The sequence below is a fragment of the Cupressus sempervirens genome, chromosome 10 (genome assembly GCF_028749045.1).
Source record: "Cupressus sempervirens isolate cs-2001-9-10 chromosome 10, ASM2874904v1, whole genome shotgun sequence".
In the NCBI taxonomy this organism is placed as follows: domain Eukaryota; kingdom Viridiplantae; phylum Streptophyta; class Pinopsida; order Cupressales; family Cupressaceae; genus Cupressus; species Cupressus sempervirens.
The window spans coordinates 702,305,326-702,449,504 of record NC_143127.1 but is presented as its reverse complement, the minus strand read 5'-3'; the positions used below and the strand labels follow the sequence as shown (position 1 = coordinate 702,449,504).

Sequence of the window (144,179 nt, the reverse complement as noted above, 5' to 3'; positions counted from 1 at the left end):
CCTGAATTAGAGAGGTACTATTTCTCTTATAGACTCCAATTCAATTGGACCAATAATGTAGCAGAGTATGAAGCACTAATCCAAGGTCTCCAACTTGCACAAAAGAGAGGAATCAAGGCTCTAAGTGTATTTGGGGATAGTGAACTGGTTTTTAATCAAGTAAGGAGCCATAACATCACTAAGAACAACCTCTTCAAAGAATATAAACACAGGGTGTGGGACCTTCTTGAGGGTTTTCAAGCATTTAACATCCAAAGTGTTCCTAGGAACAAGAACAAACATGTTGATAGGCTTGCGGCAACTATGCTCACTATGATGTACCAGAGCATGTTAAGGATAACAAGAAGCAACACATCAAAGTAGTTATAAGACCTGCAATCCCAGAAAATAATACCAATTAGCAATTCTTTGACTCTAATGTGTAGATTGTCATTTTTTTGTAAAATGAGGCAAAATTCTCAGAGAGGAACCAATCTAGGCTACAAGGCTAGTATGGTGATCAAATCATGAACCTCAGTTCATATAAGTTACCCAAAAGCCTAATCACTTTGGAGAGTATCTTTTTCATGTCCCCTTTTCAAATAATTAAAAATAATAATCTTTGCTAAGGCAGGCAGGCCCAAAAAAGGTGAAGTTTCGGAGAAAGGGGATAATCTTTGGAAGCTAATGGACTAATAAATGAAAATTATTATTAAAATATGTTTCATTAACCCTCTTGGACGTGAGTTAGGATTATTCCCTCTTTTAAGGGGATTGGAGGCATTTTGGGCTCATTCCAGAACTTGATTTTTGCTCATTCTTTATTATTCTTCAGAGGCTGCCAAACCTGTGGAGAAGGAGACCCAAGAACGGGAGTTTGCAGGTTTCCAGGGAGACCCAAGAATGGGATTTTGTAGGTTTCTAGGAAGGCTAAGGATGGGAGTTTGAATCCATTCCATGTGCATGCTCATACAGAGTTTGCCTTTGTGTTGAACAGTGCAGATTTGTGGGTTTTCGGGTGTGTTTTTTGTATGAGTTTGGTGTTTTCAGTTGAGTATTTCATATCAGTTTGGGTTGCTGCTATATTTCAGACTTTAAGATGTTAAAATAGAGTTGAATATATTTATTGGGACATGATTAAACTTTTGAGATAGATTATTAGTGTTTTGTGGTGTTTCCGGGCATTTTTGTGTTTATTTCGGGAGCCCGATGAGCATAGTTTTTGTCCTACATTTGTGAACTGTTGTGTAAAGGCTACACAGATCTAGAAATTTCATTTTTTAGGTTTTTATGCTGCTGAAATTTTTGTTAAAATATCCACTTTCAGATTTATTAATAATAGGTGAAGCTGTGAAGCTTTTGGCACTATTTTGGCATACCCGATTTGGGGTTTCTTGAGAAATTTAGTGAATCTTTGTGATATTAGTTGTTTGATTTTGAGAATCTGATTAGAGGCGTGAAATATCATTTAAAATCAGTAAAGGGACATTTCAATCTTCAACCCTAATGATCAAGCAAGAAGTAGAAGTATGAACTTGGCTAAAAACAAAGATGATCACATACCAGATGCAATTTTTGATGGAAAGAATTTCAGTTTGGGAAAGGTATTCTCTCAAGTTGAATAAGAAAATTATGTTCATTTATGTCAAGAATTCAATGATTTATTTGCATGGACATATGATGATTTAAAGAGTTTTGACCCAAGTTTGTTCCAACATACCATAGATTTAAATAGTAATGCAAAGCATGTTAGACAAAAACAGAGGCCAATTAATTCTAGAATTGAGTCATTAATGAGAAAGGAGTTATCCAAGTTAATAGAGGCCAATATTATATTCCCTATCAAGCATTCCTATTGGGTAGCTAACCTTGTTCCTGTTAGGAAGAAGAGTGGAGATATTAGATTGTGTGTAGATTTTAGGGACCTTAATAGGGCTTCTCTTAAAGATCACCATCCTCTCCCTTCCATTGAATAGATATTATCCAAGGTTAGTGGTTCAAAAAGATTTTCTTTCTTAGATGGTTTTTTTGGTTATAACCAAATGTTAGTCCAAGAGTCTAATAGATACAAGACTGCTTTTACAAGTAAGTGGGGCACTTATACCTATAGCAAGATGCCTTTTGGACTAACTAATGCAAATGCTACTTTTCAAAAGGCAATGGAGATGGATTTCAAGAATATGCTTGAGAGGTTTGTGTTGGTTTACCTTGATAATATCATTGTCTACTCCAAGAATGTGGTAGATCATTTTGGTCATCTAAGGCAAGTATTCATCAAATGGAAAAATTATGGTGTATCCCTAAACCCAAGCAAGTGTGTGTTTGCCACCAATCAAGGGAAATTGGTTGCATATATTGTGTTTAAAGAAGGTTTGACTATTGATCCAAAGAGAAAAAAGGTGATTCTTGCTCTCCCACTTCCCACTCATAAGAAAGGGTTGCAGAGCTTCCTTGGTAGAATCAACTTTGTAAGGATTTTTGTTCCTAATCTTAATACCATGGTTAAGCCTCTTACAACTATGCTCAAAAAATAATATGGTCTTCACCTAGACAAAGGAAGGGAGAGCTAGTTTTGAAGAGATTAAGGCAGCAATAGCATCAACTCCTACCCTTGTCAATCCTAGTCTTGGCAATGACTTCATTATCTATACCACTGGAGGTGAGTAAGTATATTTGTTCTCTTGACACAACAAAATGATACAAATGAAAAACAACCTATAGCCTTTTTTAGTGAAGGCCTAAAGGAGTATGAAGACAAGTACAATTATGTGGAGAAAGAAGTCATCTCTATTGTAAGAGCCTTGAAGAAATTCAAGCATCTTTTGTCTCCAACATGATCCAACTCCTAGTTCCTCATGCAAGTGTGAAGGACTTTCTTTTAAATAAGGATGTCAATGAGAAGAGGGTTGGATGGATCACCAAGGTTATGGAGTATGATGTTGATATCAAGATCACCAAGCTTGTAAGAGGTAAAGGACTATGTGAACAAATGATTTCATCCCAGGAGCCAACTAAGGAAGTTGCTCTAGTTATAGAAAATGCAGAACCAACAGGGGATGGAAATCTGAATGATTGGGTGCAGGACATGACAACCTTCTTGTTAGGGGGAGGATACCCACAAGGACTAAGTAGAGCTAAAAGAAGGCAATATAGATTGCAGTCTATCCATTTTTCCCTAGTGGATGGGATTATTTTTAGGAAGGATCTAAATGGGGCCTTATTAAGATGCATTGGCACTGATCAAACTAATAAGATGATCAAGGAATTTCATGATGGTCCTGATGATGTCCATTTCTCAGCTAGAACAACAACTATGAAGGTCATGAGGGCTAGTTATTATTGGCCAACTATGTTCCATGATTATCATAAACATGTAAGGAAATGTGAAAAGTGTGCCTTCTTCTTAGGCAAATAGAGGTTAGCAGCTCTTCCTCTCCATCCTATTCAGGTTGATCAACTATTTTCCAAATGGGGTTTAGATTTTATTTGTCCAATCAATCTACCTTCCAGCTCTAGTCACAAGTGGATCTTAGCCACTATTGATTATTTTACAAGGTGGACAGAGATAGTAGCCTTGAAGGATGCCACAAAGACTTCAATGGTAGAATTCCTTAATGGAATTGCTACCAGGTGTAGACACCTAAATTTGATTACACTGCTTTGGTAATCCACTTTAGCCATCTCTAAAGGAATCATTAATTAAATTCTTATTTAATTAATCCTTTTCCATCCGTAGTTGATTAAATTAATCATCTATAGTCCTAATTGATAAATCAAATAATCTATTATTTATCAATTAAATCCTATTCTTCTATCTAATTCCAAAAATCCCCATTTATTAAAATAAATCTATTTGATAAATGAAATCCTCAAATTCAAAAACCCTAACCTATCTCTAATCCTCCATTTATCCTAATCCACCCCATCCACCCATACTAACCAAGCTTAGCCACTAACTCACCCACCCTCATTAATGCCATCCACTTGCACATCTCTAACATTCCTAATCTAATCCTAAACCCAAGCCTAATCCACCCCCTAATGTTGTCACATTCCTTAAACAAGTTTAAAACTTTGCTAATCCAAACCAAAGTCTCCCCTCAAAAATCCCAACCACCAAGTCATGAGTGCTCTTACAAAACATAAAAGACTCTTACAAGCCCACTCATGACTCTTACACCCATCTTCCACACTCTTCCCTCTTCCACACTCATTCCTCTTACATCCCTCTTACATACTCAACCCCACTCATCATGCCTTTAACCAACCCTTTACCCTACCCTCTCACACTCATCCTCCTTGTGACAAGTGTCACCTTCCCATTGGTGTTAAACAAGCACAATCCATGTGCTCTCCTTTGAGTGCATCCTAGCCCTCCTTAAGCCTTCATCCATCCTTGCATCTAAGCCCTCCATCCCTCTACCCCTTGGCCTATAAATTGAATCCCATCCCAAGCCATTTCATCAACAATATTTGAGCTAAAGTTACCATGCCCTTTTGAGAGCCAAAACCCATACCCATACCCTTATAATGCCAAATTGAGAGCTCACAAAGCTACCAATTTGCCATTACCCATCTCCACCATTGAAGCAACTTTGAGCATTTGAGCATACATCCATCATCAAAGGACACATCTACAAAATCAAGGAAGCACGGAGTGTTCCTTTTTTTTGGGTTTGCATTTCTAAATTGTTTCCTTTGTCTAAAAGTTAAAAAAAAATTTCCCATAGTTAAGCTCTCATTTTTGAAGATTTTGGCTAACTAACTAAATTGCTTTTTTTTGTTTCATTGCAGGTTGGAGCACATATGGAACCACTAACCATGTTTCTTGCAAGTTTTCATGTTGCTAAAAAATGAACTTGAATGTTTAATCATTTGTCTTTGAATGCATGTTGCTAAAAATGAACTTGAATGGTTAAACACATTTTCCATTGAATGAATGTTGCTCAAAACACACTCTTGAATGCCATGGATTAAAATCAACTTTCCTTGGAATGCATGCTTAAAACAACAAATCCAATCTTGAATGCCAAGGATCAATTAACCATTGCAATATCAAACACTTCATTTGGAGCTTCTAAAATTGAACAAAACAAATCTCTTTTCCACATGCAATCTAGGTAAAGTTTGATTTTTCGACATTTAAGAAACTTTGTTAAGTTAAAATACAAATTTACAAAAATCAATTTGAGTAGTTCCTTGGACTCACCTCTTTTCTAATCACCCATCAAATATTAACCATTGGTTGCAATCTCGGCGCCATTTATGGGGATGGGTCTACTTGAAAAAGGTGTTAAATGTTCCACAATCTAACTCACTCACTTGGTCTTTGAACGTTTGCTTTAACTTTATCAAAATTCTTAAATGGCCAAATTTCTAGATTAAATCGATCACACTTCAAGTTTGGGCACTAAAATTGAACAACAACTGATGTGGAGAGCCTCCGGGCGCACGCTTGAAATCGAATCTCACACACTTTTGTTTTGAGCTTAAAACAAACTCACACTCAATCTTGAATGCCTTAAAGAAAATTAATCGATACTTGACGTGGAGGGCCTCCGGGCGCGCGAGTTTTCTTTTGTTGACCCTAACTCTTCTTGTTGTTTGCATTCTTCGATCAATTTACTTTTGTTGGCGCTTCAAGTTGGAATTGAACATTGTCTCTTAAACATGAGTGCTTGCAAAGTCTAGATTAGCACACATAAGAGTCAATTGGTAAAAGAACAAGCGTCTTTTTTAGCCCAAGGTCATCCAAGTCTTCTCTCCCCTTGTCGTCTTTCGAGGCCATCTTGGGTGCATAAGATTAGGATCCAAAACCTTGTTTCTTTTTAGGAGGCCTGCTTGGGGATTTCATCACCCCTTGGACGACCTCAACTCCAGCGTTCCGACGGAGTATAAGAATCGGGAGGTGAATCGAAAGACACCTCTCTTGGGATCAAGATTTTGTCATTCGGGCTAAGCCTCAAGGAACTTTATACCCTTGAGAAGTGAAAGAGGAGAAGTGGGTTACCGCTCCTCTCAGCTGTGTGACATCCTTTTGGTCTCATCTATGGATTTGGGCCTCACGTACCTTGCGTATATCGAGGACTCCCTAGCTAAACCAACTGTCAGTCTTGCAAAAAACCATCTAGGATGTTAATGTGTTTGGAGTGACTGATTGAAACATTTGTAGAACATACACACTCCTCGGCGCAAGTATCACATTCTGAGAACCACAAACTTCTATCTAGGTGTTCCTATCTATTGCTTGTTTTTATTTTACTTGTTGAATGAATGTTTGCCAAACTTGGTCAATCCTAGCTTAGGGCACACTTAGCCTAGTCACTGCCTATTTTAGAAGATTGAACAAGTTGAAGCAAAACAACTGAGATTTTTCCCAAAGCCAAGCAAATTCAGGAATTTATGTCGGAACAACCCAAACCCAAACAGAAGTTTCATAAGGTCAAACTCAAGCCATCTCTAGCATACCAAGAACTTTCAGCCAAGAGAAAAGAAATAACACCAAGCCCACGAATTGCCAAACTCCACAAAGCAGAGGACAAAGCTATCGACGAAGCACTTCAAGAGGCCTGGTTAGAGTGCACCATCAAATTTAGCCAACATCCAAGAGTTAATCCTGCTTATGTCTTACCAACTAGGCATGATTTCTATGATTAGACACCCTTGTTTCTCCACATCTTCTTGGATAAGCTTCACTTTAGAGTCATCTTTGTATAAAAGCCAGCCATCTTAGGTTATCCCCTTAAGAATTATTAGCTCATCCATCTCATTGAGAATCAAACCATCTAGCCAGCAATCCAAAATCTGCACATCTAAGCTTTCAAAATTGTTGTCACCTTGCTAAAAGTTTGCCATTCCTAAAATCTTCCAAATCCACCAATCTCACCAAGGTTATCCCTTTAACAGAGCTTTGTCTAGGGTAATCTAGCTTTGTCACTTGTTATCCCTCATCACCTTGAGCTAAAGGTTGGGATCCACAAGTGGTCAATCTCGTGTTCTTCCTAAAGGATCATCAGTCTATCCTTAAGTTGACACAATCACCACCAAGCTTGCACATAGGAAAGCAGACCTTTTGTGCTTTGACAACATATCTTTGAAGTTAGAATCCCCAACCCAATCCTCCTTAGGTTTTGTCATATAGCTTTGCCTCAACCTAGGAAATCATTTGCATAGAAAAGCCTTCCCCCTTTTGCATCCATCAGCATTATTGCATCTCATCCCTAGGAGCATTTTTCATGCCACCCGTCACTCGCTTAGCCAAGAAGAAAGAAACAATGGAGCCCTATCATTTGGATCGAACAGCCTCACCCCCCTTGAGCACTCAGCCATCCTTCAGCCCAGAGCAAGCTATGCCATCACCTACTGACATTGAAGCTTTCATGAACCAACCAGGAAATGCAGTATTGGTAAATGCCATTATAGACAAAAACAAAGAGACAATCATGGCTAATTTTCGAAGGGACAATGTAGGAACCTTTGACTTTGGAAGACCCCCTCCATTATCAGATCCATCTCACCCGTTGTTTGGGCAGCTGCCACCACCCATAGGCTCTTATGATCCAAATTATCCTCAATATATTCCAAAAGAAGAGCCTCCAGCCAATCCATATGACCCAATAGACCCAAACATACCATCATCCACCCAAGTTGAAATCTCCATGCCACAAGCCAACCCAGCCACCACCACTCCATCCTTGGTTCATACCTCTCCGCTCCAAACCCCCTTTACCCAAAACACCTCACCGTTCACCCCCTTCACTATTGTTGTTGCTCCCCAACCCAGCCTTCCAAATCCACCCATCTCCCAAATCAGTGCTAGCATCTTTGGCCAACCTCAGCAATATACAACAGGGATGCCACCCATGGGGCCAAGTAATCAACCTTTCATCACCCCCAGCTTGTTCACCACAGCCCAAAGTACAATCCCATCATTTCCATTAAGTCTTGGGAGCTCAATACCACCAGCCACAAATCCACAAGCTACTACCTTCACTCCACAAAGCTATCAAATCCCACAAGCTACTGCCAATCTTCTACCAAGCTCCCAAGTGACCCCAGCTCCCGCCACCACTCTACCAAGCTTCCAAATCCAGCCACCAAGCTATCAAACCCCATCAATTCCATTCCCAAGCTTTTAATTCCCACCACCTCTACCACCAACTAATCCATTACCTCCTATTACCAACTACTTTTCAATGCCACTTCTAGGAGGTAATCCACCACCCCAGCCAACCACCAATTATTTGCAGATACCATCCCAAATGGGGGCACAACCCACATATATTGGTCAAACCCCATAAGCCCCCTGATCCTTTCCCCAAGCCTCACAACCATCTTATACCTTACCCCCACAAAGCAATCCATTTATCCCACAGCCAGCTTATGTTCCTCAATCCCAACCTCAAATCTCATATCAACAGCAAGCCTCACAGCACATGCAGCAATATGCGCCACCTCCCCCTCAACAACCTGTCATCCACCATGCAGCTGCCCAAACAATGTACAATCCCTATCAGCAAATCCCTCACAGCCATCCATATTCAGTGGCCCCATCTAGCACATACCTACCTTAAGGCACTCCTACATTGGGGGCACCCCAACCATCACCTATCAATTCAGAATGGGAGCAAATGAAGACAGCTCTGAAAGTCATCCAAGAAGGGAATGATCCAAAGACATTCAAGTTTGAGAATGTGTGTCCTTACCCATTTGACAAAGCCATTACCATGACACCATTTCCCAAACACTTTGAGGTACCCAAATTTGACAAATTCAGAGGAAAAGGAGACCCTATCACACATATCAAAGAATTTTACATGCATTGCCAGGATGTGGCATACAATGATGTCTTCCTCTTGCGCCTTTTTCCCAAAAGCTTGGCTGGACCAGCTCTTGAATGGTTTTATAGAATCCCCTATGGCACAATTAAAAACTTTGCTGAATTATCTGAGGTATTTGTAGCCCAATATGCCCATCTTGTTGAAACAGAGCTATCAATAGTTGATCTTGTCCACACCAAGCAAAAAGGTGGAGAAAGCCTTGCCGAATACCTGCAAAGATGGCAAACCCTTACCACCCGCATATCCTGCACCTTGCCAAAATGCCATGTGGTGAAAATGTTTATTGATAATGCACATCCCAGCTTGGCTCACCACATGACCATGAACTGTTTGTAGACCTATAAAGATATCAAAGAGAAAGGAATTATCCTTGAGCAAGGACTCATTAAAGATGGTGTGGTAAAGATTTACAAAGAGGCCAACCAAAATCAATCACATTCCAATGACAGGTCTAGGTATTGGAACAAAAACAAGCATGTTGCAACAGATGGGGTTACTGACACCAGACATGTGAATATTGTTGGTCCTTCTCAAAACCAGTCTAACCCACCATATCAAACAAACAACCAACAAGCTATCAATTACCAACAACGAAATAACCAAAGCTATCAAAACCATAATACAAGACCCAACTTTCAAGGGTCTAACAATCAAGCTAATGCCATCAATGTAGCTACAGGGCAAAAGCCCAGATTCCAACCTGCACCTAGAAACTATACACCCCTTGGTGAACCATTGGATGTTATTTTTGAGAAATTGGCTAAGGAAAACCTCATCAAATTTCCTCCTACCCAAAAAATTGATCCAAGCCAATCCAAAGCTGCATGGTACAAGGACAATGAGTATTGCAAGTTCCATAGGGTAAACAGTCACACCACCCTCAGATGCATGAAACTGAAAGACTATGTGCAGGACCTCATTGATCGGAAGGAAATCACTGTTGGTGCCCAAACCTCTCCCAATGCAGGCTTACAGATTTATCAAAATGCTTTTCCTCCACACAACAACCAAAATCCTAGAAAAGCACCTATCCAAAACAACACCAACAACCGCCAGCCAAACCAACAGCATGGGAAGAACAATGACCACACTTCATCCTATATAGACAATGGTAGCCTTATAGGTTGTATATCTGCGAAAGAGCCTTCTGTCAATGTTATCAATATTCGAGGACTAGACAATGAGTGTGCAGTCACCACTCGAAGAGCGCAATTTAACATCGCAGGCCCACCAGTTTCATCAGCACCATCAGCTCCATCAAAAAGCCAGTACAATATCTTGGAACACCTTGGGAACATGCCAGCCCAAATCTCCATTTTAGACCTTCTCCGCACTAGTCCTGTGTACAAAGACATCCTTGACAGTGCTCTCATAGAATCCCGTGTCCCTTCTGATATCAATACTACTAATTTTCGTAATCTTGTTGGACACCTTTCATCCTCATGTGCCCTATCTTTCAAACCCACCGACATACTCGCGGTTGAGCCAGATCACACCCTTCCGCTTCACATAGCCATCATGGTATCCAATTTCGTCGTGAAAAGAGTAATGATAGATAATAGATCAGCCTTGAACATTTGCACCCTAAAATTCATAAAACAAGCTGGGTATACTGAGGCAGATATGATCAGTGAAGTTATCACCATCAAAGCTTATGACAACTTGGAAAGAACCACAGAAGAGACTATTTTGCTACCAATCAAGGTTGGGCCAGTCATCCAAGAGACAGTTTTCCATGTTGTTGATCTAAACCTACCATTTAACATCCTCCTCAGTCACCCATGGATTCATGCTATGAAGGTCGTTCCATCCACCTACCATCAGTGCATCAAATTTTTGCATCAAGGCACTGAGGTAACCATCCATGCCGATCCAGAACCCTTTGCTTATTGCAATGCGGTTGAAGCTTCATATACAAACCATTGCCTTGGAATAGACATCGGCACAGCCATTGCCAGCTCATCCCACACTTATAATGATGCAGAAACCATCCTCGCCTCCACCCTATCTACTGTAAAGATCAACAAAAAAGGTTGTGGAGAATATAGTCTATTAGATGCATTTGTTGTCGGAGCAATCCCACTTGATCCACATATCCATGGACGGCCGACATATCACAAAGCTAGGGAGATTCCACCTCCCCGATACAAACAGTTTGGCCCAACCACCTTTGTGTCCTCAAAAACCCCTCTTCATGAGGAGCTCACTCCAGATATCAACAATTGGTTACATAAGGATGCACCTCCAAGAAATCCAGCACGCCTTGATCACTTCAGCCAGAAGTATCCCCAACAACATAAGCTCATCACTGAAAAATGGAACTATCAAGGAGGTGGACTAGGACCAGAAGAAAGGGGCATGCAATGTCCCATCGAAGCACATAATTGGGAAACGAAGTCAGGACTTGGCTTTGGCATACCCAAAACTGGGGGCACCAACGAGAACGGTCACGCTTTTTCAAACATCCACCGCGACCTTGTCAAAATCGAAGACATTCCTGAGGAAGTTGAAAAGAGAGCCTACGACGATATCCCAGACCAAATCTTCCTAAGAGACTCTGTTCTCCGAGAACTATCCATCCATCTCATTGACCTACCACTCGCTCATCCACAACTCATAGATTGGGACCAACCAAGTGTCATACATATTGATGAGTTCGCATCAGAGGAAGCGCTTCTAAGATTCATGGGAGCCGAAACTCCTCATAAGAAGACAAAGCCAGATTCTGCCTACATCTACAAGCTAGATCCCAAGGGGTATTTTGGAGAAAATCCCCAACCTAGTTTCGATACACCCAAAACTGGAACTAAGGTAAATCTGGGACTAGCTAAGGCAGGGAAGAGAACCCCTCAGCAAGAAAATCCAGAGCCACAAGCAAAACATGAGGATTTAGTATTGCCTCCTCAAGATAATCAACCAGAGGTGTCTTCTATTCTAATAGAGGATACTAGAGAAGTCAACATTGGTTCTTCAAAGATCCCTAGAATTGTTCACATTGCTGCATCCCTATCACAAGACCAAGCTGACCTCCTCTTTGAGGTTTTATGAGAGAACATTGGCCAATTTGCATGGTCATATCAGGACATGCCAGGACTTGATCCAAAGCTTGTCGTTCATCATCTTGCAGTCGATCCAAAGATCAAGCCCGTCAGACAAAAGCTTAGAAAAATGCACCCCAAGGTGGCATTACTAGTCAAAGCTGAACTAGAAAGAATGTTAGCTACTAAGGTTATCCGACCTATCGACTACTCAGAATGGATCTCCAACATGGTCCCTGTCACTAAGCCTTCCGGTGACATCAAAATCTGCACTGATTTTAGAGATCTTAACAAAGCTTGTCCAAAGGATGATTTTCCCTTGCCCAACATAGATATGATTGTAGATCTTACAGTTGGACATGAAATTCTGTCCCTTATGGATGGATTTTTCGGGTATAATCAGATCAAGATTGCAGAAGAGGACCAGCATAAGACAGCATTCACTACCCCTTGGGGAACCTTTTGCTACACCATGATGCCTTTTGGCCTAAAGAATGTTGGGGCTACCTATCAAAGAGCTATGATAGCCATTTTCCATGATCTTATCCATAGCATTTTGGAAGATTATGTGGACGATATCCTAGTCAAATCTCACACCTTCATGGATCATCTTGCTGACCTGGAAAAAGTCTTTGATAGGTTGGCCCAATATCATCTCATGCTAAATCCCAAGAAGTGTGTCTTTGGGGTCACATCTGGCAAGCTTCTAAGCTTCATAGTTTCTAAACGGGGTATAGAGATCGACCCCAAAAAGGTCAAGGCTATCTTAGACATGCCTCCTCCCCAGACACTGCGACAGCTTTGCTCTCTTCAGGGAAAACATCAATCTGTCCGGCGCTTCATCTCCCAACTTGCAGATAAGTGTACACCATTTTCACACTTGCTAAAGAAGAATGAGAACTTCAAGTGGGATCTTTTATGTCAGCGCAACTTCGATCAGCTCAAGCAGTATCTCACCAATCCCCCTATCTTGGTTCCACCAGTTCCTGGTCATCCCTTGATCTTGTATATATCAGCAACACCTACTGCTCTAGGGGCACTTCTAGCACAACATGATGATTATAGCAGAGAGAGAGCCATCTACTATATCAGTAGAACCCTAGTTGGTTATGAACTCAATTATACTCCTATGGAAAAAGCTTGTTTGGCAGTTGTTTTCTCAACTCAAAAGCTTCACCACTACATGCTAAGTCATACCATCCAACTAGTCTCCAAGATTGACCCTCTCAAGTATATGCTATCTAGAACAGCACTTACAGGCCGTTTGGCCAAATGGGTTATGCTACTAAGTGAGTTTGACATCCAGTATGTGGACAGAAAGGCAATCAAAGGGCAAGCTATAGCAGATCACCTAGCTGATGCACCTCTAGTAGATGCATATCCTTTGCTCACAGAATTTCTAGATGAGCATATCTGCCTAATTGAAGAACAGCCCCCATGGAAGCTTTATTTTGATGGCTCATACACCTCTCATGGATCAGGGGCAGGAATATTATTAGTTACACCTCAAGGAGATTACATTCCAAAATCCTTCAAGCTACAATTCCCTAGCACCAAAAATATAGCAGAATATGAAGCTCTTGTAGCAGGATTAAAGATAGTTGCAGAATGGAATATCACTGAGTTACAAGTCTTTGGTGATTCCCAGCTCATCATCAAACAAGTCTTAAATGAATATCAAACCAAAGATGAAAAGCTATTACCCTACAAAGAGCTAATTGATCAGATGACCCAGCATTTTACAAAGCTTCAGTTTACACAAGTGCCATGAATGCAAAATAAAGTAGCAGACGCCATGGCCACTATCGGCTCGCTCTTGGAAATTCCCCAAGAAGCTACGCAGTATGAATTTTTAGTTGAGCAGCTCCTCACACCCGCTTATGTGAATGAGGATTCAAACCGTGTTTGTATCTTGGTTGGTCCCCAATCCCCTTGGTACCATGAAATTCATGCTTACCTTAACGATGGTATCATATCCCCTCACCTCACACGTACCCAACGCCAGAACCTCATCCGAAAATCATCCCGCTATGTTATCATAGCCAATACCCTATATCGTCGGGGTTATCATGATACCCTCTCTCGATGTTTAGATGAAAATGAGGCCGCGATGGCATTAAAAGAAGTACATTTCGGACTTTGCGGTGCCCACATGAGTGGTATTGTCCTAGCACGAAAAATCCTTAGAGCAGGCTACTATTGGCCTACCATTGAAGAAGACTCTTATGACTTTGTCAGAAAGTGTCTCCCATGTCAGCAGCACGCAAATCTTGTGCACGCTCCAGCACAGGATCTACAGCCGATTGCACCACCTTGGCCTTTTGCTTGTTGGGGCCTTGATCTAGTTGGAACTATCACACCTCTCTCATCTGATGGACATAAATGGATAATAACAGTTACATACTATTTCACTAAGTGGGTGGAAGCAGTCCCCCTAGTCTCAGCTACAGGAGTTCAAGTCTCCAAGTTCATCTTGTACCACATTGTTTGCCGCTTCGACATCCCATCCACCATCTTCACTGACCACGGAGGTAACTTTGAAAATCTCAACATGGAAGAATTATGCACTTCCCTTCGCATCCATCACCGCTTTTCTAGCCCATATTTCCCACAAGGTAACGGCCAGGCAGAGGCAACTAATAAAACCCTCCTCAAAATCCTAAAGAAAGTTGTCAATGATTCCGGCCGTGATTGGCACCTTCAAATAAATCCAGCTCTATGGGCCTATCGAACTTCCTTCTGTACATCCATAGGCACAGCTCCATACTCCCTAGTCTATGGTGCCGAAGCGGTATTACCTATAGAAGTTGAACTTCCCTCACTATGCATATCTTTGCGAGGGCAAATCTCATATGAAGAATACAGAGTAGCTCGACTCACCCAGCTAGATCTCTTAGACGAGAAGAGACAACAAGCCTATGACCATCTCACAGTCTATCAAACTCGTCTCAAAAGGAATTTCAACAAGAAGGTGCTCCCACGACACTTTCAGCCAAGTGACATGGTCCTCAAAGAAAATATGAAAGTCCAAGCAAATCGAGAAAAGAAAGGCAAGTTTGAACCTACATGGCTTGGTCCCTATGTGGTTACTACCTCCTTTGGCTCCAGAGCCTATCAATTATCTACACCAGAAGGAGAACTCTTGAATGATCCCACTAACATCATTCATCTCAAGAAGTTCTATGCTTGAAGATCCTTGGTATACCCAGCTTTTGAAAAAATACAAAAAAAAAATAGTAAAGAGAAATAAGCGTCCAATGGTGAAAACTTGGCAATTCAAGTGCCTTGGATAGGTACCTTGGTGAAAACCTGGTAATTCAGGCGCCTTTTGTATTAAAGACTAATCCATTATCTATCACTATCCTATCCCTCATCCATTCACCCACCATCCCATAAAACACCTGCTTGTTCCCTTGGTGTTCCAATCAAATATCCAAAATCTGATGGAGCTTGTAAATACCTCCTATACAGCTTGTAAATCTTGTACCAAAGCTTGTATTATACCTTTTAAATCTTGTACCATACCTTGTATATATCCGAATCTTGTCCAAAGCTTGTACCATACTCCAGCTTGTAGATAATCTTGTATCCTAGCTTGTATCCTATCACATGCACACACAGAATCCCATTTTCCTTAAGCTTTTCACAAACCATCTACCTATCCACCTATCAACTATTATAGACATCCCATCCTTCACAAACATTTCCATCTCACAAAAAACAAAACATGAACAAACTTGTACATTTGTAACATATCTTGGTCCGTCAGCTTGTACATCCTCTTTAGCTTAGTATCATTGTATCTATCCAGCTTTCGTGTTAGTTCATCCTTGGTCAACATCTTGCACACATCGCACACCTTGGTTAGCTATTCCAATACATCCTTTAGCTAGATCTCCTATCACCAAAGTGTTATCCTTCTTAGTTCAGCTTGCCAGATGCATTACTCATCCCGATCCATCAGCTTAGGTGTTCTCCGATAGGTCCTTGCAGGATATAGCTTTCCTCATGCCTGATCTTGGTCCGTTAGTACCTCGTCCTACCCATCTCATTGGCAAACGGTTCTCTTTTGGATTTTCACTTTCTTTTGATTCAGAATCTTCCCTTTTGGGTCTTGAAGTATCTTTTCCAAGCAATCTCCTTGTTCCCTCCTCAAGGTTGCCACGATCTTCCATATCATGGTATGTTGCGAATGGGGCAATCAGAGCGTAAGGTCTTGATTAGGTCTTTTTCTTGTTTTCTTTTTTTGCTTGGGGGTTACCTAGTGTCGTTTCCACGCTGCTTCCTCTGGGATTCATGTGTGATACTGGGGCGATCCTTGTGTGTTTGTTTCGAGTCAGTTCGTCAGTCCTCTGGATGGTTGGTGAAAAGACCTTGATGTTCTTGGTAACCTTGGCAATTAACCAATAGTCCTATAGCAAATCTAGTGCTCAACTACATGGTGGTACTTCTCTTTGAAGTATCCCCCTGCTCAAAAAGCTTCAATGGATTCCCTTCATCTCCATTATCCCCCATCCATATCCAACACCTATCCCAGCTTATGCATCAGTATCTCTTTGAATCACTCCTCACGCTTAGCTTTAGGGATCCACAATCCTAGTCTTAGGGATCCACCAAGCCTCATCTTTCGAGATCCACAATCCTAGTCCTAGGGATCTCCGAAACCCATCTTTTGCCAATCTGACTCTTTGAAATCCTGTTGCATTAGCTTTTTAATCCCCTCATCCATCTCTCCATCCTGGATTCCTTTTATAGCGCTTTGCTCCTTCATCCCCCCCCCCCCCCAATCCTACAAATTCTTAAGCTTGCTTTACTATTGTGCCTCTGATTTCCCTTTATCATTCTCCTGTAGTGAGAGTTTGAGCTAATTCAGCCCCTTCTCTTTGCCAACCTGTGTCTTAGCTCATCTCAATTTCTTGTACTTTTCAAGAAGTCGTCGAGCCTCATTTCTCTCCCTGCCGCCTTCTTGAGGGGGCATCATCTAAGTCTAGTCTCTCCTCTTCTTATCCGAGACTGGGGCAACCTTGTTGCTAAAACATCTTCCTCGCGTCGTCTTCATTCAAACTTCTTTGAAATAGTGTTGTCTCAACACTATGTCAAAGAGGGGCAAAATGTAGACACCTAAATTTGATTACACTGCTTTGGTAATCTAATTTAGCCATCTCTAAAGGCATCATTAATTAAATTCTTATTTAATTAATCCTTTGTCATCCCTAGTTGATTAAATTAATCATCTATAGTCCTAATTGATAAATCAAATAATCTATTATTTATCAATTAAATCCTATTCTTCTATCTAATTCCAAAAATCCCCATTTATTAAAATAAATCTATTTGATAAATGAAATCCTCAAATTCAAAAACCCGTAACCTATCTCTAATCCTCCATTTAGCCTAATCCACCCCATCCACCCATACTAACCAAGCTTAGCCACTAACTCACCCACCCTTATTAATGCCATCCACTTGCACATCTCTAACATTCCTAATCTAATCCTAAACCCAAGCCTAATCCACCCCCTAATGTTGTCACATTCCTTAAACAAGTTTAAAACTTTCCTAATCCAAACCAAAGTCTCCCCTCAAAAATCCCAACCACCAAGTCATGAGTGCTCTTACAAAACATAAAAGACTCTTACAAGCCCACTCATGACTCTTACACCCATCTTCCACACTCTTCCCTCTTCCACACTCATTCCTCTTACATCCCTCTTACATACTCAACCCCACTCATCATGCCTTTAACCAACCCTTTACCCTACCCTCTCACACTCATCCTCCTTGTGACAACTGTCACCTTCCCATTGGTGCTAAACAAGCACAATCCATGTGCTCTCCTTTGAGTGCATCCTAGCCCTCCTTAAGCCTTCATCCATCCTTGCATTTAAGCCCTCCATCCCTCTACCCCTTGGCCTATAAATTGAATCCCATCCCAAGCCATTTCATCAACAATCTTTGAGCTAAAGTTACCATGCCCTTTTGAGAGCCAAAACCCATACCCATACCCTTATAATGCCAAATTGAGAGCTCACAAAGCTACCAATTTTCCATTACCCATCTCCACCATTGAAGCAACTTTGAGCATTTGAGCATACATCCATCATCAAAGGACACATCTACAAAATCAAGGAAGCATGGAGTGTTCCTTTTTTTTGGGTTTGCATTTCTAAATTGTTTCCTTTGTCTAATCTCATATGTGAATATAGTTTTAGTTTGTGAATGTTTGCTTTAATGTTAATGTTCCTCGCACACTAAGACTCTTGTTCTACACCAGGTTTGGTACTCCTACAACAATAATATTAGACAATGCTAAATCTTTTGTTGGGACCCATATTTGTTCTTATGAAGTTGATCATGGAATATATTTGAGTACATCCTCAAATTATTATCCCCAAGGCAATGGCTTGGCTAAGTCCTCCAATAAAAACCTTATCAGAATCATGAAGAGGACTATTGAGGACAACTAGAGGTGTTGGCATTCAAAATTAGAGACTACCCTTTGGGCTGACGGAATTACACCTAAGAGAGCCATTGGGAATTCACCTTTCATGTTGGAATATGGAAGGGAGGCCAGACTTCCTATCTCACTTGAGTTCCCCTCCCTAGAGTTAGCTTATCAGTTGGAGTTGGTTGAACATGATGCCATGACAATTAGAATTGCAGAATTAATGGAACTGGAAGAAAAGAGCCAACAAGCTATGCAAACACTTGAACTTCATCAACAACAGGTCAAAAAGAGCTTTAACAAGAGGGTCAAAGCTAGGGTTTTTAGAGAAGGAGATCTTGTCCTCAAGTGGGATGTAGATAGAGCCAAACCAAGCAGGCACTCCAAATTTGATGCTATCTGGATAGACCTTATGTTATCACCAGTTGTAAGCAGGCCAATGCCTTCCAATTATCTAGGCAAAGCAGTAATGTTCTACCCATTCCAGTTAATGGGGTTTACCTCAAACCCTGCTTCTAGAGAGGGTTAGGATTTTTTGTATATATTTGGTTAGTTTCTAGTTTACCAAGAAGTGTTAAGCACAAGTTATCTCTCTACAAGATTGCGAGGTTTTGAAAGTTTGAGGTTGCAGAGGAAGCAGAGTTTCGGAATTTTTGCAATTGTAGAGAAGGCAAAGATAGAGTTAGGGTTTCACGAAGCACAAGTTTCATTTTACAACTATGTTGGATGCTTAAGGTCACTTGTCATATACTTAGCAGGCTAGTATCCCCTCTGAGTCTTAGAATTGTTAGTCATATTTGCCCTCCTGCCAAAATTTGAGTTTTGGCTATCAAACATGTCCAACAGTCATAGTTTCAAATATTCTAATATTCTAATTTTATCAAAGATATATTTAAAACTTTGGGTTATATTTTATGTCCTAAGTCTACAGGTTGCTTCACATTTTAATATCTCAGTGGACCCACATCTTCTTAGTCATCCAATGTAAGGAAATTGATGATTGTCGCTTTGTCATTATCAAAAGTTGCGTGACAAAAAGTCATGGTAACATAGTGACAGTGTGCCACGTATCCCAGGTGGGCATTTCTTCTTTGCAGCTAGTGGAGTTATGAGATGAGGTAACAACTGGCTAAGTTTTATTCGTGCTTTATAAAAGTGGGCCAATTTCTTAACATACCCTTTTCACTATCGATTTGGAGATGATCAGTGATTATCGCTATGTCGCTATAGGAAAATGTACATTGGATTTTCATAGTGAGATAGCAACAATGTGAAATGTGGACATGTGGGACCTTTTCCAACTATGGGCCACAAATAAAGGGTGTCAAAATGAGTTGGCGTAGGGTAGGGTTTTGATTGGTCAAGGTACTGACAAGGATTGACGCATCTTCAAGACCATCAGATTGAAAGTAGATCAAGCGTCATCATTATGTCACTAACCAAAGATGTGAGGCCATTATCCATAGCAACATGACAATGGGTTGATACGTGTCTCAGTGGGCCTAGGTGGCAAGTAAGCAGTAGCGGTTAAGTTCATTCTCCATGGTCACGAGCATTTTATGTTACATTGATTTCAAGTTGTGAAGAAGCGATAATGGTTAGTATGAGTTTGCAGTTTCGCAAGGTAAACAATTAATTAAGGTAAAAAGGTGGTGAGGTTGTGACTAGGGTAAGGTTAATAGGTGAACATAAAGTTAGAAGAATGGTCGGGTGGCGGAATGATAAAATATGATTGGTCCACGTGGTGAAGCCCAAGGATTGACACCAATTGATCGATGACATCACTAACTTGGTGTGTTGATAGCAAGAAACAAACAACTCTTAATTGGCAAATTTGATCCCCTTGATCATCCACAACCACTCTTTGACATTCCCCATGCCTGAAAAATGTAAGGGGACACTCCATTGCCCAGTCAGAATGATAATGGTCATTATTTCTATCTCCTCAAGCTTCTTTTGATGAATAATATGGTTTTCCCACATCTGGATACGTACCATGATCAGATCTTTCCTAGATTTACAGTGATTGTTCTTTGCAACCTTAAATGTAGTTGTTGTACTTTTCCTTAGGGTAGAAGCTATTTGAGTTATGTTTGCACTATAAAAATAGATTTTGTAACCCTTCTTAGGGATAGTCATTTTTTTTTCTCTGATTCTATAGCAGTAGTATTCTACTCTATTATTGTAATTTCCTTTTGTCTATGAGTGAATATAATCCTCTGCTTTATCTTATTCTCCCATCAATATTAATGCAAAATCTTCTTGCCTCTAGTGGTGTTTTGTTTTCATTCTTCAATTTGCACAACAGTATCTACTCTTGCCCTTGAATGTTATAGAGTGAAGTTCCTTCCTTGTGGCATTTCATTTCATTTTCTAATCTATATGTAATTGTTGGATTAAGACAAATGTTGAATCGGTGTATTTTGAGGTTATATTGATTAATAGTGGATTGTTAAGCAGAGATATGATTGAACAAACTATTTTGGTGTATCACCCCCTTTAAATCAGATTAGGTAGTTTGCTTTCATGCATTCCTTCTCCCTTTTCCTTTCAAAGAGTAGTTAGGTGCACCCTGATAGTAAGGAAGTCAGCCTTCTTCAAAAACTCAATCTCATAGTTCAAGTCCCACGGCTTGGAGATTGTTTCCATGTTTCACAAGGTTGCCTTTAGGTAAAAACTTTAGGCAAGGGTGCAGGCTTTTGTGACAATAGTAACCTAGCCAAATTGCCCACAAATCTGAGATATGTAATTACATTCACACAATCAAGACTAAATCATAATAGACTAAACAATTGGTAAATGGAAGGAAACCTAATGTGATTTTTAAAATGGTGATTATGTCTTGATTTGCTAAGAGCGTATAATTTTTGGTATGTTGTTGAATTAAATAATATTAGCTTGTAAAAATAATAAATTCCTTGAAGTGTGAATTCTCCCTAAATTTTGTAGAAGCTCAAAAGCAAATTCACAACTATGCCATACTTTTAAGTCAATTTTAAACCATTTGAAATATAGTCATATTTAAAAATGCCCTAGGGAGATGGGTAGAGCAATATGGTCAATTTCTCTTAGTCAACTCACCTGAAAGACCGACTTTATGATTGTGAAACGATCGATAAATGAAGTATATGTGGTTTTAATGAAATTGTTAGTTGTGTTTAAAGATCCAAAAAAAAGTACTGGTATTGAATACTCAATGATTGCTTGGGATTATAAATGATGACTAGATGATCAATCAATGCTCAAATGGATGTCCTTTAATACAAGGAAATACAAAAAAATTGTCGCACAAATGTGTACCAAGTAACGTCTCAATGACAAATTAAAAGGACAAATGTCAACAATTAAAATTTAAAAAGGTTAATATATGAGATCGTGTATGCCACAACCATGATAAGGGATGCAAAATCTAGGAATACAAAATACAATTATGATAACTATGGTCAATAAACGGTGTGCAAATAAATGTAAATAGATTAGAGATAAGAACATATGTGTGATAACATGTTGAAAGAGGAGTGAACCAAGGTGATCAAATACTACAAAAAGTTAACATAAAAGTGTGTCAAATGTCTTTATAATATTTAACATATAAAAAAAAGTGTCGAATATCTTTATTTTATTGTATCAACACATTTTCTCAAAATGAACTGCATTGACTCGAATATACAAATATAACAATTACAAAAGATGACACCAAAATTAATATACCAAATGAGGAAAGGAACAATTAAAGAATGAGCCAGTATTCCATAAGCATGCCATCATCATCCTTAAAAATGTCATCATCATCCTTATCTTACAGAGAAAAGCATAAAAAATTTGAGAAAATTGTTTGAAAACCTAGGGAAGGAAAGAGGAGAGGCTATTGAACCTAGTCTCAATCCTCATCTCCCTTTATAAAAGGCTTATAAAAATATATAAATAAACCCAATGTGAATAAAAGATAAGAAAGGCAATAATTGGGTGTAGATGAATGGTGATCCAATTTGGTGGGGATGGTAGCTTCCAAATTCTATGGTATATACCAAAAGAGGCTCCAATAAAACACTTGAGAAGAACATAAATTGGTATGGGAAGATCCCATAGCAGATATACACGTATTATAATGGGATTCCCCACACGTCGGAATATAGGCGTCAAGTTTCCCCTTTCACACTGTATAACACTTTGTCGCAATGCTTGTCTTTTTCCATCTTCTACAATTTATTATCATATTTTGGTGGCTTCGTGACGGCATCAACTCACCCAGTGACACCTACACAATCGTCTTATCCAGTTTTAAATATTAAAAAATGTTCGCGGTTTAAAATATTAGCGGGAGAAAAAACAAAGAAACCTCACTTTCCACACGCTGTTAGGTACAGCTAGGCCGTGTGAAAGGAATGTGACCGGCTACCATAGGTTGAGGCCCACACTTTTCAAACGGATAAAATGGCGCTGGACTAACCTAACTATTTATCTAGAAGGATTAATCAATTGGTTTAATACATTCCTTGAAATTGGAACATGACACCTCCCTATTACCTCTTCAATTTATTATTAATTATTTATTTAGATAGGCATGATATTACTTTATGATGTTGAACAATATATATAATTGATAATCTAACTTATTTGTTAGATACTATTTTTATATTTCTTCAAAGGTGAAAAAAAAAAAAACTTTGTTTTGAGAGCTGATAACTAAAATGGTAAATTTCAACATTAGATAGTTTACATCATGGTTTGGAGTTGTTGATTATACATTGAATTAGGAAAAATAAATTGAATAGATAAGAGTGTTTAATATTATAAGAAAAGTGTAGTATTTGGTGAAGAATTTAAATTGTCATTATTTGTACTTGAAAGTTTGTGGTTGTTTTAAAGTAAGTATCTTAGAACTTGTTATACAGTTATGACCTAATTTAAGATCATATCTATTTTTTTTGAATTTGTACTTGTGCCTAGATTTGATCTTATGAAAGGTATTAATCGTTTGATTAAGCTTCATTATCATTTGGATTTCATCACCATACTTAAATTAAAATATCTTGAAAGTGTTGTTATTGCATCACAAAAATACACTTATTTAGGTCTTCAATAAATATGTGTCATGATCGAAAATAACACACAATGAATGGCACTAGAACATTGTACATAGATTTGTTACTCTAATTAGTGTAATAAATATAATTCTTTCATTATTGAATGTTTAGTTTATGTTCTAGAATGTTAGAGATATTTTTGTTTCTAGATGTCTAAAATGAATGCAAACAAAGTCCTTAAATACTAGCACCGACCATTAAATGTGACAAAAAAGTTATTCATTTGTGAGGTGGTCAATTAGTGGAAAGAAAAATGAGATTTTTAAAAGGCAAAGGTTAAGCTAGTGTTTGTGAGATTGATCTCATTATCATGAAAACAACCTTAGGTGAGCAAATAGTCATATGTAGGTTGTTGTTTTTTTGTATTGTACCATAAAAGATTTGAACTTACAACCATCTAATTACCTAGAACAAGATCTTTGGCATGGCACGGAATGTCCTTTCACATGTCTTGTGTAGGTGTACAATGGACAAAATTAACAAATGTGCAATTAAGTTGAATGTGTTGCAATGTATAAATAAGGATACACAAATTTATAGGAATGTGTGTCTATAGCCTTGAATAAAAATGAGGAAAAGAAACCTAACTTTATAGAGAAGTAAATCATATATACACATATCAATCCATTATCTTAAATGTATACCAAAAAAAAGAAGGTAATGACATGACATGGGTAAATTTTACCTTTGCAATATTATTATTCTTTTGAATGCAACTCATATAGGTTTAGTCACTTGGAAAATAATATTCATGAATAATTATATTGCTAATAATTTATTCATTTATATGACTAAAGACGAGGATAATAGTAATAACAAAGAGACCTAAATAACAAAATTTGGTGAACATGAATTCATTTATATTTTTAAATTAAATTCACAATTTATCTAATAAGATTTCCACAATCTATTATAGACTTTTGGTTTTTTATTATGATGTGTTTTAACATTAATGTTTCATATCACACTCTATAATCCATCATCACGATGAAAGAGCATACAAAAGATGTAAAATGTAAGATGTTGACCAAGCTACTCTCAATAGATATAATAGTCTTTGAGTTTACATCTTACATTTTACATATCCTTCATGCTATTTCATCCTAATGATGGATCATAGAGTGTGATATGAAATGTTAATGCTAAATAAATGTCATTCTAAGAGCAAAAAGAATAGGTACATTTTTCTAATTCGCATAAGAAGTTTTGTAAATGAAAAATTGAAATTATTAGCGTCTTGAAACACATGCCACTAAGCCTTTTTGTCATCTTTGTTTTACTTATGTTTAGACAATATTATCACATTTATTGTATCTATCTTTATAACGACGTTTGATACAAAAGACTTCAAAGAAGCCTAAAATCCCATTTTATCCCATAATAAAAAAAACACATGGAGGCTCTGCCAAACCAAAAAGTCTTCAGATCCAACTCACGACATACTCAAAGACACATCACAACTTTTGAAAAAATCACTTCTTACCTCTTTTTATTACTTATAAGTTTAAAGCGACAAAACATATTTATATCTAGAAAAATACTCTTCTTGGGATGAACATGAGATGATATAATTATATAGATGGCAGCACAAAGAAATGATGGGAACAATTTAAATAATGAGCCCAAGAAATAGTCTTCCCATATAACCTCCTTGGAAAATGAAAAGCCTGAAAAATCTCCCTCTCTTCAGATGGGGTTATTTTTAAAATGAAATTTAATGTATTCTGGGAGGTGGTAGGTAGACTAGCTATTGGAAAGGGATTGTAAGCATGAGAAGAAAATGAAAAAACACTTTGGACTGTTTCCACCCTTCTTTTAGAGGGGGCGGGGGGTGGGTTTGACCTTTGTTAGGGTTTGGTAGGGGGCTCACATTTCAATGGCAGGGTTTATAGAAAATTAGAAATAAGGGCGCTTATTAGTATTAAACGCAAGAGGCTCATGTGACCACGTGACTGACACTTTGCGGCGCCCTCTACTTCCTTGTCGGCTGGCCGGAAGTCGTGGAGTCTACGGGCCGGTAAGTGGAGGCGCCGGCAATTTTGTCCCGACGATGACGTCACCTTGACGTCACCCTCGAGCAGCGCAGTAAAACAGCCCTCTTTTGCCCAGTAGAAATAATGACGAGTCAACATCTGGAGCCTTGTAGGCAGTATCAATTTTTCCCGTTTAAAACAACGAGTCCCGTGAGTTTGAAACCCGGGGTTCGGCGCAACCCCCGCCGCGGGAATAAACGGCGTTATTGCTAACCGCGGTTAACTTGAGGCCCCCACCACGTGGCGGCTTCGCGGACGTTGACTTGGAGGTGACGACGTGGAGGATTGTGAACCGTCGATGCGGGGCCCGTTTCCCAGTTAGGCAATTTCGCGCGCAAATCGGCTGAAAACGAAAGAGTTGGGAAAAGGTGAATGAGATGAGGCCACGCGAATTGGAACGCGAGGTTGGGAAGTTGTTAGCTGACGTGGCGAGGTTGCCTGGTAATTGCTGCGCTGACGTGGCGGTTTGAGGTTGGGTGACCCCTGAAACGGGGTTAGGAAGGTTGGTTCGAGGAGAATCAGAAGTAGTTTTTGGTAGATGGAGAGAGGGGTGATGAGAAAGTTCCTTGCGGAGTACGTAATTCTGAGGCTTCTCTCTTACACCCCCCACCCCGCCCTCGCACTTTCTCTATAAATCGGGGCTTCTTGTCTGAAGAGTTTTTAATAACAGCCCAAAGCCATAGAGCAGTATTATAGGAGATTCAACACCTAGGAGATTACCTATTGCTGCCTGTCTGTCGATCTATCTCTGCCTGACAGGTCTTGTGTGTTAAGCTGAGCTTCCTTCCTCTAAAAGAAATCTGCGTAGAACTTAATATATTCAATACCCTAGTCCACCCATTTGCCATAGCTTTTGTTCTGACAACAGGAACAGAGCATACACAGGGCAGAGAGTGTTTGTTTGTCTCTGAACACCCATTGTGCTCAATTCTGCCATTATTGCTGATAGAGAGAGTTTGCTCGTGTGGGTTCAATGGAGTCCATGAATGGGAAGATGATGAGTAGGATTGATGATGAGAACCTGCCCCCCGGGTTCAGGTTCCATCCCATGGATGAGGAATTGGTGACCTATTATCTTCATCAGAAGGTCCTTGATAGCAGTTTCTCATGCAGAGCCATTGCTGAAGTTGATCTCAACAAGTGTGAGCCTTGGGATCTTCCAGGTATGTGATTGTTTCTAGATCTCGACTTATCATGTTGTTGCCATGTAGCTGAGTTCAAATCTTCTTCAATAGACTTCAAAATTGTTGATGATTTGATTTTAGATCATTCCAAGATCTCAACTTTTTCTTTTTTGGACAAGTATCATGTCCTTGCTGATTCTCTCTGATTCTGTATATTCATTTCAAGATTTCAACTTTTGTTGAGAAAAATCATGTTATAGGCATCTAGACGGTGTTGAGTTCAAATCTTCTTACGACTTTTCTTGTGATAGGAGTTTTATGGGTTATGTATGAGAATTGTGAAATTCTTGCCAAGCTTGTAACATATACAATAATTTGGAACTGGAGTTTGGGGTTTCTTGTGGGTTTATGATGGATCATTTGGTTGGCTAACCATGAATGAATTGGTTTGGATTGCAGCGAGGGCAAAAATAGGAGAAAAAGAGTGGTATTTCTTCTCTCTGAGGGACAGGAAGTATCCCACTGGTCAACGCACAAACAGAGCCACACAGGCAGGATACTGGAAAGCAACAGGGAAAGACAGGGAGGTGTTCAAAGGAAGAACCTCCATTCTTGTGGGTATGAAGAAAACTCTTGTTTTCTACAAAGGGAGGGCACCTAAAGGAGAGAAAAGCAATTGGGTAATGCATGAATACCGCCTGGAGGGCAAGTATTCTTACTCCAATCTCCCCAAGACCGCCAAGGTAACAATCACAATACTAATAATTCAACTGTTTCTATTAGAGCTATCAGATTTTGACAATTCATCAGTATTATTAGTATTTTTTCTGGATGATTGTGTAAACAATTTTGTCATCAAAGTTTTCCATCACACTGCACAATCCATCATAGAAAAGAAGAAGAGGAGAAAAAAGATATATTATGTAAAAGAAGAGGAGGAGAGAAATTGATGATGGATAACGTAGTGTGATCTGAAACATTGATGTCAAAACTTGTTCACATACAACTGCTTCTGTTTTTTTAATTATTTCTACTACCTTTATGAATGCTTGTCTGTCAGCTTGTTATTGTTTGTGGGGTTGTCAATGTGGGGCTAAACTTTAAAGTTTGATTCCAAGGCCCAAATTTTGCTCAACATTGTGATTGACGATGACGTTGTATCTGTGCACAGGATGAATGGGTTGTGACGAGAATATTTCAAAAATCTTGTGGACCAAAGAAGGCCCCGCTTGGGCAGAGTAGGAGCTCAAGTTATCTAAACGATATGGACTCTCCGGCTCTTCCTCCACTATTGGAATCCTCACCTTATGTCCCTTCAAATGGACAAGGAGGTGAATCAGTGGACCAGCATGTGACCTGCTTCTCCACTTCCATTGACAAGCCCTCCATTAACAATTCCAACTTCAGAAACCCTAATTCTAGTGATACACTTGACTACTCTTTTCTCCACAACATCATGCAAAATGACCCACCCTACACCACCAGTTATGCCCCAAGGGACTTTACCCCTCAACTTTCACCATTTTCCATGGACCCAAATCACCAAAGCTTCCCAATGGTGTCCCAACTCTTTTCCCAAGGTGGTCTTCCTTCAACTTCCCTTCTAAGGGCCCTCTATGAAGGTGTTGGCAGCAGTGAAATGATGGCCTTGAAGCAATGCAAGATGGAGCCACCATCATCCTTTGCTCATGATAGAGCATGGGAGATGAACAAGTATGGAAGAGTTAACAATACTCAGCCTCAGGCCATGATAAGCATGTCACAAGAGACAGGACTCACATCAGAAATCAACAACACAGAGATATCATCCGTGGTCTCGAGTCAGCTCAATCAGCACTATCCGGAAGACCAGGCCAACCCTTCGTCCGTCGACCTCTCGGACTGTTTGTGGTCGCCCTTCTGATCTCCATCAAGTACTATGTTTAGTCTCCTGGATGTTAAAATCTTCTTCTACTACTACATGTACATAGCTGTTTGTCTAAACAACTTGTACATCACTGTGCCTTCAAGCGCCCGCCCCAACAGTGCCCATGCAGCTCTTCTCAATCTGAACACTCATGAAACGATGCAATTTTACAAGATTTGATTCCACATTGATATGCATATCTTTGTATATGTAATGTAATATTACCGACAAATAGATAGATAGATAGATAGACAATGAATATATATGTCATACCATATTTGTTTCCCTCTTGTACATTGTATACCATACTTCCACTCTCCATTGTATACCATACTAAGTTCTGGTTATCTGCTTCTTTGGGCCACATTGACCAAACTCTTCATTGATGCCATGCCCAACAATTTTTTTGGCTCTGCTAAGGTGAAGATGACATCTGACTTTAATATAAAATTCCTTGATTAAGAGTGGAATTATTGAACGATGGTGAATGAGTTTTGGCCTTTGTTTTTTCTATGGACAAATGTCTACATGCAATAAGTTCATGGTGGTGGATATGAATCCGTTTGTTTTCACAATTATTGTGGGGGAATGGACCGCACGCCATGCTTTGTCATTATCGCGAGCTTGCACAGGCAGGATTAACTCAATTATTGTTTATTGCCAATGAAGACTAGGCTTGGCTTGTTGCCATGTTTCATAAATTATATTTGCTTTGGTTGTTAATACACACACATCATCGTCATCCAACGCCGTTTATTCAGCAGAATATGCTCTCCCCCATTCCAATTATTTGTACCAAAGCTTCAACGTTACATCTTACTATTTGCTACGTGACATTAAATCTATGGAAAGTCGCTTCATAGATTCCATTTTTCAAATATTTATGCAAAACATGAAACTTTACATGGACTTGGTCCATTGTATTCATAAAATATAATTGTTTCCTCTGAAAAGGTGATAAAGTTGGATACATGTTTTATCGTTCAAAATCAGCAGTTAGATATGGATAAAAACCATAGAACATGCATGGTCTAGTTCGTGATGACAAGAGCATGGTATTATTATTCAACTTATGTTTTAGAGGAAATGTTATAAATACTTGTTTGAAAGTTCTTAGAAATTATGGGATGATTATATATGAATAGTTCTTTGCTCGGATTTGAATTAGGGGGTTATGGTAATCTTTTAGTCAATCTAGAATTGGAAGTCATGTTAGTTTTCTTGTTGAATTTGTGTTGGATCATGTATTAGAGATCACGTTAATCTTCTTGTTACTTAAATTTCTAAAAATAATAAGCTACATGTTTTATTGTTCAAAATAATAGTTAGATATGGATACTAGTTTATGGTGACCACGCCCTATAAATATTTGAGCTCTTCTTATTAATCTTCTTGTTGATCTTGCATTGAAGGTATTGTTAATATTTCATTAAAAAACATGTTAATCATCTTATTAAGTAAATTTCTAGCAATAGTGAGATACATGTTTGGTTTCTCTAAACAACTCTAAGATGCACATAGATTGATCTAATGATGACCACACCCTATGAACTTCTTAAACTAAATTCTAAAAGCTCTAGTCCATGGCCACAAGACTTTAGGATTACATTAACTCTTCAAGCTATGGTAAAGAGAAAAATGTTATAAAGACATTTTCAAAGCTTACCTAATTTAATAGTTTAGACTATTTCTCAATTGTTAAGTGTTGGTCTTAGATTAGAAGTTAGATTAGGTTAATTTTTTAATTGATTTGGGCACTAAAGGTCATGTTAATCATCTCATTGATGTCACATCAAAAAACCATCTTAATCTTGTTATTGATTTACATTAGAAATCATGTTAATCGTATTGTGAATCTCACCTTAGAAAACATATTAGTCTTCTAAAATATCAAATTATAACATATCTCCTAAAAATTATTTAACATTTGATTTGAAATACTCACATAATAAATTTGTTAACATTTTCAATATCTATCATGATCTAACATATATCGTCACTTTCACAAGATTGTGAACTTCAACATTATTGGCACTTTGGAGGAGGCAATTTTAACATGAGATATCATCATGCTCTCCTCCTCTAATATTTTAACTTTAGAGGCCTAAATACAAACCAAACGAAATCTGAGGTGGTACATCAAAAGATATGCAATATTCTAGACATCCAAAATTATAGATTTTGATGGATTGAATATTCTCCCAGTCCCGAGGAGATCATGATATATATAGAGAAAAAACAAAACATTAGAAAATGATAAGCGAGGCCCACACTTCACCTCGAGTATTCAAATAAAATCGAAAAGATTAATCCATTTCCCGCGGTATTCTGGAATACAAACCAATGGTATATGATTAAAATGATATTAAAATATTACGTTCCGTCGAGAAGTGGTTAGAAGAAAATAATATTCAAAAGTATTATATGTAGAAATGAATAATGGGAGTGCATGGGAGAGGAAGGCAATTATTTTAAAATTAGAGTGTCATTTTTGAGAGGAAATAATTAAATCACATCTAGGGATTTTGATTTCGTTCAATAAATAAATTCCTAAAATTTTGGATCTTTATACATTATTTTTTCACCTAAACAATATGTTTTTATTTAACTGATCGTTTAAATAAACATAATGGCGAATTTCCACACGGGGTAAAGGGGAAATTATTATTATTATAATTATAATTATTATTGTAAGATCCGTGTCATCTTCACCTTACTTTTGTTTTTAGCCTTGCCATCTTGCTCCGTATTATTGTAAGGCATAAATCGTTTGATTGTATAAACCCAATTAAATAGATGTAATTAATTTTATATGGTATGAATTGGAATTGATAATTATGATGGTTGAAATTGAATATAATATTTGAATCGAAATTTAGTGATAAAGAAATGTTGTGGTAGTAGCTCTAAATAAAATTGTCTAGCCCAATTAAAGATGTGTAATTAATTTTATTTAATATGGATTGAGATTGACAATTGAAATAGTTGAAATTGAATGTAATATTTGATTTGAAATTTATTAATAAAGAAATGTTGTAGTAGATTTTCAAATCGATTGATGGATATTTTATTATATTATTATTAATTCAAATAAAGTTTTTAGATTATCTAATATTATTTATATAGATCATTTATGCGAGTATGAAATAAAAATTTATGTACAAATTTTAAATTGAAATTTGTAGGTGTGAACCTACAAATAGATCTAAATCTAGTCTTATGAGCATAAGCTAACGAATTGTGGCTTACTAGAATTTAAATTGTCACAATTTCTTGCATTTGACTTTATATAAATATAATCAATGATTAGAAACACTTTTAAGAAATCTACTATATCATGTGCATCAATTTCTCCTTTACAAGACATCTAATAACCCAATTTAATGGTTCTAGGCAAAGGATTGAATATTGCATGCAATAGGTCTAGAGAAGCATTCTTTGATCAATGTTGCTACAATGTTCTTATAAGTAGTCAATAAAATATCCATGCATAACTCATCGATGATTTCAAGTAATTTCAAATGAGTGAGTAGGTAAAATTAATGAAATCACCTAGCATGAAAATGGACCAAATGTGTATAAGTTAACTCAAAATACTATTAAAATGGTTAGCATATTGGTCAGTTGCAATAGAGTTTTCTAATCTCAATAGAATCTTTTCAAATACTATAACATAACATTTCAATCAAGGATATATATAAAGCTCACTTGTAACAATTAGTAAAATGAGGTAAAAACTTTGAAATGGAGTACTTTATAATCTACTCATTTCCTCTAGATTTAATATTGAACTAGATCAATCCTTAATATTTCAAGATAGCCCTTGAAGCTAAAATAATACTATCCAAAAGTAAGCAATTGTCTTTAAAAAAATTTATAAAGAGTGCATTATTATAATAATTAAACATTAAATATAAAACTAACAATACATTTAAAAATTTTTCTCCATGGCACCGGAATTAAGAAACTCTCTCGTAATAATTTTTATAGGATATGCTTGACATTAATGAAAATGATTGGTTGAAAATAAATCCATAAACAAGCTTATAATTTATTCAACACTACAACAACAAACATCATCCAACATCTAATCAATTAGCATAATGCATCCATGACCATGTAATAATCTAATCCATAAATAATCTTGCACAAACCAAGAGCACAACCTCTTCTAAGTGCTAAGAGAACAATAAGAACCTCTATGAGATTATTACGTTTTTCCCTTCATGCACAAAAGAGAGGAAAATAATAACCCCTAAACTATCTTTACAAATGTTATCATACTTATGATTTCCCTTGGAAGAGCTATTAGTACTAATCTCCAATACTCCTTGTAGAAGTGGACAACACCAACCATTTTCTTAGACATTTATTTTCGCATTTTGACTCATCCTTGACAAAGAACACAATTTCATACTAATTAGATTCAAACTAGATATAACATTAATTTCACTAGGATCCATAATTGCAAAAATGCCACACTTTATCTACAAGTTCTCTTGTAGCATGCTAGTTTAATCATTTGCCAAACTTGAAGCGCTATCATTTTCTTATCTCTTAAAATTATGTGATTGCTTTCCAATCACAATTTTCATAAGATAAAAAAGGGACTAGTGTCCCAAGCTATATGAATAGAGGACATCTTAGCTAAGGGTATTTCTAGACTATTCCAAAACTCAAACAAGAAATTAGCATGAACATAGGCATGCTTCCAAATTCCCCACTAGAAATATCAAAATTCCTTAGCTAAATGACATTGGAAGAAAATATGTGAGGGAACTTCCTCACTCTTGCTTGAAAATAAACATGCAAAACACCCTTTAAAACTTAATTTTCTAATAGTCTCCCATGTGTGGCACCTGTTTTGTGTAACTAAGTACAAGAAAAAGTTACAGTTCGGCCTAGAAAAGCTATTTCACACATTCTTCCACAAAGGAACTTCCAACTTCTCATATTTTTATCAGTCCAACTCAATGTAGTGTGAACCCATTGAGATATTTCTCTTTGGATCAAGGTGTTAGGAAAGACCACGCATGTCTATCTTTCATAGACCGAGACCACCAACTTGCTTAGGCATACAAATAAAATCCCACTTGACCAAATTGTTGAGATAATGGGTGTTGCACACATTGCATAATATTGTTATATTTTATTATTTTATTTTATTATGTAATGTTCCACCTAGATGGACGTGCAACATGTAAAGATTCCAATAGAATATTCTTAATGAGTTGTATTGTAACATTGTGATAATATTTCATGTAATTATTTAATATTAGGGAAAATAATTAAATGCCCAATATTAAATGTGGGGTCAATGGGTTAGGTAGCACATGGTTTTAGCACATGGTTTATGTAATACCACTTAGTGGTTTTGTGGGACTTGCTACTATATAAGCAGCCACAAGGGTAGTTGTTGTAGAGTAAGAGTGAGAAAGGCAAGAGTCGAGCGGGACAAGGCTTGACAAGTTAGCCAAGGGAGCATTTGTGAAGGTTGAAAGCATGGCATGGGATGTGTGGATTCATGCTTGTTCACATAGTTTGCTCGGTTGTGGCTATGGCCATGAAGGCTTCCATGGTTGTATTGCAATGGTATTTTTTGCTGAATAATACATGGTGATGGATGCTTTTGGAGGTTGAGTTTTTTCCCTCAATGAGGGTTTCCCAGGGTATATCTTGTGTCACAATTTTTCGTGGGTATGTTGTTTATTCTCTTGCATGTGGATTTTAATTTCGTATTTATTTCAAATCTATTATGGGTTATGTGGAAACGGTTATATTCTTTATTGCCAAGTTTCCTTACAAGTGGTATTAGAGCTATGGTTTTATTATTGTAACCCTAGATTGAATCCATGGGAACACATGAGAGGATAAAGGAAAAGGGCAAGATATATGAATGATTTATTGCATATCTAAGGGTTTTGGATTTGCTGTTATGATGGGATGTTGAAATATTTTGGGCATGTGAAATTTTTTGGAGAAAAGGATTTTTTTTGGATGTTTCATTTAAATGAGGGTTTTGGGGGGTAGCATGCAAAAATGACCTCCTGGGTAAAAACAGACCTCACCATTGGATCCGGGTCAACATTTCCATAAATTTTGATAAATAATATGCCCTAGTTTGGCTATGTTCAGAGGAAATGAAAGAGTTTTTTGATTTTAGCCTATGATGGCTGTCAAATTTAATCCTGTCGAAATTTTCGTCACAATAAAAAATGAAAAATCGCAGTGAAAATGGTAAAAAGACAATCTTAGTAAAACGACCATAACTCTCTCTCAAATTATCAAATTTCAAAGTTCTTACAGGCATTGGAAAGCTAATTCAAAGCACTACAACATAGTGTAGGTTTGGTTCTATGATTTTGATATTTTGTCAGGTTTTAAGAGCCCTAAAGTCAAATGTTATTTATTTTGAGCACGAATTAGGGCATAACTTGGGCATACAAAGTCAAATTTTGGACTTCAAGTAGTCAACAGAAAGCTCTTGGAGAGCTCTACATACTGGTTCAAATTTGGTGCAGGTTTGGCATGATTTATTTGTTGATATATTTATCTGAATAGTTTATGGTATATTTTGACTATGGTAACATTGTGAGTTTATGGCATTGGAGATTTAAGATTTGATGTCATTGTATACTTGGTTCATTAATTTAGATTAGTCTCATAATGATATGGTTATCAGTGTTTGGTTTGGATATGTATGATGACTTATTGGATCTACAAGTTGTGCAGTGTTGTAAGCGGTCTATACTTACAGGTTACATTTGGCTTGGTTATGTGTTGTCTTTTCCCATTGATCTTTCATTATTGATGCATATTTAGATTGGTGGCTTGGATTTGGTTTGTCTATGCCCTAAGTCACATGATTTTATGATTTTATCTTCATGTAGAAGGGATGAGATGTTGTTACCAGGAACAGTCATGGTGGAGGATTGTGGTTGACTATTTTATGCTAACAGGTTGGACACTTTGAGAGACAGTTGCTTGGTTCATGGATGTGATCATGGTGTCATAGATTTTGGCATGACATGATTGGATATACAGGTACATCCTTGATGTTCATTAGCTTGGATTTCTAATTTAGTTATGGTGGTATATCTTCTTGGTTGAGGATCATGGTTATTTAGTTTTTTTTAAGGAGCTCATGATGTGCACTTTGAGTTCTTTGATATTTTTGATGCCTTGGTTGATTCTAGTGGTTAGAGGATGGATTTTTTTTCATCATGATGTCATGGATAGCTTGGATACATGGTTTAGTGGGAGCTTGTGACAGTGATGGGGTGACAGTGCAGGATTAGTTCCTGGTTTGGTTTGGATCTTCATGTAGGAGATGAATTTTATGATGCCATATGCGACTTGGTACCATAGTTGAGTGGGAGTTGTTGGCATTGATATATTTATTGAGTGTTTGCAGATGTTGGAGGTTTGTCTTAGATCCTGTTGCTGCAGAAGCATCTTTGACATTTGCATGGTGCACTTGGTTATCTTCATGGTGTGTGATGGTTAGATCTTAAGGACTCATTGGGTTCTTGGTTATCTTCATGGTGTGTGGAGATGGTTCTTCATGGTATGTGGAGATGGTTCTTCATGGTATGTGAAGATGGTGTGTGAAGATGGTATGTGGAGACAGTTTGGACATATTTTTTTGTAATGGCACAAACAACTATGTAAACCATTTTTTAGCCAATTTAAGGATAGATTTTGATCTTTTGGAGATAAGGACAAATCTATATGCAGATTCCCTATGCAATTGCATGCAGCCAATCAAAAAATGGGAAGGTTTAGGAGGAAAAATGGATGAATCTTAGTCATAGATTCATACCTAACCCTAAGCCACTAAAGTCTTCTTAAGGAGGACGAAGCCCTAAATTTTCAACGATGATGAGAAAAGTGCAAAAGGGGTGAATGATCAAACTAGAAGAGTGAACAAGACAGTTTGCAGAGCATTCAACGTGACTTTGCAATAAGAGTGAATTGTAGAATCAGTTAAGTGAAGAATAGAGGATAGAGAAGGATACAGCATTGATACATCAAATCATGAAGGATCAATTAGAGATTGGATAAATGTGATTTGTTATCAGGCAAGCAAGTGCCAACCACAAGATCTATGCTAAGACATTTTGACATGTGATTTTAGTTAAATCTCTTAATAGAGTAGTCGTAACAAGCTATATGAAATCCTTTAATAGGGTACTTACTTAATTGTAAGTTGAAGTCCTCTAATCAGGCACACTTCTAACAAGGTGTTGAAATCCTCTAACAAGGTGGGACTTAACAGCCTTTGTAAGCCTTTAACAGGGCAAGCCTTTCATAGGGCAGATCATGATTCATGGTCAAACCATTGTAACCATAATTGGATACATTTTATTGCTACAGTAGTGAAGATTTGTGGGTGTCATCCCTACCCCAATTTTACCTTCTCACTTGGAGGGTTTCTAGGTAATCATATTTGGTGTTATGTGTGTGTTTGATTACATGTTTACATGATTGATGCATATGTTTTACATGTTATTTCAGTTTATTAATGCATGTGATACATGAATGGTGAAAGTTTTAAGGGTCCAAGTTTAAACTCCTAATTCACCCCCCCCCCCCCCCCCCCCCCCAAGAAGTTTACTCTCTTCCCACTTGTAAATCCAAAAATTATGATCCTTCTTATCATTTATTTTTATCTCTTGTCATTCATGTACTTGTTAGGACATCTAGTAGCAAAGTGACCAACTTTATTGCATTTAAAACATATCAAAGGTAATTTACCTTTGCCTCTTAGTAATCTCCTTGAAAGCAATGCTTCAATGTTATCCATATCATCTTCTAATTCCACCTCACTTTCATCTTTACTATTCTTTTCTTTCTTTGAACTACCAATGGTTAGAGAAGTCTAGAAATTATTTCCAAGTGTAGGCACACTATTGTCAAAATTACTTAATTCAAATGCAATAAAATGACCGATAAAACCATCAAGTGTAAGGATGTTTCTAGGCATATCTTTGACTTCCTAAATTGTGGATACTTTAATAGCATAGATAGGTAAAAGAGTTATGCGAACCTTACTTACAAATTCAATAGCTCCTCCAGTAGCTTTCATTGCACTCACAACTTACTTGATTCATTTTGCATACTGCACAACATTTTCACCTTCTTTCATTCTTGTTTCACCATATTTTCCTCCCATACTTTCTTCTCTTGCTCTTGGTACATTCTCATCTCCACCATACATACAAGTATCATCTTGTCCCACATCTCTTTAGCATTGGTGTAGCTCTTGGTATCATCAAAATCAACATCATCCAGGGCAGATGCAATCTCAATCATCAGACTATTATGTTTTTTTCTTATGTGCCATCTTTTCCATGGTCATAGGGGGTAGGAGCAACATATGCATTGTCTAGCTAGTGTAAAGCATTGTCTTCAATTCCAGATAAATATAGCCTTGTCATGTTTTTCCATGAGGAGGAAAAGTTCTCATTGTTCATCTTTGGTACCTCTTTCTTATACATCTTTGGATCTTTAGCTCAAGTCCCTTCAAACTTCTTCCTTCAAGTTCACTTAGTTGTGATACCAATTATTAGATGATTAAGAGGGGATGAATCAGTTATCTCAAATTTCCTACAGGCATTTAAAACAATTTAGTACCTATTCAACTTCATATACTTTCATATCAATCAATCCCTAACCACGTCCAACTTGTCAAATCAAACTTATAACAACATTTTTTTCAAATGGTTATCACATTATTCTAGCTTATACCGAGTATCAGAGTATTCACTTAGTATATACCAAGTTGCAGCATTAAGAAAATAACATGAAATTAAACTTTGCAATACATGAGCAATCACATATTTGAAGCAGATATTTAACATAGAAACCTTGTAAAGGGAAAAACCACCTAGGAACCAACAACCCAAATATTTCACTCTCTAGAATTGAGCTCTACTAGAAGCCAACCTTGTTAAAGGTTACTTACACATTTTTAGTGTGACTTGGTTAGAATATTTTAACCAAAGATCAGTTGGACCTTATCACTCCTTGTCATTACTAAAGAGTGGCATGTTGTAAAGAACTTACAAACATCACTAATTGATGCTACCATATAGGATTTCATAGACTAGTTAGGTCCACTTGGTAAAGAGATTTTATCTACTACAATGGCAAGAAAGTAACAATCAAATTATTTGTTAGGTTTAGCACTACCTTGCTAGTTCAAATCTTTTCTTCACTTTGTATCTTCCTTTAGATCTTTGTCTAGTTGATTCACACATTCATTTTTTCACTTGGCACTTCCTCTTGCTTGATCTTCATAATGCAACTCACTCAGTTCACCTTTCACCTTCTTCTTCCTTCTTCACTTTGCATAATCAACAACTACAACCAAAAATAGTCTCATTCATCTCCTTAAATAGGTAAATCATGCATTCCAGACTTCTAGATTTTGCCTCTTAATCACGATCATAGATCTCATATTCATTGCATTTAGACACTCGATGTATACTTCTTTTCCTTGAACTTTTTGCTCATTCTTATCTTGTTAAATTTCCTTCATCAAATCTTCATTACATTTATCCATTTATAGATCTTGCAACTAACTTTGCCTTTATCATTTGCTAGAACATTCCTTATTTTCATCAAATCTCGGCCTCAGATTAATCATTTCTATTGTTCTTCACTCAAACATTACAACTGACTTTGGTAACACATCACTCGATTAACATTGAAATTACTTGGTTAACACTAAACTTTAACTCTTCACCCTGACCCCCCCACCCCCCCTAGTGGTATTTCTATTCCAATATATACAACCATAAGCAAAAATAGAAACACCACTATAAGATCAAGCTAAGACAACAGTAAAGTAAAACCTTAAGAAATTAACAGCACAAGCATAAGAAAGAAAAATTTACCCTTTCACAACACAATCACGATAGATAAGCAACCACCCAAATTAATATCAAAAGCATGGCATTGGGGTGGTCAAAGAAGATAACCATTATAAAAACCAACCCCATCTTCATCCAAATATACGCATTATCAGTGTTCATAATAAAATTTTAAAAATTACACAACCATTAGCATGCATAGAAACACTGATTATAAAAATATAAGGAGTCCAATTGCTGACAAAAATATTAAAAATAGTTTTCAAATCCACACAAGTTCACAATAAAAGGATCCACATGGATCAACCAAAAACAAAAAACTATAACTTAACCAAATAGCCAATCAAGCCAAAGTGGCACCTAGACTACCTGAGAACATCAAACTTCTTTATCCTTCCCACTCTCATTTGGCTTGGGTAGTGGCATCTATGTTCAATCATCAATGTGGAACTGCAACAACTCATTATGATCACTACCATCTATCTCCTTGTTGTTCAGCAATTCTTGTTGATGAAGGAAAATGGTAGTGGAAGAGGAATGCATAACCTTCAATGCAAAATGAGCAACCAGTAAGAAACTCTCATTTGACATTTCCTCCTCTTTCTTGAGTTTTTGGATTTTAATCTCATTTTCCGCACATAATCTACAACCCTCTATGTTAGTTGAATGGTCATTAGTGTCCACCTTTTTTCTGGTGTCCATGAAGGTATAGGGGGGGGAGTGGATGTCATACGAGAAGTGTGTTTTCTTTCCTCCTTTCGCTTAAAGGTTGTGAGGTCCGAGGTTTTAGTTTTAATGGTGTCAGAGATATGGGTGGATTGTTCTTGGAGGTATGTTTGTCAAAGCTAGACTTGTTGGACTCATTCTTCTTGCTATTGTGTGAGTCACTGATGTCCTTCTCGACAGTATTTTTTGGCACAGTAGCCTTCTCCTTCATCCTAGGTTTGGAAGAAATTCTTGTTGACCTATGAGGGGATTCCTTAGCTTCCACATGTGACTCCACTAGGTGGATTTTCAACTCCATTTTAGGTTTTTTACACTTTTTTTCCTTAATCTTTCTAAGGCTTTCTTTTTTCTCCTTTTTGCTAGTTTTCAACTAAGGCGCAGAGACAAGGGAATCTTGGGGCATGGGTGATAGGAACTTAAGACCATTTAGACCTTTCTTTTTACCAAGCTAGGCAAATGTTTTTCCAGTGGGGGAGGAGCAAGTGGGGTTGGGGAAGAAGGGGCATCATAGACTAGAATATTTCTAGGGTGACACAAGGCAAAGATCAAAATTATAATGGTTGAACTAGGACCTTCATGCAGGATAACATAATTCTCCCATTGTTCCCCACATTCCCTTACCTCCTTCACCATAGACTCAAGGAAATGGTGAAAATAAAAAGGAAAGGAAACCAAATCATTGTATCTAAAGTGATTACGAAAATGGTAGTAATAGCAGAGACCAAAATGCCCTTCCAAGGTAATGCATTTCATAAGAACCATACATACCTTATCATAGGGGCCCAGGAGCTCCTCTCTGTCAAAGTTGTTGTGAAGCTTAATTGGGTTTTCCCATTTGCAAAAAAAAATTGTTGAAACCCTCTTCATCTAGTATGCGACTAACGATCTTCAATTTTTGCAATTCGATTAAAAGCCCAGTTACTTAGGCAATTACTTCCTCGTTAACTTTAAAGGTAATAACACCTATTGTGACCCTCCTCTCATTCTAGTTGTTTACAAATTGGAGGGAACGACATTCATCAAAGCCAATCATAGCTTCCATAAACAAAATAAAAACCCCCTCATCCAAAACCCTCCACAATTTTGGATTATTACGAAATTTATCTTCCATCTTGTCTAGTTCAACACAAACTCTATCCCCACCCATTTTAACCCTCTCCAGTTCAACCTCCTCAAGATTGGAAGGACCAATCATACACACAATAGGACTCTTACAAAAAGAGAGAAGCTCAATCACACTGATAATGGTAGGTAATGTCAAAATAAACACTCATCAAAAGCCATAAAATGGTGAAATTGTTGTCATAAATGGCTTTCCCAAGGCAAGTACAATCCAACCAAGCAAGGCATGTGGAAAGTCTTTCGACTTGAAATTAGGCTTATCAACTACTATTTCATATTTATGAACTTGCAAATATGTCCAAGTAATAAATATGAAATGATCAACAAGATTAACTATGATTACCTCTTCTCGAAATATAAAGGATTTAAAGATGAAAATGCCACATTGTCTTTTGTCACCACATAATTACCATGGTCATATTGATTTCCCTATTGGCATTGTTTGAATTTAAATTCAAATACCAAATAACTCCCGCCCAACCCTACAAGATGCAAGTATTCCAATATCCTATCTGCCAGATTTTGCATCTAAATTGAGATTATTTTGGTGTTCCTTCTCTATAAGGGCTTTTATATATTCCATGAGATTGGAAATTTGACTAGACATTTTTTACAAATATAATGTTATATTATTGTTTCATAAATCATTTAGACTTCACTAGGCTCTTATGGGTGTTTGATGTGCTTGTGCTTCCAAATTACTTTTGCTAATTGTATTTCAAGGGTGGCATGTCAAACAATTTGGAGGTCTTGTCTACCTTGCATTGGTAACTGGAAGTTCTAAACCATTATTCATTGACAGATGCCCATAAATATACAAAGTTGTGAAATGACAATTTACACTCACAAATTGTAATTGATAAATGTTTTAAAACATTTCTATCAAATCCATATTGTGTATATTATAACAAGGGATTATATAGTTTCGTCGATACTTTTGTTACTTACGAGACATTTCAATCTAATTATTTCTTAGAAATCCTTGCTATTTCTCTATCTCTCTGGAAAATATTTGAATGTGTTCTAGTGTCTTTTTTATTCAAAAATGTGTGTAGGGCATTTAAACAACTTATATGCCTTGTTTCCATCATTTACAACTTCTCAACAGATTCATAATGTATATATCCATTTTAGAGATCTCGTTTTAAATCCATCTTAAGCATACTTTAAGATCATTTCCAAAGCTTCTCATTTTGGCATGCACAGGAAGAAAGGAAGACGTTGGTGCAGCTATGAGATTTGGGCTTATTTTCTAAAACTTTCTCAAAAATCATTTCTTTTCCATTACTCTTATCTTAAACATAATTTTGTTTATTAGGCAGAGTTTTTCATATTAGTCAGAGTTAATCTAACATATCATACATTAAGAAAAAGATGGAAAAAAGTAAGCCAATTTTGACTATTTAACATTTTTACTTTAAAAATCAACCCTTAGTATATGATGTTTAAGTCTTTCAATTAAATAATACCTTTTTTTCTTACAAAACTCATTCTAGATGATCATATAGACAATGGAAGTGTCATTTCTAACAGCTACAAACTCTATTTGCAGTTATTTTTCATCCATTGTGATACCCATTGAACTCTATTTGCAGTTATTTTTCATCCATCCATTGTGATGCCCATTGCATTTGCTAGAAAAGTCATTTCCATCATATCTTGTGTTCATTGTTGTCATGAGATCACATTTCTTTGAAGAAAATGATTACAACAATTCGTATACACCTTGCCCCTAATTCCACATTTCTTAATCAAATCTACAATTATATATGCAGATAACGGATGCTCATAGTTTTTTAAAATGTATTATGTGCACATCTCGATCTATCAATGTTTTACTCTTTTTAAACCATATTTATTTTTGAAGCATAGTGATACTATCGCTAGTTCACAACTCATATCTTTTTCATGCCATTTAACGATATCTTACGGGAGCCACCAATTTATTATAGTGTGTGGGTGAATTCAATCTGATCTGTAGTATGCAACATTTCCCTTCTGCATGAATATAATTATTTTGATATGTAAAACAAAATATGGAGTCCACCAAGTCATCGTGTGCAGGCTCATCACTTCCTATAATTTGGAAAATTGTTTTTCACATGTCCTTTAAGAATATTAATCTTGAAATCGTGGCAATTTAAATATCAGATCTTTCGGATTGAAATCTAGGAGCCCTCAATTTTTTAATTCTTAATTACAACCCCCATATGCTAAGGACGAAATTAACCACTTTAAAAATACATGTTTACCATGGCATTTAAGGGGATATTTTTCTAGATTTTATCTTGTATATGGAACTCAAAATTTAGGGCTCCAACACGTAGGTTCCGTGTCTTTTAAAATTTCATGTACACAAATATTGTTTAGTTAACAATATAATAAAACATGAACTTCAATAAAAGTAATATGTCATTGTGGAAAAGGAGAACCAAACAAAAGATGTAATGAAGTAAACCTTGATATAGCATCATATACATATAAGCAAAATAACTCTACCAAAGCACATGAATATGGGAACATTATTAAGTCAACCCCAAGTTACATTTTTGTAACACATGTACCATAGAAAGCATAAACTGATTAGGAGAGGGGCCCAAGGCATCAAGGCATCATAGGCAAATTTATTACAACCAAACCATGAGAGAAGTCAACATGAAAATGATCTAATAGTGATGAGGTTTTCATGAGATTGCATACAAAAGAGAAAGAAATCAATTAAATTTGGTGCATCTATCATGAATGAAGATAAATAGAGAAAGAAATGTTATCTTGCAACTATTTTGAGTTATGTCTAATATACACAATGTATGATTTTGGCCCTAAATTAACATCGATGTGAAATTATTAAATGTAAATGAAAGGCTAGGAAAGTGCCCAACACTTAATCAATGTTGAGATGTTAATATGATTTACTTCTCTAAATATGACAATCAAGCATATACTTCTAATATTGCATCCTAGCTATGATTTACTTCTCTAAATATGACAATCAAGCATATACTTCTAATATTGCATCCTAGCTAAAGAATACTATTGACCTAGTCTTGATGTATATTTGTGTATGGATGCAACCATACCTAGGCATGTAGTACTGTGCAATGATCATATGTATCATAATATGACTCTCACGTTTGTTTTTGAACACTACCCAATTCATACAAGAGACTTTAATTAGTTTTAGGACCTTGAGGTTCTAAATAGCACCTTGGGTTTGCTTCTCCAAGAGGTTTAAAGTGTGAAACCTATTCAAATGGAGCTAGACACCTTCGATCACTTTCACAAGATTAGAAGTCACAAGATGTAAATATAGTGTACTTGTTTAGTAGCTATCAAGGTCAATGCAAGGCCACCATGTTCTCTAGTATTCTCGATCCATATTGATGTTCATTAACATATGCATAGAGATGTCAATCGAGCTACACGCAATGGTCCAACTATGCACAAGTGTTGACTTAAGATAGTTATAAATGTTTTAATTTTAAGGATATGATCACAAACACAATCCATTCTAGGGGAAGAATTGCTCTTATGATCAAATCTAAGATGGGAGAACAAATATAATTTAGATAATTTCTTAGAAATGAAAATGTTAAATGTTGATAAACTTTGCAAATTTCTTTATCGATAAAACATATTACATAAGTACAAAAATGTAATATCACATAACAAAGTCAAAACAGAACACTTTTCTCTTTTACAATATTGAATTGATTAATTACAACAAATAACTAACTCTTAAAATCAAGAAACAATTTATCATTTTAGATAATTAAATGTAAAACTTAAATAAGACATTAAAGCCCTCCATAATATCCTATCAACTAAAGGACCTAAAATTTGAGTTGGCATAAGTCTAGCTCTATTGGGGTAGTGGTCACGACAAACAATTTATAAAATTTCCTTTTTTTCACATTTATTCACATGGGATCCCTTTGACATCATGACAAAAATAAAATTGTCATAGATTTTCCTTTTTCTTATTTTCTAATTTTATTTAGATGGGACCACTTTCATAACCTTTCACACATCACTTTAGCCTAACTCTAGTTATTCATCTTGTCCCACTGTTGTAACCCACTAATTATTGTAGTTTACTTCCCTAGATTTTTTTGTTTTATTTCAACAATCTTTAGCCTTGGCATGTTTTATTTTTCTCAATGACTAGCCATGAGCATCTGAATTATTAGATAATATTATACTCAATAGTAAAATGTCGCAATCTTTGCATGAAAATGCCTTTCACTACATTAGAAAATTTCACTAAATAGTTGATTAAATGCATATGACATGAATCTAAGAACCCATCATTACTTATCAATTGATGAGCTTAAGGGGCTTCCTAATGAATGGTTCATAAGGCACAACACTTGGTGAAGGTTTTGCAAATGGGGTTGCAAGCTTTGGGTTTAACTGTAGAGGAAACTCCGTAGTTAAGCGCGCTCAAGCTGGAGTAGTACTGGGATGGGTGACCTCCCGGGAAGTCCCGATGCTTCACTCCTGTGAGCATCACCCAGATCCAATGAGTGCTAAGTGTTCCATTTATTCTCATGAGAGATGGATTCATGTTGAATCACTACTCATGAAACATGGGTCATCGAGTTTGACTCAAAAATCACACAGTTAAATCCTGATATTCACATCACAATTTGACTAGCTGTGGAAATCATCTCCTACTTATCAAGGTTGTAGTAGTAAAAATGTCATTCGCCATTTAGTCTTAAATCAAATTTCCTAATTTATTTCCTATGTAAATAGTAAAACCAACATGCAACATTTTGTTCATTAAAAGAACATGTTATATTTTGTTGCAATTTACTTGATCTTAAATATCAAATTTCCTAATTTTAGCTGTCATTTTTTCCTACAGTTAAACTAACATTCTGTATTTCCTTGGAGACTTGTCTTAAATATCAAATTTTTGATTTCATTGTTATATATTTAGTTTATAGAAGTTCTATAGGATTATCATCAAGATTCAAGTTAACAATTATTTTCTACATATTATTTGAAAAAAAATGATGACGATTCGCGTAAAAAATTACTTCTCATTGTAAAAATCCAAGTTCAATTCTTGCTAGAGACATCTAAAGTGCAATTTAAAGTTGGGACTCTTGATCATTTCATAAAAACTAGGTTCTAGATAAAAATGGATTCCCCAATCACTTATCAATTTTAAAAAAGATGTCAAATTTATATTCGTGTTTGAATCCGCTTCATTTCATACATATACTTTTCCATGGAGTTTTTAAGCCCCCAAAAAAATTTACAAGATTGTACGCTTGATCGAACATTTTCTTCTTCTAGCTCAACAAACATCTCCAAATTAAAACAAATACATTTAAAACATTTGTAAATTGAAAATCAATTTTGTGTTAACAGCCAATAAAAGCTTTAAAATAAAGGAAGCATGCTCATGTGATAAATGGGTCATTAATTTTGTAAACCACTACTCATGAATCATGGGTCAGTAAGTTTACTCAAAAAGTACATAGTTGAATCCTAATAGTAAAGAAAATAATATTTTTTATAGTAAATAACAGAAAACCTAAAAATAATTGCACACTCACCTCAGGTCCATCCACAAATAGTGCACCACAATTCCTTTCAATAAACTCTATGAACCTTTAAATATCAGTGAATATACTAAAAACTACTTCGATAAGGTTGAGAAACATAAAAGGCTATTTTGAATGTTGCCATAATCACATTACTTCTTTAAAGAAGGAATGCTTACATAACAGAGACACAATAATCAGTTTGATCACAATGGTCATTTTGTTGCCATAATCCCATCTCAGTTTGATCGCAATGGTCATTTTGTTGCCATAATCCCATCTCTAATGAGTTTATTTAAAGCAACAAAATAGTCAATTAGAAAAAGAAGTCGAGAACTAGCAAACGCCAATAGTTGCCAATAGATGCATTATAACATAAAACTTGTACTCCTGGGGGATGATTAAATCAAATCCTAACATCTCAAGTCATTTGTTAAAAGGAGGAAGATTTGGAACTGGCATTCGGAAGATCACTTAATGTGTACAATTATCCTGCAAACAAACAAATGGCATCTAGATTAGTTTACCCAAAAAGAGATGACAATATAATTGGCAACTGTATATCTACCGTTTTAAGACTTACAGTAGGGGACTATCTTCCAGAGCTGATTGTCCCCCTTCTTCCACTCCCAAAGGACTATAGCATTTCCATCTTTGATGCCTCCTGATTTCTTATCCCCATGAAAAGCATCCATGTTTAACCGAATATTGTTAACTTGTCTCAATGTTCTGTATCCGTGGCCCATATCCTCACTCATGCTCCATAGAATAGACTCATCTAAGGTGTCTGGTTGATATTCTGCCAAAAGAACCTGAGACATCATCTGAATAATTACTTGACATATTATTTGCCATTATTGAAACTCAAATATCTTAGTTCAATTGCAATGGTGAAGATATGCTTCTGAAAAATATCAATATCAAAATTCTACGGAAAACCTGCAAAATAAGTGCTTGATGACAAATACAATTTTTGTTGATGACCATGCATGCTATGCTATTTAGAGAAGAAAAGGATGTTAACACGCATCTTTATAGTTTTATATGTCTATCAAACCTCTCATAAGCCAACTAAATCCACCTCTTTATAATTGAAGAAATGTGTTCTCTATTAGAAATCAGAGCATTAAGTCATAATGAGAAAATTAAAGTTGAGCACTCAGTTACTGTGCAGTTTTTCCTTTAGAAATTTGCTGCAAATACGAAATAAAGCATTTACAAACCCTTATTGTAACAATCTGTGTGCACTCTCCCTTGGAAAGTCTCCTCCAGCCCTTGCTCCAGTCACTCGATCTGCTAAGCCTTTCACTTCAGTTCAACTTCAGTTCAGCTTAAGCCAACTCATGTGGTGACCATTAAGCATTTAGCTTCTCTGCCTTGGCATTACATTGTTTCTTCTACACACAGAGATGGGCTCTCTATGGAGGAAATCCCCCGCCCAACTCTTCATGTCCCAAGGGCTTGGATGACAATATTTCATGGACTATTATACAAAGATGGAAGAAAGGTCTTCCTAGATCTATCCCCCAATTTCATACCAGGGTGGAAGGGTGTGAGAATAAACAAGGTTGAGTCTAGCATTACCAAAGTTGGGACCTGGGATTCCATCACGTTTCTTTTTTGGTTGATGTCGTGTGAGGCAGCTTTGCTGCAGTCACGTATCAGTCTGATTAATTTTGATGGGTTGTTTAGGTTGTCCCGTATCTCATGGTACTTGTTCTGTTCGGCAGTTGGCTGGCTGATTCGCAATACAAGGGCGGCCCTTTCAATTCCACTTGTATCAATATCAACAACAATCTGTGTGCAGGGTGCAGAGTTCATTTAGACACTTCAATTAGAACAATTCCAAGTTCAGGACTGCTCTAATTTAGCAGGCTATGGCTATTCATCTGGGACCTAGACATGATCAGTTTACTAATAGCCTAATACACTAACAAATTCAGTATGGTAGTGCAGGAACATACTAAGGATCATAAGAGCAGCAGTCGTCACACAATTCAGGCAGTAGATAATGAGAACCAAAGAAAAGAAAAACATGCTAGAGCAAGTTTTGTGCAATGCTCTTGGAGGTGTAATGTCCCCAAATTATGAGTACCAAAATTTTGCCTTGATTAAAACTTTCTATTGAGCGAGTAGGGTTTAGAGATACCTTTTTTCTTTGATTGAGATCCTGCAATAGGAATCATTTGTAGTCATAATTCATGATTGAACATTGTTGAGTAAGAAATAAACATATATTGGAAATGTAGATCAAATCAATAGATTGCTTTAATCAGATTTAAGATGTATCAACCATAGATGTGTTGAGGCAAGGTGACATGATGACATGCTGCAGTGAACCCCTACCTTTTGTGACATTTTCACACCATCCTCACATTGCAAATGGGGACCCCCTCTTTTTTCACTTCGCAATAGAGTAGTTGTTTCAGATAGCCTTAGTTTGGTGGCAATTTAAAAGTCCTAGAGTCAATAGGTTAAGCTTGGGCAAGCTATACGTGTAAGTCCCTTGACCACAGGGTGTCAAAGCCATAGATTAGAATCGAACCACAGCATCCAAGACTTTTGATGATGAAAGCACTCCTTAGGTGAAGATTGACATGAAGGATTCGAGAGGCTAAATGGGAGACTCAAGTGTTCATCTTTAGAGAGATGAAGTGTGATACAATGAAGAATGAAGATTGAGTTGGATCTCAAGTTGACCCTTCAGAAATGTGAGATGTGACATGAAGCCAAATCTGATATGAAGCCAATGGAAATCTGCACAAAAAAGGAGACAAGTTTGAGTTGAAAGTAATTAGATCAAATTAAAAACCTCTAGTTTTGGAGTGCAAATGAAGAAAGAGAGAAACCAAGCTGCTAATGATGATCAAATCGTGAATCAAAAGGTCAGGATGAAGGTAAGTTTGAACGTGAAAATGGACTTGAACAATCTTGACCCTGGGCTGAGCCCAAGAGCAGGTTGGATTCTGACCTCCCTTGGGGCTCAGGAGCACAAATCAGGTCGGAATTCTGGCCTGCTTGGAGCTCCATACCCCAGCCATCTTTTGAACTCACTTTCTTGCATCTTCAACACTAGCACTTGCCATTCAATTCTTTAGGAAGTTCAGGGATTTGATCAAGACATGAGGCATGATTGAGAGTCAAACAAGATGGCCACTAACAGTTAAAGTGAGGAATCTCAACTAAGTTGCTGATGGTGAAGACGAAATCAGATTGAATAATGGAAGTGGAATCAACACTTTTTTGGAGAAGCCAAACCCAGGCAAGCCCAAGGGCAGGTCGGATTCCAACCTTCCTCGAGGCTCAAGGAGTCCAAGGGAGGTTGGAATTCCAATCTCCTTAGGGCTTTATGCCCAATCAGCATCCCCATCTGCCCAGCGGTGAAAAATGAATTCAGAATAAAGAGGACAAAACTATGGGTAAAGTTGGCATTTGCAAGATGAAACACTACATGTTGGCTTTCAAATTTTGAAATGCAGAATGATTGAAGATTCATTTTATTTAAATCTGAGTTGGCGTAGAAAGAATGGCAAGAAATAAGTACAACTTAGAATTGAGTTCACAAGGAATGATAAAATCTCATTAAAAGTCAATTTGGGAAGGCCTTGAGATTGCAGTGTTAATATACTCCTTTGGACTAGAGCCTAAGAGCAGGTCAGATTCCAACCTTCCTTGGGGTTCAATGAGCCCAAGGGAGGTCAGAATTCTGACCTCCTTCAGACTCCATTATAAGCCAAGTGAACAAACTCATTTGATTTCCCCTCTTTGTAAAAACCTTGCCTCCCACCTTAGATTTTGATCTGTAAGTTGGCCTTGGAGACAATCAAACATAAAATGCAAAATCAATTACTTGTCAACCTTTAAAATTGCATTTAATTTGAGGGTTGGCCAGATTAGAGGAGATAATGATTTCAATTTTGAGTTTAAAATGGCCTATGCAAGAGGTTGATACTTCCAAATGGATATAACCTTCCAATTAAGTGCATATAAAAGGCAACCAAGACTTTATTTTGAACTACACAACTAAGCAATTCAATCAGTCATGAAATAAGCAGGGTAGCTCAATGAAAGGGTGAAAATCAAGGGTTGACATTAGGAATTGCATCGTGTTCAGTAGTAAAGGTGAAAACTATGAAATCAATGTTTCCTGCCCATGGGTTTGTTGTTTTGTGCAAAGGCAAAGCAAACAAGATCACTCAAATGGACATGAATAAATTACAAGTCACAAGTAACAAAATATAAATAACTTGGAAATAACATAGTGCAATATATATGGCAGAAAGATAATTCCTTTCATAGCATAGTATGTCTGTACAATTGACAACAACATAACTTGCTCCGACCCCAATATAAATAGTGCTCAACGGTTGGTTAAGTCTTCCAACCGTCAGCAATTGACACCCCTTCTGAACAAACGTTTTATTATACTACCCAAGTTTACTAACAAAATTATTATTTAATTACTAGTGGCATATTTGTTGCATACATCAGCACCCCCACCCCCGGCAAAAAAATGTCATCTTCCAGATGACAGAAAGCAAAATGGGGCAAAAAAACATAATCAAATCTTACTGCAAAGTAAGGCGAGGGAACGTCCCTGGAGTGGTGGAGGATGTCGGGTGCAGAAGTTGGTCGGAAGGAGCCTAAGATCTCGATTTGTTATCATCTGTTTATTTCATATTGCCTTCAGCAATCTCAAGGCATCTATCAAATCCTTTTGAGTGGCTGCTAGTTGCTCCTCCTTCCCTACACAAGCTATCTTTCCTTGTGCCAACTCATTCTCCAACTCCCCCACTCTTACCTGGAGGGTTGCCTCTCTCTCTAATGTCATAGTGTGTCCTGCCTTTCGTGTTGCCCGTGTCATTCGTTGTGTTGTAAGAATGTGACTTGGAAGGTCTCCTCTATCCTGGATAGAATACTCGTCCTTACTGCCTTCCCTGTGAGAATGTGCAGCATGCTCCATGCTTCTAGCATCTCTGGCATCTCGGTCTCCAGTCATCCTTGGGTTGTGAGGCGTTCTGTGAATTTATTTCCAAACTGCAGAACGAAAGCAACATTTCGCAAAGCATAAAAAATGAAGAGTTTGATCCAAGAACACAGAAGCCTATGGTTTTCTATCAAGGAAAGGATGAACCTGCCCCTTTCCTCACATCAGTCAATTTTTCTGGTAAAATGTTGCATAACTGTTTGATAGAGTCCAGTGCTTCAAGTAATGTGACTTTTAGCAATATGTAGAAGATTGGGATTGATCCCATTGCAAACAAACAAAAAGTTGACACAATTGGATAAAACAGAGGTCAAAGTATTGGGAGAACTGAACAATATTCATATGCAACTAGCATTTGATCCACAAGTTCAAAATTGTATTGATATATCTGCCATGGATATACCAGAAGACTATGTTATGCTTTTGAGTGCAGACTGGTCAAAGAAGTTGAATGAATACATATCTACTGATTTTTCTCATACATTGTTGCCATGGAAAGGAATCCCAAATCAGATAAAGATAAAGAGCACTCAGCACACCCAGGCTGAGATTGTTGATAACTGAATATGGTGAAGATAATGACATCTTGTACAGGGAGACAGACTTGGAATCATACATGCACAAGGTAGGAGAAGTTCTAATGCTGGAGGGTTTGCATGAAGGAGGGTGCCTGGAGGTGACACCCAGGTTCTGAGTATGGTAAAGATAATGAGATCTTGTTCATGGAGACAAACTTGGGATCATACATTGCCATGTTAGGAGAAGTTCTAATGCTACAAGGCTTGAATCAAGGAGGGTGCTCGAAGGTGACACGCAGGTTTGCTGAGGTACCTGTTGATAATAACTCAAAGGCACCGTTGAATGAAGGAATGTTCAAAAAGTTTAGGAACTTTAACCCGAAAAGTGTTAAACAAGAGGTTGAATTGGGTAAGGAAGCTTGCATTTAAAATCTGTTGCTACCCAACTACTGCAGAATCCATAACGCCTTCCATTCAGAAATCTCATGCATAATGTGCAAAACTGCCAAAGAGCAAGTGTCAAATATGGTCCCACGTGCATTGGTAACAGGAAACATTGAAAAAATCATTAATGTTGAAGACCCATCACAAGTGGTGATCCTACTGCCACAATGTAAGGAAGTTGAACAAGATGAAAATCATAGAACATAGTAAGGAAGTTGTAGAATTAGGACCTCAATGTTCCAATGTCCAGAAAACTAAGCAATCCAGGATACTGGTTCAATGGGTCAAAGTCAAAGAAAGGAAGCAAAGCAAGCATTGAGGTAGCCAGTCCAACAGGAGAAACTTACTTGACTGCACACAAATTATAGTTCCCGTGCACCAACAATGTTGCTAAGTATGAATCATTAGTTCTTGGACTGTTGCTTGCTATTCAAAAGGGTGCCAAAATCTTGAACGTACATGGAGATTCAGACATAGAGGTGGTATAAATTGGGAAGTAGTTTGGGAGTTGATTGAGAGATTTGATGCTTTTATTATTAAAAGTGTATATTGGCCAAGTAATCCAGTGGTTAATTCACTACTCCAATCAAAGACTTTTTTGGAACCCTAGCCATGGATTGTGCGAAGAAATTCACAGTTTAGTTGACTTCAATAATCTCAGTTCTTGATAGTATTAAAATATATCAAGTCTTTGAAGATGATAAGCATATGCTAGACTTCCTCACAAGTTCAAATGTGTTTTAAGACTCAAGTTATTGATGGAGCATTACAAAAAGCACAGTTCAAGATTGACAAAATCATGAATTTAAAGACAAATACCATTCCCCGAGGAATGAAAGAGCTAGAAAGAAGTTCTGACTCAAACAAATTGAGTGCCCTCAAATATCAAACGACTGAAGGAGGCAAACATGAAAAGGTGAACTTAAAAAGTAATGTAACAAGCTAAAAATGTGTTCCTTGGGAGAGTTTGTACACATGAAAAGAGAGAAGGTATGCTGAAGCTCATGAGGGAATTCCCAGATGTGATTGCCTGGGGATATTAAGACTTGAAGACATAATACACCAACCTCATCACACATACGATCCCAGTCAAGCCAGTTAGTAAACCATTCCAGAAAAGACAAAGACAGATAAATTCATTACTAAAGGCCTTTGATACACCAAGAAAGTAACAACCTGCTTTTAGCAAGGATCGTATTCCTAGTTAGACACTTGACGTGGGTCGCCAAACCAGTTCCGGTTAGAAAGAAGAACGAAGAAATAAGATTGTGTATAGTTTTTAGTAATCTCAACAAAGCGTTAGAGAAAGACAATTATCTGGTGGCATACCTATGTGAAGTGATACAGATTGTAAATCGATCTCAGATGATGTCGATTCTAGATGGTTATCCTGGATATAACTCAACAAAGCTTTAGAGAAAGACAATTATCTGGTGTCATCCCTAGATGAAGTGATACAGATTGTAATGGATCTTAGATGATGTCGTTTCTAGATGGTTATTTTGGATGTAACCAAGTGATGGTAGAGGACGATAATCGCAAATACCTTCCAAAAAGAAGATTTGAGTGTTTAAGGTATGCATTTAAACCATATTCTTTAGTTTTTTAATGGATTGATTCAAGTTTTTCAAAAAAAAAAAAAATTCAAGTTATTAACAAGTTTTGAAGCATTTTTTTTCCATTTTTGGTATAGATTGCAACAATGAGTAGAGTCAAAGCTCAAGGGGTGGGGAGGGGTCTCAAAATTTAAATTGATGACGGGTCTCCTTTAAGGAGACACACAAGGAGTTTCTCAATGTCCTAGAGGTGTGGGGTTTATTTGGAAATGTAACATTCACAACTCACAATATAGAAGCTTTTACTACTAAGTCAAACTTCATCTTCTGGGCCCTGGGAGGAAAGGGATTAATACATGCAAGGGCCCAGGGCCAAATCAGAAGGGGTTGTTAGTTGAGAATATAGCAGCACTCATAAATGAACAAGATGCTGACAAATTAGTTGCAAAAGGGAAACAAGATGGTTATACCATGAAACAAAAAACAAAAACACCACCCACTTGACCAGCCTCTAGATATCCCTTCTTGCCTATGCCTTCTACAGAGGATGAAGAAGTAGAAGATTCACCTGCAAGAGAGGCCCACTAGATAAGGTATTTCAAAATGAGTTAAAAGATATTGCTGATGAAAAAATTGGTTGTTGCCTCTATGCAAATGATCTTCCATTTAACTTACTGAGATCGCCTTATTGGAAGAAGGTGCAAGCAATAAAAAGTGCACCTCCTGGTTACCAAGGCCTTGGATATGAAAAGGTGCACGCCACCTTAACACATAATGAGAGGAAAAATGTCGAGGCCCAACTAAAACCAACAAGAGATTCTTTGGTTCAAATGTGTATCCATTGTTTCTAATGAATGGAAAGATTGCAAAAACCAACCATTAATCAATGTAATTGTTGTATCCCCTGAAGGGTCAATATTTTTTAGGGTAGTTGACTATCAAGGAGAAGTAAAAGATACAGAGTTCATTATCAGGATTCTCATTGATTCCATAGAGTCGGTGGATCATTACAATGTTGTCCAAGTAATTATAGCCAATGCAAAAGTTTGCAAAGTTGCAGGTGCTTTGGTAGAGGCTAGAGATGATCACATCTTTTGGACATCATATACCGTCCACTCCCTCAATTTGGTGATGCAAGCAATTGGCACCCAAATAGAATGGGTGACAAAATATATATGACGAGGGTAAGGAGATTCAAATGTTTGTGACAAACCACCATATGTCACAAACAATTTTCAGAACATTCTTGAGATTGGAATTATTGAAGGTAAATTTTAAAATTTAAGTTCCATTTATTATTTTATGTCAAGTTTTGCATTACTGAATAATAATTAAAAAAATTGTGTTGTTTACATATTTTAAATGTGTTAGTAACTTATTATTAACACGTTCTTAGGTGGCTAAAACCCGATTTGCATCACACACAATCGTTCTTAGATGACTTGCAAGGGTGAAAGAGGCATTGTCACAAATGGTTATTAGCAACCAGTGAGGTATCTAGAACCAATCCAATACAACAAGGGCCCAAAAGGTGAAGGCAATAATATTAAATGGTGATTGGTGGGCTCGTGTGGATTGTGTATTAGAATTCATCGAGCCTATCTAATCAACCATGCTTGGGGGAAATATATGATGCCATGGACAACATGTTGGAGAAAGTAAAATTGTTAAGTTATAATACAATACTCTATCCTTGTTTATTGAGAAATATCAAAAAAATTAATTAACGCAACTGACATCAAGATAACTTACATCATTTGATACCCCAAGTCATAAAAAGGAGAGAGAATGATCCTCAGTACACCTTCACCAAAACGGTGGAAGCAATTGTACTTCATCGTTGGAACACGATGACTACGTCTTTGCACCTCCTAGCATATGATCCTAGAGTTCCACCATATAAAGATGTTGAGGTTGCTAGTGGGTACAAGAGAGCATTTAGTAGACTCTTCAACAATCCAAAAATGGGGGCAAATGTTTGGAGATAATTTGTATTATTCATCTCAAGAAAAGATGCATATCCTATTGCAATAAATGACCAAAGCCAAATGGATGCTATTACATGGTGGTAACTTCATGGGTGAGATTTTATCTACCTCCAACCTCTCACATAAGATCCTATCACAAGTTTTTTTTTGGCCACTTGCATTGTAGAGTTTAACACTTAACTCTCCTGAGTTTATCTTTGTATTTTTAATTTTTTATGTTGTCGGAGCTCTCCTCCCATTGAGTGGAATTGACGTACATGCTACTCTATCTACTCAATCAAGTGCAACCAGTTGGCCACAAAAAAAGCAGAAGACTTGGTGCTTATCCACAACAACTTGTGCCTCGTGGCACATAGGGATCCAAACTACGAGGGGGCAAAGAAGCTTTGGGATGTAGCACTTGAGTCTACTAACTTGGGTTTGACCATTCAAGATTTTGCTAGAGCCACTTTACTTGATGTGGATGATGATGATGACACAACACCCTCTAGTGCTAGTGTAACTGATTTGGGTTCCAGTCATGTTGATCTACCACTTGCAATTGTTGAAGACCCCATTGATCTAGATTTTTTTATAATCGAATTGATGATTGATGAACGCTTACATGAACTTGAGTCATGTTTCAAACTTTAATGAAATTTATTTTGAATTTTCACTTTGTAATTCAATAATTCAATGTGAGGATTTTCTTAAGAATCATCAGCATAGATCAATGATCAAGTATTTAAATTTTTAATGTTTACTTTTGACATTTGGAATTGATCAATGCTCAAGCGTCATAGATTCATACTATGAAATGATTTAGTTTCATAATTATGACTATTTCTCTTATCTTTTTTTTTTTTTTTTGTGTGTGTGTGTGTATATATATATACACAAATTGGTACAAACCATAATGAATAACACGAACCCATGTACCGAGTTCTCGCATCCAAACCCTTCCCTGAACCCAAATCTATAACTTAGGTTTAAAGACAACAATTCTCCTCTTAATGACGATGACCCTCATATTAAAGGCGTTGATTCATATTGAGGTTGTCATGTATTTTTTTTGTAATCGTTGGCATTTTGTACTCGCATGACTCTTAGTGAAATAGTGTGATTCTATTCCTTATAATTTATTATCATATGCTCGTGTGTTCTATTAGTGTGTGAGAGTTACAGTGATCAGTATGTGTAATTATCTACTCCTAGAAAATATATGTTTCTATGGTTGTTTTGGCTATGTATGATATGTGTATGATTCATTTTTGTAACCATTTTGACATACCAGAGATTATGGGGAGGTAGTTTCTATAGTCAAGCTTATTGATTGGAAATTGTAAAGACTCCAATCATAAGCAGCATTGTGTAATGTTTTTGAAATCTAAATAAAGGCATCTTCATTTATGTGGTTGGGTTGTTTCCCTCAAGAGCAGGGTTTTGCCTAAGATAAGTCTTGTGTATTATTGTTTTTTATTACGTGAATGCAGGTTTTGAAGGGGCCCTAAAACCCTCTACAATAAAAGAACTAAAGATTTGCCATTAAGCCCCACTAGAGAAAACAACCAAAAATGGACATGCATACAGAACAACAAAAGGCCAGCCAAAGGAATAACCACACACTGAGAAAGCCAACAAACAAACAACAACAACAAGAGCAAGCAAACACACACCTAGAACCTAAGAAAAAGGCCAGCAAGAGGAACAACCACACATACACAATAAGAAAGGCAACAAACAAACAACAAGAGCAAGCTAACTCAAAACCCAAACCCTGTGAAAAAGCTAAACCAGATTATTAAGAAGCTCAGCAGCTTCAAGCTCCAGTTTCTCCATCTCCTTCCTTATGTCTTGAATCTCCTTCATTACAGGTTGGTTCTTTTCTCTGGTATTCACTCCTATCCTTTTGTTGGGGCCACAGGCAGCATCCCCAGGACTGTCTTTCTCATCCTCCTCTTGTATAATGGTTGTCACTTTCAAGGATCTCCAACTTGCTATCAATGATCCTAAGGTGATCCACATTAGCCTTCAATATTTTGTAACTCTAATCATCAATACTCCTCAAAGTTGCCTCTATGCCAACATTCTTTTTTCCAAAGGTAGGGCTATAGCCTCCCATGGGTGGGGGTGGAGGGATTTGAGCATTTCTAGGGGTGGGTAGGATAGGAACACTCTAGTTAGGGTGGGAGGGAATTTTTCATCAATGTTTCTAGGGGTAGGTGGAAGCACATGTCAGGATTGTCTCCCATTGCATCGAGGCCCCTTACCCTCATTCCATGTAGGTAAGGGGTAACTTGACAAATAGTAGGGAGCCAGTGGGATTGGTGGGTGGGAGAAGATATTTGCGGTGGGTTTTCTTGCCCACCTTGACACCTACTTATATGGTAGGGGCTAGTATGGGCCCCCCTCCAAGACATGTTATGTAGAGAATTTGGGTGTGGGTTTATGTTAGACTCGCCGAAACAAAATCCACCCCGACATTCCTCCATCCTATCCTCGAGCTCCTTGAGTCTAGGCTCATCCCTATACTTAGTGACAAATTCATCCCTCTTGTCAATTCTCAAGTCTGCATCTTCAATAGAATCTTTCGCCACCATCGCAACCTCAAGGAGGTCAAATTTAACTTCCAAAGCCCACAGCTTAAGAATAATATCTTTTATCTCACGAAAGGACCACTTGATAACCCTGTAGAAATCCAACATGCCATCTGTAGCGACTGAAAGAAAATTGATACCTTGCTCACGACTAGAACCACTACGGATAATCATAGAGGGTACAATCAACATCTCCAAATTCACATTAGCCTTCTCAACAGCAAAACCACTAGCAAAGACCATTCTCTACCTAGGAACCCTTAGGTTGAAGATGTTGGCCTGATCAGCAAAAGCTTAAGGTTTCTTAATGGAAGGAGAGATATCAACATTGGGAAGGGAAGCATCCTCCATATCCCCACTGCTAGCACTTTCAGCCCTAGGAGGCGACGGCATGGGGTCGCTTTGAGTGACCTCCTTCGGATTGCTAGCTTTGTTAGAGAAACAGGCTTTTTTTTCTTATGATCCATAATCTCCTTCCTATTAGTGTCCATTTCCTCTTCATCCTCATTGTAGTCATCATCAGAAGTACCTTCCACATTCTTGTTCTTTTTATTTTGTTTCCCTTTCTTTTGGCTCTTAGGGGTACTCTTCCTCGTAGATGAGGAAGCTAGAGCCTTACCCTTCTTCTGACTAGACCTCACAACTTCCTCCTCGGACTCAAAATGCCCACTAAGATCTGTATTAGTAAAATCATCATTATCAAGATACTCAAAATCCTTAGTATTATCCTAAGACTCAAAATGCTTAGTAATAGATATGCCCATGGTGCTAGCTTTTTTAGTGTTCATAAATTAATACCATGAGCCCATCATGGATAGGAAGATTCCTATCGTCTTTAGATCTAAGACCATTGCTAATGGTATTCAAGAAAGAGTAGATATAATAGGGAATAGAAACTTTCTGATTATGGTGTCAATGGTTCAGCAAAACAAAATGATAAGTGCAAACCCTAGAATACCTGTCATCCAAAGCAATGTACTACATGATGGCCCTCAACACCATTCTCTAGATGTTCTTGATAGCCCGTAGTAGGTAGGACTTGTCCAGTTTAACCAAGGCCTCCTTTTCTTCATAATCTTTGGGAAATCTATTAATAGAGGCATTCGAGAATTTTCCGTCCTTGTAATAAAAATTCCCCATAGACAAAATTCCGATGACAGTTGATGACTCCCTCATCAATAGTTACTTTCCTACCAGTAATCACCATCGTGCCTTCATTCCATTCCCTGTGAAAGAGTTTAGTAATAGTAAGGTTTCTTAGCAAGAAGAGATTGGTTAAGAATTTTACTACTTCTAAAGCCAAGCTCCCCTCTATATTTAGGTTAACAGACTCTATCCCAAGTAATGAGGGGAAGTCTATGCCTTTCCTCCACCCCAAACCACAAAAGATTCTTTAAAATCCCGTCTATGGCCTCTACAAATTTGTAAGAGATCCTAAACAAACTCATAGGATAAACAAGCAGATTTTGAAGTAGTGTAGACTTCAAGAGTTGTAACTTTCTTTACTTGAAAGAGTACATTTCCATCCCACTAATTTTCTATGAAATATATCCACTAAACTACTCCACAAGGTATCAAGGGGTTTAAAGTAGAGCGGGAGACCAAGATAAATTGAAGGCATCTTTGAAATCTGACATCCCAAAATAGCAGCGATATAGGTTTGTCTCTCCTTCAAGGTATTGATGAAAAAAGGCGCACTTATCCCAGCTAATCAATTGACTAGACGCCTAACAACATTGAGAACCTTTTTCATATTCTTAGCTTCTTTAATTGTGGAAGCACTAGAGAGAATAGTGTCATCAACAAATTGTTGGTGAGAGCAGAGAAGGTTAGCAGATGAAGGTCTAACCCCCATAAGTTGTCTTTCAAAGACCAACGAAGAGATGTGTCTTCCAAGACGTTCAGCCATGATCACAAATAGGACAAGGGACATAGGATCTCCCTATTTGAACCCCCTAGAAGGTTTAAAAAGGTCAACAAGGATCTATTAACAATAATAGCAAAAGCCAAAAGAACTTTCTTAAGAATGGACCAATCAACATGATCATAGGCTTTGGAAAGATCCAATTTCATAAAAATAACCTTCATTGTAATGTCCCCATTTTTTGGAGTTGTTAAATTATTTATAAAGTTATCAATAAAAATATATTACAAGATAACTTTATATTTAATTAACTCAATAAAGTGATATTTTATAAAATCATTAAATAAATCAATCTTCTAGAGGTTGCTGGAAGAAGCGATGAATAAATAAAAAGGAGGCCGACCTATCGAGAAAAAAATAAATAAATAGGCATTGAGAGCTCATTGCCTATCATCGAGATTTATTATTGATTTTTGCTTATGTGCATTATGGAGCCTAGGGTTTCTGCAAGTAGTCACAATTGGCCATTGAGAATGAAAATTCTCAATTGGTACGCAATTTTGAGGGTGTGAGAGATCACCTGAATTATTGCAGCTGTGGGAAGGATATTTCAGTCCTTTCACTTGTGCTTAATTGTTGATTTGGAGTTTCAAGTGGAGCTGCACTTTCACCATATCATCTTTAGCAGTCAGTCTCTAGTATCTGATCAATCCAGGTTCTCATTTCAGTTTGTAGTTGTAATAAATTCTCAATTGTATACAGCCAGTTAGGGTTATCTGTAATGTGCCAGGTCATAATGTTTCAGTGCTGAAAATTGACATATCATTTGTAAAAATATTTGGTTTTCATTGAATGAATACATTGGCACTATTATTTCCTTATTTCAGCAATATATATTTTAGCAGTGTATTAAATTTAGGGTTTGGTTTAGTGGCCTATTGGTACGGGTCATTACATTCATAGTGAGATTCCTCAAGGGAGTGAATGATTTCATGAACAGAGATAATAAAGTCCAAGATTTGACACCCAAGAACAAACTAATTCTGTTGTTGGGATATAATGGAAGGCAAAATAGAAAGCAATCTAGAAGTAAGAACCTTTAAAATAATCTCATAAAAGTTGTTACCCAGGCTGATATGTCTAAACATGTCCATAAAGTCCGTATCAACAACTTTCAGGACAAGAACCAAAAAAGACGCATTGATCTCCCTAAGGATACGTTTAGAACCAAAGAATTCTTGCACCACCCTTACCACATCAAGTTGCACAATATCCCACAAATCCTGAAAGAAGAACATGGGGAAATCATCAAGACCCGAGGCTTTGTTTCTTTCAAATGAGAGGACGGTATCTTTAACTTCATCAATAGGTGGGAGGGCAGCCAATCTTCTATTCTGGTCCTTACCAATGAGGGAATGTTTTTTATAAGAGTGTCTTGATCATCTAAAGAGATGTTCTCATCAACCAAGAGAATGTCAGCAAAGAATCTTCTAGGTTCACTTCTAATTTCTTCTCATCACAAGAAACCTTGTCTGTGACAACCAATTTCGAGACTCTATTAGCTGCCCTGTGCTTCAGCATCATCATATGGAAGAACCTTGTGTTTTTATTCCCTTCCTTCAACCACTGCGTTCTCGAATGCTATTTCTAGAACACTTCTTCCTTAGAAAAGATATCATGGAATCTTACCAAAGTTCCATTTTCCTCTTTCATTCTTTCTTCCTTATATCCCTCCTATTGGATCTTGTCTTGTATTTCCTTGAGTTCCAGTTGCAAAGTGGATTTAGCTGCAAAGATGTCATCGAAGGAAGTCTTGTTCTATTTCCTAACTTTACCCTTGACATGCCTCCACTTATTGTCGACCCTTCAATTTTAATATTCCACCATTCTGAAATAGCAACATGGATTTTGGGGTGTGCCATCCACATTTTTTTAAATTTAAAAGGGAAATTCCGTCTCCTCAAGATACGATCCACCACAAAGGAAATGGAGGAGTGGTCCAATCCAACTCTAGACAAGGAAGATAAGGAGCATTGATAGGAAAAAATCCAGTCAGTAGTTATAAATGCTCTATCAAGTCGTGCCTAAATCAAATCATCCTCCATTCTGCAGTTTGACCAAGTCTAAGAGGCTCCTAGGAGGTCAATATCATACAAAGCATGAGCATCAATGAAGTTCATTAGGTCCATTCTGCTATCCAATTGAATAGAAGTACCTCCCACTTTATCCTCCTCCCTAAGCATTGTGTTAAAGTCACCCATAATGATCCAACTATCTTAGTTGGAGTGTGCTCTAATTTCAAACTTATTCCAATACTTCTTTTTCCCTTGCTTAAAGTGAGGAGCATACACATTTGTAAGCATACAAGAGGACCCTTCCTAAGAAGCTTAAATCTAATTAACAAGATATTCCCTTCCCCAAAAACGTGATCATCGTGGACAACACTAAGGTTCCAAAAGACAACAATACCTCACGAAGCCCCTTCTAAGCTAGTACCTACAACACCAAAGTTCTTTAAAATTCTAAGACATTCTACTCTTTCCTTAGTCATCTTAGTTTCCTAAATTAAAACTATATTGAGTTTGTGATCCCTGATCAAGTCCCTAAAAACATCTTGCTTATGTCATCCATTTCAACCACGAATATTCGAGGAGATAAATTTCATTTTTCCTTTTGAGAGCATACCTTAGGGATGGTCATGAGCATCATCCGCTATATTCTTATTCACCTCTTGTTCTCTAATCTGACTGGCCGATTTCCTTCCTAGAGTTTTTGGTTTTGCTCCAATATCATCTTTGTCTTTGCTTCTAGTTGTAGATGGAGTTGACCAAGAAAAAGAACAACCCCTTCTTCCCCTTCTCCTAGTAACCTTGTGTATGGTTCTTCTTCCTCTTCTGTCAAAGTATCAATACCATCACTAATTTGTCATCCTCTGTCATACCCTTTTGATTTGTCTTCTATGACGAGTAGGTGGATTTAACCATTTCCACAAACATGGATGAACCTAAGAGCTACATAGTCGAACCTTCGAAAATAGTGTAAGGTTGAGCATCCTCAAAGGAGTTCTCTAATGTAACCTTATTAACAAAATCTAAGTCCACCTCATTACTCACCTGAAGTTCACCTTGCTCCAAAACTTGTTTTTTTTGCTCACTATCAGTGACAATAACAAAGGCCTCCTCCCTCATCTTCCTGCTATTGTTTTGTGGGGATTTCTCCAACCCTCCTTATTCTGAGTCTTAGCCAGATCCACATTCTAAGGAGGGAGATTAATCACATTCTTATCTAGGGTGGCAATCATCTGGTCATTAACTTTGTGACCCTCTTCTTTCTCTTGTTCCTTATTGTTACATCCCAAATTTTGCCCTAATTTTTTATTTGATCATAACTGTTGGATAAACGAATTATTCATGTTTATGTGAAACAAGTTAATTATATACATTGTAAAAACTGCTAACAGATTATTCCTTTTTCCTAGTCATGTAAAACAAGTTAGTTAAATTATATATGTTGTATCAACTGTTTACAAATTGTTTCTTTTCTTGATCATGTGAAACGAGTTAGTTATTTAAATATGTTGTACCAACCGATAACGGATTATTTCCTTCATGTTCATGTGAAATGAGTTAGTTAATATAGACGTTGAGGAAAATAATCAAGTAACCTATAACTGTCATTAGATGATTGACAATTATTTTGATTAGAATTAATGATAAATATATTTTTGAATTAATGTCTTGGCGAGAATGTATTGTTTGGGTGATTGCAGGAAGAAGACTAAGGAGAGGGGAAGCATAGCTAAACAGGATCATCGAAAGGGGATGGTCGATGGGTTCAGTCATTAGGATCGATAGGTATGACCTAAGACTACCTTGGAAAGGATACGAAGACATGACCAAAGGTCGCATTATAGGACCGCATGAGCTATTAGGAAAACAATAAAATAAGAACTTTAAATAATTTAAATTAAATATAAATCATACCTTGGAAGATTTATTTTTGACAATCTCTTATTTAATCATTATCATATATATATATATATATATATATATATATATATATATATATATATATATATATATATATATAATAAAGATGAAGTGACAATCTCTTATTTAATTTTTATATATATATATATATATAAGAAGATGAAGTGGCACCAATAAATTAATTCGATACACATATATAAACGTACATAAGGGCTTATAATAATAATAAAATAAAGATTGAACCCTTCATCTTTTAATTCTTTTCCCTCCTTGTTTCATGGTTTTCAAAAATTCGGATTTATGAAGTAATCAAAAGAAAAACTTCTTGATAACCGATGGTAGCCAAAAGGTCGCGGCTGACCATTAAAATCCATCTTTGAGATCGTTTGTGAACAACCTCCTCACTCCTGCGATATCTTCCTTCCTTCCAAGAATTCTACTACGTTCTTATTTTAACCTTGAGATTTCCATCCTTTTTGTAATCCATTTTTACCTCTGCAAATCCAAAATCGCCTTTCAGATTTCATTTGAATCCGCAAAACCAGAACTGTATTCAAACCTTACTTGGCAGGGAAATCAAGTGCACCAGTGGGCGGAGAGAGAGAAACACGAAATTGGAAACCAGGTTATGCACTTCTTGACTTACCTTTCAGTCGGCTTTTTATTTCCATATTCTTCCAATCTGAAAACAAACTATCAATCTTATAGAATTCGCATTGCCATTCCTAAATCCTTGAAAGTTGTCTATGATATTGAGCCGGATGTTTATTGGAGAGTATAGTCGAATTTGAAAGTCATATTCTTGTTTTACAATGATAAGTCAAAGAATCTACATACGAAATATTGAGACTTCGAATAATCAGTAAATCATTCTCTGATCTCATGCATATTCTATCTGATACTTTATTTTTCTTCCTCAATCTAAAACGAATTAATCTTTTTAGATGGTTAAGACTGAAATGTTAAAGGTTAATCCTTTATGCCATCTACTGATATATGAAGTATATATAATTTCTTTTCAACTTAACAATAATACTCTGAGATCTCATCAATAAATCAGCCTTTGGAACAGAGTTAATCATGTATATTGGAAGATATCCAAAACTGCTATCTTGCATGGAATTAGATTATAGTGACACCAAGGAAATTAACCTGGCAGAAAGGCCAAAGATTGGTGAAGAGGTGTAAAATCTAACCTGCAATCAAAATCAAGAATGAAATCAAATAACTAAAAATAAAATACATATAATAGCTCATCCATGTCCTAATGATGAAACCTGTTGTCAAGTCGAGAGGTGGAGATCAGGTTTACAAACCCAATTTGAAATCCTTAGCCAAGGTAGAAAAAGGCAAATGTGTCGATCATGAGATCTTTTTTTGTTTGTCCAACTGCTTCAATTATTTAGTAATAACTGTTGGAACACTCAAACCACCAGATGGCTCAAATGGTTGGACTCAAGAACATCCCAAGCCCGATTCTGAGGTAGAGAGGGTCATTTTATTTAAAATAGGATGTGGGGGGATAAGTATGGTCTGCGGTTGGGAGGTTAAGCCTATGTTAACGCTTCTCCTCTCACCAATGCTGAGGCTTGGACAACAAGATAAAGGGAACACTTCATCATTTTTGTATGTTCTTTTACCTTTGAAAACATAGAAGCAAATGGATTAGATTCATATGTAGGAATACATTAAATGTTTAATCTTATTGTTGCTACTTTATTTACAAATGAACATGTTAGATTGACAGCAATGTGATCATTTATTATTTCCTTTATATTCGTAGATTTTAAATTTACAAATAGTTTGAGTAGCAATTATTTCTTTCTAGTTATAATTAGTTAATGGTAGTCATTGTTACATGATTTGGAATTAGTTGATAGTTAAATATTATTTCACAACGGTTATGAAAATTGATATGTTACACTTATCTCCTTTGCTTTCCTCGTTCTCTGGATTATATCCTTGTTTTTTATCTTTAGACCCATCTCCCATGTTATTACTTTAATTCTTTTTCCAAGTCTTCTTTTGTGCCTTCTTAGCTTTCTCCTTTTCCACATGGGTTGGGCACTACTTAGCAGCGTAACCCACAATCTTGCATGGAAGCACACAAAGGGGACACTTTTGTACCTCCAGAAGCTCAATCCACTTGCCAAATTTCAAGCATCTTTCAACAATCTTTAGCATGTCTTTGTCATGCTTGACCCCAATACATATTCTAGCATACATTAATCTTCTTCTTGGTGCCATGATTTGGTCAATGGATATGAGCTCCCCAAATGAACTCACCAAACCACTAAAGATATCCTCATACCAGAACTCAAGCGGGAGACCAGGATGCCTTACCAAAACAAGAGCCTAGACAAAAAAGAGTCGTTAAGATCCAAATTTGGGGACCATTTCTATAAAGCCAGCGCTGATTTGCCTACCATCCACTGTCCACCACAAAAAACTCTAGACATGTCATCCTGACAAGAGGAGGAGAAAAAGCCTTTGGGCATTGCAGAGATCTCCACTTCACCCTTCAAATCCCATTTCTTAGCAAAAGCTTTGACTATGTCAATGTTCGGCCTTGGACCCATGAAATTCCCAACCACAATAAGAGCCATCAGACCAATGTTGTGGCTTATGAGTGAGTGAGACACAACGATCACATATTTCCCATTAGACATGTCAAATATATTTCGCACCTCTAGGAAACTCTATTCCTCCATGGGTTTGACCCCAAAAAGAGAGGACCACGAGTGTGTAGCCTTTCCTTGATCTCGAGGGAGGAGAGGCTCTTGGGAGAGACTTCCTCCCCAATGATTAGATTCCAATCTCTGTTGAAACTAGTGCTTATCCTACCCCAAGTCCTTAAGGTTCCCTTGTGGGTCCCTAACATTCGGGTTACCATCTGCATCAGGGTCAAAACCTCCAGCAACCTGTGACGTTGGCATTCCATTTCCAAAAGAGGTTACCATCTGCATCAAGGTGAGAATCTCCAGCACCTTGTGTCATTGGCATTCCATTTCCAAAACAAGCAAGCTTGTCGATATTCCCGCTTGCTGCCAAATTCAAATTTACTCCCGCTACTAGCATTGTGACATCTACCATTAGGAATTGTGCTCTCCATTGTAATTCCCCACAACACCCAAAGAAAAGTTAGGAAGTACGGAGTTAGTAGCTTGCCATGTACTGTGTTGTTAAATCGCCATTACCTGTGTTGTTATTTTGTTTTTTGAATTCCATTTGTTACAAATTCTTTATTCTAGTTCAAAATTTAACACCTTCAACTTTTCTTTTATAATCTCCCCTCTTTATTTTCTCATTTGCAGATCTACAAATGTTAGTCTCATATCCACTCTTGCTCCTTCACATGCACTCTACAACTTCCTAATATATCTTCCCAAGGGTGGTGTCTCTTTAGCTTTCTTAACCGCTCCTTATCTAATCTTAATTGTTATTCCATATTCATAATTCAGGTTCTTTTTCTGATACAATTCCAACCTGATTATTCCATTTTTGAAATTTTGCTCCCTCCATGTCCCATTTTCAATGGGCTCTTTATATCTTATGTTGAGGGAGTCACAATTATTAATTACATGCCTCCTAACATTTCGTTAACTAACTTGTAATTATATGTTTTTAATTATTATTTGTTATTATTATTTTATATAATTTTAGTTTTAATTTTTATTATCATTATTAAATCCTATTTTAGAAAAGGGGACATTACATAGTGATTAATGTTCAGCTAGAGCTTGGGTGCATAAGTTAGACAACTATTTGGCTCTTAAACCTATGGCTGAGGATGAGGGAGTTTGCCACCTTGCATTTCCATGGGGTTGCACATTGGTGGTGGTATCATGGCCATATTACCTTGGGTCACAAATCAATCACCGCCTATGATGAGTTTACTAATAAGTCATAGAGAGATTTGATTAGAACCTTGAGTTGTACTTTACAGAGTCGGCAATTTGAAACACAGTATAGTACAGGCTTACATATGGGATTTTGATGCAGGAGCATCCAGTGGTGTGATGGCTATCCTATATCACCCAAAAATATGCTTAGTGTTAGTTTCTGTTTAATGTGTTTTCATTTCTGGATACCCATTTGGGTCAAATTAAGATTCCAACTCTCACAAGTCCACTATTGGTTTTCTAGGTTAGAGTTTTTGAGCACCTTGGGATACGTGCTAATGCAAAAAATAAGTTATTTTGTAATTGAGCCATAATTATAATGAGTTAGAGGGTGTTAAGTTATACTTGTAATTTAAAGCACTCCAGAAAAAGAATCAGGTCAAAAGGCTTTACGCTTTGAAAGTTATTGCAATTTTAAGTTGCTTGGAGACCTCCTACGAGCACTTCAAAGTCAAATTTGAGGCACTAAACAGCCTTGTACAGGTCTAAAAAATGGGGGACGAGCAAAGCTGATCCATAGGGCTATAGAGCGTTAGGAGAGCTTTTCGAAAATATAAACAGTTTGCCAATCGAAGTCCCGGATCAAAAGTTATGCCTCCCAGAAGTTGGACTACCATTTCTGGATTCTTTTAATTTTACACCGACTTCTAACATGTTTTTTGTTAGAGTAAATAATTAATTAATTGTTAATTATTTATTCTATATACTTAAGCTTACTTAGGTTAATTCATGTAGTTGAGGTTAGTTGTTGACAACACGGGAGTTTGTTCCCTTTAGGATACTTATCTTTTCCACCTCTTGTGGATGTGTGCTTAGTTGTCAACCTTATCTCCTACCTCATTCCAGCTTGTTCTACAAGTTTCCATGAGGCATTTTTATTTGGTCTCTCATTCATTGTAAATTCATTCCATTCACATAGCAATTCTAATTTCCTATTGTGAAATATTCTCTTGTGCGGTATTTGCTTAAAGCTCTTTGCTCCCTAGGTTTCTCTTCAGCAAGCTATTTGCATTGCAGGTGATCTTGGCGCATTTTCGGAGTCGAATTCTCAACTCCTACATGGTATCAGAGCCTCCCTGTTGCTTCTTGTTCAAAGGATTTTTGAAGCCGTAATTTGGAGTCACATACCCTAGTTTGTTTGTGCATTTTTCTTCAAATCAAGGGTAAAGCAATTTTTCGGAGCACTTTGGGGTCAAACGGACGCTACCATTGGATCCGGAAGGCCGTTTGCAATCAAGTTTCTTATAAAACTTTTTGTTTTTGGCTATAAGCATTTTTTTGAAAACAATTTAGCCTCCCAGGTTGCTACCATACGGACGTAGAGCAAAAAAAAATTTTAAAATATAATAAAAAAATTGCGCACCGACGCGCCACCACGCAACCACCCGCCGACCACCCGCTCCCCTCTCAACCAGTGGCTCCCAGCCGTAGCACCACTGCAGGACTCCGCCGCCCACACGCGGCTAGTGCGCCACCGGATCCCCACTCACACCAGCAGCGCCACTGGGTTCTCCTCCCGGGCGCCACCGCCACTAGCGGTCCTCTGCTTCGACAGCCTGTACACATTGCCGATGCGTGGATTCACCTCTGACTAACACGTGGACACCTACGCAGAATTACTGACATCATTTCCCGACAAGCACACGCCACTTTCCAGCACTGTGACGTCATTTCCAAACGCTGACGTCATCTTTTCATCTACTGACATCATCCCAACTTGCGACCTTGCTAAAGTCATCTTTCCGTCAACTGACGTCATCATTCCAGCTGCTGACATCATCTTTACGGTGACAGTCTTCTGGCGGCCGTACGAACGTCAAATTTAACAGTCTGTAATTTTCCAACAAGGTGAATTTTTGGAGCAACAGTCAGTTTTTTGGCCATAACTTGAGCATACAGAGGTCTTCTTCCAATCCGAAAGAAGCGTTGGAAAGCTAACTCAGAGACGGAGACATTGGTGTTAGTTTTATAAGATTCCAAGTTTGTTTGAGCTCCCATTTTTGGCGTCAAAGTCGAGGCTTGTGTTTCCTCCTATTCTGCATCAACAAATCCAGGTTCTTTTCCAATTTTCTCGCTTTCCATAGTTGTTTTTGTTCTATTTGAGAGATATTCTTGTACGTTTGTGGGGGGGGGGGGGGGGGGGGTGTCTTTCTTTTCTGTAATTTACTTCAGTTAAGACCCTTCTACTTCCATCTTCTTCTTTCTCTCAATGGCGGATCCATCTGTGACCCGTCTTACTCCGCACAACTATCACACCTGGAAGGTGCAAATGACTAGGCTTCTCATGTCAAGAGGTCTATGGTCTTGTCTGGATGAGAATCAGACTATTCTTACACAACCTTTTGAGGTTCTACAGCACAGGAACAAAATGGATGAAGCCATGGGATTGATTGCACTCAACATTTCAGATAGTCTGCTATTTCACTTGGATGGTTTGACTACTCCACGGGCTTATTGGCAAAAATTTCAAACTTTGTTTGGTCAAGTGAATGAATTCTGGGCACTTCAGTTAGATGCAGAGTTGACTTCTTTGTCACCAAGCAACTTTCCCACCATCGAGGACTTTCTGATGAAGTTCAAATCCCTACATGCAGTTTTACAAGGATGTGGGAAGAACAAAACTGATGATGAGTGCATACTCTTGATACTCTCAAAGCTGAAGGGGCAGTATCAAGTTTTTTCTTCTACTTTCTACTCCACCATGGATGCCCTTGGAGACAGACATAGGATGCCTACATTCAAGACATTTTGTGACAGGTTGACTAGGGAATAGGCAAAGATCCAACAGGTGGATGCCTCTAGCTCTTCCAGCCAAGCATTGGTTGCTCAAAATTCTAAGGGGAAATCAAAGAAGAAAGGCAAATTGAAGAAAGACGCATAAAAATCTGATCCTAAGCCTCCAGCTAATCCTGCAGCAAACCCTCCCAAGGGTAAAGATTCTTCAAAGTCGGGTGAGTCTACCTCCAAGACCAAGAAGAAATCGAGTGAGAACTGCAATTTTTGTGGGAAAGATGGACATTCAATTTCCAGGTGTTGGAAACAATTAAAGGTTTTAGAGGAAGCCATGAAGGAGCATCACATTTCGGCTCCTCAGTCTTCATCTCCACCTACAGGGAAAGGTCATGCTCTTTCTGCACGAGCTATGACTTCAACACCTTTATGGATTCTTGATTCTGGGGCTTCTCACCACATAACAAACACTCCTAAGTTGCTTACCTCACTTGCTCCTTGTGCCACCACACAGATTGCAGTTGGGAACTCTTCACAACTTTCAGTTTTGGGTTCTAGCATTGTTGCTTTGGCTGGGGGCTCTCTACAGGATATACTTTGTGTTCCTGATATTTCAATGAACCTTCTATCTATCTATCAGATTTGCCACTCTGGCTCTGGGAAGACAGTTGAGTTCTCACCACATGATGTGGTTATTCGGGACTTACACGATCCATAGATGATTGTGGCCACTAGAAGTGTTGACTTTGCATCTCGCCTCTACAGATTTGATGGATTTGAGTCTTTTGATGACACAGGTTCATGTTTAGTTGCACATGCAGATTCAATAAGCAAACTTTGGCATGAACGTTTTGGGCATATCAATTATAGATATCTTTAGCAGATGAGCATACAAGCACTTGTTCTTGGGCTTCCCCGGATTTCCTGTCCAAATGGTGTTTGTCAGGGATGTGCACTTGGCAAGCAACATAGGGATTCTTTTCCACATGGACGAGCCACTCATGCTTTAGCACCTTTGGAGTTTATTCATAGTGACCTCATGTCATTTCCTACTCCTTTTTTAGGTGCTAGATATGTGCTTACATTCATTGATGACTTCTCCAGACGCACATGGGTGTACTTTCTTAAGTACAAGTCTGATGCCTTCAACTCATTTCGAGTTTTTAAGGCATTCATAGAGAAGCAGTCTGGGCTTTCTATTCGGCGGATACGCACGAATAATGGGGGGGAGTATGTGAACCAGGCTTTCCGAGATTTCTGTTCTGAGCATGGTCTTCAGCATCAGCTTTCAATGCCCTACACTCCTCAGCAGAATGGTGTGGCTGAGAGAAAGAACAGAACCCTTCAGGAGATGGCAAATTGCATGATTCAGTCTAGGTCCATGGATTCATGTTTTTGGGCAGAGGCAATCAATTGTGCCAACTACATTCAGAATCGAATGCCTCATAAGGCACTTCGACATATGACTCCTGAGGAGGCTTGGTCCCATGTCAAGCCTGATGTATTGTCATTCAGAGTTTATGGGAGTACGGCATATGCATTTGTACCTGATCCTCAGAGGAAAGCAATGGAACCGAAGAGCCAACCACTGATTTTTGTTGGCTACTGCGAGGATGTAAAGGCTTACAGGTTATTTGATCCTGATTCCAGAGAGGTCCTATTTCGACGGGATGTCCAGTTTGATGAGAGCCTTCCTGCAGTACATTCCTCGCCTCCAGCGACTCCTTCAACTCCCACTACTCCCTCTTCATTGCCATTTTGTTCCACGAATGATGAGGATGATGATCATGGTGATCCAAATATACCTCCACCACAGGATCCTCCCCAGATGCCTAAATGGGCTTGAGCTACTGTTGAGGCTGCAGGATCTCTAGCTAGTGACCCATCCACATCCTGTCGCACCCATTCTCACATTGCGGGTTCTAGTCTACTCAGTCATGCTGTTAGTACTGATCCTCAGACATTTGCGGAGGCGACAGGACATTCAGAATGGGACAGTGCAATGGAGGAGGAATATTCTTCTTTGATGAAGAATCACACATGGGATCTTTGTTCTCTTCCCAAGGGGAGAAAACTAGTGCGTTGTAAGTGGATTTGCCGCACTAAGTATGCTGCTGATGGTTCCATTGATAAGCATAAGGCTCGCCTCATTGCGAAGGGTTTTTCGCAAGTAAAGGGTGTTGATTATTCCGAGACATTTGCCCCTATCGCCAAGATGAATTCTATTCACCTTGTCTTATCCCTCGCAGCTTCATAGGGATGGTCAGTTTATCAGATGGATGTGAAAAGTGCCTTCCTGCACAGTGATATCACTGAGGAGATTTATATGGAGCAGCCTCCAGGTTTTGTGCAGGATCCCACCTTGGTTTGCAGGCTTCGACGTTCGTTGTCTGGTCTCAAGCAAGCCCCTAGGGCTTGGTATGAGAAGATGGACTCATTTCTGCTGTCTACAGGCTTCACTCGCTGCCATTCCGATCCCACAGTGTACATTCAACATCTTGGTGATGAGATTTTGATTCTTGTTTTGTATGTTGATGATCTAATCCTTACAGGTAGTTCATCATCCATGCTCGAGGATGTTAAGCATGCACTGATGGACCAGTTCGAGATGACCGATCTTGGTTTGCTGCACTACTTTCTTGGTCTTCAGATTCATCAGTCTCCTACTGGCATTTTTGTGTATCAGCAGAAGTATGCTCTTGACATGCTTCGTCGCTTTCACATGCTTGATTGTAAGGCTGCTCCTACACCATTTCAGTCGGGTGTTACTTTGTCTACCTCCTGCTCCTCATCTACAGTGGATGCTACTTTGTATCGGTAGTTGGTTGGCGCCCTATTGTCCCTGACACACACGCGCCCTGATTTTTCTTTTGTGGTTGGCCTAGTCTCTCAGTTTTCTCAGGACCCTCATGAGAGTCATTGGCAAGCTGCCAAGCGTATTCTGCGCTACATTCAGGGCACACTCATGTTTGGCATTCACTACACTTTGGGGACTCCACACATTGTTGGCTACACTGACTCGGATTGGGCCAGTGATGTTGATGATTGAAAGTCTACTTCTGGCTTTGTGTTTTGCCTTGGCTCCAGTCCCATCACATGGTCGTGCAAGAAGCAGCATGCTCGAGCACTTTCATCTACAGAGGCTGAGTACAGGGCTGTAGTTCTTGCTAGTCAGGAGGCTTTATGGCTTCGTCAGTTGATGACTGAGTTTGTCTTTCCTCCTGATCGTCCCACTGTTTTGTGGTGCGATAATCAAAGTGCCATCCACATTTCTCGCAACCCTGTGGAACATCAGTGTACCAAGCACATTGAGTTGCATATGCATTTCATCCGTTAGTTGATCCAGGGTGGTGTTATTGCATTAGAGTACATTCCTACTGCTGGTCAGGTTGCCGACATCTTCACTAAGCCTTTTGCATCGCCCCGCTTTCTTTAGCTACGGTCAATGCTTGGGGTTACGGAAGTTGTCCTTGGGGGGACTGGTTGAGGCCTTCCTTCCTTCACTTCATGTTTTTTTTCAACATGTTTTACCTCTTTTTGGGGGAGAGTTTTTCCCATGTGGTTTTCTCTCTTTCCCAGTTTTACAGAGGTTGCATTTAGTTGCATTGTACTTGGGTACCTAAAATGGCCTCATTGTCGGGACCCATTTTGCATTTTTCCCTTTGTTTTGTGAGCTTAAGGCATTCCCCTAAGTTGCACTTAAGGGGGGGTGTTAGAGTAAATAATTAATTAATTGTTAATTATTTATTCTATATACTTAAGCTTACTTAGGTTAATTCATGTAGTTGAAGTTAGTTGTTGACAACACGGGAGTTTGTTCCCTTTAGCATACTTATCTTTTCCACCTCTTGTGGATGTGTGCTTAGTTGTCAACCTTATCTCCTACCTCATTCTAGCTTGTTCTACAAGCTTCCATGAGGCCTTTTTATTTGGTCTCACATTCATTCTAAATTCATTCCATTCACATAGCAATTCTAATTTCCTATTGTGAAATATTCTCTTGTGTGGTATTTGCTTCAAGCTCTTTGCTCCCTAGGTTTCTCTTCAGCAAGCTATTTGCATTGTAGGTGATCTTGGCGCATTTTCGGAGTCAGACTCTCAACTCCTACATTTTCTAAAACCTTTTGTTTTGGCGGTGGATGCCAAATGGCATATTCTAAAATGTATTCCTAATCCTAAACCTAATTCGGGTTACTTAAGGTCACTTCTGGCATTGTAAAGGCAGTTTTTGGTGGAGTTTGGGAGAAGGTATTGTGAGAAGGGTTTTCTCCAAAAATCTAATAACATTGTAAGCCCATAGGGCATGTCGTGGGGTCTATTTTTTTTGTGCTGGATGTAATAGCATATCACTTCTGATAATAATATTCCCCTTTTCCTGTTGCGTTCATTTTTGTCTTGGGTTGTGTCCCCATCAGATTTGCAAGGCTATCAACTATGGCTCCCAATATTACAAAGAGGAGGTTCATAGTCCTTTTAGTGGAGGACTAATGGAGCCCATTAGAGGATTGATTAAGGCCTCTGATTTACCTAGTTTACAAGAGAATACGAGAAGGCTCAGAGCATGGAGTTCACGATCCCCAAAAAATTTCTCGTCAAAAATCCTCTAGGATGAAAAGAGTACAAAATATGATAACAAGGAAAACATTCGGCCCAGATAGTCCTCTTTGAAAATAAGTTTAATTTAAGACTAAAGGTGCAAAACAGACCCAACTGTGGCATATTTGGAATATATTCATGTGAAATAGGGTTTCGAAACCCTTCGTATTTGTTGATTACAATTGCTGGAAACATTTATATTCAATTCCAACAAATGGGTATATTAAATTTGAACTTATAATCTAATTTAATCATCGGAATACTCATAGTTTACAATATTGTCTCATTTTCAGATTTGTAGCAGATTTTGATAATTAAGTTTATAAAGGTTCTCAAAATATAATTTATTTTGAACTTTTGATCTATTTTAATCATCTGGATATTCATAGTTTACAGTAGTCCCATTTTCAGAGTTGTATCAGGTTTTTATGGTTAAGTTTATAAAGATTCAACATATTATTAATGTTTTATTTGCCGCATAAATCTGCCCTTCTAGCATCGTCAAAAATTGCATTCAAATATTTAACAGAACAATGTCATACCAGAACAAGGCTACATATTACAATGGTATCAGAGCAAGTGAATCTTGCCATTCTAGAAGTCATGATAGATTTGGATCTAGTGCCATATACATTGCATTACTATCAAAGCAAGTCAGCACCATGATTGGAGGGAAGGAGAACAAAAAACACACAACATTGGAAATTGGGAAGCCAAAGGACAATAAAGAATCTTCCAAGATAGGAATACAAGATGAATAGACAGAAGATTTATGAATCTGTTGGATATTCTTGTTAGGGGACAACAAAAACAGAATGAGAGGATGGAATTATTGGCTTGGATGATGGCTCAACAAAAGGGGTTGAATGCTGGTGCAAATGGTAATAATAACAGGGGTAATGGAGGCAACGATGGTTATGGGGATAACTCAGGACAGATTGTTACATACCAATTTTTTGACCTAGCTTGAAATATAGCTGTTGAGGTTCGCATGAAGTCAGTTGGCAGTTTAATTTGTTATAATCTCGCGAAATGGTAAGATAGTTAGTCGTTATGATTTCAAGTGAAGATGACATGTTAGTTGATTGTTAATCGCGAATTCATCGAATTAAGATGAAAGGTTAACTGTTATGATTATTTATGTTAACAATCAGCAGACTAGAACATAGTTATGTTACATCCCTTTTTTATTTTTTTATTTTAATAACTGTAATAACTATTTCATGTGAAGAGTGATGATAGCAACCATGTCGGTTATTTTGGTTAATGAACTTCAAGTAAGAATGTTTTATGTATACACTGTTATGCTAATGGAATTAATATTATAAGGATGATTAAATATTTTTGGAACTAGTTATGATAGGATTTGTTTGAAAATATTGAAGCATATTTCATTTTTTTAATTAACTAATATTGCAATGATGAGGACATCTAATCCTTTTGTGTCAGCAGATGCAAGAAGAAGATTTCATTCCACGAGTGGGAGAAGAGTATCATCAGTGTAGGAGTATGTGAAAATACGAAGGAAGTCAAGAATGCCATCTGAATTATAACCCCAACCATCGCCAATTACCTTTTCCGAGAGGGTAACTTAGATGTCTTTTTGGTTACCTTCTACCTTGGTATTAGAATTTTAGCCTTGCTAGTATTTTAATGTGCGGGGAGTTCTCATCTATCCTAACCAACAACCTTGGTTAAAAAGAATTATTTTATCGTATGATATTAGAATGTCTTGCATTTATCATTTTATATATATTATGTATGTATGTAAGTACAAAGTATGTATATATTAGAATGTCTTGTATTTATCTATATATATAGCAATTAGTTACAGTTATTACTCTCTCTCTCTCTCTCTCTCTCTCTCTCTCTCTCTCTCTATAAAAATATATAGTTATTACAAATCGTTCATCTCTCTCTCTATAAATATATTGTTATTACAACTCTCTCTCTCTCTCTCTCTCTCTCTCTCTCTCTCTCTCTCTGTGTTCTCTCTCTCTCTCTCTCTATAAATATATATATAGTTATTACAAATCGTTCATCTCTCTCTCTCTCTATAAAAATATATAGTTATTACAAATCGTTCATCTCTCTCTCTCTCTATAAAAATATATAGTTATTACAAATCGTTCATCTCTCTCTCTATAAATATATATTGTTATTACAACTCTGTCTGTGTGTGTGTGTGTGTGTGTGTGTGTGTGTGTGTGTGTGTGTGTGTTACTTGTAGTTATTACAAATCATTCATGTTATTTGTTGTATCGCATATTTGTTTATTAACTTTAATGAGATACTCAGTTTTCCTTTCTCCCTCACCCGATAAGGTGGCCAGGGTAAATCCTCCTTGCCACCGCAGGCAGCGAGCTCATGTTGATTGTCATTCTTCTTTCTCGAAGGTTGTGAGCTGTAGGTAGACGTATTGAGATTGTATTGTTTTGATTGAGGTTGGGAAAAAGAAGCTGTAAGTGCATTGGAGGAACTGTAGCTGTCTTTTCCTTCGAACCAAGAATCTTTGTACAGCCACACTTTTCCCATTCACTTTGTTGATTGTTTATAAGCTGAGTTTTCAATTGAGGTTTTCTTTATTCAAATACTGTGTGCTAGACCAAAGACCAGACACATTTTCTCATACATTGGAAGTTGCATTTCATTTCATCCTTGGGTGTTTTCAATTTATATTATTTTCTTACAACTACCCTTCAGGGGCCTTCTGATTTATAATGTGTTTCAGATTGATAAGGAAGAACATATGCATCTTTGCATTTCAAAATTGTGTGCCAAGAATAATATATTAACAAGTTTGCATGCACATTTACAATTTGATACACCACACCATTACATCTCTGCATAGGTATAATCATATGTCCTATAGTTGCATTCCTGGGTCTTCTTGCTTATTACTGAACTATAGAAGAATGTTTGCTCATAGTTATGCATATGAAATATTAATTCATTTGAAATTGCATGCATTTAGCAGATTTGGTTTAGGTTCATTATAGCTCTGTTTTCATAAAAGTTCTAATAAGGATGGAAATCATTAATGTGATTTTGTGAAGAAAACAAATTCAATAATGCATGGAGCTTAGGTATCTAATTCTTGGGGGTGGTGCATCATTAAATCTTTCACTCTGATTTTACATTGGAAATAAATGGGTAAATGAAATACCCTGCTAAAGTCATAGAAGAATTTGAATAATTCTGTTTTGAGCCATAGAACACATCAAATGAGACTGAACTTTCTTGAGTCCAAGTTGCTGATAAATTTGATAATTGATTAAGAAATAGCCTGGGATGGAAATGTTCACTTGTCAAAACTTAAGATACCTTACCGAATGAAGCTGTCATGAAGTGGCTATCTGAAGCATAGGGCCAGGAGAACCTTTAAAAGAGTCTGGTAAGTGATATTGACTACACAGAGAATGTGTTTGTACGTATTTAAAACCTTGCCAAGGTGGTACTATGCTACGGGCAGTATACGTAAATCACTAAAACCAGGCCTAGTAGGCAAAGATGTCCTTAGTATGACTAGCTACAACAATTGTAGGTTCTACACCAAGTCTTGGATGGCAAGCAAATCGGAACTGTTTTCCTGTGCTTCTGGGAAGGCTTGGGCTACTCTGTCAAAAGTTGTACAGGTGACTGTTAAGTCACAATCAAAGGATCCAAACCCCCCTAATGATACTCTTCCATCCATGAAGGAAGAAAGATAACAAAAAGACAACTGAAATGGAATAGCATGTCTTATTCTTGTCAGTTAATTCCATTATTCCATTCTCAATATTTTAGAAAGTATTATTTTCCTTTGGAAATTAAAAAATTAGATAAATTCAACTTCATGTGAAATGCAATTAGCAACTTCTTTCTAGTTAGTTGATGCAACTTACTTTTCATGTTCATAGAAATGGAAGTTATTTATTTCAGTTACATAGCTATTTTTTTCTCACAAGTAAAATTTTATTTTCCTAATTAATTAGGATAGCAAGGTTGAGATAATACAAGTTGTAGACCACAGGTGCCCACTTTTTCACCCAAGCCACCAGTTCAAGCAGATAATGAACCAAACATCATTGAGTTGTAGAACCAATTTTGACAGGATTAGGCAAGTTGAGGACAAAAGTTTCAGGCAGCCATATCTTTAAGGGTTTGTATGAATAATGGGATGAAACACAGACCTTGTAGTGATTGCACAACATAAAAATTATAATCTACAGAAGAAAGCAGGCAAGCTCGAATACCTTATTATGATGGATTCCGAAAGACCATAAGTAAAGCATGGACACAAAAGGTAGATATACATTTTCAACTCAATCCAATATTGAAGAAGGAAGCCATTAAGTATGGAACAATGCATCTAGATGGTATTATGTTATGGTAAATCAATGTTGTTGTAGTTGTATTCAACAAAGAAGATGAAAGTTCCTTATATAGATCTACAAAGATGATGTTTCTAAAAGAAACAATCGTGAACTAAAGATTGAAATTAAACTACCTTAAAAACTAAGATGACCATTAAAAAAAATTATAATATTATAATATATTGCACATAAGCGATGAAATCACGAGATGATTACCATGAGTCACTATAGGATCACCTCTTACAAGTCTACAAGAAGGCCAATCGAGAGTGTTAATGATTGTAGTGTTGATTCGGTGATTCCAATCGATGAAATCAAATGTTTGAATGACCTATCAGCCTCAAACATTTGATATCTATCCTACACAATTATTATCATGTATTATTGATAATGAAATGTGTGTGTGTGTGCGTGTGTGTGTCTATATATGTTATTATCACATTCTTAATCATGATAATAACTAATAAGCAAATGTTATTGATAACTAATGAGAGTGAAAGAGACACGTCTCTACGGAGACATGCCTCTTAATATCATATACATATGCATTGAGAAGGTAACTTGAAACACACAGAAATAACTAAGTGCCATTACAAGTTACAGCAGATTTATAACCTAGGATCCTTAACATGGTATCAAAGCCAGGTTCCCTAGACGTTGGAAAGCAAATATAGAAATAATTTAATCATGTCAGTGTACCCCTTTGTCAATCAGTGAAAACATCAGCTACTGTGATAGCCACTCATACGTGTTCAAATTTGAAGGTGGAAAAATCCAATGTTGGACAATCATAGCCAGCGCCACCCCACCTACAGTGGTCAAAGTCAAGAAGCGAACCCGCTCCACTGGCCTAGTCAGCTCATGCACGACATTTCTACTCTCACAATAAAGCCTGGGTTGAAATATTGTGTGCAACCAACTCTCCCAGCCATGCATGTACAGAGATAAAATTTTGGAACCATGTTATCAAGAAGGAACACATCAATTATTCATAGGCTTTGTCTGTGTTTCTACATTTTGCATGGGTTTTTGCCATGGCATTTATACCCTATATTTTTTTTTTTATTTTCTTGTATTTGAAAAGATCCATGCGTAGTCGTAGTCACGATTATTGTCAGGACACAGAAGCAGAGAAGCATTGACATTTATGGTCTGAACCAAATTTTATCGTTGTTAGAGAATGACAGAACGTTTAAAAATGGAGGAGTTCATACCAATACATCCAAGTATTCATTTCAGAAATTAAGCAGTGCATAATCTTGTGAATTATAATAACGATGATTCTATCTGGCATACACAATAGCAAGAAGACTGAAAATAAGTCTTATCATCAGTTATCTACACACAGTCGAAGGATTGTGCCTACATAGATATTTTTATCAAAAGACTTCTATCGCAATAGTTATTGTCTCAGAAGTCTGAACAAAGTTAACAAAAGAGATTGTATTATGTTTTTTAAGCATCTAGTACGAGGTACCAAATAGAGGATTCAAGGGCAGAATTCATCTAGTCGTAGAGTGGTTGGGGCTTACGGATCTCTATCATCTTGGAGGGTCATGTTCAGTCCCTTTACATTTCAGAACAGGTGTGCTAGCTAAATGGGAAGTCTTCTTAGACGCATGAGAAAAGAGCAATGTCACGTCAGTGTTTATAGAAGCAAACATAATTTTTGGCCCAGGGCATTTAGATACTTGCTAAACATCACGTAGGTTATCACTTACATTACTGCTGAAGCTTTACTGTGGGTGAATTGTTAACTGGCGTATCTTCCCTGTGGATCAGCATGCATCTCTTGGAAGGCCAAGATAGTGATTTAAAGAGCCTTTAGATTCAGGGAAGAGGCTAAAACTTTGGGTTTGTCATGGTAAACATGCAGCCCCTTGCAATTTTAGCTTCCTGTGATCGATTCTCGAAACTCCAACATCTTCAACAATCTATCTCCAGAGAAGGCCAGCATTTAGTTTCTGGGAAGGTGCAATAACTTTCAGAGCCAACGTTTGAAATTTGAAGGGATATTCTTCCAGTAAGAAAAGAATGATGCATTAGAAATTCTGTTGAGCCATATTTGTGGGTGACAACAGCCGGGATTATGAAATAAAGTCAAGAAAAAGGATATCTGACATTGAGAGGGAGCAGACAGCAATAAAATTTTGTTCAAATATCAAGATGGTCATTCAGATGATCTTATGACAGTGGGTACAACATAGTATTGGATCTAGCATTTTCAGCTGTATGTGACTTCATTTAAACTTTTAATGCTATGTGTGTGACTCCATGATTATAATGGGCCTACCCCCTACGTACATCATGAAGAAGTGACGACTTCTAGATATTATCAATTGTATTTGTAGAAGTTATTGAAAGGTGTACATCATGAGGAAGTGGCGACTTCCAGATAATTATCATTTGTATTTGTTTAAGTTATTGAAAGGTGACAATCTTACAATAACTTATTCTTCTATTATGATGGATATCTTATGATGTTTAAGCAAATCATGATAGAGTATTATCTTGCATGGTGGATTAATTTTGTTAAACAGACCATGAATATAATGTTCCTATGGTAAACATTATTGAGAATATGTGTGCACACACTTTATAAACATTTTGAGTATTTGATGAATATCATGTGACTTGGTATTCAGGAGGCCATTACTCAAAGTACTCGGTGAATATCATGCGACTTGATATTCTAAGGCTATTACTCCTAATATTATGAGATGATATCTAACATGGTGGGCATCTTCTTATCAAAGATACTTAGATATTCTTAATCATGCCAAATCGGTACTACATTGAGGTAATATCTAATCACTACACTAAGAAAATATCTAATCATGTATTTATCCTCCCTAGCTAAGAGGGAGTGTTTATGAATTGTAGCTTTAGTCCTCATGTTACCGTGTGTCGATGAATATATGGTTGATATTCTTGGACATACCATACTCCTTATGTCACAATGAGGTAACAGTTGTACACTATGTTGTTTGGATAGATATTATCCTCCCTAGCTATGACAGAGTGTTAATAATTGTAGTGTCGATCGGATGATTCCAATTGATGAAATCAAATGTTTGAATGACCTGTCAGCCTCAAACATTTAATATCTATCCTACACGATTATTATCATGGAGCATTAGTATTATCGAGAATAATGTGTATATATATAGTTATTATCACATTCTTAATCATGATATGAAGCAAATGTTATTGATAATTAATGAGAGTTAAAGAGACATATACTGTCTCAACAGAAAAATGCTTGTTAATATCATATATATACATATACATTGAGAAGGTAACTTGAAACACACAGAAATAAATGTCATTTCAAGTTACAGTAGATCCATAACCCATAACCTGGGATGCCTAACAGAGAGATTTGATAGTAAGGATCCAAAACTCCATTTCAAAGAGTTAGCACAACTGAAGCAAAGGATAAATAAATTGCAGATTCCAGAGGTTGTCCATCTTCATGAAAGACATTTCAAAAAAGAGACTTACAGTACTTTTTGTGGGTGGTCTATCAGATCCATAAAGAGGCTAGATCAAAGCTCTCAACCCACTCACTTTGAAGGAGGCCATTAAAAAGGCACGCGGGCAGATTTCAATCTAAGAGCTTCCTTGAAAGAAAAAAAAAGATAAGAAGCCATTCCATAAGGAATCACATCACTCACAAAGTGATTCAAACATATTGGACAATGGGCAGATTAATGACCTTGGAAGGCAGAAATTGTCTTACCATTACAAGGAGTTTTGGAACCCTTCCCATAAGTGTAGTGTTAAGGTTGAGGTGAAACAATTCCAATACTTTTCTACTAAGGAGTCCGCATCAGAAAATTTGGATCAGCAATCTGATTTAAATGATGATGAAGATGGAAGCATGGTGGAAGAGGGAGCCATTGCCCAACTCACAAGTGCTCAAAAAGCAATTACATTTAAGGTGAGAGGAGCAACACAGGGCAGCAATTGGTTGCATTGATAGATATAGGTACCATGCACAACATCACTTGTAGCCAAGGGAGGTTTGCAGATGGAAGAACATGGAGGGTTCAAAGTGATGGGTTCTGCTGAACAATTACTCCCTTGTACACAAGAAGATTCCAAACCTTAGTATTCAGTTAATGGATTATGAAATGAGGGATGGGTTCTTTGGCATGGGCATGGGGACAATATGTCATTCCGAGTATGAAATGGATGATTCACTTATATAGTTCATCAACAATCTATAGAGGCTAGAGATAAGATTTAAGCACATGAGGAGAAAAGTGGTTCTAAGGGGAATTTGTGTTGGAGAACTGAGAGTAGTATCACTAAAGCAAATGGAAAGATTGTTCAAGCATGATCAGGTAGACTAGGCCGCAAGATGTGATGTTATGCCTTCATTGCCCGCTAAGCAGGAAAAGGGCAATTACCATCTAGATGTTTGAAAGCCGATATAGTGTGGTGTTTGGAAGCATTCCTTAGAGTACCTCCAAAGAGAGAAATTAAGCATGTGATAGAGGAAGGAGTCAAACCAAAGATTACCACCCCATATGGACATCCAAAGAAACATAAGGATGAGATAGAGAAAGTAACTTGAGGAATTATTGGAGATGGATCACATTAGACCTAGCAAGAGTCCCTTTGCATTAATGGTTGCGTTGGTGAAGAAGAAAGACGGTACTATGTTATGAGCATTTACTACGGAGGTTTAAACCAAAAAAAAAAACAATCATGAAACAAGTATCCAATCCCTAGGATAGATGAGCTTATAGACGACTTGCATGGTGCACATTACTTCTCCAAGATATAAGTGTGATTGGGATACCATCAGATAAAGATACAAGCAAAGGATAGTGAGAAGACCACTTTTAGATGCCACTATGATCATTTTGAATTCTTGGTGATGCCATTTAGGCCAACAAATACTCCTACTTTCCAAAGTTATAACGATCAAATCTTCAAGAGACAACTAACGAAATATGTATTGATATTCTTTGATGATGCACTAATTTTTAGTAGGACTTATGACACATGCTAGCAATCTCACAGAGCTTAAGGGATTCTTTGGGCTTTGTGATTTCTGCAAGGGTACTTGACGAAGAAAAGGATTTTCCAATGCTAAGATAGTGCAAACAAGTATTTGAGCACATGAACCAAGTAATGGCAGCTTATCCATAGCTAGCCCATTCAGATTTGTTCAAACCCTTTGTTTTGGATTGTGATGTGTCGAGAGAAGGAAATGGTGTGGTGTTCATGCAAGACACAACACCTAGTAGCATTTGAGAGCAACAAGTTGAGAGAGTAGAGAAAAGCTAATCTATCTAGGACAAAGATATTAGCCATTATCCATTCCTTCACCAAGTTCATATCAAACTCAGTTAGGAGAATATCTACAAGTAAAACAGCTCATAATAGCGTTGAATATTCCATGAACCAAAAGGACCTTAATGACAAGTAGTAAAAGTGGGTCAAAAGTTGCACGCATATGGCTCATACATTGAATATGTTAGAGGGAAGAAGAATGTTTTTGTCGATGATGTCTCGACGAGACCAAACTTATGTTTTATTGTTGATATATGTTTTGACAAGAGCAAATTGATTGCAGCAGAATATATAAAGGATCCAAGGGCAGCAAGAGTTGTAGGGGGATCAGTGCGGGATGATAGATAAGCGATGGTTAAAGGTTTGATCATCTGCAAGGACAAAATATTGAGATGCCTTCTTCTCAACTGAAGGAGAAGATATTGAGGACATTCTATGATGCACACATGGCTAGACACTCAAGGTTTTTCAAGGCATACACAAAGATCTAAGAGAGGTACACTTGGAAAGGATTTAAGACTGAAGTCCTTAAATACATTAGGGAGTGTAATGGGCACACCTACCTAGCTGGTTTACTTCAGCCTCTACCCATTGACCAAAAGTGGGAATCGTTTTCTATGGACTTCATTACAAGGCAACTAAAGGTGCAAGGGAAGCATTGTATTTATGTGGTGGTGTACAAATTAACCAAGCTTGCACATTTCTTTTCCATCACAACCACCTTTGCAACAATGTAGATAAAAAGACTTTTTCTCAAGGAGATCTTCAAGTTGCATGGGATGCCTAAGAGCATCGTCAACAATAGGTATATTAGATTCTTGCGCATCTTTTGGCAAGTTTTTCAGATTGAGTGGGATTCAGCCCACTCCTAGCACTAGTTACCACCAACAAAATAATGGATAGACAAAGATTGTGAATAAACGGTTGGAAGCATACATCAACTTGTCACCAATATATCGGCAATAAGTTGTCGTATCGGGATAACTTCAAACTGGCAACAAACTACGCCAAGATATTGCCGAGAAATCTTGCAGATAAATTAGCAAGTTATTGCCAAAATCTTGCCAAGATAACATGAAAATATCGGTGATAATTTGAAAACTTCTCGCAAAATCCGCTGGAAATCTCGCCCACACCAGCTATGACGGCCCAACAAGCAGCCATATCTATTTTCTTCATTGGCAAAGCAATTTTGGAGAGGGCAAAAAGCTTTGGGAGGAGAAAGACCATTGTTTGCAGCCATCTAGATCGATTTGTTATGGATTTGGAGTGGATTCGAAGAAAGTTTTCAAGCAAATTGGATTCACAAGTAAGTTTTGATATTAAAATAGTTCAAGTCTGAATATACATTACTAAATCAGCATGAAGTATTCCTACTCAAAAATAATCTAGAAAATAGTACTGAGTATCCTCAAACCTATGTCATCCAAGTTTCAACTTTTAATCATATACCAAAAGAAGATTATTTGGGCTCTGGCCAATTATAAGATTGGGATTGTCAGAACAAAAAGGTTTCAAAGCTGGGATCAAAACCACTATGAACTTCCATTCAGCTAGAAGAAGCTTGTCATCCTTCCACATGTTCAGAGGTAGCACCTTCATCATCTTCTTGGCCTTGCAGATTAGTAAAAGAGTCTGTTTGCTTATCATCGAGCTTGAGACTTTTAATGAACTGGTTCAAATTGTCCAACTCCCTTTGGTTCAACATGTCCTTGTGCATAGAAAAGTATTGGCATGAAATTGCATCTCTTTTGTGGATCAATAATTGTCCTTCCCTCATCAGCATCATAAATCTGTCTCTGGAGATCTCTAGTGAAGCAGCGACCTATGACATAATTTGAAAACGAATGAGTTTACATACAAACTCAATAAGATGCCTCCTTTGAAAAGACTCTCCATTCCTATCCTTCCAAAGGAGTCATAATATCTCACATGTTAGAACACACCCAAAAGTGTTAGCTTTTAAATCAAATGATTCCACAAAACCAGCTAGAATCTCACTCCATGAAAGACCAGGACGATTATTCCAGATAATAGGAGAACCTAAAAAGATGGACCAGACACCACAAGACTAACTACATTAAAAAAAGGTGCTCAAATGTTTCAAGGACAAAACAAAGACTCCACATAGTGGGATGGCCATTATCATAATGGGACAAGTTTTCAAGATTCTCCCTCTTTTGTTTTAAAACCATTTTGTCTTGTATCAAAAGCATCCAAGTTTACACCAACTCTCTTATCCCATTTCCAATCTACTCTAACTCATTTTAGAAGGTTATGAATAAGATCTAACACAATATTTAGCATTTTTTGCAATATTTTCATAGTTTCCTCAAAAATTTCATGTTTTCTTTAACAAATCATAATCTGACACTTTATTTTGTTTTTTTTCTTTCAAGTTTACGCTATGTTTAAACTTATCTAAAGTTTTAAACTAAGTTTCTAAATTTCTTTATTAAATTTCTAAACTTGTGCCCTCATTTTTGTATTTGGAATGTGTAGGTTGATTCTTCATTAAAATGGCAAATACAAATGCCTGTACAACTGGGTTTGTCAATGCTGCAATAGATACATGTCCATCCAGATATGTAGGAACATGTCCTAAAGGGGCTAGAGACAAGGCACAAAATATGCTTTTGAAGGACCCGGATATAATACAGTGATATGCATAAAATTGTAAAAAGCCATTAGGAGGCATATCTCATTTGAAATACCAACTTGGAGGGATAGTAAAGCATGACACAAGGCTTTCTATTCACCACCAATGAAATAAAGAGAGAGATGAATGCTTGTTACGTGCCCAAGAAGAGAAAAAGTTGCAAAGGGAAAGGGAAAATTTGGCCATGAGGGAAGCCATTTCTGAATCGCAAGGTATCTCAAGACTCACACCATCTCCTTTTTAAGAATCATTTATTATTTTACAATCACCATAATTTGTTTAGAATGTAGAATTTGCTAAAATAATGATCATAATGAAATAATGTGGGTTGTGACTAGGTATCCCAACCAAACTTGATGAAGAAGTACTTGAGGGCATAGTGGGCTCTCAGCGTGGCCCACAGATCCGCAGATCTACCATCATCATGGCTTCCACTTCTGCTGGTTTTAGTAGACCACTGCCACACACATCTTCTATGGATGTTTTTCTTGTACACAAAAACACTCTTGGAGCATAACCATCACTAGAGGGTATTGGGTGGAACCATGATGTGTATCAGCAAGTTGACATTCAATGTGTCGATTTTTGGTTTTTTAATAACATCCCATTCAATGTTGCAGTTGGTCTCAATTGGCTGAATTTTGTGCCAGGAATTGTTGTGGAAGGAAGGGATATAAAGCGCTTACTCCTAAAAACTTCAGTTGGAGGTTAGTTCACTTGTTTTATTTTTTAAATGTTTTATAGTTTTATAGTTTTACAATTTACTTAATTTTATTTAATATAATTTTCTTTATCAAAATTGTGTACTTAATGTTAATTTTATTCTGTGCTTGTAGGTTGTCCAAAGATAATGTTTCTAGGGTCAAAGATGTGGTAGAAGACCAAATATTACAATGGAAACAATTTGGCTACACTATACTTTCAGATGAATGGACGGATGGAAGAAACAGTACCATCACCAATTTTTTGGTTTCTTGCAAGGACCACGTGGTCTTTTTGAAATCCTTAGATCCCTAAAACAAGATAAAGACAGTTGAAATTTTGACTCTAATGTTACAGCAAGATGTGATGAAGATGGGGGTTGCTAATGTGGTGCAAATAATAACCAGCAATGCAGCAGCATATGTGGCAGCGAATTGGATCCTCCAAGATAAGTACAACACACTTTATTGGTCCCCTCTTGTGCAATGCATGTCCTTGACCTTCTTTTGGAAGACATAGGAAAATTGGATTGGGTGAGATCAGTTGTAGAGGATGCAAGAAAGGTAACAAAATATATCTAGAATCACCCTTAGGTTCTCCACTTGATGAGAAAATTCACTCATGAGAAGAAGTTGGTTAGACCTGTTGCCATAAGGTTTGCAATGATTTTCTTAATAATGCAAAGTGTTATTAGTTCTTTGAATCCTTTGAAACAATTATTTGCGAGTCCACAATGGCTAGACTCAAGATATTCAAAGAAGTCTGACGAACATAATGTTGCATACATCATCCTTGGCAGCCACTTTTTGGATGGTGCTACAGAAATTGTGAAGATAACTTGGAAGCTTCAAAAGTTGAATATTTAATTTTTCTGTATTCAATTATCAATTCTTTCATTATTAATGTCTAACTCTAATCTCTGATTGACAATAATCTTTTTCTAGTTTTCAACTATAGGTGACGAAGTCCTTGGTTAAAGTTCTCCACTTGGTAGACTGGGAGAAAATCTTGATGGCCAAAGAGGCTAGAAAAAATTACTACAAGGGGGACAACCTAAAATTTGACCCCATATGGGAAATTATTTAAGGGAGGTGGAACAATCAACTCCACCAACTCATTCATGCAGCAAGGTGCTTCCTAAACCCTTGTTTTTGCTTCCCTTCATCCTATGCAGATCCCAATGGAGAGTTCATGGAGGGCTTCATTGATTTCATGAAAGCATTGGCAGAGAGCGAATAGGGCACAAGTGCACCAACCTGCTATCGAGCTAATATGTACGAGTCTAAATCACCATGGTTAGGGGAAACTAGGGTAGGACAAACTAGGCAATGCCAAGTGACCACCATGAGCTAACTAGGTCACTAAATGCATATACATAATTATATTTCATCTAAAAAAATATAAGAGAAGTAAATTTGTTACCTTTAATTTGGAAACCTAGATGCTTTGTATGTTTCTTGTGATGTCGAATTCGACATATTATATAAATAATACTTATAGTACTTATGTACATTCGTATGCGTTACATAAATGCATATGTATGTAAGTGTATATTTAAATATAACGTATATGTAAGTTTGAATATAACACATGTATATATGTACGTGTATAAATAACACCTACGAACATGCATAAATAATATGAGTATTATTGATATAATAGATTAAAGGTAAGGATTTTCTTTTTCTTTTCGAATCAATTAACTTGATGCATGAAAGTTTGTCGGCCTCTTATATTTCCCTTTAATATTTCAGCCTCTAAGATTCTTTTAATATTTCGGCTCTTTGCATTTTTCAAATGTTATCAAGATTGCAACTCATGTACATTTGTATGCGTTACATAAATGCATATGTATGTAAGTGTATATTTAAATATAACGTATATGTAAGTTTGAATATAACGCATGTATATATGTACGTGTATAAATAACACGTACGAACATGCATAAATAATATGAGTATTATTGATATAATAGATTAAAGGTAAGGATTTTCTTTTTCTTTTCGAATCAATTAACTTGATGCATGAAAGTTTGTCGGCCTCTTATATTTCCCTTTGATATTTCAGCCTCTAAGATTCTTTTAATATTTCGGCTCTTTGCATTTTTCAAATGTTATCAAGATTGCAACTCATGTACGCCACGTTGCATTCTCCCATGCACGTAACTCCTCCTTGCCTAGGCTTGATTCCTTTGTAACCAAGCATGGTTCTATATTTTGGTTGGCAGCCACTCAAGGCCTGGTTCTTTTAATCAAATCTCACTTGCAAACCATACTTTTCTGCTAAAAAATCATATTCTTCGAGTGGCCAAACAATGGCCATTAAACCAAACTCTAGGCTCACAATTGGGGCCCAAGAATACCGTATTCTTATTGCACTGTCATTTTGTCAGGTTGTTTTCTAAACAACGCCCATGCATTCCAGAGCGGACTTGTACTTATTTCATATTTGTTTCCTAGCGTATGAATCATAAAATTTTATGAAATGGTCTATCATTCGTAAAATCTTCTGTTCAGATGACAGCAAATCATTGTGCATCTATGTAATATTATTCTGTGATCTAATCAGTCAGATTATCCATGCCAACCATCACGTATAATTGAGAATTTATCATGCTAGCCTTGCATAGAGCCATGAGTTGCATTATATTTCTTATTATCTCAATCAAGGGAGGATACGTAGTCCGATAAGGAGGGAAATCTGTACATTCATACGCCCCTTGTGCGGAGGCATCAAGTCTATATGTCTCTAAGACAAGGGGACTTACAACCTTGCAGTATACTATGTAAAATTCTTAAAAGTCACGACTTACTCTAATTTTCATCCATACAAACTTTTTTTCAAGGCAAGGAAAACTATTACTTATATCATCTTGCAAGAACAATGGAAGATGGACAGCTACACCATGAATCATCAAGAATGGCCAAGCACGACTAAGATGAATGGTGTAGTCTATGAATGTTGAATTGTTGAACAACCCTACAAAGAAAAAGAGATTCTATCAACATTAAGATAAGAAACTAAAATAAACTGCATCAGCTCATGCTGCGTAGTTTGGGTGATGTCTTGTTTGTCAAGTCAAGTGGTAGGTGCTTGGGCACACAGTTTCCATGTAAATCCCTGGTCAGGGTAGGTTTAGTGGCAAATGATGTTGTTGTGATCACTAGAGGTCAAGATAGCTCACAGTCGGATAGATAGACGGTTAGGAGGGTTTTGCGATCCAGCCAGCTATGTAGTTGACACTCCAACACCGAGATGCTTAGGTGGCACAACGAGATAGTGTATGTGTGCCCTGTCCCGTGCAGCATAGGGTATTGCTCAGTTGAAAATGACTAGGGGATGCACTAGGTCCATGATTGGGTGGTTAAGCTTCTAACAATACTTCTCCTCTACCAATGCCAAGACTTGCTCAAGACAAAATGGGTCTGCATTCTTAGCCTGACATGATTTGATCTTAGTGGGAATTGCATTTCCTTTCATGTTTCATTTCAAGATCAGCAATAAATATATATACACACATTTACTCCTTTCAATAATATGAAGTGATAGTTAAATGTTTTAGTAAGTTAATAGACACCTTTTCATGTAATTTATTTGTTGTTGTAATTAAATAAAGGGAGTAAATCTTTAGTTGTTAGTTAAGGCATTTCACAAGAATCAATTAATCTGTTATAACTATTAATCCCATGTATGTGATTATGTAAATGGATTAATTTTTATGGATAAAATATAAGGAAACTAAGGGCTAGGAAAATTGGGTGCTACATATGGTATCAAAGCTCTAGGTTCAACACTAAACCTTTGGCTCATTATTGTTTTCAAAACTGAAAGGTAATGTTTGAATGGGAACAGGATGAGAACCCAAACGACACCTCAAAAGAAACCCCCTCACCCCATTTATATCTTTTAATTAAGAATATGCCCAAATAAGATTACTTATAGTGGTAAACACCCAAAGATGATGAAATATTAGCTCATGCGCTAAATAAGATCAAGAAGGAAAGGGTCAGATGGACTCTTGCCAAGAAGGCAATTATGAGAAACAAATTCATCCAAATCTGGAATTCTAAACAAACTGATCCACTTATGATATATCATGTACCTTGTATCGGGCAGAATAAGCCTAAGGAAGGAAACAAATAGGGAACCCAAGGATAGGGTGTCCATTTCCTTAAATGAGCAATATTAGGAAAATTTTGTTCTCACAGCAGTGCATAAATTTTTGTAAATAAATGTAGTTGCAGATGCAACTAATACCCATTGCCTTATTTATTTAAGATTAATGAAGAAAGTGATGAGAAGTAATGGAATTGTGTACTTGCTCATTCTTGTCATTTTTAAGCAATCAGTTATTTTCTTTTCTTCTTTCTTTCAAAAATGGTAAACGTATAAATAAATGTATAACTGATGGATGAACCAACTATATTTCAAAAAACTTAATCATATGCAATGGCAAACGGTGAAAACAACCACCATGTGCAAAATGCAATATCTTGAGAGGTTAGTTCGCGGGGTTCTACGGACCAAATGGTCCAAGTTTTACTTGACACCCAAACCATAATGGAGAAAATGGAAAAGAGGATGAATGATTTAGTAACCCAACTTGGGAAAGGGCATGGAGACACCCAATCCTCACCTTAGCCTAGAGCCGAGCTAGAACCATCTACACATAGTGTACAAGAAATAGGCCCCCTCCAACACAGTTGGAAATTCAAAAGAAAAAGTAGATATCCAGTGAGTTATCTACTGACATTAAGAAAATCAAGCCCCCTAAGTTTTTAGGATCTAAGTCTGGGGATGCTGCTGAGGCATGTTGACTGAAATGGAGAAGTATTTTGACATTAGGAGCTTGTCCAAGTCCTCAAAGGTTGTTTAAGGAATCTATCAGCTTATTGAAGAAGCTGCTACCTAGTGGGAAGACAATGAGATGGAATTAAATATTAAGACCACTGCATCACTTGGGATAAGTTTGTCACTGTCTTTAAGAACCGATGGTTACCCCAATTCTTGTATGATTGAAAGGTGTTAGATTTTTAAAACCTCAAACAAGGGGACCTTGCAATGAACGGATACTGGGAAAGATTCACTCAATTTTTGAAGTATGTTCTTGCCTACCAGCAAGATGGAAATTTCAAGGTTAGAAAGTTTATCATGGGGTTGAATAATAGGATTGAGGGAGCCATAGATATGCTAGCACTCTGAACCATGGAGGAGGCCCTTGAAAAGGCCATCCGGCAAGAACAAAAAGTAAAGAACGATGATTCCATCTGTGATAATAAGAGGAAGGCCAATTGGAGTTCATCTAATTCCGAACTAGGGACTCGCAAAAAGAATTTCAATTACTTTAAGGCCAGCAAACCTGATTTCAAAGGGAGTAATAGTAAAGATATCAAGGGCAATTATTGCAGTAACAATGGAAATAAAGGGAATGAAAAGAAGGGACCAGCAAAGGGCTGTTTTGTTTGTGGCAGAGACCACTATGCCAATCAGTGTCCTAGTAAGGGCACATCTAACCAGCAAACGCGTCCTCCTTTACCACCCCAGCAAACCCTCTTCCAATAGAGATATCATGCAGTCTTGGACAACCATGAAGTAGAGCAGCAACTGGGTCCCACTGAAACCCCAAGTAAGATATATGGAAACCCTATCTCAATACTAATTGATATTGGAGTCAATGAGTGTTTTATATCTCCAAAATTGTTACGTAGATTTCCAAAAGAAACTGGATTTATGGCAAAACCTTGGACTGTTGAGTACGCAAAACAGTCAAAGGCTCATGTAGATCAATGTTTGCTTGAGGCTCAGGTAGAGTTTCCAACCTTCTTGACTGAGGTTAACCTATATGTAGCACCTTTGGGGCTATGATATTACCAATTGGCTTAGTAAACATAAGGTGAAAGTGGATTGTCTTGCAAAGACAGTAGAATACGTAGATGACCAAGGGAAACCTATGAACATTCAAGGAATGCTACATGAAGTGAAAACGCATCAAATATCAGCCATGCACCTTAAGGGATGTAGAAGAAAAGGGTGTGAGATCTATGCAATAGAAATAAAAGATCTAAATGAGACTCAGCAAAGAGTTTATCAAGATGATTACATTTTAGAGGATGGGGAGATGAAGGAAGGAATGAAAAAACTTTTGCAGAAAGGTACACTTACCTTAGGAACTACAAAGATGTGTTTCCAGAGGAACTACCTCGCTTACTTGCTTCTAGGGTGTTTAATTTTATTGTAGATTTGGTACCGAAAGCAAAACCCATATCCAAAGAACCTTACAGAATGACTAGCACAAAACTAATGGAGTTACAAATACAATTACAGGAATTATTGGATAAGAAACTCATCTGCCCTAGCATCTCTCCTTAGGGAGCCCCAATATTATTTGTCAAGAAAAAGGATGGAACCATGAGGTTGTGCATAGATCATAGGATGCTCAACAAAGTTACCACCAAAAACAGATACCCACTTCCCCGAATTGATGATAAATTTGACCAGATGAGAGGAGCATTAGTATTTTCTAAGATTGATCTTAGATCAGGTTATCATCAACTCAAGATCAAGGAGGAAGACATTCATTGAATTACCTTTAGAACCCGTTATGGACATTACAAATTCACAGTTTTGCCCTTCGGGTTGACTAACATCCTAAATTTTGTTACATTTATAAATAATTTTCTAGTCGTTGGGAATTCATTTGAAGTTAATTGTTCAATAAAATTGTTGAACCAATTGTTCGTGTGAAATTGATCTATCTGAAAAGTTGTTGAGATATTTTGATTCTTGTAAAATGGAATTTCAATTATTAATTATTGCTTCAAGTGACATGTTAGTAAGCCATTATGAAACGAGTTGAAAAATGAATATCTTAGAAATTGGAAATGATTACATGATATTTTATTATTATTTCAAAATTATGGAAATATATTATTACCTGGAACCATTTCCATTTTGTAGGAGCACAATGAAGGGGGGAAGTGTTGCCAAAATGGGAGTTACGAAGGGGGCATCCAAATCCACTGCTAACCACCAAGTGTGTAATATAACCATCTGGACCAAGGATGAAACGGCTAGACAAGCAAGAAAGCACAAAGGATGACCACGAGCTAACCAGTTAAATTAAAAACATTCTAAAAACTCAAATAAGAGATATAAACTTCATTATATGGATGAGTCTCAGTTTACTTTGTCATGCGATCACATCTTAGTATAATAATATTGTGTCTATACTCATACTTGTGCGGGTATAAAACGTATACGTGCGTATACACATATATATATGCATGTGAATCTCAATATTTGTCGTATACATATATATGGATGTAAGTGTGTGTGTGTGTGTGTGTGTTACATCCCAAATTTTTGCCCTAAATTTTTATTTTGATTATAGCCGTTGTATCAATTTATTTTTTTCTTGATCATGTGAAGTTAGTTAATTATAGCCATTGTATCAATTTACCTCTTCCTAATCATGCGAAATGAGTTAGTTAATTATAGCCGTTGTATCAATTTATTTCTTCTTGATCATGTGAAGTGAGTTAGTTAATTATAGCCATTGTATCAATTTACCTCTTCCTAATCATGCGAAGTGAGTTAGTTAATTATAGCCATTGTATCAATTTATTTCTTTTTAATCATGGGAAATGAGTTAGTTATTTATACGTTGATGAAATCTCTAAGGGTCACTAGTGTTGAAACTAGAGCCCAAAAATCCAAGATAATAACCAATAAATAGAAAGAGAAAAACTGAAATAGAGAACACCAGAAATATCCTGGGAAAACCCTTTGAGAATGAAGGGAAAAACCCAGCCACACAACAAAATATATCTTTATTGATAATAAAAGTTCAAGTGTACAATACTTATCGCATGATGCGAATATATAACAATAGAAGAGACTCTTCATATTCTAACCGAAGATCTCTTGAGTTTCTCATAACTCCTATAATTAAATATGACTCTTCGAATATTCATGCCTCAATGCATGTGAATGACACATGTCATTTGCATTTATAATATTACAAATTAAACTTTAAGTGTCCTTTTCAGCTGAAGATGACAATAACGTTCATATTTCCAAAGATAAAGATCTCTATCGCAGCTTCCATCTTCAACACTCCCTCTTAGCCAAAGAGAGATCTTTAGTGGAACAATCACACAAGACTGCAACCAAAATGTTAATGATGAAATTTTATCCCAGATTCATGAAAAACTATAACAATCAATCATATTCATGGAATCGCTCAACATGAAACTTTGTAACAATTAATCACATTCATGGAATCTCTCAACATGAAAACCTGTAACAATTAATCACATTCATGGAATCTCTCAACATGAAAACTTGTAACAATTAATCACATTTATGAAATCTCTCACATGAAAAGATTTGCAAGACTCACAGCTAGGCCTTTATTCACGAACTCTCTCAACGTGAACTGTCATGGAATCTCTCAACATGACATCCAACTCCCATCACGGAATCTCTCAACATGATGACATCATGGACTCTCTTAACATGATGTTCACTATCACATAGTGAAAGAGTTATCATAGCTGATCTTACAATCTCATTTATTCACACAAGAATAGAAATAGGCATAATAAAAGCAAGACTTGATTCCATTTAAGTCTCAAATTTAACAGATACCATGAGCATCACAATCATACGTAAGAATGAAGGGGATTTCTTAAGCACTCCCTCTTAATTATGAAGCCTCCCTCTGAAGCTAAAATCTCCCTCTAAAGCTCAACATCTTTACTTATTGCTTCTAGTTGCGTCCTGCAACCAACAATGGTTATTAATAACTTCATAAGATTAAACCCTCATATCAAATATATAACTCAGAATACTTATCGATTTGAAATATAATCTTCTTGATGTGAATCAATAACCAGTGCTAGAAGTAATGTATGCAGCATTCAAATGATTCATGCATAGAGTCAAATTTAGCCAAGTATCTTTCATTGCCACTTAAAACATATAAAGGAGTAACTAAAGTACTTGATCGTCTCTCATCAAAACTAAAACTTGGGTCGATAATTCTTGAGTCATTTCCATGCAATCTTGCCAATAGCTGCTCTGTCAACCATTATTCTTTAGACTTAAACCATAGTTAACACATCTACTAATAAGATGCGGCATATTCAATCATTCAATACCCAAAAAGTTACTAATCTCACGCAACCTACAGTCGTATTCTATTGTGAAGGCCCATAAGAAATAAAGTGGTAAGACACTGGACCAGACAAGCATAATCATCACAATGTTTGAATAAGCAAAGAAAAATAGCCTATTGATGTAATAATCTCCAACTAGGTTTTCTTCCAGTTAACCCATGCAAATAGTTTAATCCTATGATCATTACAGCTTGGGTCCCTTTTCATTTGTGTGGGCACGTATCAGATAATAATTATCAACAAAAGTTCAACAACAAAAAAGGTCATAGATTAAAAGAAAAATTGAACATGTCTGAAGAAGCCCCATCTAACAAATGCTACCATTACACCCGATAATCCCCTTTTAAATGAAACAATTTTCTCAACTCTCAAAGTGGCTTCAGCAAAGCTTTCACCCCATGACAGATCTGATAAAAGCTAAAGACACTGACAAGGTCTTTGACAAAACTGATATCGGACAAGGGATAAATAAAAAATTATCAAGATTGACAACCGAAAACGGCATAAATAGGACCCGATAATACTTATCTGATAAAACGTGGCAATTTGATGAGTTCTTCTTTGATATCTCATAACTGCAAATGATGAAATTCCACTTCTTCGTTGGCCCCTTCATAAACGTAAATCTAACACAAGGTGGAAAGCGATAGAACTTGACTTCACTGGTTATTATAGGTGGCAGAATCTGACAGAAGATAAATAAAATAGCTTGACTTAAGGCCCCCGTTAGCTCTTGGTCGATCCTGTAGCGCTAGGAGAAAGGCCAGCTCTCGAATCCCAAATGTGTCGTTTACAGTAAAGAAACGATAATATAGCCTCCCCGATGAAGCGAGCGAATGACAACACTTCCACAAGATCTCTTAGTTTCTCTCTCTACATGATTTCGCCGGCTAATTCATCAAAAGGGGCTCTCGTGTCCACCATATTCCAGCCAGAGAAATGATACCCGCCAAAATAATGACCTTCGTCGGCCAAATAGGTGAGATCAGCCGGATGCCCACCCGCAAAAGGCAAAGCATTGCGACCACCGTGAAATTTCGGAGAAGACAACCAATACTTAGAAATTCCTTTGATATTGTATAAATTTTCTAATTTTCTCAGAGGAAAAACGTGATTGCCCGTGCAAAGTCCTGATAATACGTGTAGATTCACAATTAATAACATCAACTCTACAATGATCACAAATGCAGTTCCAAACCTCTGTCTCAAACCTGCTGCCTGATATGTCCTATAGATGGCATATATAAAACCCTATGTGCAGCTACAGGTCTGAACATCCCATTCTCAGCCCGCCTTTGACCAGTACAGACCATTTTCAGGCATGGACGATACCTAAATATAATCTTCAGATCTGTATAACTCTTTACTAGGTGATTTCAGACTTATTCAGCTTGCTGTAGATGTATACCAGACTGGTATGGCTTATCCTGCACTTGCACTGTCAGTGCCAAGCTTGTACAACTCATTCTAACAGACATATATACTTCACAGTTGCATTACCAGACTTTAAATAAAATTGACTAGCAAGTAGTATTATACAAACAAAAACAGGATTTGAACCCCAACTACTAATCTTCTAATTGAACCCTCGGAAGTTAGAAACCACGTGAGACTACTGGTTCTGATACCATGTTGAAACTAGAGCCCAGAAATCCAAGATAATAACCAGTAAATAGAAAGAGAAAAACTGAAATAGAGAACACCAGAAATATCCTTGGAAAACCCTTCAAGAATGAAGGGAAAAACCCAGCCACACAACAAAATATATCTTTATTGATAATAAAAGTTCAAGTGTACAATATTTATCTCATGATGCGAATATATAACAATAGAAGAGACTCTTCATATTCTAACCGAAGATCTCTTGAGTTTCTCATAACTCCTATAATTAAATATGACTCTTCGAATATTCATGCCTCAATGCATGTGAATGACACATGTCATTTACATTTATAATATTACAAATTAAACTTTAAGTGTCCTTTTCAGCTGAAGATGACAATAACGTTCATATTTCCGGAGATAAAGATCTCTATCGCAGCTACCATCTTCAACAACTAGAAGATCGACAATGGTTTTGGATTAACAATTAATATATCTTTGGAATGATTGCAGGAAGAAGACTGAAGAGAGGGGAAGCATTGCTAAACAGGATCATCGGAAGGGGATGGTCAAATAGTCCAGTCATCTGAATTGACAGGTTTGACCTAAGACCACTCTGGCAAGGATATTAGGTTTGACAACATGTTGCATTATGGAACCGCATGAGCTACTAAAAGAACAATATAATAATCAATAAAAATATATATAAAGCTATAATTCATACCTTTGAAGAAATTATTAATGAATTCATTATTTAATCATTATTATTCACACTTAAATACGAACATATGTATATAAAAATAAGGTGACACCAATAAATTATAAGCTATAATCTAATGATGCCACTTTATCAATACATACACATGAACTTATATAAGAAATAACAATAATAATTAAATAATAAAATCAAACTTTTCAACTTCTTATTCTTTCCTTTTAAAAATCCGAATTGATTTGCATTCGAAAAGTATTTCAATTGATATAATTAGTTGTTACTTTATTTTCAATAGAATATTTAATTGTTAGCAATACATAAGTATCTCTTTTGTTTTTCATGAAATCAATTGAATATGTAAGATAGTTATAATCAGTTGGTAGGAATCTTTTTCATGTGCAAAGTAATCAGTTACTTGTTAAATTAAATTAATATGAGATTAAAATTGGTTATGAAAATTCGTATGTTACAATATATATATATATATATATATAAGCTACTCAAACAAGCATGAATATAAAAGGGGCGACATTAATATACTAAGGCATCAATGATAATGTTGTTGCCACCCTTGTTCTTTTATTTCAAACTTTGGCTATGATTTTTCTTATTTATTTAATTACCTTGAGCGGCCACCCTTTTATTTCCTTGTCCCTTATATGGCAACGGGCTATAGTTTCTCCCTTTATTAAAATTATGTTTTTAGTAGGTTGTGCGAACGTTTTCTTTGCCTCTCAATCTTTTGTGTGGCTGAGCACACATGGGTGGCCATTCCTTACCTTGCCTACTCTCATGGATGCATTATATATGCCTAGCTATCACCCTTTCGAGCGACTCTTTTCATACATTTGCTACCACACAAATTTCTTCTTTGTTCATACTATATTTCTTCTCTGTCGATCTCAAGTAAGGAAAGGGTGAATATAATTGACGATTGTTCCAAACTGTGTCAAGCTTGTGAACTAATCCAATATTCTTTTATGGATGCCATTGAAAGCTTGAAAGCATAAGCAAGTGCTCCTTTCATACTTCACAAATCGTGTCGACTGAGTCAAGTCATGTCTTACATTTACATATAGTTTAACATGCTCAAGTCATGCAATCTGATCATGTATTATTAAGTATTCTTCTTAGAGCCGACCTCTATATTTGTGTTACCATAGAAAGTTCAGAAATGGGATATGTATTATTAAGTATTCTTTTATACTATAAACTTGCTACTAGAGGGAATTATCTGATTACTAAAAGGCTTTACCTGTGGTAGTTTTTGAATTCGAAAGCACTTATTTTTCTGTCATGAGTGTTGACCCCATACAAAGATATGGTTAATATATCTCTGAGATGGGATGTTGCTCTATATGATAAAATAATAATCAGAATGAAGGCTTAATTCACTTATGATACCATAGGCAAGAACTATCATGAAAGATGGCAAATGTATAAGTACTCTTTGAACCAAATATCATTTAATGAATCTCCCTAGTAAGCATCCAAGAGGGCCAGCATGGTCAAGATGAAGGGAGAGAGTGGGAATAATCCTACAATGAAAGGAAAATATGAAACCAGTAATAACATTCAAATAAAGTGACTAAGCTAGCTCATGGAAATCCTTTGTATAAATTCTTGTTGTCAAGTCAAGCAATGGACAATCGGGCATTGAAGTTGCCCATCTGAAATCCTTGGCCAAGATAGTTAATGGCATGATTATTACTATAATCACCAGAGGTCAGAGTGCTAGTAGTTGTGAGATAGGCTGACTGGAAAGTATCCACATCCTCGTCAGCTAACTAGTCGACACTCTAACACCAGGATGCTCAGTGGCTAGATAAGGGTGTCCCAAGCCAACTCCCAGGGTTGGGAGGGCCTTTCTCAATCAAGACTGTGTAGGGAGGTCCACAGTTCGAGGGTTAAGCCCATGGCAATGCTTCTCCTCTCTTCCAGATACCAAGGCTTGCACAACTCAGGGTCATCAATTGCTTATTCTCTGGTAACATTTTCATGTTGTTCGCATTTCATTTGATAAATATGTTGCTTTCATGTATTTGAATATTTCCTAAAGTCAAGAAATTAGTTTAGAAAATGCAAGTAAAATGGTAGTTATTAACAAAATGTCATGTGAATCTAGTAGTTGAATGGTTGTCAGTTTCTAATTATTTGGAAATGTAAATTACAGCTATCTCGTATTTTCCCTTCATGTGAAAGAGTAGAATAACATATTTAACTATATCTCTTTTCATTTGGTTAAGAAATATGGCTTTTCATTTAAGTTAATCGGTTATTAGACTTCAGATTTTTAGCATGTTACAATCAGCCTCTTATATTTTCCTTTAATATTTCGGCCTCTAAGATTCTTTTAGTATTTCTGCTCTTGCATTTGTCAAATGTTATCAAGATTGCAACTCATGCGCGCCACCTCGCATTTTATCCCATGCATGCAACTCCCTACTCAGGCTAGATTCCTTTGTAACCGAGCATGGTTCTATATTATGAAAATTGGCAGCTACTCGAGGGTTAGTTCTTTTTATCAAATCTCACTTGCAAACCATACTTTCCAACTAAAAATTCATATCACAATAATTATATTTTGTTAGTGACCGAACGTTGGCCCAAGAATAGCATATTCTTACTGCATCATCGTTCTATCAAGTTGTTTTCTGAACAAAACTCATGTATTCCATAATAGACTTGTACTTATTTCATATTTGTTTCCTAGCATATGAATCATACGATTTTTATAAAATGGTATATCATTCGTAAAAGCTTTTGTTCAAATGACAACAGATCATTGTGCATCTACGTAATATTATTTTTATGATCCAATTTGCCAAATTATTCATGCCAACCATCACGTACAATTGAGAATTTATCATGTTGGCCTTGCATTGAGTCGTGAGTTGCATTATATCTCCTTCAAGGGAGGCTACGTACTATGATATGGAGGGAAATCTATACATCTGTACACCCCTTGTACAGAGGCATCAAGATTATATGTATCTGAAACAAGGGGGCGTAGCCCCCTACAACAAACTATTTAAAATTCTTAAAAGTCGTGTCTTATTCTTATTCTCATCCATAGAGACTTTTTTCAAGACAAGGAAAACTATTACTTATATCATCCTGCAAGAATAATGGAAGATGGACAGTTACGCCAAGAATCATCAAGGATGGCCAAGCAACGCTGAGATGAATGGAGTAGTCGATGAACACTAAATTGTGGGACAACCCTACAATGAGAAAGGAGATTGTATCAGCATTAAGATAAGAAAACTAAAAATAAACCGAGTCATCTCATGGTTGGCAATTTGGGTGATGTCTTATTTGTCAAGTCAATGTCGATCGGACACACAGTGGCCATGTAAATCCCTTGCCAGGGTAGATTTAGAGGCAAATGATGTTTTTGTGATCACTAGAGGTCAAGATAACTCGCAATCGGATGGAAAGACGATTACAAGGGTTCTATGGTCCAATCGGTTGTGTAGTTAACACTCTAACACTAGGATGCTCAAGTGGCGGGACGAGATGGTGTAAACGTGCCTTATCTCGTGCAAGGTAGGGCCATTTCTTAGTAGAGAACGAGTGGGGAATACACTAGGTCCATGGTTGGGTGGTTAAGCCTCTAACAATGCTTCTCCTCTCCACCAATGCCAAGACTTGCTCAAGACAAAACGGGTCTGCATTCTTAGCCTAATATGATTTGATCTAAGCAAGTATTGCATTTCTTTTCATGTTTATATATATATATATATATATATATACCCAGTGAAATTTACTCCTTTCAGTTATATGAAATGATAGTTAAATGTTTCAATTAGTTAATAAACACTCTTTCGAGTAATTTATTTGTTATTGAAATTAAATAAAGGAAGTAAATCTTCAATTGTTAGTTTAGACATTTCAAAAGAATTTATTAATCCACTATAATTTATAACTGTTGATACCATGCATGTGATTATGTAGATAGATTATTTTTTATTGATAAAATATAAGGAAACTAAGGGTTAGGAAAATTTCATCCAAAATAGAGGTCCAGCTACTCTGCCACAATAGTCTTCTAGGGCTAGACTCTCTCCCACTTCAGTAGTTTTTACCAGTGTTGTTGGGAAAGGGAAGAGGAAGATGTAGTCTATTTTGATAGAGTACTTGACACTTGTATTTGCTTATAGTTTTACAAAGACAATTTGTTATTTTTTAGATTGCTTTAGAGTTTGACTGTCAGACTATGGCTACAAGTCATCAACATTCCACATGAGGATGTGATTTTGTATCCTATTTGCATTTATACATACCTAGATCAGCTTGTTTGACTCGTTTACTCATTTGACTCATTAGATGCAACTCCTTGTTAAGTTTTAGAAGAAAAAAATGCATTTCCAATTATTTTTAAGCTCTTGATATTTTCCCAAGAAGTTCCCGACTTATCTCTGATATTTGCCAATATCTTTTTTCTAGCCCTCAACGATAAGTTGTCAATAATGATAAGTTGAACTATGGTTGGAAGGGTACCTCAGAAATTATGTTTGTAGACAACACAAAGCATGGATGAAGAGGCTGCACCTTGGTGAATATTGTTACAATACCACAAATCATGTCTATCAAGATGTCACCCCTAATGACTTTATATGATTATGAGACTCCTAGTTTCATGGACATGCTCTTAAAAGATAGCTTAGTTTCACAAACTTGCTCTTACGAGATAGCCTAGTTTCAATGACTTGCTCTTAGGAGACAATAGCTTTCTATGGAAAAGGATTTGCTTCAAGACAGTCAAGACTAATGAAATCTTTGAAAGATAATTTAAAACAAGCGTAGAATCAGCAAAAGGTGTATGTTGTTCAACATAGGACTGAGTGCAGTTTTAAGATACAGGACATGGAGTACTTGAGATTATAAGCTTATAGACAATCCTCAAGTGGAACAAAGAAGCATAGATTTTATGGGTCATTCAAAGATATTACAAGAAATGGAGAGGTCACTTATGAGCTTGAGTTACCAAACAACAGTAAAGTTCATAATGTATTTCATGTGCCTAGGCTTAAGAAGAAGGCATTGGGGCAAACTATGACACCCTCTTCTAAATTGCTACCATTTCATGAGGAGGAGAAATTGATTCTAATTCATGAAGCCATTATTGATACAAGAGACAAAGTCCTTTAGAGGAGAAACATCACAATGTCAAGTCAAATGGAGGAATTTGCTAGTTGAGGATGCAACATGAGAGAATTAGCAGATTGTATAACATCCAAAGTTGAGATTGCTTCCGGACAAGCAATTTCAAGGAGGGTAGACCATAATTGCCCCTTCCTAAGTTAGTTCGCCTTGGAGAAATCAATTACCTATTCATGACATTCTCATAGGCTAATAAGTGGAGTTAGGAAATCTTGGAGATGTCAATAGAAGTAGAATCTTGTTTAGATGGGTATAAGGACTGTAATGTCCTTTTCTAGAGCCTTTTTGGACACTTTCTCCTATACATGCTATTTTTAGTAAGTCAATCATGAGCACTGACAAAGTCAATTGCTATTTTTAGTAATATCAATTGAGTTAATTTTGTTGTTTATCACGAGATTTTGGTATGGCCTAGAGTTATTAAATAACAATGTTATGAATTATAATAAAGTTGCATTTAAGATTTCATTTTATCACTATTTTATTTATAAATTGAAGGGACTATAGAGGCCAAGTATTATGTCAAAGGCGATTTATTTTAATGCTACATTAAGAGATGAAAAGGTAAGTGATTTTTTTAAAGCAAAAATTAATGGAAAAGCATACTCCCAAATAATAGCAAAAAAACATTCCTGAAAAAATAGTGAAAAAAAGTGTTTCTGCTAAAATAGCAATAGAAGTATTCCCGAGAAAATAGAGAAAAGCAAAAAAAGGTGTTATTTAAAAAGCATCTAAAAAGCTATAAATGGAGCACTGAGCTTTCATTTGGGCAAGTTAAATATCACTATTGCTTATGCTTTTGTTCTTGAACGAGTTGTGCTTCTTCTTGCTGGGATTTTGAGGACAAAAACTCTTGCAGGAAACATTGCTCATGTTGTTGAGAGAGACAATCTAGAGGCTTGGGAGTGACTTCACTACGAAAGCCACATTAGAGCTGACTAAGAGTTATTACTTCAATCCTCAACAGCAAATAATGCAAATCTGATTTATAGCGACTTTTGTGAGCAGTTTGGGGACTTTGGTTAGTGTGTTTATTGCTTTATTTATTGTTCTTGCTGCATAAAAGACCAAGCCATGACACTTTGGTGATGTATTGTGTGAGCTAGGGTTTGAAAAACTTTTGTATTTTCTAAATGTACCTGCAGACATTAATATTCAATTCCAGTAAATGGGCATGTTGAATTTATGCTTTATAATCTGAGTTAATCATGTGCATATTCACAGTTTCCAATATTGTTTCATTTCAAACTTGTATCAAACTTGAGTGATTAAGTTTAAATAATTTTTTATTTTCCTTTGCAATAAAAATCTGCCCTTCTATTCTATCTTCTCTCATCTCAAAAAATGCATTCAAAAATCAAACAAAAAAAATCAGACCAGAATAGGGATGCATATTATTACAAAAGGGACTTAAAGTGTGCTTGGGCAATACCACTCTTTATCCTTTTAATAGTAGTGTTTAATGCCCCCTTCCTAGTTTTTCCTCAAAATCAACCCTAGAAATAACAATCATAATAAATTAGGGTTAGGGTTAATTCTTACCAAGTAACATATATCTTAAAATAATGATCATAGATTTGAATCCTGTAATCGTAATAATAAAACATTGTGCACGCACGCACATGCACACATATAACACACTATATGTGTGTGTGTACTCATTATTAGGTTTAGCCCATAACACGTGATATTCATATACTATCTACAGGATCATTTCAACACATTAGAGGAGAAGCACATATGTCCACCTGAAGCAATCCCTTACTAAGCCCAAGAGAAAAACTTTGGCCCTCTTGGCCCCAATGGCAGGCAACATGACATCCATCCAAGGTCCCTACCTGGTGGAGTGCTTATATCTACTTTCCCTATCCATGCTTCGTTTCCTAAGATTTAATGGCCATCATTATATAGATGGAGAGGAGATTGTAATCAAGATTCCCTAATTATCATATCTAAGCCCAAGAGTAGGGCTTTGGCCCTCTTGCCCCCAGTGGCATTAAACATGGACACCCATCTCGACTACCTTGCCTAGATGGCAATTCTCGTGATTCCTCTTTCCCTTTGTAATTTCCCCATTTGTTACCAGCATCAAAATTTCAGGGATTAGCCTAATATTGGATCCTTGTAGGCTAATGAGGATGGTTAGAGGGTCTTCTGAGGATTGATTTGTCTCCAACATTCAGGGATTTATGGATTTGGCCTTCGTTTGATATCATTTGGACTCCATTTGCCATACTTACTATGTATGGTAAGTCAGGAGTAATAAAGATGGAACCTTTCTATTTTTAGAAACTGTATTTGGTCACATGGGGAATTATGAGAGGTTCCTATTTCAGGCAACATGACAATTAGACAAGTATTTCAAGAGATATTAAAGTTCAAGTGACTTATGTGATTTATTATAATTTTTTAATGTTATTATAAAGTTATATGGTAACTTATAATAATAAAGTCACTTTAATATTATGAAGTGTAAATATAAAGTTACTTTATGATTCAAAAGTCACTTTATGCCAAAAGTAACTTAAGTGACTAAAAGACGAAATTGGCTTTTTATCCCACATTGCCTATTTGTTTGTGTCTTCCCTCATATCGAGGTTATAAAAGCGTGGAGTTACATTGGGATTGAAGAAGGAATATATGTTATTATTCAAATGCTAAAAGGTTGCTTAAATGTGACTCGGCTCTTTCTTAAGGACAAAATCCCTTAAGGAGAAGAGCGAGGCTGGACGCAAACCCAGTAACTCACACTGCATATTCAGACTGAAGTTCGCATTGATACATCAGAGATTTGTAGGAAGCTGGAGCTCCAAAAGCAGGTAGAGGAAATAGATGACTGGAGACAGCCCACGGTACTAGTGACATACAGGCCGGCAGCAGATAGACGGGAGCATAGTTGGCAGACAATGAAGTTTTGTTATTGAATCCGTCACAGCAGTAGGGACTGTGTGAGTATACACAAGCAGACAGTGTAATCGCTGGAAGGAGTCTGGAAAGCACATTGTGGCACACTCTTTCCACGGGGCAGAAGAATAAAGAAGACGTCTTCACAGGTCTGGCTAGACAGCCCGCAGGCAATGCATTGGAGGCCACCTGAGTTATATTCGAAGTTCATCACGGGAGTATAAGAGTTCATCACCACAGGCTGCCAAGGTAGATACATGCTAGCTGGATGCATAACAAGATTTCAATCCAGTCGGGTGTCACGTATAGAGGTAGGCTTCCCTTAGTCGCATGTGCATGGTATTTTGAATTGCGTAGAGCAGGATATTAATGTCTTTACTATTAGTTCAGACTAATAATATCAGACCACCTACTGTTGTTGTATACTCAGTATGAAATGAGACTCAGCTAAGAAATTGTGGAGTTTAAATGCGTTCTGACAGCATTATTATTTTCTAAACTTTATGCATTGATATCGCTGCCATACTGGTTTCACCATACTGGATGTTTAAATATTAAAATAAATCTGCGGTTTACCATTTCTAGTAACAAGATATATATTTCAGAACTGTTCTGTGTACTGCTGTACTGGTTTGGCATATTTCAGTTGTATCAGAGCTTAATACCTGGGTTACATGTCAACTGTTTGACAAAATTCTGCTAGTCCAAGTCTGAATAATTTGATCAGAACAAACACGAATATTTCAGTGGTATCAGAGCCAAAACATCCTGCCATCTTGTAAAGTCTATTCAGAAAGAAAGAATTCAGTATTCAGCCTGAAAAGATTATTAATTTTTGAGACATTCACCTTGGTGTGAACTGCTGTGATATACTTTGGCAAGGGTTTCATCAGATATTTTATCTGACACAAATATTTGCAGTTCTAAATTTTTTATCAGAATTGGAGAAAACAAAGCTATATAGTTAATATTGCTGCTCGTTCTTCTACACAAAGAGCTTATTTGCTGGAGAGTGGAGAGAGAACAACTTAGCACTGGAGATTAGTGCTTTTGAAATAGGCAACAACAATCTTAATCACTTCCGTCACACTTGATATCGGCAAATATACTGTAAGCGGCACACTTAATATTCTGTGAAGCATTGGAAGGGAAAATTTAATATCTATTATGATGGAAGTTCACAAATAATTCATTGATACATGTATTCTATATGAAACCAAGAATAGATAAAGATAATGGATTGACAAATTAAGCATAGGCAATGATAAAACCATAAGAATAACTATTAGATGACTAAATGCTAGAATAACAATCCTGACATCAAGAGAGTCTGATCTGGGTATTCTTACGATTGCTTTGGTTCTGATAATTGAATATCACTGCTGAAGAATGTCAATGGTCTTTTCTTTCCTTTGATACTGTTGTATGTACTTGAACTACTGTTAAGACAACTCTTATCTATATTTCCTTTTCTTCCTTCTGATCAATGTTGCTGATTGTATTCAGATTGCTGTAAATATGAATTGTTGTTTGTGTTTCGTTGCTTGCTTGATTCAGTTAAACTGCTCTTGTGCCTTATTGTCCTTTCCATCTCTTCTTCAAATTGGTCACAACCTTTCACAATTTCCACCCTTTTGGGAGAGTCGTGTCCTTCCATACTTACCACCTTTTGGAAGAGTTACAACCCTTCATAACTTTTTCAATTTGAAGGAATCGCTTCATTATTTTATTCTCCAATATTTCTTTTATTTTTCACTCCTTCAAACTATTTCTTCTCTCTAAACTTCTCCTTTTAAGTCTGCATATAATTTCCTTCTCAATTTGCATCAGCATATTACGCTATATCATATATACATCTCTTCATTTCTGCATTTTTCCCAATTTCACATCTGCATATACTCCTCTTCTATATCTGTATATACATTTCTTTTAAATCTGCATATATTTCTTGTTTATATCTGCATATACTCTTCTTAAACTTCCACTATAAACTCCTCTTACAATTATGCCTTCAACTGTTCTTTAATGATCTTTCCTCTTTATCTTCTCATTTGCAGATCTACAAAAGTAAGTCTTGCATCACTCTTGCTCCTTCACATGCACTCTACTTAATATATCTTCCCAAGAGTGATGTCCCTTCCACTTTCTTAATTACTCCTTAACTAATCTTAATTCTTGTTCTGTATTTCTAATTCAAGTTTCCTTCTGAATTCTTCAACAATTCCAACCTGATTATTCCATTTTCCATTTTCCAAATTTCCTTGCTCCCTCCATGTCCCCTTTTAAATGGGCTCTTCTCATATTTGTATCTTATGTTGAGAGAGTCACAATTCTTCATTACATGCCTCCTGACATTTCACTAAACTTAACTTGTAATTATATATTTTTTATTATTATTTGTTATTATTGCTTTATAATATTCGAGATTTATTAATTATTATTTATTTATTAAATACTATTTTAGAAAAGTGGACATGAAATAGTGATTAACGTTCAGCTAGAGCTTGGGTGCATAAGTCAGACAACTATTTGGCTCTTAAACCTATGGCTGAGGACGAGGCAGTTTGCCACATTGCATTTGAATAAAGTTGCACATAGGTGGTATCGTGGCCATATTACCTTGGGTCACAAATCAATTACCTCCTATGATGAGTTTACTAATAAAGTCATAGAGACATTTGATTCGGACCTTGACTTGCACTTTAGGGAGTTGGCAATTTTAAAACATGGTACAGTAGAGGCTTACATATGGGATTTTCAAAGGCTACCAATTATGGTTCCGAATATTAAAAAGAGGAGGTTCACAATCCTTTTAGTGGAGGACTAATGGAGCCCATTAGAGGATCGATTAAGGCCTCCGATCTACCTAGTTTACAAGAGACTAACCATGGAGTCGCTACTCCAAGATCCTAAAGTTCCTGAAGTTAGGCAAGTTACCCATATCAGATTTCAAGCAAGATATGAGTGACCTCGTTGTAATGCTAAGCAAGGTGATGAAAGAACCACAAGGTGATATTTTTCAACCTTGGATGTTCCATTTCATTGATAAGCTCCTATTTGGGGAAGCATTGTTTACATGGGTCAGTATTATCAATGTCAATATCATGAAAACCCTAAAAGACACCAAAGCTTTCTACATGACATTGTACCTTGGTTACATGATTGCTAGAACATTCAAATTCCCAGGATTGAAGGTCTTGGGAAGATTTGGAACCAAAGAAAGAGAGTACATGTGCATGCACGTTGTCCACAGGTTCCCCTGAATGTAGTTACAAGGACTTTAAGATGTTCAATGATTTATTCACCATTAGGATCATGAGACAACTACAAGGAGCTCCGCAAGTGAGGCTCTCAGAGGAAGCAAGAAAGTTGATCAAGGAGCATGGATCGTGGTACATTGAAAATAATAAGTTAACATACATTTGTCTACTTGGAAACACGGAGTGCCCAACAAGATTGCCAAGGTATCCAACAAACAAGATGATTATCATGGAAGTCGCCTCTCTCCTATGATAGAATTCTATAAAATAAACACAAGCCAGGATTCATTCCCATTTAGTCTTAATGTTGAGGTGTGTTTATCCCTAGCAGCAACTGAATCAGCAGATACAAAACTAAAGAATTATGGGCTAGGAATCTATGAGTCAAGAAAGAATTTCGATCCCATGGGTAAGATTAAGACAACATTCAGGAATCAGCGCATCCACATCCCATATTTAGAGGACTATTGGGCTAATGCGAGTGATTATTTTGAAGAAAAAAAAGAGAACATTTTCAAGATTGACAGCAGATGAGATCAAAAGGTACAAATAGATAGAGATTCCAGATCAGTTAGAAGATGATGGCAATGTATTTAGATGTGATTTCAAAACCACCCCAAACCACAAGCTAGAATCAATTAATTGGGAGAATGAGATGGAGATATGCCAAGATGCTTTGATTATCCCAATTTCTCTTCACACCCAAAAGTGGTTGGATAGGACTGTAGAATTGGCAAAAAGAAGGTCATGCTTAGCATATGATAAAATGAAATCAGGACAGCCTCAAGCATCCAGTGGGCGACAAGGGGAATCTGACAAGAAGAGAAAGAATAGTGCAAAGGTTTCACCAAACAAAAATTCAAAAGAGAAAGGAATCAAAGTTGAGGAACCACAGGCAAAGAGACAAAAGCAGATAGCTCCTCCATCTAAAGAAAGTACCACTTCAAAGCAAGGGAGAACTATGCAAGGCAATTCAAAGGAAAGGTAGTACACTAGGAGATCTCTTCTAAATCAAAGGATAGCATAAGTGAGAGTTCCTCAAGATAATCACGTTGGAGCGCCTCCAAATTAGAAGGAATGCTTTCCCCTACAAATGATAATAATGACGTGATGTTTGATATTGAGGATTCCCCTCATGATGGACAATCCTGCCTCCTGACAAAGGTCTTAGTGAAAGTGTTGCAATCCTCCCAATTGAGAGCCGAAAGAAGAAACCCAACAGAGTGGGGAGAGGGCACAACACCTAATTGGTTATGAGCTACTTTGCAAGATGAGCAAAACATTTTTTACAAGGACTAATAAATAACATTGAAGATCTTATTCGGCTAGAAGAAGAAGAAAATCATTTGGCTGAAAGAATGCGAAGGTGATTAGAGATGACTTTGGGACTCACAAAGTCCACATTGCTATCCCGAGGGTGAACAAAGCCAAGAATGTTATGCAAATTTAGGATTATGAGATACGAAGCATGATTTGGGGACCACTACGAAAGAGGCCAAGGAGGGTCTTAAAGCCATGAAAATAAGGGTGGAAAATGAAATTGCAGAAAAAAATAAGTACAAACAAGAATGTCAGAGGCTGATAGCATTTTCCAAAGATATCTAGAAACCAGTTCAGCAAGTAGATCCCTTCATTACACCACCACTTGTTCTTGAGAGAGGAGATATTGACAGTATAGAGAGTGCAAAAATCGCACTTCAGGAGACTCGATATTGGGTGGACAAAATTATACTGGGCGGGTTAGCATTCCTCCCAAGGTCAATGGAGCAATTTCAGGCACTCGAGTGCTTAGGGCTAGACTTCATGCCTTCATCAATCTTTGGAACGAGTTGCAACCTATCAAAGAAAAGACTATACCTCATCTACGGGCCATGGTGGAAACTCCTAAGCGAATACTAGTGACAGGCACAGTGATTAAGACATGAGAAAAGGTTAGCATAGAGGCATGGCACTTTGATCTAGCTCACAGGCTAGAAATTTTGGTAAGGATAAGGAATGATATTGCTCATCTTGGTATTTCTGTCCACAACATAATTACAAATACTTTGGGTGTTATTGCAGTAGCCTTCACCTTCAAGGAGCTTAATAGAGAAAGCGTAGACTTAGAGATCCTAGGTGACAGATTGAGATCTTTTAGTGGTGGAGAGAACAGTATCATCAGGGATGAGTTTTTGGATAATCTCTCATCTCTCAAACTTCTCATTAATTCAGTGGAAGACAATGCAGTTGAGTGGAGAAACAAAATGGTGGCAACCAAGAATGAAATAGTGTAATCTCTCCACTTCAAGGATAGAATATAAGAGTAAATAATAAGAATAAATGAATTAACAAAATAACGATAAATATAAATTATTATATTATTCATATAATAATGAAGAAAATAATACAGTAACAAAATTATGTAATAAAATTTAAATAAATAATAGATGTTAAAATAAATATGTTCATAAATAATAACAAATAAATAAATATTAATAAATGATAACATAATTTATGTTAAATAGAATATAATCAATATAGCATAGCATAAATATAATAATATTTAATTGATATTAATTAAATATTATAAATAAATATATAATCAAATAATATAAATAATAAGAATTATTAAATAACAATACAGTAGATATAATATCCAAGTTCGGCAACGATGATATTAACCCATTGGTGATTCATCTGAGTGTTTGATTCTAATTTGCCCCACATTTGTGGTGCCCTTAGATTGGTTGCTACTTTCATGGAATTTTACCATTGGTCTCACTTGGGATGTTTAAATCTCATTGGTTGATGGTAGTAACAAACCTAATTAGGGGTAAGATTCAATTTGGGCCATCGATTATGATTTAATCTTGGTCGTCAATTGTAATTGAGCTCCCTGTATGAGGACTACTCTCATTTGCAAAGGTTAGGTGTTCAAGTTGTTGCAAGAATAATGCCCAACTTTGCTCGACTCATCATTGTTGTGTTTTGCATGGTGATAGTTATGGTCAAGTTTGTGTTATTGAGTGGTTACCTTAATCCTCATTTAGAATGGAGTTCATTACAAACTTGTTTTCTATTTCAAGTTGTTGAGATAAAGTAGAATAGAATTTTCTTCAAGTAGTTTAACTGAATGAAGGTAGTTGTAGATGTTTACTTGCACGACTCGAACAAATTCAAGCCACTAGCCTCTTGTTGATGTAAGCGTGCCTTGTGTGGTTAGTCGGCAAACGATAGTACATAACTTCAACTGGTGTTGAATCTTTAGTTTACATCAACTTAATGGGATTCAGAAGAGAATATTGACTTGAAAATATTCAAATATACCTTAGAAGCTTGCATTAGGTGAGTCAAGTCGTTGATTAAGCTCCATCTAGTAGAGTCCAAGCCATTCACAAGTCCTTGCATTCAAACCTAGAAGTAGAGATAGGAATCAAGTTCAAGAAAGTTGAGAAGTCAAGAATTGAAAATCAAAATAATATTTTCATTGCACATTTTGTAGTCGTATCCTTAGAAGTGCATTGTCAAATCTTGAGAAAGGACATTAGTCCCCAAGTGATAACCAGCATATCACATTATTTCGTGGAGCAAGTATCCACAATAGGAGGAACCTTGAAGTCATTCCATGATCTTAGTTTGCAAGAATAGCATGAGAGATGACCTTATGTCAAGAGAGGATTAACTATTTGATGTTTCAATCTGAAACACGTGATATTTAATTTTGCATGTTGTAGTGGAATAAAAGTCTCATCAACAATAGTCTACAATGAGACAAAAAAATCTGATTTTATTGTTAAATTGTTAATTTATTGATGTTTCTAACTTGTGAATTGTTTTCATTCTTGTAATTTGTCTCAATTTTTTTTTTTTTTTAAAAATTCTAACTTGTTTGCAAAAATGTTTGCTCACAAGATATAATATACCGATTCTCTTAGTCTTGAAATATTTACGGGATTTCATAAAGAGCTTAGGCAGGTGAAGCAAGTCATACATAGTAAGGATTCTAAGTTGAGATTTCATTGAGAGCATATATTGATAAGCCCATTGTCACACACAATGAAATACTCTTAGTTACCCAGTTCTCCCCTTGGCCCTTCGAACTAGGGGAATTTCAAACCGGTTCTTGGTCTTGGTTCTGGTTCCACTTGGGTTTGAACCCAAGCACGTTGGTTCCTTCGGGTCAAACCTAGATCGAATTAGGGCAGACCCAAGTAGACCAAGTGCAAACCAAGTACAATTCCATTGGGAATATTCTATAATTTAGTGCAAAAAACAATTATTATAGAATTTGAATAAAGATTTTTAGCATTACAAACTAAATTTTCTTAAATTCAAATATTTATTACATCAAATTAAACTAGCCCTCAAGATTTCTTCCACTGAAATTTTTATATCCAATTGTTGATAATGGCCCCTATCCAAATAATTGGAAGCTCTGTATAGTGACAAATCATATTTGAAACATTAAACAACATCTTCAATAGGTGAAGGGAGTTGCAAGTTACTTATATAACATTTTTCAAGTAGGATGTTAATTACAAACAAACAAGCTCTTTGTACAATGAAAAAGTAATATGCGTTGGACAACTTGGAAAGCAAGAATGTTATTAATGCAGTTGGTCCCAGCAACATTGACAATGTTTGTGAACCAACTAATGCCTTTGATGAAGAAGAAGAAAAAGATGAAGATTTAGACAATACGTTAGATGATTGAAACTTAGCATTAAGTTATAATTGTTGAAAGTCCAAACAATGATACTTGAGCTTGATATATTTCAATATTTTGGTGTCGCTAATAAATATGATGCTAAGATTACAAGTTTATAGTGTTTTTGTTTTTTTTATGATACTATGTGGCATTCTAATCTTAATTCATTTTTCTACGCTGTATACATATGTGTGTGTATATCTATCTGTGTGTTTGTGTGTGTTTTACATGTTTTACCAGAACTTGAACCCGAACTCAAACCGATAACTTAGGAAATACAACCACCACCCCAATTCATATAATATCTTGTGCTTCGAATCCCAAATGGTTTGTAGCTAGGAAAGAACCTCCACCTAATGATGAAGAGGTGAAAAGGGGCTCACAAAGGCCCTTCAAAACATGCATACTAATGAGGAGTCAAAATTATTTTGAACACAATAGCTAACCTTTGTCAACTTTGTGGTCAACTTCTGCAAAAAAACAAATACCAGAAAAAATAAAGGTAACATTAGCTCAAACTAGCTCTATTGGACGGTAGACATTTACTCAAAAAATGCATGCACTCAAATTGAGGATTCTTAATCACCTCCTTTTGTAGGTTGATAGCTCCTTTGCCACAAAGAAAAATTGATCCACATACAACTTCATTCAATCAATCAGGAGGAATAGATTTACCTCTTGACTACAAAAAAATTGGTGGGCATACCTAGTGCCTTGTAACTTCAAGATCAAATGATTTCTAAGTATCGGTTTAGTGATGATGACTTAGGCTTTGACTCCAAATTTCGTGCAGTGTTAACATATGCTAATTAGAGGCATATGCAATTTTTCTATGATTTATCATTTTGTAATTGAAACTTGTAGCCTTTGGATATTTTCTTGTAACTTTTATGACATATATGCACATTGTCAATGAAAGAAATTAAATTTGTTACTTTCTTTGCCATTTTTCAAATTAAATTGCAATTCAAATGTATAGTTCTCTATTAAAGTTTTATAATGTATGTGCATATGCCTTATCATTGTTCATTTTAAATTTCTAATTTTATTTTTTATTTTTTTTAATTACAAACCATCCCCTAAAACGTGGCCTACTAAAAAACCATCTTGAAAATGTACCTCCCCATACATTTTCATCCTCTTCTAGGAAACTTGATTAAAATAGCTTAGAATCCATTCCCAGATTCTTGAATTTGAACAAAACATCTCAAAGAGATTATATAGTTGCAATGGAACAAAACTGGTAAATGTAACTACCAATCCCTACTATAGAGTAATGAGGACCAAAAGAACAAATAATGGTCTCTCATCAAAGTCCCATTACAGTTCCATTAATGTGTTCAAAAGAGTGACAACTGCATCAATAAATGGAAATGTTTTGATGCAAAAGCAAATTTTCACAAACAAATTAATTTGTGGATTTTTTTTGGGTGAGGTGGAAGCAGCGAAGGGGGTAAAGTTTGTTAGGTTGAGAAGTCTTGCAATCAACTGTAAAAGCTCCATAACTCTCCATAGTTTTCAACATCTGAACAAGAAAATGAAAGAAGATGCCAGCCTGTTTTTTTCCTTTGCATTATATAAGGTTTTGAATCTTGCATTGATCTATAACTTCTGAATGAAAATCCTAAAATTAACATCCTCTGTAAATTCCATTTGTATTGTTGGAGATGCTTGCAAGTTTTGATTGATGCTTGCAAGTTTTGATTGGCATTCCAGCAGAGAATAAGACGTCCTCTGCATCCTCATTATTTTCTAGAGTTTTATAACAGGCTATATGACTATTGGAATCCGATGGCTAAATTCAGAGCGCTATATTAATTTGGATGCAAGTTGGATAATTGCTTAATTTTGTCTTGAGATAACTTACAGTTTATATTTTATGGTATTCATCAAATTTTTCAATCAATCAATATAACAATTCAGGCTTTTATTACCAAATCTCAACAAGGTTAAGAAAAAGCAAAAAGTGACTCACAGGCTGTGTTCCTCCAAGACTGTGCTTCAAGGCCTGACCTGTTGCCTTGTTGACCAGAGCAAATGAAGGATAACTACGCTCGTCCTTCACTTTGACACTGAATGTCTCATCCTTGATCCATTGCTACCATCAGTTTAAAAACAATGACAATTGAATCAGACATTGCATTACCCCAAAGCCTAGAGCATACCCCAGCCACTGGAGTATAGTAACCAGCAAGCATAGAGGTTATTATTGCAAAGCTAAGTACAAACTCAAATATTATATTACCCTAAGTGCAAAGCATCAGCGTAGTAACCGAATTTAAAAATAAAAACTATAGATGCGAAACTAAAAAATACATGAGATAGCACCACCAACTAGAGCAACCTATCTACCCCACTATGGTAATCAATTTCAGAAGAAAATTCAGGAATCGTAACTCTAACCCAAAACAAAGAACCAACTCTTAGAAACTAAAACGGACAGATGGACCCACACAGAGCTACCTAAGAAAAAAAGGGCATTTCATACTTCCAAAAGACTGTGACTACAATCACTTTGATACGTTATACAGGTATTGCAGTCATGAGCTAACCTAACCATTTAACCAAGCATATGAAAAGACAATCAAACAAGTCTGGAAGATTTTTTAAATCAAAAAAACTCGTGAGAACAACCTTCTAAACACGAAAATGAACATACACATGCCCAAAATCCTGCACACTAAAAGTTAACTTAGTTCGTCTAATCATAACATGTCAAGCCCAGAGAATTAATCAACTGATCATAACATTTCAAGTCCATATAATTGAAAAACTGAACGCATTTCATCTGATCGTGGCATTTCAAGCTCAGCTAATTAAAAAAGTACCTGGGATTCATCGTTGGCATTGGCATGAACCAAAACGGCAGACCCATTTCGTACTGCAAGAGAAAACGCTGAATCAGCCTTGCACGAAACCCTCACAACCTGCCCACGAGGCAGATCCGGCTGCATCCTTCCAGGTCGCGGGAACGAACTTCCGGAAGGTTCATACCCAGGTCGCGGGAACGAACCTCCGGAAGGCTCATACTCAGATCGCCGGAACGAATCCCCGGGAGTATCATATCCAGGTCGGGGGTATGGGTTCGGCGGCGGAGGCCCAAATTCAGGAGTATTGTAAGATGGGTGTGCTTCGTGATGTATTACTTGACCAGTGCCCTGGTGCTCATGATGCTGCACGTGTGCAAAATGCTGAGGTGGGGGAGGGAATTGGCTTCCTTGGGGAGGGTATTGGGTTCCTGGAGGAGGGTATCCATATGGTGGATTGTTCGATTCTCGTTGAGGGTAGTGCTGGTGAGAATGCTTACGCCGCTCTTCTTCTTCTTCTTCTTCCTGGTGATGCTGGTGATGGTGAGAGTGGCCGAAGGGGAATTCCATTCCAGTTATCGCAATTCGATCCTCGCACGTCTTCGATTGTAAAACAGAGTGCTGAGCATGTACCAAAGCAGTTTAATTTGGAGAAGAGAATGATGATATATTGTATGCTTTCTTATCCAGAAAGCATATGGTAAAAGACAAGTGAAAATCTCTGCACATATAATTTGGGTATGAAGTTTAATGTATGTTTATTACGAGGAATGAGGAAATAGTATCTAGCAGGGATCCCGATAAAGTGTATTGGTTGATTGCGGGCTCTTTTTTCAAAAGCTCCTTCATCGTGTTGCGTTGGGATTGGGGCTAAGGTTGCGATTGGGGTTGGGGTTGGGGTTGGGGTTGGGTTTGGGCTGTTATGAAATCCGAGTTCAAGTTCTTCCTGGGGAGGTACTTTCAATTTAAGTTTTTTCCTAAGGAGGCCCTCTTGGTGTAGGCAGCGGCTATTGAGGTAGGAAAAATGTCACTATTATCAAGGGGAATATTTAGAATGTTTTTCCTAAAAGGTGTGAAAATATTATAAGATAGTTTTGGTAGTTGGATAGCCACTATTTCTGATGTAAGAATCATTATTAGGAAGTTTGATGATTATAATTTCTTCTATCATGGTTACACTTGTAGACACTTAAATTATTTAGAAAATCAAGTATTTTTTTATTTTTTTTAAGTTTTTGATGACATCATCATTTATTAATTAATTATTTAATTTATTTATTTATTTTTATGTTATTAAATTTTTTTATTTTAATTAAAAATATTTAATTAAGCAATCCCTCTCAAAAATGTTTAAATTTTATTTAAACATTATTTTTTTATTTATTAATTATTTAATTAATAAATTGACTAAAAATTTTAAAATAAATAATTTATTTATTTTTTGCTCAAAACTTGGCCAATTTTTTTAAGACCACTAACCTTTTTCAAAATCTTCTAATCCTTCTTTAATTTCGATTAAAGGCTAATCTCATCATTTTCTACCTGTAATCTCAATTCAAAATATTTAATTAAGATTAAATATTAATCCTCATGTTTATTAAAAATATTTTAATAAATATCTCTTCAACCCAAACCCTTGAAATAAATAAAACTTTATTTATTTCCTAAAAACCTTATTTATCCTCATCCTAGGAAGTTCTAGACTCTTCTAGAAAGTCTTCATCCTCATCTAAAGCGTAGACTCTTTTAGAAGATGTCAATCTTTATCTTTGACCCTAATCCTAATCCCCCCCACCTTGTCACATTCCCTAAACATGGGTTAAGACTTGCTAACCCAAGCCAAAGCCAACAAATATCTCCTCCTTCACCCACCCTCATTAAATATCATCCACTTGCCCATCTCTAACAAGCCTAATCTAATATTAACCCAAGCCTAATCCAAGCCTTATTGATTTGCACATTCCTAAGTCAAGCTTGAGACTTCTTAATCCAACCCAAGTCAAAATATCTCAACTCTCTCACAAATATCCCAACAATAAAACTTTATGAAGCCCACAAAGCCCTAAATGACTCTTACGAGCCCATTCATTACTCTTACAAGCCATTATGAGGGTCTTTATGAGCTTTGAGCCTCCTTTGTTGACCCCTCTTGCTCTAACCAATGACCCTGTGACATGTGTCGCTCCTTGATCGATTGTAAGGAAGCACAATCCATGTGCTCTCCTCTCATTCAATCTAAACCTTCCATAATCTTTCTCCCATCCTTGCATCCTAGCCCTTGATCCTTCAAGCCCTTTGCCTATTTAAGGAATCCTCTCCCAAGCCTTTCTAACACAATCTAGAAAAGTAAAGCCATAATGCCATTTTTACATCAAATCCATTCACCAAAATCTATCAAAAATCCTCCATTGAAGCCCATTTGAGCATTTGAGAATACATACATAATCAAGCCATCTTAGCTATTAGACACACCTCTACATCAAGTGATCATCCTCATTGAGAGAGCCTATCCATGGCTCATATTCTCATTTGAGGACTTCACTTTGTCTCTCATGAAGTTATGTTAAATTAGTATGCAAATGTTTTTTGATTGTTTTAATTTAATGTTTCTAACATACTAAAGTAGCATATATGGGGATGGGTCTACCTAAGAAGGTGTTAAGTGCTCCACAAAAATCAAATTCCACTCACTTGAGTTTTTATTGATTTTTTTAAGATAGAAATTTTTTTGAATGCACATTAGTCTCGCTAACACTTCATTTGGGCATAAAAATGGGACAAATCTTGACGTGGAGGGCCTTCGGGCGCGTGCTTGAAATTGAGTTTTACACACATCTTTGTTTTGGGCTTAAAACAAACTCACACTCAATCTTGAATGCCTTAAAGAAAATCAATCGATACTTGACGTGGAGGGCCTCCGGGCACGTGAGTTTACTTTTTGTTGACCCTAAATCTTCTTGGTGTATTCATTCTTCGATCACTTCTCTTTTGTTGGTGCATTTCAAATTGGAATTAAACCTTTGCATCTTAAATCACGTGTGTTTTCAAAAGGTCTAGATCAGAAAACTTAAAGCATCAGTTGGAAAAGAACTCTGTCTTTTAGCCCAAGATCATCCAAGTCTTCTCTCCCCTTGTCGTCTTTCGAGGCCATCTTGGGTGCATAAGATTAGGATCCAAAATCTTGTCTTAGCTTTTAGGAGGCCTACTTGGGGATTTCATCACCCTTTGGGACGACTTCAACTCCAGCGTTCCAACACAGTATAAAGATCAGGAGGTGAATCCAAAGACACCTCTCTTGGGATCAAAATTATGTCACTCAGGCTAAGCCTCAAGGAACTTTATACCCTTGAGAAGTGAAAGAAGAGAAGTGGGTTACCACTCCTCTTGGTTGTGTGACATTGTTTTGGTTTCATCTACTGATTTGAGCCTCACGTACCTTGGGTATATCGAGGAATCCCTAGCTAAACCAACTATCAGCCTTATAGAAAACCATCTAAGATGTTAATGTGTTTGAAGTGACTGATCGAAACATTTGTAAAATATACACACTCCACGGCACAGTTACTGTCTTCTGAGAATCAAAACTTCTATCTGGTTGTTCCTATCTATTGCTTGATCTTTTACTTGTTGAATGAATGTTTGCCAAACTCGGTCACTCCTAGCTTAGGGCACACTTAGCGTAGTCACTACCTGTTTCAGAAGTTGAACAAAGTTGAAGCAAAACAACCACAATCTCTCAAAGCCAAACAGATTTAAGAATTTATGTCAGAACAACCCAAACCCAAATAGAAGTTTCACAAAGCCAAACTCAAGCCATCTCTGGTATACCAAGAAATTTCAGCCAAGAGAAAAGAAGTAACACCAAGCCCTCAAATTACCAAACTCCACAAAGCAGAAGACAAAGCTGCCAATGAAGCCCTTCAAGATGCCTGGTTAGATCGCACTATCAGATTTAGCAAACATCTAGGAGTTAACCCTGCTTATGTCTTACCAACTAGGCATGATTTCTATGATTAGGCCCCCTTGTTTCTCCACATCTTCTTGCATAAGTTTCACTTTAGAGTCATCTTTGTAGGAAAGCCAGCCATTCTAGGTTATCCCTTTAAGCATTTTAGCTCATCCATCTCATCTAGTTCCTTGCCTTAGAACCAAACCATCTAGCCAGCAATCAAAAAGTTCACATCCAAGCCTTCAAAATTGTTGTCACATTGCCAGAACTTGCTTTTCATATCATCTTGCAAATCCACTAGTCTCACCAAGGTTATCCCTCTGACAGAGATTTGTCTAGGGTAATATAGCCTTGTCACTTGTCATCCCTCATCACCTTGAGCTAAAGGTTGGGATCCACAAGTGGTCAATCTCGTGTTTTTCCTAAGGGATCATTAGTCTATCCTTAAGTTGACACAATTACCACCAAGCTTACACATAGGAAAGCAACCCTTTTGTGCTTTGGCAACATATCTTTGAAGTTAGAATCCCTAACCCAGTCTTCCTTAGGTTTGTCATATATCTTTGCCTCAGCCTAGGAAATCATTTGCATAGAAAAGCCTCCCCCCTTTGCATCCATCAACATTGTTGCACCTCAGCCCTAGGAACATTTTCATGCCACCTATCACTCACTTAGCCAAGAAGAAGAAGGAAACAATGGAGCCCTATCATTTGGATCAAAAATCATCGCTCCCCTTGAGCACTCAACCATCTTTCAGCCCAGAGAACGCTATACCATCACCTACTAACATTGAAGCTTTCATGAACCAACCAGGAAATGCAGTATTGGTGAACGCCATTATAGACAAGAACAAAGAAACAATCATGGCAAACTTTCAGAGGGACAACGTAGGAGCCTTCGATTTTGGAAGACCTCCTCCCTTATTAGATCCTTCTCACCCTCTGTTTGGGCAGCTGCCACCACCCATAGGCTCTTACGATCCAAATCATCCTTTGTATATACCAAAAAAAGAGCCTCAACCCACCTCATATGATCCAACAGACCCAAACATACCAGCCTCCACTCAAGTTGAAATCTCCATTCCGCAAGCGAATCTAGCTACCACCACTCCACCATTGGTCCATACCACTCCATCCCAAGCCCCCTTCGCCCAAAACACCTCATCATTCACTCCCTTCACTATTGTTGTTGCTGCTCTCCAACCCAGCCTTCCAAATCCACCCATCTCCCAAATCAATGCTAGCATCTTTGGCCAACCTCAGCAATATACAACTAGGATGCCACCCATGGGGCCAAGTAATCAACCTTTCATCACCCCCAACTTGTTTACCTCAGCTCAAAGCACAATTCCATCATTTCCACTAGGTCCTTGGAGCTCAGTGCCATCAGCCACAAATCCACAAGCTACTGCCCTCACTCCACAAAGCTATCAAACCCCACAAGCTACTACCAATGTTCTGCCAAGCTCTCAAGTGACCCAAGCTGCTGCCACCACTCCACCAAGCTTTCAAATCCAACCACCAAGCTATCAAACCCCATCAATTCCATTTCCAAGCTTTAAATTCCCACCACCTCCACCACCAACTAATCCATTACCTCCTATTACTAACTATTTTTCTATGCCACTTCTAGGAGGAAATCTACCACCACCAACCACCAATTACTTGGCCTCTTTTGCCATGCAGATACCCTCCCAAATGGGGGCACAACCCACATATATTGGTCAAACTCCTCAAATCCAAAGTCAAGTTCCACAAGCTCCCCGATCCTTTCCCCAAGCTTCACAACCATCTTATACGTTACCTCCACAAAGCAATCCATTTATCCCACAGTCAGCTTATGTTCCTCAATCCCAACCTCAAATCCAATATCAACAACAAGCCTCGCAACACATGCAGCAATATGTGCCACCTCCACCTCAACAACCCATCATCCACCATTCAGTTGCCCAAGCCATGTACAATCCCTACCAACCCATACCTCAAAGCCATCCATATTCAATTACACCATTCAACGCATATCTCCCTCAGAGTGCTCCTACAATGGAGGCACCATAGCCATCACCCATTAATTCAGAATGGGAAGCCATGAAGATAGCTTTGAAGAACATCCAAGAGGGAAATGACCCAAAAACCTTCAAGTTTGAGAATGTGTGTCCTTACCCATTTGACAGAGCGATTACCATGACACCATTTCCCAAACACTTTGAGATACCCAAGTTTGACAAATTTAGAGGAAAAGGAGACCTTGTCACACATATCAAAGAATTTTACATGCACTGCCAAGAAGTGGCATACAGTGACGTCTTCCTTTTGCACCTCTTCCCCAAAAGTTTGGCCAGACCAACACTTGAATGGTTTTATAGAATCCCATACGGCACAATCAAAAACTTTTCTGAATTGTCTGAGGCATTTGTAGCCCAATATGCCCATCTTGTTGAGACAAAATTATCAATGGTTGATCTTGTCCACACCAAGCAAAAAGGTGGAGAAAGTCTTGGTGAATATTTGCAAAGATGGCAAACCCTTACCACCCGCATATCTTGCACCCTGCCAGAGCGCCATTTGGTGAAAATATTTATTGATAATGCCCATCCCAGCTTAGCTCACCACATGACCATGAACTATTTGCAAACCTATAAAGATATCAAAGAAAAAGGAATGATCCTTGAGCAAGGACTCATTAAAGATGGTGTAGTCAAGATTTACAAGGAAGCCAACCAAAATCAAACACATTCAAATGACAAGTCTAGGTATTGGAACAAAAACAAGCATGTTGCAATAGATGGGGTCACTGACACCAAACATGTGAATATTGTTGGTCCTTCCCAAAATCAGTCCAACCCACCTTATCAACCAAACAATCAACAAGCTATCAACAACCAACAACAGAATCAACAAAGCTTTCAAAGCCGCAATCCAAAGCCCAACTTTCAAGGGTCTAACAATCAAGCTAATGCCATCAATGTAGCTACAAGACCAAAGCCCAAGTTCCAACCTACACCTCGAAACTATACACCCCTTGGTGAGCCATTGGATGTCATTTTTGAGAAATTAGTCAAGGAAAACCTCATCAAATTTCCACCTACCCAACAAATCAACCCAGGCCAATCGAAAGTTGCATGGTATAGAGACAATGAGCATTGCAAGTTTCATAGGGTGAAAGGGCACACCACCCTCAGATGCATGAAGCTGAAAGATTATGTGTAGGACCTCATTGATCAGAAAGAAATCACAGTTGGAGCACAAACCTCTCCCAATGCAGGCTTGTAGATCTATCAAAATGTTTTTCCTCCTCACAACAACCAAAATCTTAGAAAAGCATCCATCCAAACCAACAACCGCCAGCCAAACCAACAACATGGGAAGAACAATGACCACACTTCATTCTACATAGACTATGGTAGCCTCATAGGTTGTATATCTGAGAAAGAGCCTTCTGTCAATGTTATCAATATCCAAGGCCCAAACAATGAGTGTGCAGTCACCACTCGAAGAGCACGATTGAACATCACAGCCCCATCAGTCCCATCAACACTATCAACCCTAGCAACATCATCAGCTCCATCAAAAAGCCAGTACAATATCTTGGAACACCTTGGGAACATGCTAGCCCAAATCTCCATTTTAGATCTTCTCCGCACTAGTCCTGTGTACAAAGACATCCTTGATAGTGCTCTCATAGAATCCCGTGTCCCTTCGGATATCAATGCGATTGATTTTCGTAATCTTGTTGGACACCTTTCATCCTCATATGCCTTATCATTCAAGCCCACTGACATACCCGTGGTCGAGCTAGATCACACCCTTCCACTTAGCATAGCCATTATGGTATCCAATTTCGCCGTAAAAAGAGTAATGATAGATAATGGATCAGCCTTGAATATTTGCACCCTAAAATTCACAAAACAAGTTGCGTATACTGAGGCAGATATCATCAATGAGGTTATCACCATTAAAGCTTATGATAATCTGGAGAGAACCATAGAGGGAACAGTTTTGCTACCCATCAAGGTTGGGTCGATCATCCAAGAAAAAATTTGCCATATTGTTGATCTAAACCTACCATTTAACATCCTCCTTGGACGCCCATGGATCCATGCCATGAAGGCTGTTCCATCCACATATCATCAGTGCCTCAAATTTTCGCATCAAGGCACTGAAGTGACCATCCATGCCGATCCAGAACCCTTTGCTTATTGCAATGCAGTTGAAGCCTCGTATACAAACCATTGCCTTGGCATTGAAATCAGCCAATCCATCGCTAGTTCATCCAACACTTGTAATGACCCAAAAACCATCCTCGCCTCCACCTTATCTACCCTAAAGATCAACAACAAAGGTTGTGGAGACTATAGCCTGTCTGATGCATTTGCAATTGGTGCATTGCCACTTGATCCACACACCCATGGACGACCCACATATCATAGAGCCAAGGAGACTCCACCTCCTTAATATACATAGCTTGGCCCAACAACCTTTGTATCCTCGAGAATCCCTCTTCATGAGGAGCTCACTCTGGATATCAACAATTGGTTACATAAGGATGCACCTCCAAGAAATCAAGCACGCCTTGATCACTTCAGCCAGAAGTATCCCCAAGCACATAAGTTCATCACTGAAAAATGGAACTATCAAGGTGGTGGTCTAGGACCAGAGGAAAGAGGCATGCAGTGTCCCATCGAAGCACACAAACGGGAAAAGAAGTTAGGTCTAGGCTTTGGCATACCCACAACTGGGGGCACCAATACAGACAGTCATGCTTTTTTGAACATCCACCGTGACCTTGTAGAAATCGAAGACATTCAGGAGGAAGTTGAAAAGAGAGCCTATGACAATATCCCAGACCAAATCTCCCTGGGAGACTCTGTTCTCCAAGAACTATCCATCCATTTCATCGACCTACCACTCACTCACCCTAAACTCATAGATTGGGACCAACCAAGCATCATACACATTGATGAGTTCACATCAGAGGAAGCACTTCTAAGATTCATGGGAGCCTAAACTCCTCACAAGCAAACAAAGCCAAATTTTGCCTATATCTATAAGCTAGATCCCAAGGGGTATTTTGGAGAAAATCTCCAACCTCGTTCTGATACACCCAAAACTGGAACTAAGGCGAATCTGAGACTAGCTCGGGCAGCGAAGAGAGCCCCTCAGTGAGAAAATCTAGAGTCACAAGCAGAACATGAGGATTTAGCATTGCCTCCTCAAGATAATCGACCAGAGGTGTCTTCTATTCTAATTGAGGATACTAGGGAAGTCAACATCGGTTCTTTAGAGATCCCCAGACTTGTTCACATTGTTGCATCCCTATCGCAAGACCAAGCTGATCTCCTCTTTGAGGTCTTAAGAAAGAACATTGGTCGATTTGCATGGTCATATCAAGACATGCCAGGACTTGATCCAAAGCTTGTAGTTCATCATCTTGTAGTCGATCCAAAGATCAGGACCGTCAGACAAAAGCTTAGAAAAATGCACCCTAGGGTGGCATTACTAGTTAAAGCTGAATTAGAAAGAATGTTAGTTGCTAAGGTTATCTGACCTACCAGCTACTCAAAGTGGATCTCCAACATGGTCCCCATCACTAAGCCTTCTGGTGACATTAGAATCTACACTAATTTCAGAGATCTTAACAAAGCTTGTCCAAAAGATGATTTTCCCTTACCCAACATAGATATGATTGTAGACCTTACAACTGGACATGAAATTTTGTCCCTCATGGATGGATTTTCTAGGTATAATCAAATCAAGATTGTAGAAGAGGATCAACATAAGACAACATTCACTACCCCTTGGGGAACCTTTTGCTACAACATGATGCCTTTTGACCTAAAGAATGTTGGGGCTACCTATCAACAAGCTATGATAGCCATTTTCCATGATCTTATCCATAACATTTTGGAGGATTATGTGGATGATATCTTGGTTAAATCTCACACCTTCATGGATCATCTTGCTGACCTGGAGAAAGTCTTTGATAGGTTAGCCAAATATCATCTCATGTTGAATCCCAAGAAATGTGTCTTTGGGGTCACATCTGGCAAGCTTCTAGGCTTTATAATTTCTAAACGAGGTATCGAGATCAACCCCAAGAAGGTCAAGACTATCTTAGACATGCCTCCTCCCCAGACACTGCGACAGCTTCGTACTCTTCAGGGAAAGCTTCAATCAGTCTGGCGCTTCATCTCCCAGCTTGTAGATAAGTGTATGCCATTTGCACATCTACTAAAGAAAGATGAGAACTTCAAGTAGGATTCTTTATGTCAACGCAGCTTTGATCAGCTCAAACAGTATCTCGCCAATCCCCCTATCTTGGTTCCACCAGTTCCTGGTCATCCCTTCATCTTGTACTTATCAGCAACGCCTATTGCTTTAGGGGCACTTCTAGCACAACACGATGACTACAGCAGAGAAAGAGCCATCTACTAGATCAGTAAAACCCTAGTTGGTTATGAACTCAATTACACTCCTATGGAAAAAGCTTGTTTGGCAGTTGTTTTCTCAACTCAAAAGATTTGCCACTACATGCTAAGTCATACCGTCCAGCTAGTATCCAAAATTGATCCGCTCAAGTATATGCTCTCTAAAACAACACTTACAGGCTGTTTGGCGAAATGGGTTATGCTCCTTAGCAAATTTGACATCCAGTATGTGGACAGAAAGGCAATCAAAGGGCAAGCAATAGCAGATCACCTAGCTAATGCACCTCTAGTAAATGCATATCCTTTGATCATAGAATTTCTAGATGAACATATCTCTCTAATTGAAGAAAAACCCCCATGGAAACTTTATTTTGATGGCTCATACACATCTCATGGATCAAGGGCAAGAATATTGTTGGTCACACCTGAAGGAGATTACATTCCAAAAGCTTTTAAGCTACAATTCCCTAGCACCAACAATATAGCTGAATATGAGGCTCTCATAGCAGGATTAAAGATAGCCGCAGAATGGAACATCACTGAGTTACAAATCTTTGGCGATTCTTAGCTCATCATCAAACAAGTCCTAAATGACTATCAAACCAAAGATGAAAAGCTATTACCCTACAAAGAGCTAGTTGATCAACTAACCCAACATTTTACAAAGCTTCAGTTTATACAAGTGCCTCGAATGTAGAACAAAGCAGCGGACGCTATGGCTACTATCGGCTCACTCTTGGAAATTCCCCAAGCGGCTACGCAGTATGAGTTTTTAGTCGAGCAGCTACTCACACTCGCCTATGCGAATGAGGATTCAAATCGTGTTTGCATCTTAGTTGGTCCTCAATCCCCTTGGTACCATGAAATCCATGCTTACCTTAAAGATGGTATCATATCCCCTCACCTCACACGAACCCAATGCCAAAATCTCATTCGAAAATCATCCCACTATGTCATCATATCCAATACCTTATATCGTCGAGGTTATCACAATACTCTCTCTAGGTGTTTAGACCAAAACGAGGCCGCGATGGCGTTAAAAGAAGTACACTCTGGACTTTGCGGTGCCCACATGAGTGGTATTGTCCTAGCGCGACAAATCCTTAGAGCAGGCTACTATTGGCCTACCATCGAAGAAGACTCTTGTGATTTTGTCAAAAAATTTCTCCCATGTTAGCAACACGCCAATCTTGTGCACGCTCCAGCACAAGATCTACAACCTATTGCACCACCTTGGCCCTTTTCATGTTAGGGCCTTGATCTAGTTGGAACTATCACACCTCTTTCATCTTATGGACATAAATGGATAATAACAGCTACAGACTATTTCACTAAATGGGTAGAAGCAGTCCCCCTAGTCTCAGCTACAGGAGTTCAGGTCTCCAAGTTCATCTTGTACCACATTGTTTGCCGCTTCGGCATCCCATCCACCATCTTCACCGATCATGGAGCTAACTTTGAAAATCTCAACATGGAAGAATTATGCACTTCCTTCCACATCCATCACCGCTTTTCTAGCCCATATTTCCCACAAGGTAATGGCCAGGCAGAGGCAACTAACAAAACCCTCCTCAAAATCCTAAAGAAAGTTGTCAATGATTTCAGTTGCGATTAGCATCTACAAATAAATCCAGCCCTATGGGCCTATCGAACCTCCTTACGTACATCCACAGGAACAACTCCATACTCCCTAGTCTATGGTGTCGAAGCGGTACTACCCATAGAGGTTGAACTTCCCTCCTTGCGCATATCTTTGCGAAGGCAAATATTGGATGAAGAATACATAGTAGCTCGGCTCACCCCGCTAGATCTCCTAGATGAGAAGTGACAACACGCCTATGATCACCTCACAGTCTCTCAATCTCATCTCAAAAGGAACTTCAATAAGAAGGTGCTTCCCCTACACTTTCAGCTAGGTGACATGGTCCTCAAAGAAAATATGAAAGTCCAAGTTGATCGAGAAAAGAAAGACAAGTTTGAACCTACATGGCTTGGTACTTATGTTGTCACTGTAGACACCTAAAATCCTTTAGAAAATAAAGTATTTTTATTTTCTGAAAAAGTCCCTGATGACATTATCATTTATTAATTAATTAATTAATTAATTAAGTAATTTATTTTTATGCCATTAAATCCCTTTATCTTAATTAAAAATATTTAATTAAGGAATCCCTCCCAAAAATGTTTAAATCTTATTTAAACATTATTTCCTTATTTATTAATTATTTAATTAATAAATTGACCAAAAAACTCAAAATAAATTTAAAAAATTATTTTTTTGCCCAAAACTTGGCCAATTTCCTTAAGACCATTAACCTCTTCCAAAATTTTCTAATCCTTCTTTAATTTTGATTAAAGGCTAATCCCATCATTTCCTACCCCTAATCCCAACTCAAAATATTTAATTAAGATTAAATATTAATCCTAATGTTTATTGAAAAAGTTTTAATAAATATCTCCTCAACCCAAACCCTTGAAATAAATAAAACTTTATATATTTCTTAAAAATCTAATTTATCCTCATCCTAAGAAGTTCGAGACTCTTCTAGAAAGTCTTCATCCTCATCCTAAGAAGTTCTAGACTATTCTAGAAAGTCTTTATCCTCATCCAAAGTCTAAACTCTTCTAGAAGATGTCTTTAAACCTAATCCTAATCCCCTCCTAACCTTGTCACATTCCCTAAACATGGGTTAAGACTTACTAACCCAAGCCAAAGTTAACAAATATCTCCTCCTTCACCCACCCTCATTAAATGCCATCCACTTGCCTATTCCTAAGCTAATCCTAAACCATCCTAATCCATCCTTTAATCATTTGCACAATCCTAAGCAAGCTTAAAACCTTCCTAATCAAGCCCAACTCGAAATTCCTCTCATCTCCCTCAAAATATCCCAACCATAAAACTTTATGAAGCCCACTAGGCTATAAATGACTCTTCCAAGCCCTTTCATTGCTCTTACAAGCCATTATGAGGGTCTTTATGAAGATTTTATCCCTTGAGCCTCCTTTGTTGACTCATCCTTCCCCTTTCCTCCATCTTCTCACCCTGTGACATGTGTCACTCCCTGATTGGCTGTAAGGAAGCACAATCCATGTGCTCTCCTCTCATGCAATTTGAGCCCTCCATGAGCTTTTCTCCATCCTTGCATCTTAGCCCTCAATCCCTCAAGCCTCTTGCCTATAAATTGGATCCTTCCCCTTTGCAAAACAACACAATCCATGAAGTAAAGTCATAATGCCATTTTAAGAAGCCATTTTACATCAAAACCATACACTCACACCCAAATTGCAACTCCATTTGAAGCCCTTTTTGAAGCATAAGCTTGAGCATACATCCTGTCTATTTAGACAAAGCCACTCAAGAAGAGAGATTCTCAATGAGAGAGCCCATTAATGAATCATATTCTCAATTGAGAGCTCATCTTAGTTTAGCTTGAAGTTTATGAATTTTGTTTAGTTTGTAGAAGCTTTATTTAAATAAAGTTTCTATTAGCATACTAACATTGCTCATATACATTTTGGCACGCCCGGTGGGACCCCGCATGGGTCATCTTCATTAGCTTTTTTAGTCAAGTTTTGTATGTTATTTGCTAATTTTGGCTAATTTTTCTTATTTTTGTGATTGGTAGGATTGTATAAATTGGTTTTGTAGGTTCACATAAGCATGAAGAAGACAAAGGAACTCATAGTCTATCTCATAGTGTTTGCAGATTTTTCAAGCTTATAGGTGGACAAAGCACTTGGAATTCTTCTTCCTCTTCTTGTCTATATTCTTCTTATTCCATCTACTTCTTCTTCTTCTTCTTGTGGGAGATCTTGGCCATTTTTTTTAAGGAAGAAAAATCATACACACTTCTTTTTAGTGCTTAAAATGAACCCCCAAATCATACTTAAATCCAGTAAAAACTAAAAATTTGCAAAAAAAAAAAATTTTAACAAGTGAAATTAAACCAATCCAATCATTTGCATCTGTGCAACATCAAGGTTTTAGATGCATTCATGCAAAGTTAGGAACACTTCATTTTTGAGAATTTAAAAAGAACTTCAAGTTTCCATTTCAAAAGGTTCAAAATCAACACTAAGTGCACACTAAAATCTAAATCAAACTCAAAGCATCAATCAAGGATAAAATGAACCTCATTTGCGAATATTTTAAAGTTCTTTTAAAAATCTCATGAAAACTAAGAGTCCTAAATGGTTGCCAAAATTGTCCTAAAAGCTTTGTTATTTGTTCCAAACAAATGTCTTGTTGCAAAATTTTGAATGTTTCTTAGGTTTTTCATGCATCAAAACAATCTAGGAATATCATTTTTTGGGCTTAAAACATGCAAACTAGAACACAAAATCTTGAATGAAAAGCAAAGTCCAAAGAGTCATTTTCACTTTTGAGTCCAAAAAAATCTTGAATGATCTAAGGTTAAAACAAAGCACTTCAAAGTTCTTAAAACAACACACAAAATCTCAATCTTGAATGCTCAAAGGAAAAAACTTGAATGATTAATCACTTGTCTTTGAATGCATGTTGCTAAAATCACTCTTGAGTGCCATGGATTAAAATATATATATATATATATATATATATATATATATATATATATATATATATATATATATATATATATATATATATATATATATATATATATATATATATATATATATATATATATATATATATTTATTTATATATTTTATGAATGCATGATTAAAACAACAAATCCAATCTTGAATGCAAAAGGTCAATTAATCATTACAATATCTCACACTTCATCTTTTGGGGCATAAAAAGAATCTACATTTTAGAAACTTTCTAAGTTATAAAAACAAATAAAGATACTTTGAGTGAATTTGTTGTTGGACTCACCCTCTTTAATCACCCATCATTTTAACCATTGGTTGCAATATTAGCGCCATATATGGGGATGGGTCTACCTAAGAAGGTGTTAAGTGCTCCACAAAAATCAAATTCCACTCACTTAAGTTTTTATTGATTTTTCTAAGTTAGAAAATTCCTTGAATGCACATTAGTCTCGCTAACACTTCATTTGGGCATAAAAAAAATTTGAACAAATCTTGACGTGGAGGGCCTCCAGGTGTGCACTTGAAATCGAATTTCACACATCTTTGTTTTGGGCTTAAAACAAACTCACACTCAATCTTGAATGCCTTAAAGAAAAATCAATCAATACTTGACGTGGACGGCCTTTAGGTGTGCGAGTTTACTTTTGTTGACCCTAAATCTTCTTGGTGTATTCATTCTTCGATCAATTTTACTTTTGTCAACGCTTCAAGTTAGAATTGAATATTTGCATCCTAAACATGTGTGTTTGCAAGGTCTAGATTAGAAAACTTAAACGTTAGTTGGAAAAGAATTTTGTCTTTTAGCCCAAGATCATCCAAGTCTTCTCTCCCCTTGTCATCTTTCGAGGCCATCTTGGGTGCATAAGATTAGGATTCAAAATCTTGTTTAAGTTTTAGGAGGCCTGCTTGGGGATTTCGTCACCCCTTGGGATGACCTCAACTCCAGCGTTCTGGCAAAGTATAAAGATCGAGAGGTGAATCCAAAGACACCTCTCTTGGAATCAAGATTTTTTCACTCGGGCTAAGCCTCAAAGAATTTTATACCCTTGAGAAGTGAAAGAGGAGAAGTGGGTTATCGCTCCTCTTGGCTATGTGACATTGTTTTGGTTTCATCTACGGATTTGGGCCTCATGTACCTTGGGTATATCGAGGACTCCCTAGCTAAACCAACTGTCAGCCTTGTAGACAACCATCTAAGATGTTAATGTGTTTGAAGTGACTAATCGAAACATTTGTAGAACATACACACTCCGTGGCGCAAGTATCACATTCTGAGAATCACAAACTTCTATTTGGTTGTTCCTATCTATTGCTTGATTTTTTACTTATTGAATGAATGTTTGCCAAACTTGGTCAATCCTAGCTTAGGGCACACTTAGCGTAGTCACTGTCTGTTCCAGAAGTTGAACGAGTTGAAGCAAAACAACCAAAATCTCTCTAAGCGAAACACATTCAGGAATTCATGTAAGAACAACCCAAACCTAAACAGAAGTTTCACAAAGTCAAACTCAAGCCATCTTAGGCATACCAAGAACTTTTAGCCAAGAGAAAGGAAATAACACCAATCCCTCGAATTGCCAAACTCCACAAAGCAGAGGAAAAAGTTGCCGACGAAGCCCTTCAAGACGCCTGGTTAGATCGCACTATCCAACTTAACCAACATCTAGGAGCTAACCCTGCTTATGCATTACCAACTAGGCATGATTTCTATGATTAGACCCCCTTGTTTCTCCACATTTTCTTGCATAAGCTTCACTTTAGAGTCATCCTTGTAGGTAAGCCAACCATCTTTAGTCCTCCCCTTAAGCATTTTAGCTCATCCATCTCATTTAGAACCAAACCATCTAGCCAGCAATCCAAAATCTTCACATCAAAGCCTTCAAAATTGTTGTCACTTTGCCAAAAGTTTGTCATTCCTAACATCTTCCAAATCCACCAATCTCACCAAAGTTATCCCTTTGACAGAGCTTTGTCTAGGGTAATCTAGCTTTGTCACTTGTTATCCCTCATCACTTTGAGCTAAAGGTTGGGATCCACAAGTGGTCAATCTCGTGTTCTTCCTAAAGGATCATCAATCTATCCTTAAGTTGACACAATCACCACCAAGCTTGCACATAGGAAAGCAAACCTTTCATAATTTGGCAACATATCTTTGAAGTTAGAATCCCCAACCCAATCCTCTTTAGGTTTTGTCATACAGCTTTGCCTCAACCTAATAAATCATTTGCATAGAAAAGCCTTCCCCCTTTGCATCCATCAGCATTGTTGCATCTCATCCCTAGGAACATTCTGCATTTTCATGCCACCTGTCACTCGTTTAGCCAAGAAGAAGAAGGAAACAATGGAGCCCTATCATTTGGGTCAAACAGTTTCGCTCCCCTTGAGCACCCAACCATCCTTCAGCCCAGAGAACACTATACCATCACCTACTGACATTGAAGCTTTCATGAACCAACCAGGAAATGCAGTATTGGTGAACGCCATTATAGACAAGAACAAAGAAACAATCATGGCTAACTTTCAAAGGGACAACATAGGAGCCTTCGACTTTGGAAGACCTCCTCCCTTATTAGATCCATCTCACCCATTGTTTGGACAACTCCCACCACCCATAGGCTCTTATGATTCAAATTATCCTCAATATGTTCCAAAAGAAGAGCCTCAACCCACCCCCATATGATCCAACAGACCCAAACATACCAACCTCCACTCAAGTTGAAATCTCCCTTCCGCAAGCCAATCCAACCACCACCACTCCACCATTGGTCCATACCACTCCATCCCAAACCCCCTTCACCCAAAACACCTCACCATTCACTCCCTTCACTATTGCTTCTGCTGCTCTCCAACCCAGCCTTCCAAATCCAACCATCTCCCAAATCAGTGCTAGCATTTTTGGCCAACTGCAGTAATATACAACTGGGATGCCACCCATGGGGCCAAGTAATCAACCTTTTATCACCCCCAGCCTGTTTACCTCAGCTCAAAACACAATTCCATCATTTCCACTAGGTCCTTGGAGCTCAGTGCCATCAGCCACAAATCCACAAGCTACTACCTTCATTCCACAAATCTATCAAACCCCACAAGCTATTACCAATGTTTTGCCAAGCTCTCAAAGTGACCCAAGCTCCTGCCACCACTCTACCAAGCATTCAAATCTAGCCACCAAGCTATCAAACTCCATCAGTTCCATTTCCAAGCTTTCAATTCCCACCACCTCCACCACCAACTAATCCATTACCTCCTATTACTAACTATTTTTCTATGCCACTTCTAGGAGGAAATCCACCACCACAAACCACCAATTACTTGGCCTCTTTTGCCATGCATATACCTTCCCAAATGGGGGCACAACCCACATATATTGGTCAAACTCCTCAAATCCAAAGTCAAGCTCCCCAATCCTTTCCCCAAGCTTCACACCCATCTTATACCTTACCTCCATAAAGCAATCCATTTATCCCACAACCAACTTATGTTCCTCAATCCAAACCTCAAATCCAATATCAGCAACAAGCCTCACAACACATGTAGCAATATGTGCCACCTCCACCTCAGCAACCCATCATCCACCATTCAGTTGCCCAAGCCATGTACAATCCTTACCAGCCCATACCACAAATTCATCCATATTCCATTGCCCCATCTAGCACATACCTACCTCAGGGCACTCCTACATTGGGGGCACCTCGGCCATCACCCATTAGTTCAGAATGGGAAGCCATGAAGATAGCTTTGAAGAACATCTAGGAGGGAAATGATCCAAAAACCTTCAAGTTTGAGAATGTGTGTCCTTACCCATTTGACAGAGCCATTACCATGACACCATTTCCCAAACACTTTGAGGTACCCAATTTTGACAAATTCAGAGGAAAAGGAGACCCTGTCACACATATCAAAGAATTTTACATGCACTGCCAAGAAGTGGCATACAATGATGTCTTCCTCTTGCGCCTTTTTTCCAAAAGCTTGGCCGGAACAACTCTTGAATGGTTTTATAGAATCCCATATGGCACAATTAGAAACTTTGTTGAATTGTCTGAGGCATTTGTAGCCCAATATGCCCATCTTGTTGAAACAGAGCTATCAGTAGTTGATCTTGTCCACACTAAGCAAAAAAGTGGAGAAAGCCTTCTTGAATATCTACAAAGATGGCAAACCCTTACCACCCGCATATCTTGCACCTTGCCAGAGCGCCATTTGGTGAAAATGTTTATTGTTAATGCCCATCCCAGCTTGGCTCACCACATGACAAATGAACTGTTTGCAGACCTACAAAGATATCAAAGAGAAAGGAATGCTCCTTAAGCAAGGACTCATTAAAGATGGTGTGGTCAAGATTTACAAGGAAGCCAACCAAAATCAACCACATTCAAATGACAAGTCTAGGTATTGGAACAAAAACAAGCACGTTGCAACAGATGATGTCACTGACACCAGGCATGTGAATATTGTTGGTCCTTCCCAAAGTCAGCCCAACCCACCGTATCAACCAAACAATCAACAAGCTATCAACTACCAACAACAGAATCACCAAAGCTATCAAAACCACAATCCAAGACCCAACTTTCAAGGGTCTAGCAATCAAGCTAATGCCATCAATGTAGCTGTAGGGCAAAAGCCCAGATTCCAACCTACACCTAGAAATTATACACCCCTTGGTGAGCCTTTGGATGTCATTTTTGAGAAATTAGTCAAGGAAAACCTCATCAAATTTTCTCCTACCCAGCAAATCAACCCAAGCCAATCCAAAGCTGCATGGTACAAAGATAATGAGTACTGCAAATTTCATAGGGTAAAAGGTCACACCACCCTCAGATGCATGAAACTGAAAGATTATGTGCAGGACCTCATTGATCGGAAAGAAATTACCGTTGGTGCCCAAACCTCTCCCAATGCAAGCTTACAAATCTATCAAAATGCTTTTCCTCCTCACAACAACCAAAATCCTGGAAAAGCACCTATCCAAACCAACAACAACAACACCAACAACCGCCAGCCAAACCAATAGCATGGGAAGAACAATGACCACACTTCATCCTATATAGATTATGGTAGCCTCATAGGTTTTATATCTAAGAAAGAGCCTTCTATCAATGTTATCAATATCCAAGGACCAAACAATGAGTGTGCAGTCACCACTCGATGAGCGCGATTTAACATCGTAGGCCCACCAGTTTCACCAGCACCATCATCTCCATCAAAAAACCAATACAATATCTTGGAACACCTTGGGAACATGCCAGCCCAAATCTCCATTTTAGACCTTCTCCACACTAGTCCTGTGGACAAGAACATCCTTGACAGTGCTCTCATAGAATCTCGTGTCCCTTCAGATATCAACGCTACTGATTTTTGTAATCTTGTTGGACACCTTTCATCCTAATGTGCCCTATCATTCAAACCCATCGACATACCCGTGGTCGAGCCAGATCACACCCCTCCGCTCCGCATAGCCATTATGGTATCCAATTTTGTCGTAAAAAGAGTAATGATAGATAATGGATCAGCCTTGAATATTTGTACCCTAGAATTCATAAAACAAGCTGGGTATACTGAGGCAAATATCATCAGTGAGGTTATCACCATCAAAGCTTATGGCAACTTGGAAAGAACCACATAAGGAACTATTTTGCTGCCAATCAAGGTTGGGCCAGTCATCCAAGAAACACTCTGCCATGTTATTGATCTAAACCTACCATTCAACATCCTCCTTGGTCGCCCATGGATTCATGCCATGAAATCCATTCCATCCACTTACCATCAATGCGTCAAATTTTCGCATCAGGGCACTGAGGTAACCATCCATGCTGATCCAGAACCCTTTGCTTACTGCAATGCGGTTGAAGCCTTGTATACAAACCATTGCCCTAGAATTTATATCGACACAGCCATCGCCAGCTCATCCCACACTTGTAATGACCTAGAAACCATCCTCACCTCCACCATATCTACCGTGAAGATCAATAACAAAGGCTGTGGAGAGTATATTTTGTCAGATGCATTTGCTGTCGGGGCACTCCCACTTGATCCACACGCTCATGGGCGACCAACATATCAAAAAGCTAAGGAGACTCCACCTCCTTGATACAAACAATTTGGCCCAACAACCTTTGTATCCTCAAAAATCCCTCTTCATGAGGAGCTCACTCTAGATATCAACAATTGGTTACATAAGGATGCACCTCCAAGAAATCAAGCACGCCTTGATCACTTCAGCCAGAAGTATCCTCAAGAACATAAGCTCATCACTGACAAATGGAACTATCAAGGTGGTGGTCTAGGACCAGAAGAAAGAGGCATGCAGTGCCCCATCAAAGCACACCAGTGGGAAATGAACTCAGGTCTTGGCTTTGGCATACCCACAACTGGGGGCACCAATGAAAATGGTCATGCTTTTTTGAACATTCACTGCGACCTTGTCGAAATCGAAGACATTCTTAAGGAAGTTGAAAAGAGAGCCTACGACGATATCCTAGACCAAATCTCCCTTGGAGACTCTGTTCTCCAAGAACTATCCATCCATTTCATTGACCTACCACTCACCCATCCACAACTCATAGATTGGGAACAACCAAGCATCATACACATTGATGAGTTCACATCAGAGGAAGCGCTTCTGAGATTCATGGGAGCTGAAACACCTCACAAGCAAACAAAGCCAGACTCAACATATATCTATAAGCTAGATCCCAAGGGGTATTTTGGAGAAAATCCCCAACCTAGTTCTAATACACCCAAAATTGGAACTAGGGTAAATTCGGGACTAGCTAAGGCAGTAAAGAGAGCCCCTCAACAAGAAAATCCAGAGTCACAAGTAGAACATGAGGATTTAGCATTGCCTCTTCAAGATAATTGACCAGAGGTGTCTTCTATTCTAATTAAGGATACTAGAGAAGTCAACATTGGTTCTTCAGAGATCCCCATACTTGTTCACATTGTTGCATCCCTATCACAAGACCAAGTTGATTTCCTCTTTGAGGTCTTACGAGAGAACATTGGCCGATTTGCATGGTCATATCAAGACATGTCAGGGCTGGATCCAAAGCTTGTAGTTCATCATCTTGCAGTCGATCCAAAGATCAAACCCGTCAGACAAAAGCTTAGAAAAATGCACCCCAAGGTGGTATTAATGGTCAAAGCTGAATTAGAAAGAATGTTAGCTGCTAAGGTTATCCGACCTATCGACCACTCAGAGTGGATCTCCAACATGGTCCCCGTCACTAAACCTTCTGGTGACATCATAATCTACACTGATTTTAGAGATCTTAACAAAGCTTGCTCAAAAGATGATTTTCCCTTGCCAAACATAGATATGATTGTAGATCTTACAACTGGACATGAAATTTTGTCCCTCATGGATGGATTTTTCGTGTACAATCAAATCAAGATTGCAGAAGAGGATCAGCATAAGACAACATTCACTACCCCTTGGGGAACCTTTTGTTACAACATAATGCCTTTTGGCCTAAAGAATGATGGGGCTACCTATCAAAGAGCTATGACAGCCATTTTTCATGATCTCATTCATAACATTTTGGAGGATTATGTGGATGATATCTTGGTTAAATCTCACACCTTTATGGATCATCTTACTGACCTGGAGAAAGTCTTTAATAGGTTAGCCAAATATCATCTCATGCTGAATCCCAAGAAGTGTGTCTTTGGGGTCACATCTGGCAAGCTTCTAGGCTTTATAGTTTCTAAACGAGGTATAGAGATCGACCCCAAGAAGGTCAAGGCTATCTTAGACATGCCTCCTCCCCAGACACTGCGACTGCTTCACTCTCTTCAAGGAAAGCTTCAATCCATCCGACGCTTCATCTTCCAGCTTGCAGATAAGTGTACACCATTTGCACATTTACTGAAGAAGGATGAGAACTTCAAGTGGGATCCTTTATGTCAACATAGCTTCGATCAGCTCAAGCAGTATCTCGCCAATCCCCCTATCTTGGTTCCACTAGTTCCTAGTCGTCCCTTGATCTTGTACATATCAGCAACACCTACTGCTCTAGGGGCACTTCTAGTACAGCTCGATGACTATGGCAGAGAAAGAGACATCTACTACATCAGTAGAACCCTAGTTGGTTATGAACTCAATTATACTACTATGGAAAAAGCTTGTTTGGCAGTTGTTTTCTCAACTTAAAAGCTTCGCCACTACATGCTAAGTCATACCATCCAACTAGTCTCCAAGATTGACCCTCTCAAGTATATGCTCTCTAGAACAACACTTACAAGCTATTTGGCCAAATGGGTTATGCTCCTTAGCGAATTTGACATCCAATATGTGGACATAAAGGCAATCAAAGGGCAAGCTATAGCAGATCACCTCGCTGATGCACCTCTAATAGATGCATATCCTTTGATCACAGAATTTCCAGATGAGCATATCTATCTAATTGAAGAACAACCCCCATGGAAACTTTATTTTGATGGCTCATACACATCTCATGGATCGAGGGTAGGAATAGTGTTGGTCACACCTCAAAGAGATTACATTCCAAAAGCCTTCAAGCTACAATTCCCTAGCACCAACAATATAGTTGAATATGAGGCTCTCATAGCAGGATTAAAGATAGCCACAGAATGGAACATCACTGAGTTACAAATCTTTGGTGATTATCAGCTCATCATCAAGCAAGCCCTAAATGAATATCAAACCAAAGATGAAAAGCTATTACCCTACAAAGAGCTAGTTGATCAGCTAACCTAGCATTTTACAAAGCTTTAGTTTACACAAGTGCCTCGAATGCAGAACAAAGCAATAGATGCTATGGCTACTATCGGGTCACTCTTGAAAATTCCCCAAGCAGCTACACAGTATGAGTTTTTAGTCGAGCAGCTCCTCACACCCGCTTATGCGAATGAGGATTCAAACCGTGTTTGTATCTTGGTTGGTCCCCAATCCCCTTGGTACCATGAGATTCACGCTTAACTTAATGATGGTATCATATCCCCTCACCTCACACGTACCCAATGCCAGAACCTCATCCGAAAATCATCCCGCTATGTCATCATAGCCAATACCCTATATCATCGGGGTTATCACGATACTCTCTCTCGATGTTTAGATAAAAATGAGGTTGCGATGATGTTAAAAGAAGTACATTCTGGACTTTGTGATGCCCACACGAGTGGTATTGTCTTAGCGCGATAAATCCTTAGAGTAGGCTACTATTGGCCTACCATTGAAGAAGACTCCTATGAATTTGTCAAAAAGTGTCTCCCATGTCAGCAACACACAAATCTTGTGCATGCTCCAGCACAGGATCTACAACCTATTGCACCACCTTGGCCTTTCGCTTGTTGGGGCCTTGATCTAGTTGGAACTATCACACCTCTCTCATCTGATGGACATAAATGGATAATAATAGCTACAGACTATTTCACTAAGTGGGTGGAAGCAGTCCCCCTAGTCTCAGCTACATGAGTTCAGGTCTCCAAGTTCATCTTGTACCACATTGTTTGCCGCTTCGGCATCCCATCCACCATCTTCATCGACCATGGAGGTAACTTTGAAAATCTCAACATGGAAGAATTATGCACTTCCCTCCACATCCATCACCACTTTTCTAGCCCATATTTCCCACAAGGTAACGACTAGGCAGAGGTAACTAACAAAACCCTCCTCAAAATCCTAAAGAAAGTTGTCAATGATTTCGGCCGCAATTGGCACCTACAAATAAATCCAGCCCTATGGGCCTATCGAACTTCCTTCCGTACATCCACAGGCACAACTCCATACTCCTTAGTATATGGTGTTGAAGCGGTACTACCCATAGAGGTTGAACTTCCCTCCTTTCGCATATCTTTGCAAGGGCAAATATCAAATGAGGAATACAGAGTAGCCAGACTCACCCAACTAGATCTCTTAGACGAGAAGCGACAACAAGCCTATGATCATCTCACAGTCTATCAAACTCGTCTCAAAAGGAATTTCAACAAGAAGGTGCTCCCACGACACTTTCAGCCAGGCGACATGGTCCTC

The 144,179-nt window shown here is 37.5% G+C and overlaps 2 protein-coding genes across 2 annotated transcripts; one reads left to right on the top strand and one right to left on the bottom strand.

The window, feature by feature from the left end:
• Positions 1 to 26,084: 26,084 nt before the first annotated feature.
• On the top strand, positions 26,085 to 28,914 carry LOC149535759 (NAC domain-containing protein 92-like). The gene is made up of 3 exons (XM_089804499.1): positions 26,085 to 26,585; positions 27,006 to 27,289; positions 27,718 to 28,914. The coding sequence occupies exons 1-3, from the start codon at positions 26,396 to 26,398 to the stop codon at positions 28,447 to 28,449; spliced, it is 1,206 nt and encodes a 401-aa protein (XP_089660625.1). The 5' UTR covers positions 26,085 to 26,395; the 3' UTR covers positions 28,450 to 28,914.
• A 17,854-nt stretch (positions 28,915 to 46,768) lies between these two features.
• On the bottom strand, positions 46,769 to 119,959 carry LOC149535758 (ricin B-like lectin R40G3). Its single transcript, XM_089803961.1, has 4 exons — positions 119,250 to 119,959; positions 118,397 to 118,519; positions 47,319 to 47,547; positions 46,769 to 47,227 (listed from the first exon to the last, which is right to left on the bottom strand). Coding segments are annotated over exons 1-4 (903 nt in total). The 5' UTR covers positions 119,799 to 119,959; the 3' UTR covers positions 46,769 to 47,225.
• Positions 119,960 to 144,179: the final 24,220 nt, after the last annotated feature.

Bases quoted from the DNA above. Each gene is read 5' to 3' on its own strand.
- LOC149535759 (XM_089804499.1), top strand. From the start codon at position 26,396: ATGGAGTCCATGAATGGGAAGATGATGAGTAGGATTGATGATGAGAAC. The intron at 26,586-27,005 runs GTATGTGATTGT...TTTGGATTGCAG, and splicing joins TGAGCCTTGGGATCTTCCAG to CGAGGGCAAAAATAGGAGAA. The intron at 27,290-27,717 runs GTAACAATCACA...ATCTGTGCACAG, and splicing joins ATCTCCCCAAGACCGCCAAG to GATGAATGGGTTGTGACGAG.
- LOC149535758 (XM_089803961.1), bottom strand. From the start codon at position 119,798: ATGGAATTCCCCTTCGGCCACTCTCACCATCACCAGCATCACCAGGAA. The intron at 118,520-119,249 runs GTACTTTTTTAA...AACTGATGGTAG, and splicing joins ATGCCAACGATGAATCCCAG to CAATGGATCAAGGATGAGAC. The intron at 47,548-118,396 runs GTGAGTCACTTT...ATGATGTCTCAG, and splicing joins GTCTTGGAGGAACACAGCCT to GTTCTTTTGGCAGAATATCA.